This window comes from Uloborus diversus, chromosome 2 (assembly GCF_026930045.1).
Source record: "Uloborus diversus isolate 005 chromosome 2, Udiv.v.3.1, whole genome shotgun sequence".
Lineage (NCBI taxonomy): Eukaryota > Metazoa > Arthropoda > Arachnida > Araneae > Uloboridae > Uloborus > Uloborus diversus.
In genome coordinates, this window is record NC_072732.1 from 105,505,903 (window position 1) to 105,650,081 (window position 144,179).

General features: G+C 33.1%; 3 protein-coding genes across 4 annotated transcripts in view; 2 read left to right on the plus strand and 1 right to left on the minus strand.

Moving 5' to 3' along the window:
* Nucleotides 1-2,261: 2,261 nt before the first annotated feature.
* Nucleotides 2,262-15,026, minus strand: LOC129217212 (out at first protein-like). Its single transcript, XM_054851481.1, has 4 exons — nucleotides 14,648-15,026; nucleotides 12,131-12,265; nucleotides 4,596-4,779; nucleotides 2,262-3,129 (listed from the first exon to the last, which is right to left on the minus strand). The coding sequence occupies exons 1-4, from the start codon at nucleotides 14,870-14,872 to the stop codon at nucleotides 2,855-2,857; spliced, it is 819 nt and encodes a 272-aa protein (XP_054707456.1). The 5' UTR covers nucleotides 14,873-15,026; the 3' UTR covers nucleotides 2,262-2,854.
* A 16,287-nt stretch (nucleotides 15,027-31,313) lies between these two features.
* On the plus strand, nucleotides 31,314-107,136 carry LOC129217213 (muskelin-like). Of its 2 annotated transcripts, none has more exons than XM_054851483.1 (21): nucleotides 31,314-31,408; nucleotides 33,298-33,367; nucleotides 41,487-41,629; nucleotides 52,567-52,655; nucleotides 54,430-54,539; nucleotides 55,582-55,719; nucleotides 55,817-55,871; nucleotides 57,208-57,288; nucleotides 57,402-57,464; nucleotides 57,616-57,728; nucleotides 57,800-57,913; nucleotides 58,453-58,610; nucleotides 61,857-62,031; nucleotides 77,782-77,902; nucleotides 81,194-81,261; nucleotides 84,801-84,874; nucleotides 89,034-89,148; nucleotides 89,241-89,318; nucleotides 97,203-97,367; nucleotides 97,455-97,506; nucleotides 106,422-107,136. In XM_054851483.1, exons 1-21 carry the CDS (start codon nucleotides 31,338-31,340, stop codon nucleotides 106,541-106,543), a joined length of 2,175 nt encoding a protein of 724 aa, XP_054707458.1. In that variant the 5' UTR covers nucleotides 31,314-31,337; the 3' UTR covers nucleotides 106,544-107,136. The 2 variants fall into 2 exon arrangements, with proteins under 2 accessions (XP_054707458.1, XP_054707459.1); XM_054851484.1 differs by having other exon boundaries at nucleotides 61,863-62,031.
* Nucleotides 107,137-130,300: 23,164 nt separating this feature from the next.
* LOC129216467 (apoptotic chromatin condensation inducer in the nucleus-like) overlaps nucleotides 130,301-144,179 on the plus strand; it is a 43,723-nt gene continuing 29,844 nt past the window's right edge. Inside the window, exons 1-2 of the mRNA XM_054850681.1 lie at nucleotides 130,301-130,533; nucleotides 131,551-131,596. Coding sequence (XP_054706656.1) covers nucleotides 130,396-130,533; nucleotides 131,551-131,596 — 184 coding nt within the window. The 5' untranslated portion in view covers nucleotides 130,301-130,395. The remainder of the gene's footprint in view (nucleotides 130,534-131,550; nucleotides 131,597-144,179) is intronic.

Sequence of the window (144,179 nt, forward strand, 5' to 3'; positions counted from 1 at the left end):
GAGAATGCTTTAAGTAGGCTTTTATTAGAGTTCCTTTCAAACCAATATATATATTAATCATTGAACAGATAAACAGGCTTGGTTGAATACAGTTAGTTACCTTAAACTTTAAAATAAATAAGAGCATAATAGCTGGGAATTTGATATTTCAATGCTACTGCAAAACACATTTATTGACAATAAAATGCCTCAGTATGTAAAAGCATAAATGATATTTAATTCACAAATTTTACTGCTTTATTTTGAATGTTGGAAAGAAAAAGAGTTTTTAATAATTTTATGAGCTATCTTATTCTTATTGAAAAGTCAAGGCAACAATTCCAAAGTAAAATTGTATCAAATGAATAAATTATTGCTTATGCCCATTTACATAAATTAAAAAATTACTGCTTTAGTATCAACTTGCATGGTAGACTTAATTTCTTCAAAAGTATTAAAACATTTCTAAAAAAGTCATAAAAATGCAAAAATAATAATGTAAAAATGAAACAAGTATTTTAAAAGCCTTCTTTGTTTCTCTTTTACTTTGTATTAAAATGGACAAAACATATTTGGCAAAGCAGATGGGGATACATCTCAAAATTAAAACGAGGATCTTGTTCATAGCTATAAGGCGAAATTTTCTCATTGTCCAAGTAGCAATAAAAAATAATGCTATTTCTCCAGTAAGCATTTCAAGATTTAGTTTATAAATTAATAAGTTTACTTGAAAAGCAGTAAATTAAATAAATTTCAAGTTCTTTAGCTGGAAGCTGGATTTAGCTAGTATTAGCTGGATTTTAAATTTAGTGCAAAAACCTAATCAAAACAATATTTAACAAAATATAACTATAAAATGTAAAAGCAAAAGGAAAGATAATCCAAATTAGTCTTCTTTGAAAATTGTGATTTTCTATGCACTTTATTATATGTTTTATTTAACAATATTAATATTTAAACACAGATTTAACATAAATAAGAGCATAATAGCTGGGAATTTGATATTTCAATGCTACTGCAAAACACATTTATTGACAATAAAATGCCTCAGTATGTAAAAGCATAAATGATATTTAATTCACAAATTTTACTGCTTTATTTTGAATGTTGGAAAGAAAAAGAGTTTTTAATAATTTTATGAGCTATCTTATTCTTATTGAAAAGTCAAGGCAACAATTCCAAAGTAAAATTGTATCAAATGAATAAATTATTGCTTATGCCCATTTACATAAATTAAAAAATTACTGCTTTAGTATCAACTTGCATGGTAGACTTAATTTCTTCAAAAGTATTAAAACATTTCTAAAAAAGTCATAAAAATGCAAAAATAATAATGTAAAAATGAAACAAGTATTTTAAAAGCCTTCTTTGTTTCTCTTTTACTTTGTATTAAAATGGACAAAACATATTTGGCAAAGCAGATGGGGATACATCTCAAAATTAAAACGAGGATCTTGTTCATAGCTATAAGGCGAAATTTTCTCATTGTCCAAGTAGCAATAAAAAATAATGCTATTTCTCCAGTAAGCATTTCAAGATTTAGTTTATAAATTAATAAGTTTACTTGAAAAGCAGTAAATTAAATAAATTTCAAGTTCTTTAGCTGGAAGCTGGATTTAGCTAGTATTAGCTGGATTTTAAATTTAGTGCAAAAACCTAATCAAAACAATATTTAACAAAATATAACTATAAAATGTAAAAGCAAAAGGAAAGATAATCCAAATTAGTCTTCTTTGAAAATTGTGATTTTCTATGCACTTTATTATATGTTTTATTTAACAATATTAATATTTAAACACAGATTTAACATAAAGCAGAAAGCCAACATTGTAGGTTACTAAACTTAAAAAACATTGGATATATTTTTACTCTTTTGTCATCATAACTTACAACCTATTCTTAATTTTCAAAAACAATAATAAATAAATAAATAAATAAAATAACAAATTAAAAAACATGGCTTGTAATTTTGGTTGAATAGTCTCATAAACACAAAGGAAAGTAAATAATAAAAACAATAATAATACAGAAAATAGAACAAAATAAAATTCTTAAAAATTCTTTCCATAATTACATCTGGTAATTAAAAAAGCAGTCAACAAGAAAGACATTTACAGAAAGAACCTACAATTTTGTAAGTTTCCATTTTTGAATTAACAGTTTCAGATTCATTTTGTCTCAATAAAATACTTATGCATTAAATAGCATGAATATTTTGGCCTATAAAGTTAACACATGTATCAAATGTAGATTTTAAAACATTTTAAAATTAAATTTTGCATTTAATATTTCACTTAACTAACAGTTTAAAACAACAAATAAACTACAGTTGCAAAGGAAAACAATTATTTAATAAAATAGATTGTATGTATCATGTTACTCAGGTATTTAATTACCAAAAAAGCATTTCTTAACATATTCAGAAAATATAGTTAATCTAACATTTTAATATAAACACAAAATTCTACATTCTAAAGTTGATATGTTATTTAAGATGCCGCAAATAAAGATTCATCCAGAAACACACGGAGCTTGTATCAGATTTGCAGTAACAATTTTAAAATGAGAAAATACGTTCTTCATTTTAAGTTAAAAATTAATTGAAATTTAACTGGTGCAATTATAAATTTTGATAACCTAAAGAAAAGTTTACTTGCAGAAAAAAAGCCTCCCAAGGGAAAGTAAAATTTCAAATAAAGACAATATACAATTTTGCGCTTATGAATATAAAAATAACATTTTTTAACATGTAATTTAATAAGAGTGAGAAAATCATCAATAACACAAAGAATACTTATAATAAAATCTGCAATGCAATATACTTCAAAAATTTGAAAAAGGTAATGAGATGATTATGTGTAAAACTGATATTAGTTCATTCATCCCACAAGCATTGCTGTTTCTGCTGAACAAAAAATTCAAATGCACGACATTTACGGCATGTTTTTATTCCACAACGATAACTGATGGCTTTACCAGAAGAGTCCTTACCACGGCAATACTTCAATCCACATGGATACCACCCAACACAGATTTCAAGGCGACATTGACAAGGTTGCCACAGGTTGCTGTTTTCATTACAACGGACGGGCTTAGGAGGGGGAAATCGTTTTACAGATGAAGTCAAGGTAACTATGTCTCTACTTAAAGCTGCAAAAGTAAAATAAAAAATCAGTTTTTCCCGATAGATACCTATGCACATAATGTAAATATATATAATGTTTATGTTAGAATCAAAGCACATAACCATATATACCATACAGCAAATCCCAATTTAATCTGCAAGACATAAGTCCACGATAAGGTAGCGTGCGGAAGTAAGTCCACTCTATATACATGCACAGTTTGAAGATATTTTTTGGCAAAAGCCTTTATTTTTGTTCTTAGGCTGGGCGATATACTGTCATATATCGATATATATCTACTAATTTCAATCCGTCCAATATCTCGTTTGAAAAGAAAATACAGGACTTAATTACGGAAAAATTAAAATACTGACTTAAAAATACATAATCTTTCATAGCTCTGTGTGATGGGTGAGTGTTTGAAATTTCAAGATATTTTATGCATTCTTCAACAGATATTTAATTTTTAATTATAGTAAAAGGGAAAATTCACAAGGTTGCCAAAGGTAAATGTGGGGGGGGGGGTGTCAGTTTGGTCTCCGGATCCCCTCCCCCTATAAAGTTTTCAAAATTTATACTACTACCATTTAGAGCGAGGTCCTTTCAAGGACCCCGCTCTCTTTCTGACAAAGCTGACATGGCCTCTTGTGGGTCCATAAAAGTGAACGTGTATTGGTTGTGAAAGCATTCTAATGCAACAAGTAAAAAATTAACCAATTGAGGTATCAATAAGATTCATAGTTCAAATAAAACATAAAACATTGATATTGCATTGAATAAAATGTTTAAGAAAAATACTGAACAAAATTATTTTTATTGAAAAAAAAAAAACGAATGAAATTTTTTTAATAAGAATACATATGTAGCACATTTATCTAACTAGAGGTTTGACTCGTTGTTTCCAAGTGTTTGTTCTAGTGTTTGACCAAGAATGCTCTCAGTTATAAAACAACAATTTTTTTTTTATTATTATTTAAACTTACCTTTATGTGTAATTCCTTCAAGCAGAAAAACTATTTGGATTGCATATATTTTTTAATGCTTAACCCTTTATATGTTCCCAGAAACACAGAGCTATTAAGAAATCCTACTTTTATTCATAAAAAAAAAATCAATTTTTCCATTTTTTCCAATTTTTCCATCACTTCAAAATGTCCGGAAATTTTACATCTCTAGCTCTTTTTTAACTTTTTTCCAATTTGTTCTCATGTTCCTTGGTTACATTAAACGGATTTTTGGTCCTAATAAGCGAATAATATTAGGCTTGTGTAATGGGATTAGTTTTAGTTCTTTAAGATTTGGTCTGAATAAGCGGCTGGTCCGATTAACCTGTGGTCCAATTAAGCGGATTCCGCTGTATATACACGGTAACATCACATTCAAGGGCAGGTATGAAGGATTATAGAATTCTTAAATTCAATGATACTGCAACAATGTCAATACTAAAGAAAGTCTTAAATTAATTAGAAATGAAATTGTTTTCAAACAAACCTTTAGGACTTGCCCAGGCTCGCAAGTCGATTTCCCTGGCATAAGCAGAATGAACAGCTTCATCACATAGGTATGGAAGATGTGGAGAAATAACGGAAGACTTTTCAAGTTCAATGCTGAGATCCATCTCAAGGATTTCTTTGCCTCTATCCTCTTCAGGTTGCCGCACTGCTCCAGGATTACGCTGAAATAATTTATTTTTTAGACTAACCAAATACAAAAGAGTAATAAGTGGTAAGTTACGTGGAATGTAATCTTTCAGATACAGAACATTTGAAACAGAGCTCTAAAGGTTAGTTTCCTTAGCAAGTGGAAGAGAGCAACCTAATATAAAGCAACATATAATGTCAGAGACTAAAGTACATGGTTCATACACAAAAAATTGAAATTTTTTTCAAAGAGTGGTCAGGACTTTTCAAGGATAACAATGAACTTTTTCAAATACCAGTTAGGTATATTTGAAAGCATAAACTTTGCTACAATATTGGAATAATAAGGGCTGATTTGGTTTCAGTTCATAGACAAGCAATAGACAAAATGTTTCACACTGTGAAAGCTTTAAATTCAACCTTTAATAATTTGGATGATACAGATCAGTTTGACTACCACTAATTTATCATAACGATAAATGTGTAATATTTTGAAATAAACTGCTGATGTAGTACAATTAGTAATTCAAAAAATAAAAATTTTACTGGGATAGTGGTTTAAGAAACTTACAATGAAACATTTTCCCAATGCTTGCTTCTTTTTCTGCCATTTCAACATTTTCAATCATAAGGGATTAAAGAATGGATATAATTAAACCTGCAGATTCAGCACAAAAAGATGATGTTTGCTGCTTTAATTATTTACTAACTTATGGGCAATTCCACGAAAAAGTGGACATGAGGGTTAAAATTTAAAAATTGTTTTATTGCTACAAGTAATGTATCAAATTAAAGCTGATAACATGAGGTTTATGAAATTATAAATAAATTTTCATAAAAATAACATCCTTATTACTTTTTTTAGCCTAAAGTTAATGTAATATAAAAACTTGTATTTAGGAAAAACATAGTATTTTCATTTGCCCAGGATTAGTATTTAAAACAGGAAAATTTTGTATGTGTGTGTGTATATTACTATTTGTAACATTTGTCTACAAAGGTCAATATTCAGAAAATTTCTAAGTGGCCGTAAACTTTGCCCAAAATTATGGCACAGGTTCTTAGGATGCAATTTCAAGTCTCATTAACCAATTATCATATTTACAAGTTGTGCATGGTTAAAAGGTAATACAATTTGCTCCCTTATGGAAGCAAGTTACTGCATCATGACAAATATGCTCCATGGGACGTTCTAAAATGCAAGAATAACTGATCTGAAAATGGAATTGCCTTTAACAATGAAAAGTGAAAAAATGTTCTGATTGCTGTGAAGCTTTAATCAAAAATAATGTATAACAAACAAACTAGTGCTTTTTTCTAAGAGGGGATTTTCAACTGACATTAGATAAGAATATTTTTACCATTTTGTATAGAACGCACACTGTGTACTCATATTTGTGGGGGGATAAATGAAGTCAACATTGTCAAAATGAGCTAAGTCAAATCAAACTGCTTTTCATTTATTTAATTGTGCAGTGAAGATGACAAGAATTGATCTGTAGTGTATATTGAAGCAAACACTGTAGTCTGAGTGAATATCTTCTGCAAGTTAGAATTAATGAAGAAATGAAGTTCAGAGAAGTGACAACTTTTGGGAAAGCAGCTCTGATAATGTTTTAACTGAACAGACTGCAAAGGTTTCCTTGTAAAATATAGCTATCATTGTGCAACTCAAATGCTATATCTTACTCCCAGTCAGATTATATTAACACCTGATATAGCTTTTATTTTTCTTTGTAACCACTCAAGGAAATGTTGTACAAAGTACTACATTATCAGTATTATGTTACTGTTTTACTTATTAACTTTAAAAAGAAAAAATAAGTAAATACAAATACAAAAGTGACAACCAGCAACAAGCTCTGGGCCCAGCTAGGCGGGTTCCTAGTCAATTTACAATCCCCAATGAAGATCAATGACCCTCTTAAAACTATCTACTCCCTTACTCATTACCACCTCTTCCGGTAAGCTGTTCCAAGGTTCCACTACCCTGCTAAAATAATTTTTCCTAATATCCATGTTGCCTGAGATTTAAATAGCTTAAAACAATGACCCTTTGTCCTGTTTTCAGTGCTAAACTTTAGCCACATAACATCTTTCACTTTAATAAATTTAAACAACTAAATCATGTCCCCTCGGTCTCTTCTTTGCTCAAGACTGTACATTTTTAGCATTCTAAGCCTGGAATCATAGTCTAAAGGAGAAAGTCCATTTATTAGCCTTGTAGCCCGTCTTTGAACCCTTTCCAATACATTAATATTTTTCTTAAGATAAAGAGACCAAAACTGAACAGCATACTCCAAATGAGGTCTTATCAAACTTCTATATAAGGGCAGAAGAACTTCTTTAGATTTGTTTGAAATAGATCTATTGATAAATCCAAGCATCTTATTGGCTTTGTTACTAGCTATGCAGCACTGATGATTGAACTTTAAATCCTGGCTTATTAAGACGCCCAGATCAGTAACCTTTTCTGCCTGACTAATGACTGAACCTTACAAATAATAACTTGTACACTTATTTCCATGTCCTAAATGTAGCACTTGACATTTCCCAACATTAACAGCCAGACACATTTATCAGATCACTCTGTAATCCTCTTGCAGCCGATATGCTTGGTCTTCATTTTCTACAATCCCCATAACTTTCAACATCATCAGCAAAACAATTCATGTTCCCAGGATTTTTTTATGAAGAGCGTTCATAAAAACAATGAACAAAACAGGCCTTAACACTGATCCCTGAGGAACCCCACTTAAAACTTAACTCCATTTAGAAAAATTTCTCCTTACAATTATCATTTATTTCCTTCCTGTCAGCCAGTTTTGACCCAAACCAATGACCCAAATGAAAAATTTCCCTCCTATTCCTATATCAGATAATTTGCTAAGTAGAGCAACATAAGGTACCTTATTGAAAGCTTTTTGAAAATCAATGTAAACAACATCTACAGGCTTCTTATTGTCTAAAGCCATGGTAACTTTGTCATAGAAATGTAATAAAATAGTGGCACAAGATTTTTACCTTTCCTGAAACCGTACTAAAAATTTGTCAATAGATTATTAGTCTCTAAAAAATTTATTACCTTAATTTTTATCAATGTTTCAAAAATTTTGCAAACCACTGAAGTTAGACTCACAGGTCTATAATTTCCCGCACAAAAATATGAAAATAATGGTTGACCCTGTTGATTTTTCCCCATAAAAAATGATATCTAAAAAAAAGAAATTGTTTGTAATTGCCGAAAAAAAGTTACACTTGACTTTGACCTAATTTTGTCAGCGGCCATTAACGAAGCACTAAACTAAATGTACACCCAGTACTAGCTTTTTTTCTTATAAAATGAAATTTATATTCATTATTGTCAAGTATGTCATCTGTACTGAACACTATTATTTTAGAAATTGCTCATCCAAGTATAGGATTTGCACAGTGTCACACCCGTCACAAATTTTGTCGCAAAAAAAAAACACAACACAAAAAAAAATCCTGTTTAGAAAAAAAAATTAAATTTACCATAAATATTATGTGTTAAGTTTTATTTGAATGTCGTTTATTAATTAGGAAAAAAATGCTATTAAACATTAAAATATTCACAGAAATTTCTAGAAATGTGAGTGCAGGTGAAAATTCATGTCTTGCAAACGTCACACCTGTCACTAGATTTTAAAAATTTCTTTAAAAAGAATCAAAAAGTCCTGCAGTTTTGCTTCAACTCAATTATTCAAGCAAATGCACAGTTAAACATGATTAAAATACTTGGTTAGTATTTGTTATTTGTTTTAGTGTTCAAAATGTTGGTTTAACCAGTAAAAATAGTGTCTGAGTGTCACACCCATCACAATGGAATTGTCCTTATATTAAGTTATTAAACAATAAATAGGCTGTGAAAATGAAGAATACAATATAAAAGAAGATATAAGGTATTAAATGCAGGGGCAAAATTCCCAGTACCTATCCTGGGAGGAGGTTCTGCACTTTGAGAAAAAAAAACTTTTTTTTTTCAGAGAAGCTCACATTCGATCCATAAGCACAAATCAAAAGAATTGTGCTATATAAGGACAGTAAAAGAATTAGTAACATTCAAAGATATAAAGGAACCTGAAGTTCTCCCCCAGAAATTTTTCAAAATTGAGGTTCTAAAACCGCAACTTTAGACGATTTTAGGCAATGTTCTTCCTTCCATAGATTTTGTCTGTAAGAAAGCTTTTGAACATAGTTTACATTACTTTTAAAACTGTTTGCTGCTCTGCCTTATTACATTTTTTTGGATGTCTTTTCTTTCATAAACTCATCTCTTTTGCATTGAAAGAGGGGTTCCTTGTAACCCCGAAACACATGTACTAGGGCGTCTCAAAAAAAAAAAAAGTCAATTTTTCAAGTTGCACACCCTCTTATATTTTTCTTTTTAGGTCAAAACAAAAGTTGTGAAAAAAGTTTCATACAATTTGAACGGGCAACCTAAGGCGACTTGCGCTTGAAAGTGAAAAACCAGCCCTGTGTACTAGGCAGACTGCAAAAAAAATTTTTTTAGAAAATCGAAATTTCATGTTGATAAAACGTTGCCCCTAAACCCTCACATGTACTATCAAATAATTTATCCAAATTGAACAATATTTAAGTGTCCAGCAGGGGGCATAAAATTTAATATTTTCTTGAAAAACTTGATAGTTTTTATTTATTTTTAAAAAAATTACAGATACATTTAAATAAAATATCAAGTTTAAAAATTATTATTGAACACATTTTCAAATGAATAATTAAAAAATATATATTTAACATGCAAAAGTTAACTTAAAATGGAAAAAATCCATATTTTGAGTACTATGTGGGGAGACTAAAATATTGCAAGTGAAAAAAAAAATTCCTATTTAACCCACGTTAATTATCGACTTTACCATTAAAATTTTTCAGCTTGATAACTTCTTAAAATTTACATTTACATTTACTTTATATTTTTAAAAAAGTGGATAGAAAAAAAATCAATTTTTTGAACAAAATTATAAATTTTAGGCCTTCTGATGGACACCTAAATATTTTTTGATTTGGACAAATATTTTTGTGATACATGTGAGGCTATAGGGGCAACGCTTTACCAACATGAAATTTCTTACTTGCAAAAAAAAAAAAAAAATCGATTTGGCTTAGTACACAATGCTGGTTCACACTTTCAGGTGCAGGTCAGCACAGGTTACCTTCATTCAAATTATATGAAACTTTTTATACAAATGTTTTGACCTAAAAGGAAAAATATAAGAGGTTGTGCAACTTGAAAAATTGACCTTCTTTTTTTGGGACATCCTAACATGTATACCATTCATTGGAAATTTGATATTTTAACGTTGTAACATTTTCTTTTATTTTTTTGCAATAAGGTATTTCTTTATTGCTTAAGCAGATGTTATCTAAAAAAACAAACAGTAAAAAATTAAAAAATAAGAAGCAAATAATCAGAAAAAAAGAAAATCAACAAAAAGAACAAATAAGTCTTAGTGTGCAGAATATGCAAAAAGAGAAAATAGAGCTGTCTAGAAGAACCAACAACCTTTCAGAAGATGATTAAAATGATCTCCAAAATTTGTTACCTTACAGGCCTACAACGTCATAAGTTTCAACTACAGACTTTCTTTATTTTAGTGGTAGTAATTTGTAAAATCACTTAGGGTCTTCAAAAACTGACAATTATGTTTAAGATGCAACATAATTTTTGTTTAAAAAAAGGAGTGACAAAAATGAAAATTTTAAATTACTTGAAGTTAACAGAATTACAGATGGATCAGGCTTTGGATCATTTCTTACGATCAAATTCCTCATTTGATCGTTGTAATAATACAACACTGGAAACAAAAATGATGAATTTTCCTTCATCTGCAAATAAGACATTATTCCAAAACGTTTCGGACTTTTTTGTCATGGAAAGTCTTAAGCTTTCTGCTTTTCATACTAACAAAACATTTTCTGCAGGAAAGGAACTCGGCAAACAGTTTCAAGAGAAATTTAAATTTAAATTTTTTCATTAAATTCAACAGAAATGTTTATAACACTCAAATGTAGATTTTTCAAAAAATTTCTAATCACGTTTTTTCCTTTGCCAGTTGGCCCTATTTTACCTTGTTTTTAAACTGTTTTTTTTCTTTAAAGCATTTTATCACACACTGAATAATAGATTGGTATAAATTAACTAATTTAGTGATATATTGAACCAATTTACCACTACTATGCTGAAAAAAATTAAATAGTGTTTGTTGTTCTTTACAAATACGAACAATTTAAGAACCATAAGTAGAATTACTACGGAGTAAATAAACAAAACAGTGAAATGATTTTTAAGTGTCAGCACAATGCAAAAATAAATAAAATGCCATATGATAATTTTAATCATGAATGTATCCCAAAATATTTCAGTGTAAGATAACTTTTGTGGTTTTATGTAAAATGGCATAGAGATGATGTGAAAAAATACTGGGCTTCATATTTGAATGAAGTTTCTGCATTATTTTAGTTTCACTACAAAATTTTAACGTGTACAAACACTTTTGGGAGCCACTATATAAATACAGTCGAACCTCGTTATCACGACACCTTTGGGACTGTCATTAAAGTGTCGTCATAGCCGGAGCGACGTCATAACCGGAATATTTAATAATTCATAATTAAACATTAGTTAACATGAAAATTAGATTTAATGAAAAAAATAGTAGTATCTATATATACATTTTAAATTAGATTTAACTAATGTAAATTTGAATTATTGGTAGATATAACAAAAATATTTTTTTCTTAAAAAAATCTTCACTTATTATTATTTTTTTTTGTGTAACTAAAAACTTTTCTAACTAAATAACTTTTCAATAACATTTTTAACACTCCTCTTTCCCACGAAAGTATCAGCAAGAAAGAAACTAATTCAAGACTCTCCACCTGCTTTGAATTCCTTTCTATTGTCCCTCTTGTCAAAGTATGAAACCTGTACCTTTCAGAACTTATCTACTCGCACCCCACCATTCTTGAGGTGTCATGCCTGGTCAAACCTCTTGCAGAGTCCGAAGTTCCTACAACAAACATTTCCTGATGTTTTCATTATTTTACAGAAAATTTAACAATTACAAAGAAATATTTGATCCAGTCGGCGCTGTTCTAAGTGTCGTCGTAACCGGAGGTGCACCAAAAAGACTGTCGTAAAATCCGGAGCTACTTAACGTTAAAATTATGTGGCATAGGTTCGGGACTTTGAAAAAGTGACGTGACATCCGGAGTGTCGTGAAATCCGGGTGTCGCGATAACGAGGTTTGACTGTATACCTACTGACCAAGCAACAGAGATAACAAAAGTTATGTACTACATATTAAAGTATCTCAAAAAGTAAAATTTCAGCAAAAATATTACCTGTCTGAGTTTTGACATGGCATCTGCTGATATAAAATCATTTTTACTCAATTGTGTTGCAAAACACAGAACTTGGTACTGACTCTGACCTCTTTCTTCTTCCCCAAGAACTAGTACACGGAAAATCTGCACTTCCTACAATAGTAATTAATTCAAATTCATTAAACTTTTACCAGCACACAACAATAAGTTATAAACTTATTGTTAAAAACTTATTGTTATTTAAGTTAAAATGCCTCTTAGGCTACTTAGAAGAAGTCAAGGAAATTGGGAATAGTCGCATACTCAGTGAGAAAATTTTAAGCTCTGAAATATGCAATTTTAGGCTATCTTTGGCAACACAATTGCATGCGTATTCTAACGCAGTTGTAGGCATTAGGGGAGAGAGGGTCGCTGAGGTTTTTTACTGAAATGTTTTTTAAATTGAAATCAATTTTAAGGATATCATTGGTGGTTTGGTTGAAAGGAGAAGGTTCGGGTTCTTTCTTTGGAAATTTTTTGGCACCGAAGTCTGAAAAACGCAATTCTAGGCTGTCTTTGGTGACGTTGAGAGGTTCCCTAATGGCTTCAAAAATGTTGTGAAGCCAAGAGTTCTCTCCTGAAAAATTTCTGTAATTGAAGTCCGACTTTGGGCTTTGTTTTATAATGTTAGGAGGAAGAGGGGACAGAGGGAGGTTTCCCTCTAAAAATCATTCCTAAAGCTGAAGTTCATTTTACACTATCTGTTCGAATGAAGGGTTAGCGAGCTCTCCTACTCACGCAAATTTCTAAGAAAGAAAATTTTGGGCTATCTTTGGTGACGTTAGGTGAGAGGGGGAGGACGACTAAGATATCTGTCTTGGAAAAATTCCAAAATTGAAGTCTTACGTATTTTAGGCTATATTTGATCACTTTAGGAAATCAAGGACATTCAGGGTTCAAATGCTGTTTTTACAAATTGATATGGAAGTATCGAAGCTTTAAAAACGCAATTTTAAGCTAGATGTTGAGACTTTAGAAGAGAGGGTGGGAGTTCTCTCCAGGAAAGTTTTCAGAATTAAAGGCCTAAATATATACTTTTTGGCTGTGTTTGCTACGTTAGAGGGAAACGGTAGGGTTGGGAGGCTCTGCCCAGAAATTTTCCAACATTGAAGTCTAAAAACGTGCTTCTAAATTACCTTTGGTGATATCAGGAAAGAGGATAAGATATTAAAGCGCTCCTCCTCCAAAAACGTTTTCGCACTGTTCAACTACAGATTGGGGCTGGGACAGGTTCCCAACCGGAATCATTTGAAACTGTACACTTTAAAACGCATTTAAACTATGTTTGAATAAGCTGAGTGTCCAACCCAAATGTTGAAAAAAGAAATTCGTTTACTTTCCATAAGGAATAGATTAACATGTGATCCAAAATTATCGGATAGATTATAAACTCTCAAAAGCGAGAAAATGGAAATCTCTTATACTTCGTTTGAAGAGAACTCTTGTACAGAGTGGGAAATCAAAGCAAACTCTGAAACATATAAAGTGTGATGCGCAATAAATTGGTTTGTGTAACATTTTACACCTTGCCCTCTTTTTCTTGTTCTTGTCACGATTTTCCTGCAGTAAAAAAAAAAAGGGAAATTTTGTTTCACGAGTAGGTTTTCAAGAAACTCTAAACTTAAAATCTTGTATTAGCTTTTTTTTGTAACAAAAATTGGAAAAGTTCATTGTTTCCGTCTTCTTGAAGAACCTCTAAAGTCTAAATAACAGATTTTTTTAAAATTACTATGCACTTTTCATAATGCACTCAAAAAGACAAAATACCTTTTCTGGGTCAGAATGGAATATTTAAGTTTTCCTTTAGTTTTCAGTTATTCCAAAAAATGACACCGCAAAAGAAGAAAAGAGTGGCTTAGGTCAGGTAGAGAATTTCTTCTTATTATCGAGCTTTCAATCATAAATTTGGATGTTGAAACATGCAAATTTTTCTGGGAAAATTTGGTTGGAAATGACTTGAGCCGCACTTTTCTTCATTTGTGGTGTCACTTTCTTGAAATAATTGAAAACTACAGGAATACTTAAATTATCCTTTATGCCCCAGAAAAGTTATTTTGTCCTTTTGAGTGCTTTAGGAAAGGATTTTCTTGCCTGCAGTTATAGATTAAAACCATAATTTCCTTATTTGGAAAAAAATTTAATTTTTCCACGTCAAGAGGGCCAATTTGCCGCCCCTAGAAAAATGCCGCCCGGGGCGGACCGCCCCCCCCCCTTAGCTACGCCACTGTATAAAAGACACATGTTTGAGCTTAAAATAATGAGTTTAATTGAGCTTTCATATCCTTTTTGACACCAGGTAAGTTAAATAGCGACAGGAAACTGCGCAAACGGCCTATTCACCTTCAGAAAAGCAAAACATAGAAAATGAAAATTGCAATGAAATGCGCATTAAATATAATAGTACTAATAAAACAAAAACAAAATATTATCATTCGTTCAGTTGAACAATGTTTGTTCTCTTGAGGATGGATCCACTGAAAAAAAAAAAACATTTACCGATTTAAAGTCTAAGAACTGCGTTATAAGTGTCCCTTCCGGACGCTGAAATTCCAGTGTTATTGTATCATCACTTGTATTAGAAGTAATGGATTCCTGAACAATGTCACCGCCTTGATTTTTAACATTAATTACCAACTGGCAATCACAACAATTCAAATAAATAAGATGAAAAATCACTGCGTAGAGGATGGTAACGGTTTCAAAGAAATACAAATATAACATCGTGATAATCACACACAGTGTAAATATCTACTATAATTTGCGTAGTAAAATTCACAAAGCTTCATCGTGCTAGTAAACAAAGTAAGTAAAACTATTTTAATACTCAGCAAAGATGCTAAATAGCATCTATCGCTGCTGTCTCGTTAACCCGCAGCCATGTTTTGATCGCTTATGAATTCGACGGCGGACTTTAATAACAGCAAAATCCTGGCGATTTTTAGAGGGAAATTTACGGCTACCTTGACTTTTGGCGACGCAATGGTTTGACGCGTGAACAAACGGTAGATACACGAGGGGGCCCAAAGATTTAGGTGATTTTGAGGTATGTTTTAATGATTAATTTCAATTTATGTTTCACAAAAACACAAAATAACTCTTGAAGTTCTCTCCTATAGGCTTCGTAGTTCTCGGATACAGGACTGTTTTTCACGAATGAATTTTCTACTTGCTCTGGGGAGCAAGCAAGTTCCCTTTCGGTGGTGAGTTTGCCACTTCATGTTTTCGTTTCCTAGGTAAGGTGCCTTTTGTTTTTTCTTGCTTTCTCCTTTTTATGCATGCTTTCCCATCCTCATGGAGCCCCACAAGTACACTAAAGAAATACCAAATGCGGACATTGTAAAAACAGCATTTGAAAATGGCGTCACCTCGTTCCCCATATTTTTATCGGGTATCGACGCAGAAAAAATTCCTCGTAACAAACCAAAGCTTATCAAGGCTGAATTAATGGCCAAAATCAAACGCTCCAATGAGATAACTAGCATCAACTTCACCAGAACTGACAGCCTTTTGATTATCACTGATAGCTTTGAATGTGCTAAAGAAATCACATCAATAACGACCATACTTAATATAAAAGTCCAAGCCCATCTAATCATTGAAAACTAAACCTCACGCTTCCTCCTTAAGGACATCAATAACGACATAGGACTAACCGACCTGACATCTGAACTGGAACTAGAAAATGAAATTATCATATTGGAAGCTCGTCGCTTTCAGAAAAATACCCCTCAGGGGCAGATTCCGACAGAAATGATATTAATCACAATCATAGGGCACAAAGTGCCTGAGTATATCAAAGTGTTCATGATGAGAAAAAAAATATCTCTATTCATTGACAAGCCAAGACAATGCAGCAACTGTTTCTCTTTCTTCCATATCACCAGCAAATGCACAGAGGCAAGTAAGTGCATAAATTGCGGAGATAGACACAAAGAGATATGTACTTTCCCTCCAAAATGTATCAACTGCGAAAATGCACATCCAGCAAATTTCAATTTATGCCCAAAGAGGATAAAAGAAGCTGAAATCATGGCATTCAAATGCATCAATCACTTAAGTTTAAGTGAAGCTAGAAGAAGAATAAAAAGTAACAACACCACTTATGCTAAGATTACTGCTAAGGGCGAGGAAAATAAATTCGTAACCAAAGAGGTAATGGACAAACCCATTCAAGAAAGAATGGAAAAATTCGAATCCAAAATTAGAGCTGAATTCATCAGCCAAATTAGCCAGCTACAAACATCAATTGAAATGGTGATGAAAAACTGTATACTTCAAATAAACACCAACGTGGCGAAAATGCTACAAAATTTAGTTACCAACTCTGGTAATGAAAAAAAAATATCCTTTCAAAACATGGACTCCAAGATCGACTGGAACGCCTTTAAGAGGCAAAGAGGAGACACGGATTGTTTAGAAGACGAAAATCAGATGGATCATGAGGCTCTTGGGCCGGTCCCTGCTGTTTCTTCTTTTGTGGAATGTTAGTTTTCCCGGCCGCTTTCTGGTGCGCTTGTACTTTTCCTTTTTTCGTCCTCTTTTCCCTTTTGTTTTCCATGGCAGGTTGCTACTTCTTACAGTGGAATGCTAGAAGCGTCAATAACAAGCGCACCTGGCTGAACACGGATTTTTTTTTTTTTTTTTTTTTTTTTTTTTTGGGCGCTGATATTATCGCCATTCAAGAAACTTTTTTAAATAATCAAATTAATTTTAATCTAAAAGATAAGACAATCTTTCGTAAGGACAGGGGAAACCGTACTGGGGGCGGGCTCATTACGGCTGTCAGTACAAAATATTCTGCTAAAATTATCAACATCACCCTTCCTATCTCCAATGTTGAAGTACTTGGAATTGAAATTTTTTACAAAAAAAAAACTAAAAATTTTTAACATCTACTCTCCATCCGGCTCATGGAACAAAAAACTGGCTATCTACCTTTCAACAATATTTGACCCCTCCTTTTTTAATTATGGGGGACTTCAATATCCACCACACCTCTCTTGGCAGTGATAATGACTCCCGGGATGCTGAAACAGTAATCGACAGGATAAATAACAACAACATGGCTCTTTTAAACTGCAGTACTCCCACATACTATTCAAACAACAATAAACCTGCTATTCTGGACTTAACAATCACATCATTGAACCTTTACAATCATCTATCATACGAAGTAATTGCCGATACCTTTGACAGTGACCATCACCCTATCAAAATAAATATTCCGCATCTCGGGAGTCATTACCAAAACAGATGGAAAATAAACTGGAAGAATTTCAACTCTGATTTAAACAATTACCTTAATGATGCCAACAACATTAATATTAACGAATTTAATAATATCATAGAAAAAACCCTTTTTAAAAACAGCAAGAATTAAATTATAAAAACAAGCAGCAATAATCCCTGGTGGAACAGAGAATGCAGTTTTCTCCTGGGCCAAAAAAGAAAATATCATCGACTTTCAAGAAACTCTCTAAACCGTGATGCATGAGGAAAATATAAACAAATAGGGGCAAAACTAAGAAGATTATGTAATTGTTTAAGAAGAATTTATTGGAATAAGACCATTAACATGGCAAAGGAAAATCACAGCATATATAAAATTCTAAAGAGTCTTAATAACAGAACGTATGAAGACACAAAATCTCACTATATCCTAAATACGCCTGCAGGAGAGCTCCATTCACCTGTTGCCCAAGCGAATGCGTTCAGTAAATTTTTTATGCATCAGAAAATCAACGAATTTATTCCCCTAGACCTCAGTGGAAACTGTGACTTAGATGCTCCTTTCACTTTAAACGATCTAAAGGAAGCAATCAATAAAAACAGGAATTCTGCCCCCGGACCTGATAAAATATCTGCAAAAGCATTAAAAAATATTTCAACAAATAACCAGAATAAAATTCTGAATATAATTAACCATCTCTGGAATACCGGAGAGGTCCCAAACTCCTTTAAAAATGCATATATAGTTCCAATTCACAAAAAAGGGAAGAATAAAGAAGACATAAACTCGTACAGACCAATCTCACTCACATCTACTCTCGCTAAACTGTCGAACGCATGATCTTAACCAGGCTGACAAACCATAGTATTCAACAGAATCTTTTCCCTCCCAATCAATACGGCTTTATACCTTTTAGGGGCTGCGATGTAATTTTGGCAGAAATCCATCATGAGCTGTTCCAAGCAAGAAATGAAGGTCGGTTCACCTTCCTCGTCGCATTGGATCTTAAGGGAGCATATGATGCAGTTTGGCATGATGGTCTAATATGGAAATTGCTACAAAACGGAATACAAGGCAAAACTGCACAATGGATACATAACTTCATCAGTCACAGATCTGCCCAGGTCAGATGGAGAGATCATTTCTCATCAAATATAACATCACAAAGAGGAGTCCCCCAAGGCGCGGTATTGAGCCCGTTTCTTTTCCAAGTTTACATCAAAGATCTTTGCCTCCTACATCTTAAAAATGTAAAAATAATCACTTATGCTGATGATATTTTTATCTTAGGCTCAGGTGTGGACATTGACAACACACTCAATGACGTTCAAAATTCGCTAAATAAAGTATATTCCTGGTGTAAAACTTGGCACATGACGATTGTACCGGAGAAATGTGTGGCAGTTAATTTTTCAAGTAAAAGAAAGAAGACAGATCGTAATTTATCTATAAACCAAGACACCATCGAATGGAGGGAAGATATCAGAATATTAGGCATTTACTTCAATAATAACCTCACCTTCAAATCACATATAAACTACTTAGCCAAAAAAGTCTTTAAATATACTAACATTCTAAAAGTTGTCGCCTCGAACAGATGGGGAGCAAGAACAAAAGATCTTCTAAAAATTGCGAACAGCTGCATCAAGAGCAAGATTAATTTTGGCAGTCATATCTACTCATCATCTTCCCAGACAAATAAAAATAAAATTGAAATAATATACCATGCAGCTCTACGAGTAGCAACAGGTCTTCCAAAATTCACCCCAATCCCAATCCTGCTTAGAGAAGCAAATGAGACCTCCTGCAGCCAAACACACGATCTCAAATCTGAGATATTTTTTATCAGACAAGTTGCCTTGGACAAGCTCTCACCAATCAGGAAAACACTTCTTTCTTATGAAATCAAAAAAATCCCTACGAAATTAGAAAAAACTCCTTTAGGAATTCGGAAAAAAAATTTACTGACAGACCTAAACATCTATCCCAGCCAATGCATACCTATTTGTATTCCTTCAAATATTAATCCCAACAGAACTACAATTTCCCTCAAGTCCCTTCCTTTCCAAAAAGAAGATATTCCAAGGCAACTAATTAGCAAAGCTTTCGACGACTACTGTTCCACCCACTGGAAAGACTGCCATATTATAGCAACTGATGCATCAAAAACCCAATACTCTACAGCAATAGGGGTCCGCAATTAGAGTTCAAACGAAAATATAAAGGGAAAAATTTCAAACATGAACTCCATCTTCACTGCTGAAGGGCTCGCTCTATGGCTCACTATTGTTCATTTCGGAAACACAGGTCCAAAGATAGTATTCTGCTCCGACAGTCTGTCAGTCCTTTCTGCCCTCGAAAGAGCTAACAACAAGTCTCCCCACATCATCACGATGATTTCAAAAAGTATTGCCAATCACACTTCAACCGGTCATACACTCGAGTTCGTTTGGACCCCTGCCCACGTGGGAATCAAAGCAAACGAAACTGCGGACAGACTAGCTAACATGGGACACGGGGAAAATTTCATTCTCAACTGGATTGCCCCTGAAGACATAATACAGAACCTGAAACAAAAGTACAGAGATAAAGCTACAACTTCCTGGAACAGATCTAAATACTATATCGGATACAGCCATTTAAATGGTCAAGGAAACAGCAAACACAATTTAACAAAAAATCGATATGAAGATGTCCTGCTATCAAGAGCTCAGACCCGTACCACTCTCACGCAATTCAACCAGCACCGAATCAAACATAGTAACTCCCCTCTGTGCTTAACATGTAATACTCCTGATACAGTAGACCATGCCATTCTTGTCTGCAATAAATATAATAAGGAAAGAGACCAGGGCCTGATTAACGCACGGTCCGGCGGGTCCGCGGACCTGGGCACCACAAATTTAGGGGCACCAAAATGGCCTAGTCTAAATTCCCATACTTATTTTTTTCTGTAAAAAAAGCTTATTTTACCTTTTCTCAACTTTAAGGAAGAAGGGGCTCAAAATTTTTTAAAAATCAACTCAAAAACTCATAAAGTAAAAAAAATTTCGCGTAAAGAAGTCGTTGTTCCTTAGCACTGGAATTTCAGAAAAATTACTCGGATGACATAGATGAACATTTTCTAGAAGAATTAACACATTTTAAAATTTTCGCAAACGTAACCCTTCTCCTGGAGAATGTTTTAAAAGGATAAGATCACTAAACATTACACATACACCGAATATGGATTCACCCCTGCAGCTTCTTCTTACCTTGCCTATCAGCAGCTGTTCCAGTGAACGTTTCTTTTCAATTTTGAAAAGAATCAAAAATCATTTGAGAAGCAGCATTTCTCAGGATAAGTTACAGGTGTTTTCTGTATTGACCACTGAAAATTCTGTGACATCAAACATAGATTTCGATGATTTGATCGATACATTTGCCTCTGTTAAAGCCAGAAAGAAGTCTTCTTAAAGCTTGCTGTCAGAATTAGTAAGATTTTTTTTTTTTTTTTTTGCAGTTTTAAATTGTTTTTTTAACTCTTTTTCGCCTTAAGAGGCAACTGTGATTAGTTTGGTGACTATCAAGTGTTTAGTATTCAAATCCCAGGTTTCCTTTTTTAAATGTAGTAATGTTCCTTTAAAATGTAGTTTCTAGTATGAAACATTGACTTTAAAATTGTGCGGATTTTCTCATGGGGGAGGGGCACCAAATTCTACTCAGGACCTGGGCACCAGTTTGGCTTGATCGGGCCCTGAAAGAGACAGAATTCGCGCCTATATGGGATGTGTCCCCTTGTCCTTCTCTCTTGTTTTCTCGTCCGCTCATGCTTCTCGCCGCTTGATGTCCCTTCTCATTGATTTGCTCAAGGCTATTGATTCATAATTTCCTTTTCCTTTTGGTGTTCTCCTTCCTGGGCTTCCCCCTATGTGGGATTATGCTTTGTTTCCTTTTTGCATCTTTCTTGCCCTCAGCCTCTCGTTCTTTATTATTTTGTCGAATTTTCTGATTATTGAACCTTGTCCTTCCTTTTGTTTCAAATAGAAACAGAAATTTTTTTTGGAGTAATTGAGGTGAAGCCACTGTGTTAGAGTGAAGCATATACCTAAAAATAGAGGAGAAGAAGAAAAAGAAGAACTCTTGAAATTAGCAGTGTTGTAAGTTTTATTTGTTATTTCGACGAATATTTATTCAAAAACTGCCTCTAGTTAATGTATTACATAATGATTTCGCTCGATCTTGCATGTCATTAATGTGATTTGATGTCAATAACATGTTACAAAGTATTTAATATTGAGATGAAATGATTAATTTATGTACTTCTCTTTCTTCAAAGTGATCTCGTAATGGTTTGGCGCTCGTGAACACGAGGACAAAAAGGATTTTGCTTTGCTTCATAAAGGAACAAACAATGGTACATTTTTATTTATATTTTAAAGCATAAGTAAACTTAGATAACGGCTTGTAATTCAGTGTAGATTTTATATTTAATCAACTAATTTCTAAAGAAAGGCATCTTAGTAGTATCTTACTAAACGGTTTCGCTCAATGATGAACGTCGTAATTATGGATATGAAGTAAATAAGGATTTGATGTCAATAATTTCTTGCTATGGGACTTAATACTTTGCTCGTTATACGAAATGTGATTTCTCTGTTAACTAATAACTATTGCTGCAATAATTATTATATTAGCTTTGAATTTGTTTCTTTCTATATAGTGTGAATCTGTTACAATTGAGTAAAATTATAAAGTTATAGACAGAGTAAAGTATGGTATTTTCTAGAAGAAAAATAATTTACACATTTTTCTTTTGCAAAATGCAAGTACCTGTTGACAAACTATGGTATATTCATTCAGGGGTCTGTCCAGGATTTTTCATAAAGTTCGTTTTTTGTGAAAAATGAATTAATTTTGTGAAAAATCAAATAATTTTGTGAAAAATGAATTAATTTTGTGAAAAATCAAATAATTTCGCAAAAAAAAAAATGTTAAAACGAAATTTTAGAAGAAATATTTCTGTACAGTATTTAAAATAATTGTAACAAAAAAATAAATTTCAGAATAGGGTTCAGCATTTAACTTTTTGACCCAAGACACTCTTAAGCACAGAATTTCGATTAAAACTTATAAATTCTGTGATTTTAACAAAAATAAAAAGATATTTTAATTGTTTACCTCGTAACAAAGTGTAATAAACATCAAAAATTTGAAAAATCAGATTCCCATAGCGGATGCAAAGAGATCGCAATTCTCAAAGTGAAGGCATCAAAAGTATAAAAACGGCTTGTAAAAGAAATATTTTTGATAAAATTATTTTAAAATTGCATTTTAGAGTCCTATGATAAACATTTCATTAATATCTGGACACAGTTGATGCAAAAAAAAAAAAAAGAAATAAATAAATAAATAAATAAATAAAATAAAATAAACCATCTATTCATCACTTTAATTTTTGACTCATAACAGAAAATGGAATTTCGCTTTAAAAACTTGAAATGAGAGTTCCAGCAGAAATACAGATACTTTTCCTTTATTTGTATCCTAATTAAGGGAAGTTAGCTTAAAAAAGAAAAATATGATTCTCATATTGGATGTTAAAAGATTGCATTTTTCAAAATGTAGACATCTAAAGAAAAAAAACGGTAATTAAAAGAATTTATTTAAAGTTAATCATCCTTGTTAGCATCGAAAAATCAAAACCCATATAATTTTCTCCCAAAATAACAATTAAATATCGCACCCACACCGTAAAAACGCAAATATTGACAAGCTGGTGAAATGATGAGAATATTTTCTAATCAAGTCATTATAAGGGTTCAACGCCAGAAGCTAAGTGGTGATAATTTTGAAGTTGGTAACCCAATCTGAAGAGATCATATTTTTCCCCCACCCTTACTATCCCTTTGCAGTTCTAAGTTCATTTCGCAGATATATGTATTATTATTGTTTATTAAATCATGAGCAGGGAGAAAAGTGCTTACCAATGCCTTTTCAGAAAAGTTTACAACAACACCGCTGCTTATTAGCTGTGATAAAACAAACAACCATTATATTTATTTGGCAGTAGCAATTATTTATCTTTTGCAGGAGCATCGCTAGAGCGCCTTTTTTTTTTTTTTTTTCAAAATTAGCCAATTTTGTATAAGCTGATCCCTCTAATTTGACTTTAAAAAAAATTCCAAAAATTATCGGTTTATACACAGAAATATGCGTTATTTTGCTTTCAGATTTGCTCTTTCAATAAACAATTTGTGAAAGATCCGATCTTGTTTATCAGAATTTTGTGAAGGGTCTGTTTTGTTTGATGTTTTGTTTGATCGAGATTTTGTGAAAGGTCCGTTTTGTTTGATCGGGATTTTGTGAAAGGTCCGTTTTGGTTGATCGGATTTTTGTGAAGGGTCCGTTAACAGACCCAAATATCCTCTGGCCAGACCCCTGTCATTTGATGCAGATTCTTACCTTTTTGAGTTATAAAATAGTTATCAAACAATCATATTTTCCTTCTAGCTTCTGCTATTTAATGGAATTCTGTTTAACGGAAATCTCAAATTTAATAATTGAATCATCAGCCTTTAAAAGATCTGTCAATCATGCCTTTATTGCTTAATTGCTTCATGACTTTCAGAAAAATCACTTGCAGATTTGATTTTCATGCCGGTTCCAGATATTGTCACATGCATAAGGATAAATACTGAAGTATTTAAATCTAAGTATCATGTGTGCAGTAGCTGTGAGCAGCAACAAACGCTCCAGGTTAAAATGCTTATATGTTGAGGATTTTTCCTGCTTGATATTTGTTTTTATTCTTGAGATTTTTCTCCATATACAAATACAAATGTGACGACCAGCAACAGACTCTGGGCCCAGCTAGGTTGGTCCTAGTCAATTAATTAGTCCTCAATGCTGATCAATGGCCCTCTTAAAGCTATCCACCCCCTTGCTTATTACCGCCTCTTCTGGTAAGCTATTCTAAGTGCCCATGACCCTACTAAAGTAGTAGTTTTTCCTAATTTCCAAGTTAGCCTGAGATTTAAATAGCTTAAAACAATGACCCCTCATCCTGCTTTCCCCGCAGAAATTTAATCCATCTACATCTTTCATTTTGATAAATTTAAATATCTGAATCATGTCCCCTCTCAGAAAGATGTCACATCTATTTTAATTTATTACACTTCTACTTTTTGAAACTATTCTATATTGTTTATCTGTGTAATTAGGAAGTTAGTTTATTCCTAGACTGTTATGAAACTCGATCCTCAACTTGAATTCGTTTTGTATCATACTATAATTCGAGAATTTTCCTGTAATAAGCAAGCAATGCATTCAATTCTTGAATAATCCTTTTTATGATTGTGTCTTACTTCTATTCTTGATATAATGTTTTGAAGCTGAAGTATTTTTTTTAATAATAGATGGTTACACCTTAGTGTAATAGACAACAAAAAAAGTTTTAAGAGAATAAGCTATTGATAACAGCTACTTTACTATTGTACCTATTGAAGAAATATTTTAATTAGTAACATGTTGAAAAACAAAATATATTAATTATTTTCTGAATAGGATGGATACCTATTTAGAACTATTGTATGCTATTCCATTAGCATTGTTATAGTTTTGCATTCAAATTTTAAATTAAGTTTTTCCTCCCCACAGTCTAAAACTGTTTCTGGTGTCCAGTTGCAGAAGCTGAAAATTCCTGACTGAATGGCACATAGTAGAGGGAATTGGTTTTATTTGCTGCCATTTCCTCTGCTTATGCTTTTCGGTTTTTTCTGAGCTTGAAGAGTAACTACTGAATCAACGGAAGTGTGTGAGTGTTTGATCTTTAAAATTTTACTTTCTGATGGATGCTGTTCTCTATTGTTAATCTGTGTAATTGGAAACTTGGGTTATTCCCAGACTGTTATAAAACGAGATTCTCAACTTGAATTGGTTTTGCACCATACTATATTTAGAGAATTTTCTTGTAATACACAGACAATGCATTTAATTCTTGAATAATATTTTGTATGAATGGGTCTTGCTTCTATTTTTGATATAATCTCTATTATGAAGCAATCATAGCTAAGTAATTTTCTTATATAATACATGGTTACACCTTGGTGTAATAGACAACAAAAAAAGTAATAGCAAATAATCTATTGATAACAGCTATTTTACTATTGTAACTATTGACGAAATATTTTAATTAGAAACATGTTGAGAAATAAAATATATTATTTTTCTGAACAGGATAAAAAACCGCATTGTGTCCATTAGCATTATGTTATATTGTTGCTTTAAAATTCATTTTTTTTTCTTCCCAGAGTTCAAGAACTATTTCAGGTGTCCAGTTGCAGAGGCTGAAAATTCCCGACTGAATGGCACATTGTAGAGGGAATTGGCTTCATTTGCTGCCATTAATTCTGCTTGTGCTTTTCGGTTTTTTCCGAGCCTGAAGAGTAGCTACTGAATCAACTGAAGAATGGGATTCTCTCTCTCAACACTCCAGGGTCCCCATACTTACTACAACATGGAGATTAACCAGTTGGATGAGGCCTTGAAGACAGTTTTGGTTTTTTGTTTCAGACAAGGAGCCAAGCAACCCCCTAATCCAGCAGCCCTAGAAGTATCAATATGGCATGGGAACTTGAACTTTAACCATGGATATATTAACAAGCCCCGGTCACCACTAATGATCACTGAGGTCTTCAACCGTCTTTAATAAATCCCAGAACCCATTATTTTTTTATTTGTATTATATAGTCAATTCTCAATATCTCAAATATTCCTTGAGGGGCTGTGGTAACATCCCGTAACTTGAAGTATGAACCAGTCTGAGATTTGAATGTATTATATATTTTGACTAAACATAATGAAGTGTAACCAAAAGTGTGGGGGGGTTAGTTTCATTGAACTCCTTAATTTCCAATGACTGGCACAACTAAACTTTTGTGTGTGTGTGTGTGTTTTATAAAAAAAAAAGTTTTTTTTTTCTCATATCACTTCTTTAAAAACCTCTCTCTCTCACGTTACACAACCTTTATAGAAATGTATAAATCAATTTTACTCCAGGTGTGGGAGCTTCTTTGAACGTCCCATGCTTTGCTCAGTGCACCAGTGAGCCATCATCACAAAAGTAATCCCTTTTCCTTGATACCTCATTACTATTTCTTTCATGTCGTGATATCTTACCCGAGGGTGCCCATCAAGGGACAGGGACTCAGCTGCATTCCATGTAGTCTAGAAATCAAAGCTGATGTCATTAACCCAGATAATCCCTGATCTGGGCCAAAGGGAAAACCGAAGATTTTTGTACTGCTATATGGTTATCCTAAGGCTTCATGTTAAAAGTAAAGATGTTTTTGAAAAAAATAATGGCATCAACTGCACCACCTGCTTGGCAAGATTAAATTAACTTTATTAAAAGAGTTGTGTTTATAACCATGTATTACATTTATGTTTCATTAATCATGAAGTAAAGATTACATATTTTGAAATAGTGCCTTTATTTTTGTAGCTATGAATAAAATTCTTATATTCAAGTCTATGTGTCTGTATATTTAGTTTTTTCTACTAAATACTTATATTTTTGCAAAACCTCAAATTTGCTACTTCCGTGTGATATCTTACAAGTGTGGCGAAGTGATAAACCTACATCAATTTATAAACTTTATTTTTCCTATAAGAATGAAAGAAGCCAGGAAGGGGAGGGAGCCATTTTAATCAGATGAAATCTATTTGCTAATGTAGCAGATAAGCATTAGCTCAGTTATGTTTGATTAAGTATGAGTAGAAGATATTGTCTCAGACATGCAGTTCATCAGTTGTGTGCATATTTATATATTACAGAGGATATGCTTCTCTTTTGAAAATGAACACTAATAAAAGGTATAATGAACTAGTAATTAGAGAGACTAAGCAAATAAGCAATTAGTTTCTGACTAATTGATAAGTGGGAGAAATTGTCTCAGTCATGCAATGTTCATCAAGGACATGCCTATTTATATATTAGAGAGGATATGCTTTTCCCTTTTTTAAATCAATCCACGAATTGTAAATAGAGTCACTCATTTTCGCTTTCTCTGTTGTAATTTCTTAGTTTTCAAGATTTCGTTTCTTTTCCAAACATTGGCAGGGTTTAATTTCAAATTAATATTTTTATTGATAAAGACAATGCATAGATTAAAATTAAAAACTGTTGTGTAACATTTGTTTATCACGTCAAATTTTCTGAAAAATTGAAAAAAGTAATATATTTTTATGGCTGTGCTAACTACTAAGGGGGTACCACAACAATGGAGCCTGGGCCAAATTGAAGATATTAAACAGAGATTAAAATTCATGATTGATATTTCTAAGTTCTACCAAAATGGAAGGGATCAGTGTAGTACATTCTGTCAAGAGGCCCCACAATAAATGATAAAATATAATATAGTTAAATAGAAATGAAAGAGACTAATTAGTTTACAAATATTTTTTCCCCCCCATTTTGGGGATTTAAATGTGTATTTTATTCATTTTCTCCCTTATGGGGAGAAAATTTTTTTTAAATATAAAAGTTTTTATTTTTTAGTGACTCAAGAATTTAAACGGAATATCACGTCATTTTTTTCCTGGTGCAGAGTAGAGATGCGACAATGCATTAGCATATCGGTCACCTGCCACTTTCACAATATTTCTTTTTCAACCGATTTTTACCGATTAATCCGCGAAAAGAGGATGCCGCATTGTGCCCACGGTATTAATATATAAGATTCATACGTATATCTAATAGAGAAAGATTGGGATGCCTCGAAAAATTAATTCTTCAAAGGGTGCCGCGAATCGAAAACGTTTGGGAATACCTGCGTTAAGGGATAAAATCGAAACCAAAAGCGAAACTTTTCGGAAAACGGTCCAAACACGTTTCTATCCCCTATTTTTGAACACTATATGAGAAAATGAAAAGAAGCTAAATTTTAATTTGAAAAATGTAGATTTCACATGTTAAGAGCATCTGTTAAAGTGGAGACGAAACTAGAAAGTTAGAAAATTTGAAGAGAATGATGACATTTTATCAACAAACACTACTTTTTATGTTAGTATGATGAATATGATTTTTGAGACTTTGATACTAAATTAAATATCTGAAATTATTTTTGTTAATAAACATTGGGCCAAATTTTGACTGTATACTTAAAATTAATAAGTAGCAGAGCCACCAGAGAAAATGGCAATGCTGTTATTGAAGGTATTTAATAATAGCCCTTTTATAATAATAGAAAAAAAGCTCTCTATCTTTTTTCTTTTTATAATTACTAATTTAAAATAGAAACATTTTCTTAGTTTAATTACGTAAAATTACACGTACAGGTGTCCACGTATGCACAGCGCCCGACTAACTGAAAGTGAGGCCCTATAGGCCCACGCTAATTTGGAGGCACCTTGAAGACTATGCGCAGAGGTTGATTTACAGTTAGGGTCCATCGGAATGCACTTTTGAGGCCTCTTTGTCCATCACAAAACTACATATAAATCGTTTATCATGTACATTTATAAATCCATTTTGGGGCCCCTCATAATTGTGACAAAGTAAATTTGTTACTGGGAGAATTGATAAAAATTCCGCTTTAAGGGATTTTTTTTTCTAATTAATAAGTCACAGTTTTTTTAATTATTTAAAAAATACATGTATTTTCATATAGTAGTTGCAATGTTAAGCATAATTCTTTAAGTAATTTGGGGCCCTTAGGAAGATGGGGGCCCAGGCCTAGTCGGCCTGTGCGGTAATCAGGCCCTGCATATGCAGTCAGTCGAAGAGTTGGGGCGAGAGAGGGAATATTAGTTGCAATTAGGCCCTGAGCTCACAGATGGTTCCTGTAAACAGGATACCGGTTCAGAATTTTACTTTACGATTATTTTAAAAACCTGCGTTAAGAGTTTAATTACTGTCATTTTTTTTTTTTTAATCTAGCATTTCATATGCATTGGACTGCAAAAAAACAAAGAAAAAAATGCACCAAAAAAACTGATCTGATTAAAACAAATAAAATATCTTCGCACTGAAATGAAAAATATAATTAAACAACGTATGAAATGCGCAAATTTGCTATCCATTGCAACTTTCATTCAGGAACGGCCCCAGATGGGGAGGGGTTTACACCCCCCACACACAGAATCAAATATAGCCTGAAGTCAAGGACGCCCATATAGGGGGGTAAGTGGAGGCTCAACTCCCCCCCCCCCCTAAAAATGAGATGTTTCTTATTCTTTGCAAAAATGTATAAAAATTTCTTTTCCAGCCATTAATGAATGAGTTATTAAAAATGTCAAATTTTAATATCTGTAATCTGTACTGAAATTGGTTTCTACGAGGAAAAGATTCTGCTAAACCATGGGGAAAATTTTTGAGCCCCCCCTTAAAGTTTTGCATATGTGCGCCCTTGCCTGAAGTTGCAGTTTGGGTAGTATTTCAAAACATATTTAAGAGAGACTCCTCCCCATTTGAGCTCAAGAAGAACAATATGTGGCCCCTCCCCCCAGTAAAAGCAGAAGTTGGATCCGCTCCTGATTTATACATGCTCTGACTGATTCAAGCGCTAATGTAAGTTTGTAGCAGCGTGTCCCGTGTTTTTTGTCCCGAAGGCCCGTCATTTCAAATTTTCTAGAAGGGGGGGGGGGGAGGGCATGTGTTCAATGCATTTAATTAAAAAAACCCCACCAAATTCGTAAAACAATGCTTAAATTCAGAAAAATTTCGAAAATCCAGGGAGAAAGGCAATTGATCCCCTGATCACGCATATGACAACCGTGGTTGTCACCGTTTGTGTGGGAGGGGGGATCTTATGTGGGCTATGGTTATGGCCCGACTTGATTTCGAGGGGGGGGGGATAGGGTCTTCAACGGACAGAACTGCACCGCCATTGAAATTTTCTTTACAGGGATTTTGGTTTCGTTATTTGTGGGGGGGGGAGCATCTCACTCTTAAAGGAATGGGCAGATCATGGCGCAAACTTTGCCATTGAATTTTTTTTCTTCGGGGAGTTGGGGGAGTATTTTGAGGAGTCTTCTTTCTTTCATTTATGGTGTCTCTTTTTTTTTGAGGGGGGGGGGGAGCATAGTATTTGAAGGTGTATGGCATTGCTTTGGCGGGAGGGAGGGGGTCCGGACCTTTGTCCACAGATGGCCCCAATGAGTTATTAGAGTCCCTGTTTGAAAAGCTTAGGGCCCTATATGACTCTACTATGATTATATTAATCAATTAACAAGTAACAAATTTCACAGTGAAGTTATAGAACAAGTAACTGTATTTAAACTGCCAAACTGTTTGTATGTTTGAGGCTTAATTATTAGTGTTTGCTTTTCAAATGTGGTACAATTCGAATTTTTTTAAATAACTTTTCATATTTGCCTCTTATGTGATATTAAAAGCATTTTTAAAGTAATAAAGTTTTTTTAATTAATTAAAATCAATTGGATAAATAAAAAACAGTTTAGGAATAGTTCTTAAGTTAAATTATAAACTAGTTTATGAAATCGTTAAAAAAAATTGTTTATGTTAAACGTTTTATTTTTCTTAACTGTACACCATTAATGAAGTAACTTAACTTCATCCGTAACGATTATATGAAAAGAATTGCTTCATTTTGCTTGTCGCCAAATATGGCGATAAGCAACAGAATCCAGCAACCTTTTTCTGATATTGCGCCTGGATTTTGCTGTATTTAACGGACGGTGAATTCGACAAGTTGGGTTTCGATAATAGTTTCGATTTAATTAAAAAATATAAAATAATAAAAAAATACCCGAAAGATGCGTAGATATACGCAAGTAAAGTGAGGAAGATTGAAAATCTTTCAATACCTCGCAATGCGTTTATTTTTAAAGAAGGAAAAAAAACTTGCTGCAAAATCTAGAGGTGCTTTTGGACGTTTTGTCTCCGCCTGCTTTTGTTATTTCAGAACAATATTAGTTATCTGTTGAATGGCAACTTTATAAACCAAAACAAAAATGGCTAGTTGCAATATTCTGCGATTTACAATTCATAAATGTTCTAGTTATTCATCTACGTTTGTCCCCGAGTAGGTTGATAGAAATAATTTCTATTCCTTTACTTTTGTAACGATTGAATTTCTTTCCCGTTGAGAATGTTCTATGTGGTTTTACGTAAACTATCATCTTATGGAAATAGAAAGGCATTTCAATAATTCCTCGAATTGTCTACTGAATATTCTAAAAATAAGATGTTAATCATATAATAATTCTGCCATAAAATTATTGGGATGCTGCATTGCGCAAGTCAATAGCTTCAGAAAATGGACATAATTTAGGGTGGGAAATCAGAAATATGATTGTAGCTGGAAATAATTTTTATTGTTTTGAACGGCGATTCTAATTCGCTCGCTCGTTCTCCTTTTTTTTTTTTCTTTTTCTTTGGTAATGACAGTCAGCATCGCACAAAAGCTGAGTCTCAACGCTTAAATGCTAAATTGTCATTTCAGGGTATTTTTGACATTTATGTCGAGTCCGTAGGGACTTTTTTTGTCATAACTTTTTAATTTACTGTTTGGTCAAAAAAAAGGTCAGGTTGCGGACACTACATATAATCTAAATTATTGTGAAATGACCCTAAAATAAGATGGAGACAGAGGAGTGCCCCCCTCCTCCCCCTTAAAAATTTAAATGGCTCAGTCTGCGCCACAATGCTCCCCTAGGTGGGCGCCAGGTTTTATTTTTTATGTTACCATTTCGTGAAAAGTAAAATAGTTTTGTAAAAAAGAATAGGGAAGTTGCAACCTATTAAATGTTCATATTTTGGCTATTGGATATTGTTCATTGACCCTCAAAACTAAAAAATTCACCATCGCCGAATTTTAAAACACTGTGGTTGATTTTTAATGAATTTTTCAAAATCCACGCGCAAAAGTACGCTTTTCTGAAACGTCACGAGCCTACGTCACAGGGCGCGAATGAGCAGCCTCCCGCCGAAGATCCCTTGTTTTCGCCAGGGACATTTTGAGTGCGCTGGTATTTTTATTTTTTAGAAATTCAATAATCCTTTTGAACACACTATGGAGACCGGATTCGTTAAAGCACAATCTAAATAATCTTTCTCATGTAACATCAATGATGATATTCGAATATTTCCGAGAGAATGAGAGGTTTAATGTTCCAGAAATGCGAGGAGATAAGCTTTTTACGTTTCGTTTTAGAGTCAAATGCGTGACCTTCGGCATCTCCCCTCTCGGAAGAGCGCATGACGTCAGTTTCTATGCCATTTGACGTCACAAGTGCTTGAACTTTAAAAATTAATTTAAAAAAAACTACTTATCATATCGCAAAATTTTTTTCACCTATGATGTTCATACATGTTACTCTATCATATAAAAATAAAATTGAAAAATTGAAAACTTCCCTATTGTGAATTTTCCTTTTTTTTTCTGGAAAAAAGTTATATCGGGTAAAAATTTAAATGTATGCAACAGTTAAAAATTGCTTTGGACTAAACTCTCTACAGTGACATTAGCTGTAGGAAAATTTCGCTAACTAGAATTTTCAGACAGAGAATTCGTTGCTTTGAAACAAAGCAGAGGTACCATTGTTTCGGTCACTCGTCTGGTCAGTGCTAATTCTATATTAACTACCAGTTTGTTTGGCACTCTTGACTTCCTTATGAGGTTTTCCACCTCCAGCTCAGTTAGTCCTATGCCGGGCTGATGAGTGCTAATAAGCACAAAATTGCAGTCCTCGGCTGGAATTGACTGAGCTGGCGGTGTATTTCATGTAAAGCAGAGGATTTTTTACCAATCAGTAAATGAACAAATTCCTTATCCTTTGTATGAAATTCATTTCAATGGAAATGTATAATGCATTCATAATATTCTATTGTATATTTAGCTCTTTTTTTTTTTGTTAATCTTTTAAGTTCTGTGTGTACATAAATGATATTTATTTTTCTACTTCTTTGCAGAAATATTCTAGTTGACAACCCAAGTGATGGAACATCAAGATGGTCATCAGAATCTAATAATCCTCCTCAGGTATGTCTTTCATTTTTCTGTTATTTATTCCAAGTTCTAAATTTATTTTGTCTTTTTTAAGATTACTAGCTGCATTACTGGGCTTTGCACTCTCTAGCTCAAAAATAAGAATCAAGTCAAGTGACGTGTGTTCAACAATCCGGCTTGAACAAAAAAGATTAGCAAAATTTCTAGACAGATTGCGGAAAAATAACCACAAAGGGAAAATTTTAAATACCCCCGATTATAGGAAAAGAAATTTTTTTATTTGTTCAAATTCAAGAAAAAAATGGCAGCAGATCTTTCTTCTCTAAGTTAATTTCATCACGCTACAAATTTTGATAAAAGCATTGCTCACCAATGACCATGATCAACAATGAATTTCTAATTGAAGTCTTACCTGCATACCTGCATTTTAGTTCAAGATAAGTTAAAAAAAAGGTTGAATTCACGTTCTAACTACCTTGGAACAGTGGAACAAATTTTATCTGATGCAGAAAAATCGGGGGTTTCCATAGATAATTTAATGTACTTCTTGCGTACATTTTTTTTTTTGCCTTCATATTATAGAAAAATGCAATTTTTGGGTTCGGTTCTTTTTTTGCGTTTACCCCCCCCCCCCTCAGTGTTCCTTCTTGGGTGCCAAAGTAGCTTCTTACCAAATTTGGTCGATATCACATCTGTACCGAAAGGAATTCCTGTAGTGTTCAATTATTCCAAGCAAAAGACTTAACAAACAAAGAAAAGTGCGCTCAAGTCATTTCAAACCAAACTTTCCCATTAAGAATAATATGCATGTTTGAGCACTCAAATTTATGAATGAAAGCTAGATAATGATTAAACATTCTCTACATGACTTTAGCAGCACTTTTTTTCCTTTTTGCCTTTTCTTGGAATAATTGAAAACTTCAAGAATACACTTAAATTTTCCTTTCTGACCCAGAAAAGTTATTTTGTCCTTTTGAGTACATATTGGAAAGTGCTTAGTATTTTTTAAAAATTCTGTTTTTAACATTTGCTTATGTTAGTGCACCCCTAATTTAAATAACCTATTCTAGGAAAAATCAAACGCAGTTAAATTTTGTTTTCAGATAAATTTCAGAAGAAATGTGTTTGGCGAAGCCCCTTCCTCTCGAAATAAAAATTGCATTATGATCCGATACACCATTTTTTAAAAATAAATCAAACGCAATATTACTTTTTATATTTCCATAAATTATAAATACAGTAGAGAACCAATTATCCAGAATACTCGGGCCACCACTGGACATATGAATTTTCTTTGATGATTGTTTATAAAACCTATATTACAGTAATAAATAATAATACATTTCAAAAGAAAGCAGCAAAGTGGTTACAAATATGGGAATATTAAAACAAAACTATTAGCAGTGCTTTAAAATTTAAAACATTCACAAGACGCAAAAAAAAAAAAAAAAAAAGAAAAAAAAAAGAGTTTTCTCTGCAGATTTAAGAACAAAAACGAATTGTAAATTAAATATATACATTTTTTACACTAGTGTATGCAAAAGTTTGTTTTGAGGACACAAGTTTTGTAAAGGTTTTGTTTTCATAGCTACAATTTAAAAAAAAAAAAAACTTACATTTTGAATTCATATCAATAAAATTTTTCCTTTTTCAGGGTTTTCTTAACTTTTTTCATGTAGTCAAACTTCTGCGCTAATACGCTTTAACTATCGACAATGCAAGGAAAAAATGCTGCATCACTATTTATTTCTTAAGTGTTCAGGTTGAATAAATTGAAATATCTGATTTTAAAATATTTATTTTAATTTTTGTGTATTAAAAAATTTTGGAAATTTTGTTCCTCTGTACCTTTTTTTTTAAACTAAATTTATTGAATCATACGTATATGAGTAGATACATTATTTATAAAGAAAACAAGCTTTTTTTTAGTTTTATTTTTTCCAAAAAAAGAGAGCATTTTATCAAAAGTGAGCAATAGTATGTATTTTTCAAAAATAGAAGGGAAATTGAGCAAAATTTTCTCCCATTTCCTGGATCCTGGATTAAAGGTTCTGCACTGTATTCATTCGTAAGCGTTGCAGTTATATCTCACGTATCATGAGTTTATTTAAAATAAAACAAAAAATAAGCCTTGGATAAAGTGTCAACTAAGATTTTTTAAAAAGTGGCTACCAATTTAAAAGTGCCCACTGGCGACTGAGAAAAATTTGAATTTTCAGGTCTTTATTGTGTTGTTAAATTACCCTTTACATGTGACACAAGTACATTTGAGGAAAGTTTTGTTATGGAAAAATATAAGGCTGGTAAAAATTTTTTGCATCTCTGGTCTGCATCGTTGTATGCCACAGAACGGTCATTTGGTTGGTCATTTTGCCGGCCAAAAAGAAATTTTTGCTAGGACAGTGGAAAAAACCGTGGCAAAAATGGAGAAAACCCAATTACAAATAGGGTTGCATTAAGTTTTGTTAATTATGGAATAGCAGTGATGTAAATAATATGTAACTGTGAATAAATATTATACTTAACTATTTTATTATTAATTAGACTAATTATTAAATTTAAAAAAAGGCATTATAATAGTAATAGCAATGATTTTAAATCTCTGCTATTACATGTTGCAACACATAAACTGTTTTTACAAGTTCAATTATTGGGGTTGGTATATTCCGGTAAAATCTGGAATTGTCAGGGAAAATGACATACACTGATAGACAAAATTAAGAGATGGAAGGCATTTTCCCAAATATTTTAAAAAATACTGGATAAAAAGTAATGAAATTTGTTATGGATATAACTTATAGTATGACAATAATATGTGCAAAGCAAAAAACCTGAAGTGCCATTCATTGACCATAGTTATTGCCAACATTCTAATGTGGAGTGAAGTTCATGATGAAAGATGTCGATGAAAGTGAGGCTTGTTTGGTGTGTGCACGCCTCCAGTTTGGTGTATGGTCACCTCTGACTGATAGGCAGCATGCACAACTACTGTTAATGAGTTAAAGAATGCCTGTGGAAGACCCTCCCACTTCCACCAAAGCAGTTTTTAACTCCGAAATGGTTCTGGGTGGGGGTTGGCATATTGCAATAGCCCTCACAAGAGCTTCCCAAACATATTCAATGTGGTTAAGGTCAGGGAATTTGGCAGGCCAATCCATCCGATAAATATCTATGCTTTTCAAATACTCCTCAACCAGGACAAGCCTATGTGATCGGCATTGTCGTCCCTAAAAACGAATTCAGGGCCAACAGCACCCCTGAAAAGGTGCACATAGGGTTGTAGGATCTCTTACCTGTACCTCTGGGCATTTACGGAACCAGTGCCAAATACATAGAGTGATGTGCGAGTATCTTGCATGATCCTTACCCAAACCATCACTCCTCCACCAGCATAATGGTCCCTTTCTATGATGTTACTAGGATGGTATCGAGTCTCAGATTCCTTTTATATGAATATTCGCTGAGAATCAGATTGTAGACTGAATATGAACTCATCTGTGAAAAGACCATTAGCCCATTAGAGCTGTGTCCAGTGCTGGTGCTTTCTGCACCATTGTACATGCACTCTTTTGAGGGAAGGAGTGAGTGGGATGCAAATGGCGGGCTTCCCGGCATAGAACCCTCTTCTACCAAGCCTCCTGGCGACTGTCTTCTTTGAAACTAATGTTCCTGTGGCAGCAGCAAGGTCCCTAGACAGTTGTGCCGCTGTAGACGTCTTCTGGGGCTTGGCTGTTCTAAGTAACAAATACTGGTCTTTATTGGGTGGTTGTTGGCCTCGGACGATCTTGACCTGGTCTTCTGGACACTGGCTCCACAAATTCAAAACAACGCGTGGGGTTACATCCAATTCTCTAGCAACCTGAGCTTGGGATTGTCCTGCCTCAAGTCTGCCCGCAACTATCCACCTCATACCTTCGTCTTAACGCTGATGTTCACTCATTTCACCTAAAAATCAATAAAAAGTAATTAGATTATTCAAGAAACACAATGCAAATCTCTACTGTGTTGTAGAGTGGAATGAGCTCAGCAGCAGACTGCAGACTTTTATACCTCCTGCGGCCTTAGCAGCGCCCACAAGAATACTTAAACTCATCTCAGCAACACCAGCACCATAGTGCCATTGTACAGGAACCAATTGTCGAGGTTTTATGCGACATTTTCCGAGAAATGTGTGAAAGTGCCTTTCATCACTTAAATTTGTCCACCAGTATAGTTAAAAATGTTAGGGAAAAGTGGGAATTTTCCAATTTTACCCAAAAAAAATTTTTTCCCAGAGAAATTTTGCACCATGAGATCCAATCTTCATTTTTATCGATGTTTCCTGAAAAAATTGTAAAAATTTTAAGGCAAAATGAAGATGGCAATAAAAAAAGTGGCGTCCCCCCCCCCCCAAAAAAAACTTCTGCAGTTGCCATTTTTGCCCCACAATAGATCCCAAGAAAAACATTCCTCGGGTGAACAGGAATTATGCATTAACTCTACAGGGGAGAAGATAATTTACTGCTTCGGATGCATAAGCCTGAGACTGGGAGGGTCGATTGAGGAAAATCGTTTTTCGATCAAAAAGTCATTTTACGTATGAAACCTAGTCGCCGTTTTTGGTCATTCACTAGATAGAAGTCGACACGATGCTTAAATGCCTAAGTTTCCAAATACAAAGCAAAATTGGATGTTTTCTTTAACTGCAAACTAATGAAAACAACACAAAATGTGCTACAAAATGTTTTTATTATTCTTGTTGTTATTTTAAATATGTAATTTTCTTGAAAAAGGAAAAAATTGTTTTCGTGCAACAAATTCAAAAAATTATTTCTTTATTTTGGGTGTAGCCGCCATATTTGGTCATTCCCAAGATGGAAGTACACAAGACTTTTTAAGTGCTTAAGTTTCCGAAAATGGCATTGGATGTTTATTGCAATGCAAACTATTGAAAACAATGCTAAATGTGCCCCTTTTTTTCGTATAATTCGTAATTGTTTTTCTGGAAAAATGCAAAATTTTATATTCATAGCATATTTTAATTCTAATTGATTTAAACTCTGATGTGCTGAAAACTGACTATTTGCCTTAATTGTAGTTTTTTCAAGATTATTAATTATTTGTAACTACTTTTATGCTACAAATTCAAATATCTACTTATCTTATATTTTTCACTTAGTCGTCATATTTGGTCGTTTGCACAATGGCAGTAAGACGTAAATTTCCAAAAACAGAATTAAATGATTATCTCAATATAAACTTTTGAAAGTAACATAAATTGTCCAATAAATTATGCATTTTTAAAAAATATTTATTTTCTAGAAAAGAAACCTTTTAATTTTAATGTAAGCACCCTTTAATATGCGAAAAAAAAAGGACTAATGAATTGTTTGCAACGCCGGCCTATGATCGGCCGATGTTGATTTTTGTTATAACATTAAAAAAACTTACATTTTGAAAAGAAAAAGAAAAAAATTCCAAGATTTTTTTTTCATCTAAGGGGAAAAGTTTCAGTTCCTATGCATTTCTACTTTAAACAATTTTACTTATCTTGAAAATAGTGTTGTTTAAACTTAATTTTGAATGAAGGGAGTAATCCTGGAATTTTCTGAAAAACATGGAAAACCTGGAAAAGTCACTGAATTTTTTTTTAACCACAAGTGTATGAACCCTGATTATTTCAATACTTAAAAGAGTTATTTCACCTCAACTGACCTAATTTTTCAAATCATCCCCACTCGACCATCTCTGAATTGGATGAAATTTTATCAAGGTGACTTTGAAACTAACCTATGCAAATTTTCAGCTTCCGAGATCCAAATCCTGAGAATCTAGAATCTCCCAAAAAAAAGACCAAAAATGGCGGATGAGCTTTTTATGAAAAATTGCCATCTTTAGCAAAAGTGTGCAAAAAAATTTATCACCCTGGAACCCTGAAATTTTCGGAGCTTAAAGTACAGTTGGCTGTTAATACACTCATTTATTTTTGTAAGTTTGAGCTCATAATGTTTTTTATAGCACGCATGTAAACTCGTGAAAAAGCACGGTGGGGAAATTTTTTCCTGGATTTTAGGTTGTCATAAAATCTGAATGAAAATAATTCAAAGGTTCGTATTTCATGGTTATATTGTAAAAACACTTGTTTTTAATGGGTTACAGTTGCAGAGCTTAAACATCTATTTTCGAAAAGCTATTGTCATCCAAAGTGGCTATCAAAGCCGTTCAAGTGAAAAATAGCCTATTTTCAAAGCGCTGTAGCTTAAGTTTGTCACCTCGCATCATCCTTTTGTTTATACCATTCGAAAGAACACATTTTTTCCTGTCAAAATAAGTTTTTTTCTTCAATGGTGTTCTTTCGAATATGGAAAAAAAAGAGCTTAAAATTCTGTCTGTTGTAATGATTTGCCAGGTTTAAGGTCAGGTTGTGAAAAAATTAAACCACCCTGGAAGTCTGAAATTTTAGGAACTTAATGTACTTTTAGTTGTCAATATGTTCTAGTATTTTTGAGAGTTTGAGTTCATTAACTTTTGTGTAGCATGCATGCAAAGTCTTCACAAAATGCAGTGGAGAAACTTTAGAATGTCATCAATTAAGGACAAAAATAATTCAAAAGCTCGTACTTGATAATTCTGTCGTCAATATACATGGTTTGATGGGTAAAAGTTGCAGAGTGTAAATATTGATTTTCTAAAAGATATTGCCATCCAAAGTGGCTATCAAAATTGTTCACATGAAAAAAAGCCAGTTTTCAATATGCTGTAGCTCAATTTTGTCACCTTGCATCTTTTTTTTTTTTTGTTTATACTATTAGAAAGAACATATTTTTTCCTATAAAAATAAATTTTCTTTCCGATGGTGTTCTTTCAGAGAAGCATGAAAAAATGAACTTAAAACGCTATTTGTTGTTTACAAGAAAATATCGTTCCACAATGAATAAAGAATGGTGGTTGCCATGGAAACAGTCTTTTGTGATTTTGCAATTTTTAATAGACAGAAATATTTTTTTTTATTTATCTTTTTAAAACCTATTTTGAAAATGAAATATGATAGAAACAGAAAAACATCTTGTTTTGTCTGATTTATCAGTCTGTTTCTAGAACAGGATGTTTTTCTGTTTCTATCATATTTAATTTGAAAAATAACTTTTTAAAGGAGAAAAAAAAACTATTTCTGATTAATAACAGATGCAAAATCACTTATACACCGGTTTTGATTATTATTTGTATATTAACTCTACTTCTTAGCAATATTAACTCAGGCTACAGAAGATGGAAGTCCTGAAAGTACAGCTGCAATAGAAAGATATTTCTCAAATTTTTCTTTTGTAGAATCATTCAAAACCGTTTGTCAACTACTATCCTTGAGAAACTAGTTTATTCTAAGGTCATGCTGAAAAAACAAATAGGTTTTCAAAGATGTTATAGAGTGATGTTTAAGTGAGTAGATGTTTAAGTGATGTTTTATTTAAGGAAATATGTGTTTTAAATTTCATTTCTCCCAATTTCTTTTATTTTATTGCTGCATAATGATTTGGCATGTACAATTTAAAAAAAAATGGAATGTTTTATAACAATTGCTATGTAATAAATAAGATAATTACCTTTACATTGTAAGCAAAAAAGAATTTTTTGGTCTTCAATAATACAAATTGTAAATTTTGTTACTAACGTGTAAAAGGTTTAAAAACAAAAATGTAGCAAATATTTAACACTTAAAAAAATTAAACAAAAATTTATTTTAAACTAGTAAACTAATGAAATACAGTCAACTCTCAATAACTCGAAGTCCCAAGCGACTGGCTAAAACGTTTGAGTTATGGGAAGTTTCCACAACAGTCTCAAGAGTTTAGGGTCCAATGAAAACTTTGAGATAAAGTAATATTCAAGTTATCGAGATTCGACTGTAAATGCTTTATAAAAAAAATATGCTTTTTATTCACATGCAACTTTTAAGAAATGCATCAATAAGTTGTTAATGCAAACTCCTAATTTTACCAAGCAGAAAAAACCGCAGTTTTTTCCATTTTTTTTTTCCACCCTTAGCAAAAACTTGCCAACCCTGCGCAGATGTGTTCAGTAGTAACTAAATAGCCTTTAAGTAAATGTAATCAAACATTAATATGTGTGTTTTAAATGTCTACTTTTTCTAATCTTTTCCTTTTTGTTATTGCAGTTCCTTATCCTGAAATTATTCAATCCGGCTGTTGTTCAAACAATTAGCTTTGGGAAGTATGAAAAAAGTCATGTGTGTAACATGAAAAAATTCAAAGTTTGTGGTGGCCTTACGGATAGTAGCATGATTGAACTACTTGACAGGTGACTTTTACTAATTTGTAAATCCGTAGTTAACCATATCTTATTATAAAAGATTACTTATTACAATGAAGTATATTAACACTCAATTTTAAAACGTGAATGTATTATTTAATCAGCTTGAACAATTAAAAATTTGATAGAAATCTTTTTGTATAATTGCAAAAAATGTTGGAAGTAATAATGAATTTCAAAAAAAAAATCCTGCTGATAATTTTATTTTAGGTAAATTCAGGGGCGCTTGGAGATTTTGGTAATGTTTTTTCAAGGACAGATTCAAGGGAGGGACGATGAGGGCGACCGTCCCTCCCTTTCAGGGACCTTGTACTGGCAATTTTACCAAATTGAACTCCTAAAACATAAGTGTAGGCCATTTTGATGATAAAGAAACGAATGCAGTTCAAATTTGAATCTCTCTTCCGGAAACTTTTTAGAATTGAAGTTTCAGAAAGGCAGTTTCAGACTACCTTCAATGATGTTAGGGGGAGGGGAGTTCGAAGTATCCCAACGGAGTTATTACGGACTGAAATTCTAAAATGCAGTTTTAGAATACCTCTTTCAACAGAAAATGAAAGGAATCTGTTCAAAGTTATGCTTATGTTACCTCCTCAGCCAAATCTCTATATTTTAGTTTCATTAAATAAAAATTCTGTCTCTTTTAATCTCTAATTTTTGTAGATTACAGGATCACATTTTCACGTGTTTCTATCAGTCTATTCTGCTTTCAGCATCTATGTGTTGAAATGCAAAATCTTTTTTAATCCTTAACAAGAATTGAAATTTTTTTGGTTCAGAGTGCTCTGCGATCACCTTTAAAGTGTAGACCAATAAGTTTATCGTTATATTTAACTAGCTCTAAATTTTCTCTTTCTTTATGGTGCAGAAGGAAATGGCAATACTTATCCTTTGAAGAAAACAGTATATAAACTACTTTCCCTTATGGGTCATTCTTCAGAAAGTGTAACTTTTCGGTCACACGCTTTTTACAGTAAAAACTTTAAAGAACAATTCATTTAACAATGATTTTTAATTTCATCAAAAATATATCTGTTTATACCTGCCAACAATTTTTTTAATAATAATTTTTATTTTAGTATATTTTTGGTTCACAACATGTGAATTCTCACCTCCATGGCATGTCACACACCTAGTGTGACTATTTATGTTGCTTAACAACTTGTTTAATTAAAAGTATGTGTTTATTTATTTATTATTCCTTTCACAAGTGTCTCAAATACTAATTGTTTAAGTACATTAATTTTTTTAATATTTTGTTTTAACTCGTTTTTTTAGGATAAGTAGTCATGTCACACGAAAGACTCTCACCTCCGTTACCTAAACACAAAATGCCATTCCTCGTGGCAATAATGACATCAAATTTTATTTTCCATGATACAAGGGTTGATACATGATACCCTTGTTTATTTTCAGCCATAGTTGAAGTTGTGAGATTTTTGTCAAAAAACAAGAAGATAGATTTTGCTTTAAAAACTTAGTGTGGTTATACTGACTTCTCACCTCCATGAACTTGAATTTCAGGGAAGTAAATTAATGTAAAAAAAGAAGTGAACATGTTTTCATATGTTTAGCATGTGCAGATTGTAGCAACGAAGAAAAAAAAATCCGTGAAAATGTAGGTATCTATTAGGCCTATATTAATGGAAAATTCCTCACCTCAGTGACAGACCTTATCAGTGTCATTATTTCTGAGGCGAAAACAAATGATGGAGGGGAAATACATCAATTATAGGCATTCTACCAATATTATAAATTGCCAGTATATCCTCAAATTTATTAAGTACTATTTTTTAATATACATTTGAAACTACTAATTAAGCCATACTTTAATTAAGAGAGCTTAATTTTATATTCCCACTAATAATTAAAATAGCTAATTGTTTGCACAATTAACAAAATTACTACTTTGATATTAAATTGGCCTCGATTTTTAAATATTAAAAGTTTTTTCTTTTCTTTTATTTATTTTCATGAACAAGGCATTTATTATTATTTTTTATTTATAAGTAAAATAATTGGAACTTAGCTGGGCCATTGTTTATGGTTACTTCTAGTAGGCACCACTTTCATGTAAGAATGAAAAAAAAAAGAGAACAGAAGGTTTCGAAATTGAAAAATATTTGCGTTCAAAAGTTACGTTTTCTGGAGAATGATCCTTATGGAACAGGGATGAATGCAATTTAATAATACTCAACTAAACCTCAGGTTTATGTCTGGTTATGATGCTTAAGATTTCTTAAATTTAGAGCATTTGAATAGTTTTAGTGGATTAAAAAAAATTTCAGGGGTGAAAAATCTGTGAATTATGTATAAATGGAGTTTCTTGCTTCATCTTGATACCAGACTTTAAAAAATCATGTTCTTTCCCTAAACTGCACCAAAAGCAATGTTTTCAGCATTGAAATTTTCTCTCACTTTCCTTAAAAAATATTCACTTTACTTTCTATAAATATTGCAAAAGAAAATGGGTAACTAGTTTTCGAAGATGAATAAAATTAGGAGAAAATACACAACTATGGAAAACTACGTCTTATTTATCACTAACTACAGAAAGCTTATTTTCTTCAAAAAAAAAAAAAAAACAACAACAAATCTTTGATTCCAAAACAGTTGAAACTCTATTGCCAGTTTAGGTCTCTTATAAAAATGTCGAATTTATATAAAACTGAAATTTTAATTTGTATGTATGTCCTTTTTTTCTATTTTCTGCAGTCTAATGACTATTACTAAAAAGACAGTTACGTGTACCCAGAATAGTTACATAAAAATGGAGCTGATTATGCAAAAAATTAAATTCCAGCCGTAATCATATTGATGTTATGTCTTGTTATTATTACCTCTTTGTAGGTGGCTCAACAAGCACTTTAGTAAATTAGGACATAGGCGCCAATTTTAAATGTAACAAAACAAAATTTTTTTTCTCTTTTAATCTAACGTGTATTTATAAGAAAAGAAATATACATCAATTACAAAATATTGTATTGTCATACTGTTAGGGGTAGAGATGCACCAAATAGTGAATGTTTGGTTTAGGGCCATTCCACCCTCACGTGCGGGACAAAAATATGCTTAAACTTCATTACTATTGTGTCATATCGCTTAATATTTTAATGAAACAGGGGTATGCAATTTTTTAATATTTACATTTGTTACTCCTGACCCAATTATATTTTTATTCGACTAATTTGTTATTTAAAATAAAATTTATTTACATGCGTCACACGCGGGACATCGAAAGTCAACCTTTGGTAACTTGCTAATGAATAAGCTAATATTTTTGCTCTATTAATACAGCAATGACAAAACACATTGTACATTTTGAAAGCCATGGTTCCAACATAAAGGAAACATATCTCATTAGTTTAGAAATAATTAATTAAACAATTGAAAAAAAAATTGTATATGCTCATTCCAATCAAAATGGTCATTTTGTCCCTCACGTGATGGTTCCTATTTTTCATGAAAAAGAAATAAATTTTGAAGAAAGTTTTACAAGTTATTTAAGAAGTCATGCATGCATTTGTGATTTATTAAGCAACAAAATTTTGTTTATCATTCTTTTAAATTATTATTTTTTATGAAATATATGAAGCGTCACGAGCAGGACAAAATTACCGTTTTCCGTGGAATGGCCTTTAACCTTTTTAACTCAAATATTTATTTTTTAATGGCAATTTATAAGAAAAACTTTATCTATTTTCTGTGTTTTGTGAAATATAAATGCACTTCCATTTAACATATTAAACATATCTGCATTAAATACAGTAGACCCTCATTTTACACGGATCTGATTAAATGCAGTTAAAGATTTGACACCTTTATTTTATTTTACTTGGATCCGTTTTGATTTTACGCCGATGAGGCATTGCAAATAAACAAAATATTCCAATTGTTCAAAATCCAAACTTCCGATAAAATGCCGATTGTCGATAAAACGTAATAAACTGTGGTTTGAAGTGATAATAAACGATCTTGGGCCATTGGGGGCTTTTTTTTGTGATTGGTTCCGGAGCTCTTTCCAGAAGTAAAGGGACGACTACTAAAATAATATAATTAGCTCCTTTTTATAAACACGAAGTTAATTCATGTTTTTTTTTTTTTTTTTGGCAGGTTGTGCATATCGGAATAAGTGCATATTAAACTTATTATATATATATATATATATATATATATATATATATATATATTTATCTATCCCTAGAATGAAGTATTTTTTTCATCTATGGAACCTAATCCCTATTTTAAGATTAATATTAAGTCTTAATTTACATGGTTTTGATTTACTCAGCATTTCCATGGAATGTAACCTCCGCGTAAAACAAGGGGCTACTGTATAATATAACTGTTAATTTAATTTAAAATAAGAGAAAAATAAAATTACTTGTTCCTAAAGCTAAGATAAATGAATATAATAGATGTCTAATTTTGTCTGGGTTTTTTTTCTGTAACTCTGCATAAATTGATTACTAATTTCTTTCCCTAAGTATGATTTGATAACTGATTATCATGGTACAGTGAAACCTCCCAAGAGCGGACAGTCAAGGGACCAGAAGTTTTGTCCGTTATTGGGAGGTGTCCGCTATTAGGAGGAACTACTTAATTTACCTTTTTCAAAATGGGCTGTTGTTCCCTTTGTAGAGCACAATCGAAACAATTGCGAAAGGTTTACTACATTTTACGTCAAGTGTAATAAATCTGTTTTTTCTTAATAAAGGTATACTGACAGCACACACTTGTCTTAAAAAGCATTTAATCAATTAAAGTAATCAGTTAAAACAGTTTGACATCTCTGTTTTGCATTACCAACGGCGGCGATTCGGCGGCGCAACCCCCTCCCCCACACACTTTTTATGGTTAATTTATTTATTTTATCTCGCGTATCACTATTGCATGATTGACAGTTGGCAATATGACCTTGAATATGGGCAAATCTTTTTCATGTCTAAAAATTAAACAACCCAACGAAACCACGGCGCCATAAAGCCGACTACTACCGGCGCCCCACTTAGAAAAAGCACCCAGTTTCTTCTTTTTTATCTTAACTTTTGAATAATTATTGTGTAAAAAAATTCATTAAAATCTTAAGAAAAACGTACGTTAATTGTTAGGCTGACATGAGTTTTCACTTATCTGCTTCAATACTCTCAAAACTAGCCGTTACAAAATTATGACTTTTTTTTTCTTTTTGATTTTTTGCTGCCTGCAAAAAGTACCATGCCTTTTAGTTCTTTTTTTTCCCGCCCCCAACTTTTAAGCCCCGATCGCTGTCTCTGCCCCTTACCACCCTTTTTAATTCCAAGAAACAGTGATAAGGAAATGACGGGGGTGGGGGTGGAATATCAGTTGTGGAGGATGAAAAGCTTTGTAAGGCAAGCAGTTACTAAGATATTCTGTGAAAAGAAAAAAAAACCGGAAGCGCTACGATCTCAAGGAAATTTTTTTGTGAAATAACTGTCCGTTATTCGGAGTGTCCGTTATTCAGAGTGAATTACATGGAATGGCCTATATTGAGGGACTGGGACTTGCAAAAATGTCCGTTAATTAGAGGTGTCCGTTATTCGGGAGTGTCCGTTAAGGGAGGTTTCACTGTAGTATGTTATCTCTGTATATTTTTACTTCCTAATACAAAAAAGGAAGTATTGTATTTGCAAAAAAAATTTCACTCAAAAATCGCCCTTAATTTCTGTTTTTCTCACTCCTGAATGAATGTTGAGTTTTTTTTTAACCCGATCACACGTGGATGTATGCCTAGGAACATACAGACACCCGAAATATCCATTTTGACAACCCCCGAGTTAATTACAACGAATTTTCTCGTATTTTCTGACGTATGTATGTGTGTGTATTTCGCACAACTCAAAAACGGTATGTCCAAGAAAGTTGAAATTTGCTACGTAGATTCCTAGTGGGGTCTAGTTGTTCACCTTCCCTTTTGGTTGCATTCGGATGTTCCTAAGGGGATCTTTTGCCCCTTTTTGGAGGGAAATCATTGTTGATTTTGATGTAAACTCAAGTTGTGTTATAATTTATCGGACACTTGGCAATATATTTGGTCGCCAACTTGGCGACAGTTTTGGCATTTTTTTTTTTCAATTTGGTTTTGATTTGTCCATTGTTGGTGATATTTAGAGAGTAAACTATTCAATCACATTAAAATTGCCAATAATGGGGAATAGCCCGGTCAATTTAGACATAAAAATAGTGATCAAATAACAAAAATTCCGGGAAAGCTAAATTTTTGTAGGGACCTTGGGCTTACTATTACAAATAAGGTGCTAAAAGTCGCCATCGATCCCATGTGCGCTAAAAAAGTTATTCGGGGTCAAAGGTCAAAATTTTAGGTTTTTTGGATTTTTCTCAAAAACGGTTTATCGAAAAGTACCGCAGACCAAAGTTATAGATCTCAAAATTCTCTATAAAAATGGTCCTTATGATTTTTTTCTCCAAGACCAAACCTTCCCAGATATTGCGTACTCTCAAAAGACAGCCAGTCATTTACAGAATCCCCTCTACTTGCATGGCCTTGAATAACATCTGAATAACAACAACCTTGAATAACATTCTAGTCCGTGTGGCATCGTTCACGTACCCAAAAAGGCCGGACCTACTAAGGGCATGGGCGCACCCCTCAATATCGTGGAGCCCCCCCCCCCCCCCGCCCCTAAGAAGCAAGAGTCCCCCTCCAAAAACTGAGAAAAATACCCCTCAAAACAACCCCCTTTTAAATGTTTTTTGAGCTCTCAAACTGTAACCACATTTCATACAATAAAACATAGTTTGGCTGGCAAGTCGCATTATTATCTTGACTTCTGACAATGTTTGGCCTTAGTGATACATTGTGAGTAAGATTTCTGGATTCTAATCTGACTCTAAGAAATCCATCTCTCATGGTTAGACAACAAACTGTGTTTGACTCTTCTTTGTCTAATTTTACGCATCGTCTCACTGCTTTAGTTTAACGTGAGGTATTGGAATTCATATAATTCAGTAGTTACACCCTCAAGCACCATTTCTTTTAAAGTTTTATCTGATATTCCTTTCTTAAGAAGATGATCCGAGTTTTCCCCCTTCTGCTTATCAAAGAACTCAAGTTGAAATCGTAAATTGTAAATTTTTGCTATACAATCGAATTTTTTAAACTTGCCATTGTATTATGTTTTTATCATCAGCTCTTGTTCTGCAAACTGGTTACTTTGAGAATCTAAAAAATATAACACTAGGCATTGCGGATGACCATCATCAGAGAACTTGTTTCAAGACGGATTACGATGATCAGTTCGAAGATGGACAATCAACATGTATAATTCCAGATTTCAATTTTGAAGCAGAGAGACTGCTATGAGCTCATCGATAAGCAGAACTGGTAAAACTCGGCAGCTCCCTCTTTCAAAAAGGGGACTTCTGATAAAACTTTGAAAGAAATTGCTTGGTGGCGTACCTACTGAGTAGTATGGTTTTCAAAACTTCACGTCATACTAAAGCAGCGAGACGATAGGTAAAATAAGAAAAAGAAGTGTCAGGTACTTAAAACCTCACATGTCATATTAATGCAGTGAGACGATAGGTAAAATAAGAAAAATAAATGTCAGGTACAGTTTGCTGCCTAACCAAAAGGTATGGATTTATTCGAGTCAGATTAGAATCTAGAAATATTAAGCCACAATACCATCAAGCCACAATTTCAATCAAGACTGAAAATTATGAGAAGTAAAATAGTTTAACTCGCATGCCAAACTTATGTTTGATTGTAATCAATGTGGTTACAGTTTGAGGGCTCAAAACCCATTAAAATTTCTTTAGCAACGTCTTTTGTTTCAAAGGGTGACTGATGTGGGCTGTTGCAAGCCACATTATTTTAAAATTTTTATACTTAACCTTTGTTCTCTATCATAGGTAAATTTGATATTTTGAGCCAAAGTTATCTGCTAAGTGGAGAATTAAACATTTTTTTACTAGATAAAAAATGCTTTTATTACTTATTTTTTTTCGTATCTATGTAAGAATTAATTAATATGAAAGCAAACTTTTACAAATCATAACTTCTAATATTTTTGTTCTCTAAGTACAGAGCAACACGATGTTATTCAATTCTGACTATATTGGTCAAATTCAAGACTCAACGCTTGTGTGGTACTTTAAAATACAGTTTATTATTAAAATGATCTTATGCAATGTTTAATCTACACAAAAAGCCTGCTCTTAAGAGCGATAACATCAAATTTCTCAAATTTTTATATTTGATGAAATTATTATAACCTTTTCCAGTTTTTATGCATTTATGGTTAACTTCGAGGCGCGAGCGACACCTCAAGATATTTTTTGCGGTCGAAATCCTTTTGTTGAACCAAATATCTCTACAAAAGGCAACTTTTCTGGGCTATTACTTAGCGTTTATCAGATTTTGATTTTTTTCAATCCACCCTAATGAGCATGGCGAGTACTTCAAAAGTAAGTTCACCTCGAAGAAGAGCGGGATTAAGTGACTCTGAATCCAGCTTTTGTTGTAAAATAAACTGCTTATTTTGTGGCGAGGAAGCAGATGAAGAGGCTGAGAAGAACAAAACGCAGAATTATCACAGAAAAATTTATAAAGTTTCCACACTTACATTCAAAGAATCCCTTTTAAAATTAGCTAAAGATCGTTCTGAGCTCTTGCACGTTTTAATTTTGAGTATGATTTAGTCGCTGCTTTATGAATTTTTCTTTCATTATTCTGCGTTTTCTTCTTCTCAGCCTCCTCATTCGCTTTACAGCCACAAAATAAGCAGTGTTTTTTAAAACAAAAGCTGGATTCAAATTCACTTAACCGCGCTACAGTACAAGGAGGACTTACTTTTGAAGTACTAGCCTCTTTATCCTCACGTTGCTGCAGAGATTGAATTTTTCCGGATGTATGATTTTCTGCAATCCACGCGAATTGTAACGGACTTTTGACTTCTTAAATAATCAACATTCTTATAACTTCTCCCCAGACTTGCATCAATTAAAGTTGGCATTCCACAACTGTCCAGCACAACAGTTTCACCTTCAGTCAAAAGTTTATTGCAAATAAAGCGAAATTGACATTTTTCTTAAATATTGATCAGCACAAACAACAGTAGACGCTTGTGATAAATACGTTTACTCACTCGAACTGCATGTTTAACTCTAAAAGAAGCAGGTACGTCATGGGTGCCCTCCCCCCCCCCCTAGGAGGGGTCATGGCCCACACTGCGCCATCGAAATTTTTAGGGGGATTGTTTTGAGGGGTATTTTTTATTTGGGGGAGGCATGCTTTTGGGGGGGATTTCCTCGAAAATGTGGGGGGTGCACCTTTGCTCTTAGTGGGTTGGGCACCTCTGAGTACGTGAACGATGCCACACGGACTAGAATAGCCAGATGTTATTCAAGGCCACGCTAGTAGAGGGGATTCTGTAAATGACTGGCTGTCTTTTGAGAGTACGCAATATCTGGGAAGGTTTAGTCTTGAGGTATGAGAAAAAAAATCATAAGGACCATTTTTATAGAGAATTTTGCGATCTACAACTTTGGTCTGTGGTACTTTTCGATAAAACTTACCGTTTTTGAGAAAAATCCAAAAAACCTAAAATTTTGACCTTTAACCCCGAATAACTTTTTTAGCGCACATGGGATCGATGGGGACTTTTGGCACTTTATTTGTAATGCTGAACCCAAGGTTTGTACAAAAATTTAGCTTTCCCGGAATTTTTGTTATTTCCTTTGTCTAAATTGACCGGACTACAATTGACATTAAATTGGAATAAAAGGAAGTCATGTGATGCGCACAGTAGCTCGTTAAAAACTAACGTCAACAAAATTGAAAATGTCTGTGGCACCCCTATATCCAAGAGACCCCATAGCATCTATAACCTTGAAACTTGGTTCAAAATTACAGTGGACGCTGCTTATATGAGTCATGCTTGTTCAAAGCAGTTTTGATTCCTTAAAGCGGTTGATTCAATTAACAGCTGATTCAATTAACTGGCGTTCACTGTACTTCAGACCCAGGAAGTTTGCACCTCAGAGCATATATATAAATTTTAAATCTTGAATTAGTTTTCTATAATTAATTTTTAAGCTAAAATGTCGCATAAATTACCTATTGAAAGAATGAAATATTTTGCACCCCTTTAACATGCTATGTCGTTCAAAATAGCTTTTTTTTTCTGCACAAGAGGAAATTTGTTTCAATTTTCCCAATTAGCACAGAAGACATAAGTGTCTATACTTAAGCGAAAGTTCTTATCTAGGGAGATTTTTTAATTATAATCTCTTTACTTAAATTCAATTTTCTAAAGAAGGGGGAGCGGGATTTTAATTTTCTTCTTATTGTAAAGTGTATTTCAATATATTTCTTCTCAACAGGCAATTTAAATTTTTGTGGAACACAAGAGATTACCAAGCAATCTTTGTGGTTTGGTGAGTGTCAGCAAGAAAGGGACGAGTCCCCCCCCCCCATTGTTATAAATGAATAATGTTGCATTTATTCCAACAAAGTTTCTTAAAATACCATTACAAATTACAGTTTCTTCAAGTGATTTTCTACCATTTTACTCTTTTCAGTAGTTGATCAACGGATAATAACAGTAAAATATAATTAAATATCTGAGTGTTTTCTCTTGAACTATAATTTGAATGTGGTAATATTACTAAGTTTCAATTTCAATTAATTTACTATTGTACTATGTTAGAACTTTCATTCATTGTGTAAAAAAATTTGTTCTCTCTTTGGTTGTCGAATATTAAAGTATACGGCGGAATCGAATATGTTCAGTTTTTCTGCCGAATATGTAGTATACCGAATATTCAGCGTATCTCTAGTTAAATGTGAGTGTATGTTATTTTACAGTAAGGTAGGATTATAAAATATTTCTTGTATTTTTTCTGTGGGTTTTTTTAAATTTTCAATTTCATTTTTGCAGTGGCTTGAAAAACAACAATCAGACAGAAGCATTTGATGTTAAGCATAAAACTGGTGGAAATATGTTTGCTTGTCGATATATTAAAATAGGTTTGTGTGTAAATATTTATTCAAGCTTATTTAATAAGTTTTGCTCATCAACTTTTAAAATAATTAGCATTAGAGTTAATGAAACTTGATCTTAAAACTAAAAAGTTAAAAGAGCTGTTTTCTATAGCACTGGTTTATACTTTTATAGTAGTCCGGAACCTGTAATAGAATACTGCTGGATTTGCGACGTACGTCGCAGAACAGATGCCTGAACTGCAGAACAACTATGTTCAGATGTGAAGGGGAAACTCAGATGAGTTTTCTGCAGAAACTGCAGGTTCTCTGCAAATATCTTTTAGCTAAAGATGTAATTTTGCAGAAATGCTTCACAATTCTTGCAGATTTTTTTTCAAGTTAAAAGTGAACTTGAAATTTATGTAAATTGTGTTTACTTGGCTTAAAATTCAATAGTTCATTCTTTTCTAAACGTGAGAAAATATAGAAAAAGAAAGAAAATTTCAAATCAATAATTGTAGCTATCATTACTTGGTGCTTATTTTATTTTATGCATGTTTTCCAGAAACCAATTTCTGAATATTCGGCTCCAAATTTTTAATTTGTAACATTGAACAAATCAACTGGCTACTCGGATCAGCTTTTGCGGGCGGGCCATAGGCTGGGCGCCACCGCTGTAGCAGATAGTGTTGCATGCATACATGTGTTTGTTTACTCTTGGAGTTAAATCTGTAAGGGGTTATTGTACCAGGATTTGACAATATAGCAAAAAACTTCTATCTGCACCTCTGCAATGTGTTTTAATTTATGGTCTCAGTTACTCAATATTTTTCTCATGTGTTGCATTTTATAAATTTTGACTTAATTAGAATTCTCAAGTTTCAAAACTGATGTTAGTTGATCTTATTTAAAAATTAATACAGACGAACCTCGTTAAATCGCCCCTCAAAAAACTTTCACCCTCGTAGTTCACCAAAGAAAAACGTTCTGTATAGGAATGTAGTATGAAATCTTGAACTAAACCGCCGCTGTTCGCCAATCGCCTGTAATTTCCGCCGGAAACTGCATCCAGTATATGATAATATTATTCTTTAAACTCAGATCTTGAAAGATTATGCCAAACAACAAACAGTTCATGGCGGGAGATAAACAATTTACCTCAGTAAACGTCCACTTGTCACAGAGGGAAATCGGAAATACATCACATGCACTTATCACTCATCCCCTTACAAATGCTTTTAGAATTAGCTACCAGGTAAGTATCCAGACTTCTTATGCCTTTCAGCTACACCTTTACTTGTTGACCATTCACCCACTAATCTGCCTCCCACCGCCAAGAAGCATTATTTCTGAAACTTCTCCACATGTTCCTATAAAGCTCACTGGTTCTCTTACCCATCTCTTCATTTTGACACTTCACTATTCACACTACAGTTGCATTTATTCTTGAGCCCCTTCTCTGTTCGTGTCTGGATATTTGAGGATTAATCTATGATTGACATTGTACACAAGTATGCATGCTTCTGTGAACGATTTTTATCAGAATTCTATAAGAATTGTATGTTTAAAAATAAAAACCAAGCTGCAAACCTGCAGATGAAAAATAGAAAACCTATTGCATAATCTATTTACTATTATTATTCTTAGTTCATTTGAAAATTAAAATGCATGATTTCAAATATATTTCCATAAAATGCATTTATGAAGTATTGGTGAGACTTTGTTAAATCATTACCCACGACTTTTGCCAGCTTTCGAACTGTCACTGAGGTTGGCGCTTTACCGAGGTTCAACTGTATTAATGATTGCTTTCTTTTAGTTCCCATACAGTCTTGGGGACCCAGTTTTAACTTCAGTATTTGGTATGTGCAGTTGAAAGGAATAGATGACTGGGATATTGTGAAGTCTTGTGTGAGTTGGTTTAATTATGTAAGTATTGTTTTTCATATATTTTGAAATAAATAAATTTTTCTGTTTAAGACTTTGATTATTATTATTATTATTATTATTATTATTTTTTTTTTTGAATTGAGTTTGAAATGTTAAAGGAGACCTTTATTTTAGTCAAACCTTAGATTTCTTTATAAGTCAGTGAGTTGTCCCAAATTTCTTATTTTTCTTTAAATTGTCCTGAAATTCCTAACTTTTAAAAAATTATCTTAAAATTCCTTATATTTTGAATTTTATCCTAAATATCCTAAAATTTTCATTATTTTACCTCACATTTTTTGCAGAGAAAGAAAATCCGATTGAAATTAATTCAAATTTTTTCTACTGATCTTGTTTACTTAGATTGTTTACATGTTGCAAACTTTATTTAATGTAATGGCAAACCTTAGACTTGAAAATTCAAATTTTAGCTAGTGCCCAATTGGCTTTTAAGCCACTTTATTATTAGAAGTAACCGTTTTATCAGGTAATTTTCAATGAAAACAATAAGGAAAGTATTACAACAAATGGTTGGGTATGGAGAAACATGTCACATGTGGGAGGTTGCTATATTGCATATATACTGTAAAATAGAAAAAAGAAATTAAATTAATATTATCACAAACATTAATTCTTGATTTTAAAAAATTTGAAATGTGTGCACATAAATAAAAAAGAAAAATATAGATATATTTAAAAAAATTTATGAGTAAAGAAGTTGAAAGTTTACCCGCAAATCATAAAATGCATTCTGTTATGGTATGCTAATCAGGGAATACTTATAAACCATGAAAACAAAAAATGTTTTGTTCTGTTCAGAATTTACTCTCAAGAGTGATTGGAAGCAACATACACATGTTTATCAATAATTTTTTAAGGATCAACCCTGTACATAATAATTACAAAGCAGTATATTTTCATTAATGAATAAGAAAATGTAGTCTCTCAAAAAAAAATTAATGCTTATTATTACAATCAATGTCTTCTTTAATGTATATTTTAGGTATAAAGCTAACAGCATATATTTTAACTTATCTTACAGTACCGTGAACGAGAAGTTATTCGCCTGTGTCTGAAACATTTTAGACAGCACAATTACACAGAAGCATTTGAATCCTTACAAAAGAAAACACGTATTCAACTGGAAGATGAACTTCTGTCAAAACTACATCGATGTTTAGTAAGTGTTTCACTTTGAGTTATTATACTTATAAATTCTAACTGCAAAGTAAATAAATAAATAAGGCCTGCTTTTAATATATTTCATCTGTTAATAGGTTGTTGAAGGTGACTATGTTGCTGTTGAAGAACTTCTGAAATCTGCAGCAGAAGGTTGCTGATTTGCCACTCAAATTCATGTTAAATATTAATTTCAGTTATTTTATTTAGCAGAAAATTATACTTTTAAAATTTTTTATTCATATATACATTTTTATATCGTATACACACTCAATGAATTTATATTTGTGATTTGTTTAGAAACAAATAGTTTTTGTTTTCAAATTTTTTTTAAATTTGTTTGCTATTGTTATCTCATGTTGTGGTGCAACTAAAAATGGTTACAAATTAGTTGTACATAAAACAAGATGTAATGATATAATTTGAGAACTTTTGATATGATCCATCTTTGAAAAAGGGATAAGTTTTTGTTTTCCTTTGCAAAGCAAAAAACTTGCATGAAAATTTGGCTCTTTTTTCACACACCTCTATACACTGCCGTTGGAGGGTAAAGTGCAGTATCTGTAAACTTTTTTTTTTTTTGCATTTTTACTACTTAATGTACTTTACCTTTCTTATACATGCTTACTTATTGGCTTTCCACTGAAAAATAAAGCATGAATAAAATCAAATTCCAACATTTCCCTATTTTTGGTATGGAATCTAAAACACATTACCTCAAATACAGTGCGACGCCGATATCTCAAATCTCTCGGGATAAGAAAAAAATTGGAGTTTTCGAGTCATCAAAGTTTTGAAAGAATTTCACTAGTAACTCTCACAATTAATTACTCACAAACACAATATTTATATTTATCGATGTACTTTGTATAACTATTGACAAGTTATTTTGAAGTGAGTTGCAGTTTTGACTTTCTTTTATTCAAACTTCAACGTTTTAGCTTCAAATACATTCAATTTATGCTTTTTGCTGATCAATTTGTAGGAGTTAAAAATGCAGAATAATGAGGAACATGTTTTGCCATTCTCTCTTGAAAGCTGGTTAGCTACGAAAAACAACCCCCTGTCCCACATTCCCCTATTATCTCACCCCAATCCCCTGTTCTTATACTTTCCAGGAAAAAATGTAGAAAACTTCCAGCTAATCTCCAGAACTGGTGCTACAACAAAAATTGCCAAGAAAACACTGCAATTAAAACTTCATTCTGAGCGAAAATTTTAACACATAAAGTGTTTCGAAAAATAAATTTCGAGGCAACTATAGATAATATGTTAAAGATGTTGTGTAAAGTGCAGGGGAAATTTTTTTTTTTAAAGACATCAAGTGTTTCTAAAAGAGAAGGGTTAAGTTATGAAAATTTTACTGTATCTCAAAAACTAAATTATGCAGATACTGTACTTTACCTTCCCAAAGCAATATATTTTAAAATATTTGTGTGTACTATACTTTTTGTTTGAGTGTTGCATCTTTTTTCTTGAATTTATTTAGATGGTTACCTAGACAACTTTTTAGAACAACAGACACATAAAGCTAGATGGATTCCTCTGATTCCTCCACCTAAAACTTCAGGTAACTATTTATCTTTTAACATATATTTTTACTTAAAACTCTGTCGTGAAAATGTTACAGTGATACATAAAGATGACTGGTGACATTCAATGATTTCAATTAAATGATTTTAGAAACTGAAGACAATAGACCTGGAATGAGAGGGGGTCATCAGATGTGCATTGATGTACACACAGGTATTTGTCAATTGTATACGTTACATCTGTAAACTCATTTCTTTTGTCTTGAAAATGTTTCCTTGAGACCTTAAAACCTGTTTTAATGATACATTTCTTTTTGCTCTTCATAGTTGGGTTTTATATACTAAGTTTGTTTTTCCTGACTTAGAAAATATTTACTTATTTGGTGGATGGGATGGAACAACTGACTTAGCAGATTTATGGTGTTACCATATTCCAACAGGCACATGGACTTGTCTGTCAAGAGATACAACTCTTCAGGTAGGTCTTAAAATTAGCTGTGATCCTAAACTTTTTGATAAATTTATATTATTTGATTTTTATTTATTTAGGGTGGACCTACTCCTCGTTCGTGTCATAAAATGTGCCTTGATCCTGAAAGGAAAAAAATCTTCACTATAGGCCGCTACCTTGATTCTTCAATGAGAGTTCCAAAATATATGAAGGTAAAAATTATGAACTATTTGATATTTAGTGAATACTTTATAAACAATGCCTATTAAGATATATGAGTAAGTTTGAAATCAATGATTTTTTTAATCATTTTTTTTATCATGATTAATATCACTGATTTAAATTGTTGACATCCTGATAAAAATTGTAATTTGCCCTTATATTGACAAAATTCCTCCTAAACTATGGGTTAAAGACAGATATTTCTCCCTTCCCCTCCAAATTCAAGCCTTATTTTATCCCTGAATATAAAATTTTTTTGATGAGCTATGTTTTTTTGACTAATATTTATGAGTTTTATTTTTAAATGTATTCTCATTCATTTCTTGATTTAAATTTATCCAAAACAAATCTTGTTAAATCAAGTTCTGCAGAATTTTCAATTGTACGCTGTATGTTTTCCCCCTATACTTTTTGTTTCTTTCCTTTTTGTATTTATTTATTTGTTTGTTTTTAAGAAAATTTTTGCTTGCTTGCAATTTTCATCACTGGTAGTGTTTTTATATAATTCAAAATTGCTTACTTTTTTTAGAGTGACTTTTATGTGTATGATATTGATTCCAACCAGTGGACTTTAATTACTGATGATACAGCTGCCATGGGAGGCCCAAGTTTAGTTTTTGATCACCAGATATGCATGGATGTTGAGAAGAATACCATATATGTTTTTGGTGGAAGAATTCTAACAAGGTAAAGTCTTAAGATCCGTATTATCCAAGTCATAGTTATAATGAACTGTAAAATGCCACACAACAATTATTTAGTTATGCAGTCAAACCTCGTTATCACGTCCACCCTTGGGACTGTCTACTGAGTATCGTCTTCATCGTAAAAGTTGAAAAATGTTTAATTAAGTAATATTTAATAATAAAATTGTGGATTCAATACATTAATAAATTGATGCTCTTAATTCGAATTAATTACCGTAGTATTGAATTATTGGCTGACTAGGTTAAAATCATAAAAAAAGACTTACACTTTTGTTGCTCTAAAACACTTTCCAATATGGGTAGTGGTAGGTATTACCTTTTCAATAACAATTCAAACAATCCGGAGTAACATCAACTCTTCGGCCGATCATCGACCATTCATCAAAATCCGATCAAACTTTGATCGGCCGATGATCGGATTGCGATGAGTTTTCATCGGAAATTTCTCCAATATGTCTCATCGGCAATAGTAGAATCCGATCATCGAAATCCGATGAATTTTGCTCACTATACCAATGAGATCTGGAGTAATATACGAGCAGTGCTGTTCCGAGACAATGAAAATACGATGAAAAGTAGTAACAGCCGCGATATAGGGACAAACAGGAGGAAAACAATTTAACTGTGGGAAGGGGGTTTGCCATCTTGAAAACATTCAGGAGGGGTATTTTCGAATGATGTCATTTGGGACAATTATTTAACATCTTTTAGTTTTTTTAATAACTTGTTTATTTAATTTCTAATTTCTTTCCATGAACGTGATTCATGAGTTTAACTTAAGTTGCTTTGGCTGGGAATCGAACCCTAGGCCTCTGGAATACGAGCTTCATATTCTAACCACTAGACAAGTAATGTTCTTTTCAAGGAGGAGAATAATGTGTTAAATGGAAAATCATTTGTAGCGCCGTCTATCGGGGGCCATGGCCATGACAGATTTCTGAACGGAAAGTGAGAATTTTTTTCAGTGAATATGCTTGTGGCGCCAGCTAGTGAAGAGTCGGAGTCGATCATTTTGCCCGCAAACCAAGTCGGAGTCGGTAATTTTGGGAGTCAAATTGAACAGAAAGGAATTGATTTGGAGATAGAAGTCATTCAAGAGTCGGAGTCTCATTTTGTTCGCAATTCCAGTGAGGTAATCGGGGTCAGAATCGTGGAGTTGAAGTTGAATTGATTTTGCAGCAAGTCGGAGTAAACCCTTCCAAAATCCAGGAGTCGGATTCGGAGTCAAAGTCTCAATCATTTTTAATCCGATTCTGAACCCTAAATGTTGATCGGTATGGTCTTACGTTTGATCAATAGTCGGATATTCGAATAATAAAAATTATCCTATTTTAACAGTTGGAAAATTTCCAAAAATTTTAGATTGGGAAAATTTTCATCGGAAAATTTAAACGACCTACCTTTTTCCCGATGAAATGTAACTCGGCAAATTTTCATCGGAAAATTTTATCGTTACACTCTTTTTTTCCGATGAAATGTAGCTCGGCAAATTTTTATCGGAAAATTTGATCGTTAAGATCTCCTTTTCCGATGAAATATAGCTCAGCAAATTTTCATCGGAAAATTTGATCGTTACGATTTCGCTTTTCAATGATATTTCGCTCAGAAAATTTTCATCGGAAAATTTGATCATTACGCCCTCTTTTTCCGATGAAATTTGGACTGGCAAATTCAAATCGGAAAATTTGATTGTTAGGATTTCGTTTTTCGATGAAAAACAACTCATCGAAAACCTGTTCTCGAACTCTGATCGCAACGATATCAGCACACGTTACGCGATGAGTTTAGGAGGAGTCGATAATCGACCGAGCAAAATCCGATGAGTTGATGCTACTTGGGATCCTGCTTTCTAGGAAGTTATTTTTCAAATCAGTCAACTAATGGTCACTTTTGACCACAACCTGATAAGATATCGACAGCTTATTCCCCTCCTTTCCAACATGAAAGAGCACTTTCTCATTCTTTTCTATGCTTTTAGGTTGTGTGTTCCTTGTCAATCTAAAGGCCTGAATGTTCTCTTTCTCTCATGCGAAAAGCTTTCAATGACGAGCTGGGAGGGTAGCTAGGGTCTTTGTCCTTCTGTAGACCTCTTTTCAAACCATCTGCTTTGGATTCCTTTCTATTATATGTCATTTCTAAAATCTGTCATGTTCAGAACTCGCATACCATATTTTTCTGGGGATTATCTACTCTCTTTTTCTCAACGCCAATGCATTGAACCTCAATTTTCAGCAGGATTCATCAATAGAGACCGGTTCTGTATTTTTTCCTCTGACGTGATTCACGCTATGTAAAATAAACAACCATATTTCACTTCAAAAGAAAATTCAAGCTATGTAAAATAAACAACCATACAGTCATAGTAGAAGCAGTTTACATTTGCACTTTGCCAGACCATTTAATCCTTTCTCTAGACTCTTGTCTGTAAGTAATTAGTGTACTGTAATTATGATTTCAAGAAGAAGTCATTATATTTTAGATTAATTTTGATCATACCTTAAATATTATTACTCCACGTTTTTAATTTAGTTGCTAAAATTGTGTGTTAAATCAAAACAACTTCCTTTTTTTCGGAATATACGCTGCCCCAGATTATACGAAGATTTTTTTCTTCAGGCTGATTTTAATCAATGCCTGCGAATTATACACTGCCAGGTATAATGTACAGGAAAATATGGTACACACCGTGTTATTCTTGAAATAGCGTGCATGAGCTATTATATTAGAAGTCTCTTATGGCTTACATAAAATTACAACAAATAACCTTTTCCAGATAGTTTCATTATTTTACTTCAAATATTTCAGTTGGGGGGAAAATTCCACCTGTCTAAGATTCTAGAAGTGTCGAAGAGTTTTACATTTAAATATGTTATGAAACCTGAAGACATTAAGATTATGTGCCATAAATTTGAGACTTTGAAAACGTGACCTAACATCTGGAATGTTGTGAAATCTGGTTGTCGTGATAACAAAATTGACTGTAGTGCTTTCTATCTTATTTTTTAATATTGGAAGGGAATTTTTCTTGAAATACTGCTGTAGTATGTATTTAATTTATTTTCTCTCTCAAAATTAGTAAATGATAATTTATTAAAGGTATGAAGTGGAGTACAACTCTAAAACATAAATCTAAATCTTTGTTTTTGAAATAAAATATGTGAAACTATTTTAGTTTTGATTGTAGTTCATGTCTAGTTTTTTATAAAAGTTATTTTTTATTATGGAGCATTAGTCCTCTGTCAAGTGATGACAGCATCTGTACTGAACCTGTTTTTAGTGGATTATTCTCCTACCATGTCCCAACAAACGCTTGGTGTAAACTTCGTGATGATTATCCCAAGCCACATCACGATGATCAAGAAATTAAATCCAGAATAGGTCATTCTATGCTATTTCATGAAGTAGGTTTGCCTTTTCAGTTTTCATTTGCTCTCTTGTTATGTATATATATGTATAGTTCAGTCTCTCTGCGACAAGATCTCTCTAGTTAATTTTTCTCTTTCGGAAAATGTTTAATGGCCACCCAGTTCAAAAGTTTTAACAGCATTAAAAAATTTCTTCATGCTGGTTATCATCCTCGAACAAATTGTAAATGTTGACTTGTAATTTTTTTACCTTATTGTATGGTTCTTCTTCACAGTAATATTGCATGGTTTTCCACAAAATTTTATGCAATTTTTAAGTTCTGGCCCATTTTTGCTTTGGGAGTGTTATAATTTAAACATTGCAGGGCATAAAACTGGTCAGTAAAAGTTAGTACAAGTCAGTATTCTTCATCTTGGTTAGTATTTGTCAGTTTTTTCAAAATTTAGTCAGTAAAGTCAGTATTTTTTTGCAAATTTGCTCAAGAATTCAATTTAAGAAAAATATTGGCAGTGTTATTTTTCCTGTTTTTCTTATAAACTTTTTTAAATGTCAAAAAAATGAGACATTGCCATTACTGCAACCTAATTTTGCCCACCGGTAAAGTTAGCATTTAAGAAACCTCCCTTTCTCCCACTATACTTTAAAGTTCATCTTATCACCCATACCCCGAAGAGTTCCTATTTTTCCTACTTTTTGGAGCTCACTCCTTGTTTTCCTACTTCTTCCTTTTTTTTTCCTACTTTTTCACTTTTTTTCAATATAGCACTTCTAACTGTGCATCATAATTGTGATTCTTATTTTTGCAATGCCTACCGAGAATTTTCTGCAGGTTTTTCAATTTTGAAAAGAAGCGAGGAGATAGCATTTCATTGACTGCCTACAGTAATTTCTGGAAGAAACGCCGCGACGTCTGCGTGTTTAAAACCTTAAATTTTCAGAAGTGTGACTTTTTTTACAGATGACCTGCTTACAATCCAGTTATCTTTTTATCGCCCCGATTTTAAATCAATTGTTTTAACAAAACAATTAAAAATAGATGCTGACACATTCTGATACAATTATACATTATCTACCCAGTAATTAGGATCTTTATTATTCAGCAAACAGTTGACTGTTCGAAAAGTGTGTGAAAAGCCATTATAAGTAAAATGGAGCTTGTTTTAAACCAGGGGTGATTGCGTTCCGGTATTTTACCGGATTTCCGGTATTTTTATCTTGATTTCCGGTATCTTTATTTTCAAAAATACCGGAACTCCTATATTTTCAGAAAAACTCACTTTTGTAAAATTTTGGTTGATGTTTAATGAAACGCCGAAAGTCCAAATTGAAGACGTTTTTTTTGGTATGAAGCATAAGCTACCGTCATGTTTTGCAAGCTCTATGGTAATTACCGAAGAAGAGCTGGGGTGGGAAACGGAATAAAGGCTAGACAAGATGAGGAAGGAGGGTTACTTGATATTTTCCCCCTTAATATTTTCTTTTCAAGATGACTAATAGCGTTTCTCTGTTGCATATCTTAATATGAAGATGATGTAATTAGAGGTGCCCATTCCCCCCCCCCCCCGTCTGCGATGGCACCCCTCAATTTTACCAAGCCCCCTTTTCCCTCAAGAATTGCCACCCACTAATAAAAAGACTTAAATTCTTCTAAATTAATTTCTCCAAAAGTTTCTGTGGTATAATCTGCCTCATAACCACCCTCCCCCCCCCCCCCCACGACACAAACACATGAAAATCCTTGCTATAGCTATTCACCAAGATGGTCTATGGCTTTTCTCGGTTGCAGATGCTTATGTAATAGTCTTTGCAGTCCCCCCACCCATAAAATGTTGAAATTTAACGACCTATATGTATCAAAAATAGCGATATTTGGAGAGCAATATATCGTGGTATTAAAATTCGCATATCGCCTAGCTCTATTGCACAGTGATCATAATGCATGCTGCCCTTTTTGCCTCAAACTTATTTAATTCTGAAATCTTTATGCACTTTTAGTAAATGAATGTAATTAATGGTTAAGGATTCAGATACAGTGGAGGGAAATAAAACATTCTTTGAAAGATTTTCAGAAATGAGAAAAATTAAAAGAATTTCATTCCTTTCATGCACATGGACGTATTAAGTCAAATTAAAACTTTGAGTTTTAGCCCCAACAAATAATTATGCATATAAATAATGTGTACATACACGTAATGTGTATATATATATGCCCTTCAAAACACTTTTTCTTCTTGAGAAAAAAAGTTCAGGTATTTTTTTATGGAGTCACAATAACCCCTGTTTGAACAAAGGCATTGCAAAACCTTGAAAGGAATATAAGGAAGCAAAATGAAAAACCTGTACATATTTCATTGATGTTAGTACAGAATAAAAGTGACAGATAAGAGAAATTTGCAAAAACAAAACACTTTTAAAAAATTAGGAAAGTAATTATTTTTTCATATATAAATTTATTTTCTTTCTTTGCAAAGAGTGCATTGCAAAGAAAAAAAGTGGCAAAATATTCTGTGTCTTTAGAGAAAAATCGATTTAAATGCGGGATTCCTTTTCTTCCTTCGCGTTTTCTTTAAAAGTTGGAGATAGAGCCACACGCAAATAAACATTTTTTGTTTTTTTTGAATAAGTATTTTCTACTTGGATATACCATCTATGTCCATGAGTTGATCATTGTTTTTATGTACTGCGTTTATGGCAGTACAGTGTTTCTGAGCATTTAAAAAAATTTTGACAGACTTTTTGCAGAGTGCGGCAACTATGCCGATGCGGCGCTTCTATCATAAGGACTACTCGTGACGCCTGATCAAGCAGGGGGGGAGGGGGGAGATATGTACCAGCATTAGATGCCAGGTGCTCACCCCTCAATTGCAATTTCATGAAAAGTTTCAGAATGAATAATTTTGCTGTATGATGCAGATTGAGAGAAGCTACACGCCTTCCTTACAAGATTACAGTAGAAGACCGTTATAATGCATACCTTGGGAACAGAGCTTTTGCGTTATACAGGTTTTTGCATTATATAGATCATTTCACAAATTTTGAAACTAATATTCAGAATATATATCTATATATTAGCACTTCAGAATGAGTTTTATCTGCAATGAGTGTTAAAGCACCATTATTACAATTAGTTATTCCCAAATAAATATGTTTCACATTCAAAATCCTGCACTTCTGCTAGCTTCATGGTTTGCATAACAGCTGCATTTTCAAGAACCATCTGGTATTTTCTGTTTACTATGAGTACTAATTTTCAATTTAAAAACTTTGAAATGAGATGGAAAGATGAAATACTTTGAAAATTTAATTTGCCTAATAATTTTTATTTTTGCAAAGCAAAACAGAGGGATTTTTTAAACTTCAAAACCTATTGTTTACTTCTGAAAAGTAGTGCGGTTTATAGAGAATTGCGTTATACAGGTCATCGTTATAACGGTCTTCTACTGTATATGCATTGGGAAACATTAGTAACTTATCTTTGTTTTTGATTTAAAAAAACTATGTTTGCCATGCAGGGATGTTTCCTTTTTTTCGTGACAAAGTTTTGGGTGAAGAAGGGACTGAACTCTTCAACTCCCCCCCCCCCCCGAATGATATCTAGGCCTTCTTGGTTTGATGAAGGGAGAAGGAACAAGAAGGGAGGAAGAAATCATCAAACCAATAAAACAATCCGTTTTGATTGTTTAATTAGGTAAAGCATTATTTTCCAAGCCAGCCAGGGAGGGGAGAAATTGACCCCCATGAATGACGAGTCAGAAACATAAGTTAACTTTGAATGCAAGAAAAAAAAATAAATCCTTCAGTTAACCTTTTTTGTTATTTATTTAGTTCAATTATTTTATTACAAATTTTATGTCCCGTATTTAAGAACAAATTTATTTTAGGTCTGCATTTTGATTTTTCTTCCTATTTTTAAGTTCAAACATCTGCTACTGTTTATGCAAGAATCATGTAAGCTGTTGATTACTTGACTAAAACAAATGCAATATTTGCTTTGATTTTTGTATTGTAGTTTATGACAACATAACAGGATCTGAAAGTTTTAGCATTTTCAAATGATAAATGGATGCCCTTAGAAGGATATTTTTGTTTTTGCAAGACAAACCATCTTTAAAAAAAATAATTTTATTACACAAAAATATGAGTTTTTTTTTTCCTCTCTATTTTGGTGGGGGAGGGGTAGCTATTTCATTTTATTATTTTACACTTAAAAATTTTAATTTAATGTTAAAAGGTTTTTATTTGAATTTTATTTCATAATTTTGTAATAAATACAGTCGGACCTCCATATATCGAAGTAGCAAATTGCCGGAAAAAAATTCGAAATATAGAAATTTTGATATATAGAAATGATCTTATTTTATCATAAAAATCACCTAAAACATTAAAATTAAAGCTAATTTTCATGCATGAAACCCAATTTCTAATTTATACGAGCATCGGATTAAACGAAAGTTAATAACTGAAAAATTAACAGAAATTACATTTTTGTGCCTTCATACATCTTGATTCTTCCGCAGTTCAACTTGATTCGCAACATGAGGGGATTTTCGCTTTGGCAGTGTAATCGAGAGAAAAGTAAAAAATCAATCTACTTAACTTGAATGATTTTTACTGAAGCTAAAAAGACTAGGAATGATAATACAGACAAAAAGGATAACGTGAAACTGATTTTACAGTGTTACTGGTTACCACTAAGGTTTGAAATAAACCTGAGGGAATCTAAGAACTTCAGAACGGAACAACGACCTATCTACACACCCCTCAAATCCAGATTTCTTATGAGTTTCTTAGCAACCTTTAGTAAACATAATTTTTTCCCCTAACTTTCATTTTTCCATGAGACAAACAGTTTAAAGTGGAAAAAATAAATCTACGAATGTCTCAAAAAAAATTCGATATATAGAGATTTTTTCGATATATAGAAACAATTTCTCTATGTAATGAACATTGAAATTTACTGAGATTTCGATATATAGAAAATTTCGATATGTGGAAGTTCGATATATGGAGGCTCGACTGTATCTTTGTTTCCAGCATTTTTTTTTTTCATACGGATGATTGTCATATTGTTTCTTTCATTTGTTTTTGCTACTCGATCTTTCATTCCATCACTTTATCACTCAGTAAAACCCCTCCTAACAGGCACCCCTCTTATGCGGACAATTTTTATTTCCCCGATTCCAAGGCAAATAACATTATTAAACCCCTGTTCTATGGACACCCCTCTATTGTGGACAAAAAAATTTGTCCCATTAGTGTCCGCATTAGAGGGGTTTTACTGTAGTTAGTTTATTTTTGGGGCAGTTTTAAATTATTAGAAGATGCTTTTTGCACCTTAGTGTCTTTAACCTCCTTGATTTCGATGTGCACTTGATTGAATACAGAGTATTAATTTTTTTATTCATTTTGTGTTGTTAAAAAAAGTTTATATTTTTGTAACTAGCAGAGGCGTAGCCCTCCGACCCCCGGGGGGGGGGGGTTCTTTTTTTATATATATGTATATATATATATATGTGTGTGTGTGTGTGTGTAAATTTTTTAAGTATTAAAAAAAATAAGAGGGCGGTGAATCTTACATACTTGGGAATGGGGTGCCCCAATCCTGATACTTGTGTCAAACAAAACAAAAGCAAAGAATTTTTTTATTTTTTTAATGTTATGGAAAATTTAACTTTTTTTTCTTTTCCCTCCATTTAATTTAAAGTGAAATTTTCTAACAACGTCTTGTCAAAACCAGTCTATCCAAATTAGGGGAAATCAAATATCTGATGAGCGTATTCCGTTCATTTCAGTGTGACTGCTTAATTTGGAGGCTAACACACACCTACAAAAGCTGGCATCCCTGAAAGCTAATAGATACTTCCATCTCCGCCTGTAAACTGGATGTTTGACTTTCAATCTCATCGGTGGTCAGACTATAAAGACTATTTTTACTAACTTGGTTTGCACTAAAAGTATGAAAAAAAAAAAGGCTTCTTGAATTATAATCCGCAAAAAATGAAATTGCTTTTCATATCGTTATATTTATATGTTGCTTTTTATGTATTTACATTTATGCTAATTCTAAAGTAGTTGATAAGATTTGAATAAAAAAAGTTAAGGAAGAAGTATAGGGGGTAGAAAGTTATTCGCTCAAATGCATACCATCTGTTCTCCTTTCAAGTCTTTATTTTTAATTTTATTAGCTGCTTTAGAATTTACATAAATATCTATTTGAGAGAGCAACAGCAATTTTCAGGTATTATAAACAGAAGTCTTTTTTTATTTTCTACTTTTTAATCCGAACCAAGCTAATAGAAATAATCTAGATTCATCTCGTTTTTAAACATTTTATTCATGTAATGTTATGCAGTTTTTCTTTTGAATTAAAATAAAATTACCTTCAGAAGGATCCGATGGGACTAATGCTGCTTTGCAGACTGTACTTCGTTTTCTTCAGACGACGTTAACATTCCCTTTTTAGAGCAATCCTTTTCGTCATTTTAATTTTTTTCTTTGGGTTGTAAAAAGCTTGTTATCGGTCTTGCTCGCTTCATTATACTACAATTTTCACTTAGAATGTACTATTTTAAACAGACTGCACGTTTCCAAAGGAATACTCAGTAAATACTGACTGAAAAATCAATGTGATTGAAATGGATACTCTGGTTAGCAAAGATCGTTTTGACTATGACCTATGGCACACACGAGACCAGACCAACAAAAACCTCTATCGTCTCGAATTCCGGTTATGCTATCATTTTCGGATTCCAAATCCAATGATCTTTAAAGCAGCAAACAAAAACATATTCTTCAACTCAGAAACAGAAGAATTGTCTTCAAGAGCTGAGGAAGCAGTGGAAAAAAAGGGAGAAATGCGTGTCACGAATAGGCTTTCCATGAAGATTAATCAAAGGACAGTCATTTCGCGCACTTTCTTGGTAGAAGAGTAAAGGGGTGAAATTCACAGGTTTGACATGTTAAGATGAACATTTCAAGTTCATGATTAAAGGTCATTCAAGTTAAAAGCCATTTCGCTCTGTTATCTGTATTAGTACTGCTCTTTGGTTGCTCTCTTTCTTAAAATTGTGATTCCTTAGAAAGCCGAAATGGTAGGAGTGAAAAGAAAGTATAAGTTTTTTTCAAGTGATTAACCTCAAGAGGATAAATAATGAATCCAAAAAAAAAAAAAAATCTGGGACTAAAAAGCAATAAAAGACTTTTTGTTGAAAAAGATATGCTTAAAGTTTCTTTTACTGTCAAAATGATTCCTTAAACTCGCAATAAAGCACTTAATAATGTAATAATAGAGTAAATACCTAACAAAACCAATAAAGAGGAATTTTAATCAAGAGCCCATATTGTCTTTAGTATTGATTTCAAATTTTCACTATCATATTTCAAATTTCTATAAAAAGTTTCTTAAAGCTCCCGTATTTCAAAACCTGTTTATCTCGATTTTTTTCTTTAATGTGAAATTCGAAATATACAGATTGGACTGTATGCAATATTCTCACTGGGCGGCTCATAACATTAAACATATTTAGCAATTTGCAGAATCTATGACAAAGAAAGGCTGCATATACGTGGATTTAACAAATCAATCTCCTTTCTAAAGCGAAGTGTCAAATTTCACTCAATTATCAAAAAATTGTCGTAGCAGAGGGAGGCGTCTTTATGCTTGAGGGTCACACATGGAGCAGATTTTCAATGGCATTGGGGGGGGGGGAGCGAAGTGAATTTTTGACCTTTGCTACTCAGAAAAAAGTCGTTTTGATTTTTTTTCTTTTTTTTTCTTTCCTCTTTTTCCCTCTTTTTTTTGAGACTAATGTTTCGGGGGGGGGGGGGGTGTCTCCACCCCCCCCCCTTCCCTTAGCTATGCCCTGGTAACTAGTGTCTTCTAGTGAATTCTGAACTTTTCTATTTTTGCACAGACATGTAATATGTTTCCGGCTATTTACTTTTTACTAGTGTTCGCCCAGTGGTCGAAACTCGACTATATTCATAAATGAATATTTGAGAAAACTTGAATGAATTTAACTATTTCCAACATTTTTACTTCTGCTCTTACTCATGTTTACTGCATATCGGGGGAAACGTACAATTTTTATCTGTACATACAAAACCAAACAGTAGTAGTTCATTCCAATTTTACTTTTTGCCGGTTAATCTCAAAATAAGTGGATGAAAGGGGATATTTTGATAGTGTGGTCATTTCTGAAATTTTAAAAGTATTTTTTTTTTTTTTTTGAAAGATCATGCTTAAAAACATGGGTTTTAGCCATTTTTTAAATAGTTTAAAAATAAATTAATGTTTTTTAACAAATATTTTAATTGGTGCGCAGTTTGAAGTTCATTTTTTATGCTTCTGCACATTGCATTAAAAGCGATGAAATGCCATTCACTGATGCTATTAGCGCACATTGCAAATTATCACAATCTGGAAATGCGGTTGACAGCAAAGTGTAAACATTTAAAGTGGCAATGGAGCAGCACGCCAAAGTACATCACTTGTAATGTCATAAAGACAGCGCGTTATTTCCAGAATCAGACTTTAAAAAAAATTAATAGAAAATAACTGTTGTGAAAAGTTTTTTCTGGCTCCATGTTTTTTTTTTTTTTCCCTTATTCTATCAATTTCAGTGACTAAAAGTAGTATTTTTGATTGTAGGAAACAACCCCATTAAGGAATTGGTGTGGTCGTCAAATTCTTGGCTTGAACAATTTTATTTTATATAACATGTTGCCTTGTGCTAACCCTATTCAAATAGATATTTTTGTACTCTTTGTTTACATATGCAAAGGAAAAACACTTTTGCCCTGGCATTGGAAACAACAAATTTGACGCCAATGGATAAAAATTGCCAATTATCCAATTTTCAAAATCTTCCTGTATGAAATGAACCATCAAAATTCAGTTTATACATAAAACTTCTGTATGGGAGTAATATTACTTATAAAACGTCTACTATTGTTGAGTAAGTTGCTTCTTCGTCATTAGAAATATAAATTTCCAACTAACAAATGAACGAACTCTACTCGTGGCAACTGTCTATTCGAAAACATTGGACGTCACAGTAATAGTTCATTTTTAAAAAAATTCATTAATTTCATTTCATTATATTATTCATTCATTCATTTATTTCATTTCAGTTCATTTTGAAAAGATCTTGTTTGTGATTTTTTTATGGTTAAGGGCGGTGCATAATTAATGTCAGACTTTTCCCACATTTTCGACACTCCCCCCCCCCCCCCCCTTTGTCACAAAGTTTTGCACTTCACCATACCCCATCTTCCTTTTTTCCACATGTGACACTGTTCTTCATAACGTTCCTACTAAAAGAAGGCTTGTTGTCACATTCTCCCTACTGTATGTTCCTCTTGTCTTTTCTTTCCTCTCCCTTGTCAAAAACTTACTATTTCGTGAACTCCACCTTAAAGTGGGACTTCATTCGTGAACTGCCCCTATTTTGTGGTAACGGTAAGCAAATATATATTTCCCTACTCTATGTTTTGGTATGCAAAGAAAAAACATTTCTCGCTCTGCAATTGGTGCCAAAAAATTGACGCCAATAGATAAAGAGCGCCAATTTCCTAATTACCGAAATCTTCCAGAATGAAATGATGCTTCAAAACTCAGATTATAGGTAAAACTTCTGGATGAAAAATATTTCTTTTTAAAAGTTTAATATTATTGAGTACATGTCCTTGACCTCTGCCATTAGAAATATAAAATTTCAAACAGTAAAGTGAACGAATCCTACTTGCTACATTAAAAATTGTCCATTCAAAAACACTGGACTTTGCAATAATAGTGCAATTTTATTTAAAAAATCGTGTTTGTGATTTGCTTACGGTTTAAGGGATAACTGACTGATGCACTTTTCAAAATTTTTGATCCCTCTCCCCTTTGTCACAAAGTTTCACACTTCACCATACCCCCTCTTCCCATTACCACATGTCACACTGTTTTCATAAACAATCTTATCAAAAGAAGGCTTGATGTCTCTCTTGTCATTTATTTCTTCCCCCTTGTCACGAGGGGGGGGGGAATTCATTCGTAGTCAGCTCCTTGCAAATAGACATTTCTCTCCTCTTTTTTTTTACGAATGCAAAATAAATATATTTCTCGCCGTGGCATTGGTGCCAACAGTGGATAAAGTTTGCTAATTTCATAATTTTGGAAGTCTTCCTGAATGAAATGATGCCGCAAAACTCCTTCAATACGTAAAACTTCTGAACAAACAATATTTTTTGTAAAAGTAGACATGACCGTTGTCGTTAGAAATATAAAATTTCCAACAGTCAAATGAACGAATTGTACTTGCAGCAACATAGAATTGTCAATGCAAAAGCACTGGAAGTTTTCCCAGCAGATGATTTTATTGAAACTGAAGGTCCTCCCTCACTCCGAAAAATGATTTATTTAAATATTAAAATCGAGAAAACATAATCAAAATGAAAATATTTTAAATGCCCGTAGTTACCCAAAAAGCCTCAATAATAAAAACAAATGCAAGTACTTTATTTCTTTATGCTCAAGCGAGAATTGGCAACACCACATTATTATCCATCAATTTCTTCGCGCTAACTATGACGTGTGAAAAAGCAAATAAAATTGAATTGTCACCAACTTTTAACTGCTTCTAGCAGGTTGGCGTTTTCGCTCGGTAAACCGGGTAGAACATCTTTCAAAGTACTTTTCACAAGCTTTCCAACCATACCAAGCTTGAAGCATTAAAATGCATTTTTCGTGTAGAAAAAGCGATTTAAAAAAATGAAGTAAAACTTAATGTTTTTCGCTTCCAACAATAAATTTCAACAATGAAAAAGAGATAAAATTAAAAGTTTTGATTTTCGCTAACTAAAAAACGCTTATAACTTTTTTCTAGTGGATTTAGGTTATTGGACTTAAAGCGCTCTGACAATTTCTTTGTTAGGAGTATTTTTTAGGGACCTTTCTCACCATATCAAATTTGAAAAAAATTGACCATCCGTTTGCGTGGAAAGAGCCCTCTAGGACGAAAATGCGTTTTTAATTAATTTCTCCTTTAATTAGCGTTCAGTTTCAAAAATTCTTGTTGATGACACTAAAACTCGGCACTTGCTTCTGAACAAAAAAAGAGTGAAGGAAATCGGTTCACAAACAGAGGAGAAATCGGTACCAAAAGAAAACTGCTTGCCTATTAATATATAAAGGTATGAGAGAAATGCCTAATTACTTTATTTTTCAACTTAATCTATTTCTTCTCTTTTGAAAAATATTTTTCACCTTTTTTAAATAGTTTTAAATCGTTAAAAGTGCTTCCTCCCACCTTAAATTTTTATTTTAACAAAATGTGCTTAAATTAATTTTAAAAGTCTTATTTTCGTTTCAAACTTCGTTTTATAGTTATTTGTCTTTTCATTACTAGCTGAATACCAAATTACTTTACCTTTACCCTCATCTTAAATTGGTCTCCTTCCTTCAGAAAATAGTTTTTTTTCTCCAATTTTTGTGTTTTCCCTTTTGTGTTCGTTTTTGTCTCTACCCAGTTCTGTTAGAAATGTTTTTATGTTGCTCTAAATTATTTTTCTCTTTACTCTTTTGGCTTGTTATTCAAAATTTAAAACTTCGTTTGTGTGCTCATTTGGGCAAAATTTTTCCAAATTCTAGACGTTTTATGTCTTTTACTCCTTAAACAATTTCTCTTCTTTGGCTCCTTTTTCGAATTTAAGCAGTCTTTTAGTGCAGTATAGCCCACTACGACTCTTATGCCAAAAAATTAAAAAAATCAAACCAAGCCAACCAAATTGCTTTCTCTTATATTATTACAAAGGCTATAAAAAAGGTATCTAATCTTATTTATTATTTCGTGTGTAAACCTGACCGGCATTAATCAAACTTACCTGCATGAACCAACTTGAAATCTTTTTGCGCATGCTAAAGGCCTGTCTGCTGCTCATGAAAAATGAAATAATATGCAAAAACCAGGTTATGAAATGTAGAAATGTATTAGTATATTTAACTTTAAAGTTGAATATACAAATACATTTCCATTATTCGTAACCTGGTTTCTGCATGCTATTAAAAGGTTATAAAAGATAAATATCTTTTCTCCTGCCAGTAAAATTTATCTTAAGTTTGATTGTTTCTCCTTGATGTGTGTAATCATATCTGTTGTATTAGTATATTATCTTAAATATTATTTATATAATATGTTATTAACTTTTATCTTTTCTTCTGGAAATGAAATTTACGTTAAATTTGGTTCCTCTTGACGTGTGTAATCCTATTTTTTCCTACTTTGTAAAGTCTTTTTTTTCTTACTTTTCCTACTTTTTTGATTTTTGATTCCTTATCCCCCCCCCCCCCCCCCCCCGAAAATACCACTTTGGGGTCTGATTCTGATCACTGCGTACAATCATAGCTTGTGTATTTTATTTTTAAAAATGTACAAGATGGTTAATCATGCAGTACATGGTAAATAAGGGGTGATATTTCAAAAAATTAATTCATCAAATTGATTTTCCCCTATTTTTGTCCCTAATGTAAAAAAAAAAAGAAACGTGGATGATAGCATTTTTTGTGTACTATACTCAAAAAGGATGAAATATTCTTTTATGCTTCTTTTAAATATCTCGTAACTTTCATTGTGTTAATACCTTTATCGTGATGCAAAGGAATTCACTTTCTTCCCAATACTTCTTATTTGCAATTCAAAGTCTTCTGAACATGAGATATTCTCGGTTTTAGCAAAATACTTATATACCATGTACTGCGTGACTAACAGTTTTGTACACATTCAAAAATAAAATAGAGAGAAAGTTGTCAGACTTTCTTTTTAGGCTGTTTCTCTCTCTCTCGATCTCTCTTCATCATCTTCTCTTTCAAACATAAATGCTTAAAGCTTTTTGAAACATGTAGAATTGTTTTCACGCTAACAAATATATACTTTTTTTTAAATTAAAACATGAACAAAAAAAAATTTTTATAGATATCTTGATTTCGGAATTTTTTAAAGTAATTTCATAGTGGTTTTAAAAGAAAAAGTAATGTGATTAATGATGAAAAAATTTTCTCAATAATTTAGTAAAATTTTGAAAATTTGAATGATCTTTTGAATTAATATTTTTTCCTGGTTGTAGTAAAAATTCATCATTCTTATGGTCAGGATCTGACAAATTCCAAGTGGCAGGTTGCCCGGGCAACTCAAAAGATACCCTAGCGACCAGTTCTTTTTTTTTTCCAGAAGCCATGTTACACTTAATATTTCTTTAAAATCTGAACAATAATTTGTCTGGCATCTAAAAATGTTTCCTGACTCCTAACTTTTAAACGTTTTTGTAGGCCTCTGCTCATCATCACATAGAAGTTATGTAATCTAAATTTACAGCTTTTAGGCAAAATTTTATTTTAGGTTTACATTACAAGTTAGGCGCTGCCATACATCACAAATAAAATAAGCATCCTTTTTACAGCGCATAATATTGCTGATTATTTTTCTAAAGTTAGTCATTCAGTATTTTTTAAATTTTATTAGTATTTAATCAGCATTCAGTAAATTTTGGTCACTTAAGTCAGTATTTTTGGCCTTCCAAATAGTTTTACCCTCTAATACTAGCTCTTTAATTATGTACATAAATGCAAGAGTAATCTTTGGAGATAGTAAATAAATTGCTTTACATACTGAAAAAAAGTAAAGCCCAAGTAGTCCCATTGCTCACATCCACAATATTTTTAAATGTATTGTGTGTATGATTAAATATACACAAGAACACATTATATACCAACTTCTGTGTATATAAACTAGTTCAATTTATTTGCAGATTTACTAGACTATATATGATCTGTTTTCACTATTTTATCTTTAAATTTGTACAACCATTAATTATGCTTTATATTGCTATAATGATCTGCATTTTATCAACACTGAAAAATTCTCTTTGAAAAACTCTTTGAAACATTTTCTTATTTTCGTCCAAAGTGTAAGGTAAGATGAAGATAATATCAGAGCAATAAGGTATACATGAAAACTACAATGCATGAGAAAAAAAATTACGTTTGAATTATGTTCTTTATTTGCTGACTTTAACTTTCGTCATAAGTTTTTGCAGTATAAGTGAACTTAGTTTCTCTACATGCAAGAATATGTGCTGATTAGTAATTAAAACCATCTTCTAAATGTGCTCTGGATTTTACTGAAATATTTTTTAAACTAAAAATTAACAGGGTTAAGTGCACAATTTATAGATTTTTTTCACTTTGAATTTCCTGATATCAGAATTTTCTTGAAATTGTGTTTTCCAGTGAGTTTTCAAAGAAAAAAAATTGTGAATGAAATGCTGCTCTTAATCATTTAATAATATTTTGACCAGTTGCAAGATCTTTTAATTTATTTTCCTAGTTTCAAAAAAGTTTGAATCATTATTCACTAAATATATAAATTAAACTCACATCTTTCAGTCAAAATTCGTACCAAATGAGCATTACATTATGTTGATGCACCTTACAAATAAAGCTAGGATCTGTTTCACTTAGTATGATACTCTTTTTTGTTACAACAAAGTTTGTTGAGTTTTTAAATTTTAGTCAGTATTTGGTCATTATTGGTCAGTATTTGATAAATTTTGATCAGTAAAGTCAGTATTTTTGACCCTCCAAACAGTTTTACCCCTGGCATTGACCCTTGTTTTTTCTTTGACTATATTGATATTATTGTAGCTACATACTTAAGTTAACTATTCATTTGCAATAGTCTCTCTGTATTGTAATCTCCAACTCTGTTACTATGTCCATTGTCCTCTCAGTATTTTCCACCTTTGTATAAGTAACAAACTATTAGTTGAACACGAACTTTCCAACATATATGCAAAGCTGTGTTACATTACACTTTAGACATTGAACACGAACTTTCCAACATATATGCAAAGGTGTGTTACATTACACTTTAGACACTAAGGGTGTGATGTGATGCATATGCTAAAGTATTACATAACATTCTCAATGATTTCAATATGTTAAAACACATTTGGTCATTGTTAGATAAGAAATTTCACTTCCAAAATCTAATAGTTCTTGCATAAATCATCATAAATAATTGTATTATTACCTTCTTTGAAATAAAACTATTGAATGCCATAAAACCAGTAGAACTTTCAGAAGGGGAGTTGCACAAGAAAGGTGTTTTGCATTCCAACTGTCTCTTAACTTCATTTTTGACATGGAAGCGTGTACAAAATTTTTTTGAAAACGGCTGAATTTTGTTGGGCTGCAAAAGTTTTTCCCCATGTGCAATGATGGTAACCAGTTTTAGTTTTGATTAACCATGTCACTTTGATTGACACTAAATGTATTCAATGCTTTAGTATTAATGTTGGTTATAAAGTTATCATACTTAGGGGAAAAAAATTCAATACACTTCTTATGTACTGTCCAACCACGGATTGTTTGGAATTGGCAAATGTTCAGTTAAGACAAGTCTATCTGAAAAATTTGAAAGGGAAAAGGTAAAAATTTGATGTGCGCAGGTTCTGCTCATTTGAATGAGACTGCTTAAGGCTAACATACATCTGCAAAGCTGATGTCCCTAAAAACTAATAAATGCGTCCATTTCTGCCTGTTAACCGGATATTTGCCTTTCCATATTAACTGAGGTTCAGACAGTATGCAGCAAAGTAGGAAAAAGGTATTTTTTCTTGATTCATCTGTAAGGCAAATTCTTTCTCAGACAAGATTACTATTGTTTGTAAGTACAACTGAAATATTAATTGTTATTTTGTTTCTATATTAGGTAATTAATTATATTCCATTCTTCTTAATGTAGAAAAAACGTTTGTTATACATATTTGCTGGACAGAGATCAAAGGAATATTTAAGTGACTTTTTCACATATAATGTGGATACAGACAGAATACACGTAATTTGCGATGGAACTGATGTAGAGGGTAAGCAATTTAGTATTTTGACGTTTACCTTTATTATCGAAATTTCTGATATGCATGTGTTAACGTTATTTTTATTATTTGAACAATATAATGAATTGCCATTCACTGCAGCTAAAGGTCAAGAAAATTAGTGTTCTTTCAGGTCTTTGTGCTCATTTCTGCTTTGGAGTGAGAAAAAATTATTTTACTTTGTTGAATCCTCAAGAGAAATTAGCAAAATGCTGGTATGGTACTAGAAGATACTTCAGTTTAATTGTTTTGCAGTTGTGTAGAACATGGTTTCTGGCTGAAAAAACTTCGCTGCTGTTGGATAATTCTGTCAGAAACTCTAAAATTTAAGAATTTTTTTTTGTCAATGAGCAAGAAAATGTTATTGAATATTCATTCGATCTTTCTTAAAGTATACAATATAAGTGGTTCTCATATTAAGCACTAGGAGCAGTTATAGCTTTCTAGCAGTTTAACCTGCTTTACAATTTAGTCAACTGTAAGAAAATTTCATGTCAACAGCTTTAAATTTATAGTGAGCTCGGAGCCAAAAATTCAAGGCAGAAATTTTGTTTTTCTCAATGAAATGGGCAGTGCTACCACTGGTGTCTAAAAATTTGACCATTGCAACTATTTTGAAAAGTTAGCAACTATGTTGATTATATTTCAGTCTAAGTTAGCCAAAAATGGCTTTTTGTAAAAAAAAAAAAAAAAAAAAAACTGCTACATTTCCACTTAAAAGCAACTAAAATGTAAAAACATGCAACAAGTGTTAAAAAACAAAGGGGGGCTTTGTTTTCAAGTATTATCCGCTGAACTTATCTAATTTCAAACTCAGTCAGGTCTGCCAAATTACGAGAAAAGTCACCAAATGGGCTAGAGCTGCCTTATTTATCTCCAAGGTTAAGTATAACAGCCCTTTTTTGTGTTTTCGCCTGGCGCCACCAGACAATAGATGCATTCTTTTTGAAAAGAGGAAAAACAAAAATAACCTCCTGAAGGGGAATATTAGTTTTGGATTTAGCGGTTGGGCAATTATATCCTTATACCTTGTACTTCCTGCTACCGAAGGAAGTAATTTAGGCTTCACAAGCAAATTCACTTAATTTCATTTTGAAAAATGCTGATTCAATAACAAAACAGTTTAAAGAGACAAAGGCGACTTTTTAAAGTGGTTTAGGTTGCTCTGGATTATTCATTTCTGGCAACCTTGCCATTTTTCCTTGTTTGATGTTCTCTGCAACTGCAATATCCCGACCATGTTACTTAATAAACATATATCAATCGGTCTTTTTACTGCTGTTATTTCCATTTTTCTATAAATGTACCCAATAGCAGAAACTTTCTAGCCAGTCTGCAACACTATTTTTGGGCAGTTGAAAATAATCCGCAGCATTATTATTAGTTTTATTTTAAGTTTTCGTAAAATACACAAGTCCTTGGGTCAACACTGTCATCCAATTTTAAAGTATAAAAAGAGAGGGGGGCAGTTTTAACTACTTTCATAAGCACAAATAGAACTCTTCATATAATGAAAAACAATTATTCAATACATATTCAACTAAATATCGGAAATATAAGTTAAAATAGGTTTTGGATATTTTTTTATTGAAAAAAAAATTAATTAGTAAATGAGAAGTTGGCAGGAAACTGCATTTTAAATGAATGTTTTAGTTTATAGCAAAGCTTCCAAAGCAATGAGGATCAAATACAATTGTGCAGATAATAATTCAAATTTTTCATGAAAATAATTTTGAGAAAAAAAAACATGATTTATTGTACATTTTATGTTATCTTCAATAGTTTGTATTGAGGTAAACATCAAACTCTGTTTTTGGAAACTTAGGCAAGTAATAGTCTTGTCTATTTCCATCTTGGGAATGACCAAACATGGCATCTACACAAAGAAATTCGTGATTATAAATATATTTTTGCATTTGTTACATAAAAGTAGTAATAAATTCAAAATCCTTAAAAAACTACAATTTAGATGAAATAGTCAGTTTTTAGCGCATTAACCTTTAAAGTAATGAAGATAAGATAATATTCTAAAGATAAAATTTTGCACTTTTCAAGACAATAATTAAGAATTTTTGAACAAAATGGCACATTTTGCAAAATTTTCAACAGGTTGCAATCCATTAAACATCAATTATGTTTATGAAAACGTACGTACTTAGAGTCTTGCGTATCAATATCTTGGACATGACCAAACATGGCGACTACGCCAAAAATTTAGATATAAATTACTGAATTTGTTGCACAAAAATAATTTTAAAATAAAAATCCTCATGAGACTACACTTTAGTGGGAAAGCTTTTAGCACTTTTGCGTCCAAAGAAATGAGGATAAGGTGAAATTTTAAATATAAAATTTTTAATTTCTCAAAAAAATTATTCAAAAAAGGAAAAACGATTTGCTGCACATTTTTATTTATTTTCATTAGTTTGCAGTTGAATAAAACATCCAATTCTACTTTGATTTTGAAAATTTTGGCAATTAAGCAGCTTTTCTACTTCGATCTTGTGAGTGACCAAATATGGCGACTATATTTCTAGCTGAAATGCTGAAGAATCCATCGCCTTTCCAGTCAAAAAACGATCTCCAAACGATCTTTCTTTTTGTTCTTTGGTAAAATTATCTGCTGGCCACTGAAAAATTTGTGATGAGATGCACATCTGGTCTCGCAGTTTCTGCTATGAAGTAAATGTAAATAAAACTTTTTAGAATAAATAATAAATGTTATTCCAGGTTCAGCCCTAAAAATGTTTACTAATCATTTATCAAAAGCTAAAAACCGGATTTTTTTTCACAAACATGTGACAATATAATATTCATTTTTTTTTTTTTTTTTTGAATTACAAAGGATGTGTTGCATTTAATGAAAAAATTTAAAATAATTACTTGTGTAGAGATTTTTAAATTCCACATATATTGTTGCTAATGAAAATTTTATTATTATTTTTAAATAAGTATTGTAAAAGATTAATTATAAGCAGAAGAACTATGCTATCTGGAATGTTTGGGAAAAGGGTATAAATCAGAAATTGATAAAAGTGTTGTAATTCCATCAACAGCTGTTTGAAAAATAAGTTTTTTTTCATATCAATCAGAATAAACTGGTCTTTAAAAAAAAAAACCTAAAATTTGTTTTGATTTACTTTATTTTGTTAAAAATACACCCTCAAAAAATATGTGTACTGAAAATTTAATTTACAATTTATAGTTATACTCTATAGTTATACTCTACCAAGCACTCCATATATCTGTATTTCAATTATTTATTTCTTTATATGCTTTTAGTTCCACCTGCAGGATTTACTCAAAGAGCTACAATTGATCCAGAATTAAATGAAATACATGTTTTATCTGTAAGTCTTCATTCAATACTTATCTGTTTTTTATATTGCATTTTGCCCTCTAAAGTAAATTTAACTGAATTGAAATATTGTTTTTAAAATATTGTTAATTGAAATTTTGTTAAATAAAATATGCAACTCCCATTCTTTCAGTTTTTTTCACTGCATCTTCCTGAAACACCAGAACGGGCACTCTTCTGGAAGCGTTAAATGTTTCCAATAATTGTTTTTTGATAAATATAGTTATTTTCATTGCTGTCAACAAATGAAATGGGAGGAAGGGGTCCAATTCTAACACTGCCATCTTCTAGTTGTTTTTCAAAAGAAGTAGGGGAGAGCGGGGCTAAAAGTTCTGGTAGTAAGTTGTTCCCTTTAAAATAGCTTAATGAAAAGAAAATATAAATGGTTTTAGTCAATACATCTTAAAATTGAATGTTACAGCACACCTATCACCACCGTTTTAGTCAATGGCGCAAGTTGTTCTAAAGAATTACTTGCCCTTTCATCTGTATCAGCAATGCAGTAAATTAGTGTTTCTTATTTTTTTTTAAATGAATGGAACCCTTTAAAATAACCACTTTTTCATGGAACATCTTTTTTTACATAATTAGTCTAGTTTGAAGCAAACTGTCATCAACCCTGTTTACTGTCAAAGTGAAAATTCTTTCAAATAAAATGTTTAATGTCAAATCTTAATTTTAAAAATTTTAAACAGAAGAAAAAAAAGCTGAAAACAACTTTAAAAACAAAATTTTATAGACACAAAAAACAATTTAAAGTTTAATATTTAAGTTTTAAAAATCATTATTTTAGTAGCTTTTTAAGTTTTCTAAAAGAATGTTAGGGAAAATACAGAATAAGGGTTTCGTGGAACCCTTGAGTTCCACGGAACACAATTTATGCAACGCTGTACAGTAAATAAATACACATATAAATAAATCTTATTACCGTGAAAGACCAAATTTGGAGAATGTTGACTTTCACAAATAATTCACCAGAAATATTCGCTCTTTCTCCAACATATATATTGAAAATATGAAATTTTTGAAGGTCAAAGTCTAAATCAAATATATTCATACTTTGGTACCGTATATGAATTTTTCAAAGGATCATATTTAGTTCTAGAGCTTGATTATGCCACCTTGTTATGATTTTAAAAAGTGACCAAAGAGATGAAACATTCCAGTTTTCAACATTGTGAGCTCAAAGTTTTTAACATTAAACTTTCATCTTCTATCAACAGTTAACTTTTTAAATTATAGAAATAGGATTCTGGTATGGAATTTTAACAATTAATCCTGCATATTATCTGTGGCGGCATATAATCTGTAGGCTCTAAATCAGTCTGAAAAAAAGCTTCGTATAATCCGCAGATTATAGGATGTAAAAAAAAATGAGGTCTTGTTTTAACATACAATTTTAGCAACTAAATTAAAAAACATGAAGATATAATAACTTCTAAGGTATAATGAAAATTAATCTAAAAAATAATGATTTCTTCTTGAAATCCGGATTCTAGTACCCTAATTACTTAAAACAAAGAGTCAAAACAAAGGAGCAAACGGCGTAATCTTGTGCAAATGAAGACTTTGTCTGTAAATGTATGTTGTTTATTTTACATAGCCTGAGTCACGGAAGAGGAACATTCAAGCGATGTAAAAAAAACAACTTATAGGCAGCGAATGAACATTCAAACTGCATAAAATAAACAACATACTGACAGCGGTAGTGGTCTCCTGGTGAATCCTACTGCAAGTATTGATGTTGTTGGTAAAAAAATCAGAGACAATCCGCGGCAGTGTATAATCCGCACCTCATTAACTTTACACTTTTTTAACAAATGATCCGCAATTATATACAGGAAAATACAGTAAATAACAGCAAAAAACAATTCTTTAATAAAGAGAAATTTTGGAATATATTTTTTTATTTCACTGCTGTTATACAAATATACAAAATCAAAAGTAATGAGAAACAACAGGCTTTAACCCCAGCTACGATGATTCTGATTTAGTTATTCCCATGAATTTGAAGATTGCTTTGAAATTTGAAAATTTTAAAACAATGACCCCTGATTTTGACGTTTGTGCAGTAGTATAACATTTATTTATTTTGTTTAAAAAATTATTTTTCTGAGATGTGAAGTCAAATATTTTGGATCAATACCTATTTACCTATATATAAAAAATGCTTTTAATGATGAAATTGAAGAATTTACAACCTGTTCTTTTCCCATTTCACTGAATTCTATTACTTAGCATTAAAATATTTCCTTGCACTAAGTATTAAATTTTAAACTTCTTAAATTTTTGTTTTAGTCAGTGGCCGCAATTCAGAGGGGCAAGGGGGGGATGACTGCCCCCCAAACTTTTTTCATCGTCTAAGATTAAGATTTTAATTTCAAAACATTCTGGGTAAAATTACTCGAACATTAACGTCAGTAAATATTGTTCAAAATTTCAGTTTTAAAACTGCAATTTTGAAAATTTTCTGCAGAAAATCCCCAAATGCACTCCCTCCTTCTTTTCAATTCAAAGATGACCTACATTTGCATTATAAAGACTCCTGTTTCTGGAAAAAAATTCAAGAAGAGAATCCAACTAGATAGCATTTTTAAGACTCCTATTTGGAAAAAAAATCCAAAGATATTTTTCTGAATTCCCCAGAGGGAAGTTCAAGACTTGAGTTCTGCGGATTTCATCAGTCAACAAGAGAAGAATGAAATAATGCTTTAAAAGACGTTAAAAAAAATGTTTTAAACTTCGCAAAATATCTGTGAGAGAATCCCAAACTCTTTGCTTTAAGTTTGCTAAAGATGGCTTTATTTGCGTTTTTGAGACATCATTTTAAGGTTTTTTTTTTCCGGAAAGAGCCTTCCACACCCTTACAATACCAAAGACAGTCGAAACTTCTTCGTTTTTATTATTATTATTCTTAATTAGACTTTATTTTTAAAAAAACATTACAGAGACAACCTTGAAAACTCCTCTCCAAATGTTGACAAAACTCTGCTAAAATGGCGTTTTTAAAACTTCTATTCCAAAACATTTACGCGAAAGAACATCAGAAGCCCCCTCCCCTCCCCCGCAGTCTCTCAAAATAGCCTAAAATAGTCTTTAACCTCCTAAAACATTTTTGCCCCTGCACTTATAAGCCCCACTCGCCGCCTCTTGTTTTAGTCTTTGAATTTTAAATTAATTATTTTATTATCTTAATTTGGCAAAACAAGCTCTTCTCATCGCTCAATAAGTATCCAGGAGCTTGTTCATTTAATTAAAGGTTTACATAAACAGCTTTTATGAACCTGAAGAGAAAAGTTGGGGATATTTTTACTGCAATAAAGAAATACATTTATTTCAATTCATCATTTTCTAAAACTATGTGTGTACGATATCTCATATACACTGTGAAACTATTGTTTAAATGAAACATATTGCTTCATTTATTTTATTAGTTTCTGTTCTTTTAAATTTTTGAAATGTTTTTTTAAATATACATTTAAAAATTGGTATTGTTTGTTATTTATTTTGTGCAATTTTCTGTAATTTTAGGGCTCTAATAAGGATAAAAGAGAAGAATATGTCAAAAATTCATTTTGGGTGTATGATATTATTAACAATAAATGGTAATTGCATATACTTTATCTCATCTTTTGGGGGCGTAAGTTTTTTCCCCGTTGTAATATCTTTCACTGTATGAAAGTATTTAAAGGTCTGAAGAGATGCTTTGAAATTAGACCACTTATTCAAAATTAAACACTATAAAAAGAAAGATGTAATTGAATATTTTAACAATTTATGGTAACATCCAAAAGTAAATTTCCGTTTTTGGAAAATAATGTACATTTATCTTTAATTTTTAATTTTATTCTCGAGCTAAATCATTACGAATTGTTTGGCTTGCTTAAGTTAAGCCAGAAAAACCAAGATCCATGATCTTGGTTTTCTGAATTCCTACAGCTCTTCTAATTTTCTTAAAAACTTTGAACAAGCTTCGTTTTATGGGAAAAATTCCAAGCTCTCGAATGACCTAAAACTTAAAACTGTGAATGAAATATTTCTCCCCACATTATTAAATTTATGTGGGCTTAAATTTAGAATAAATAAAGGATAAAATCAAGTTTTTGAAAAATCGCTTCAAGGTGCACACCTTTATGCTACAAAATAATTTTGTGCCAAATTTCATGAAAATCTGCTGAACAGTCTAGGCACTACCCGCATCACAGACAGCTATACATCCAGACTTTCAGCTTTATTATTAGTAAAGATTGTACGCTTAGTAACGAAGTACACTGCCGTGCTAAGCACAGATGTGGTACCTGCACATTTTGTCAAAAGTGAGTTTTTGTCACCAGGTGGTATTTAGTAATTTAATTTATCTAAATGTCAATTTTTTTGGCGATTTGTGAACGCGAAATATTAAAAAAAGCTTTAAGAAAAAAGTCGTAACTGCACTTTATGCGGAGTTTGCTAAGGCAATTTGAATTGTAAGTGACAAATACTAAGCCTTTAAAGTGGTATCTACGCAGTTCCCACTTTTTTCCTTAGTAATGTGTAGATACGACTTGTACACCTTTGTAAAGCAGCATATTTAGTAATGTAGCAGTTTATTGTAACACTGAATATTAAAATTAGTTTACTGTTGAATAGTTGATTCAGGTTGATAATAAAAACTAATACAACTTTGCATAATTGTTAAAGTAAATATTCAGCTTTTTCTATTTAAATGTTTATTTAAAATGCAAATTCTAAAAAGGAAATGCTTGTAAAATATTCATATCTAATTCTTTCATGCAAAAAAAACTCATTTCATTCTACGGCCAGTAATATTTTTATTTGAGTATCGTCTGCTGTCAAAATTATCTTCATGATCAGTAATAATGAATCTAGAAAATGAAACATTACAAAAAACACATTCTTTGAATATAAAAAAAACAGAAAATTGTTATTGATTACAGTTTTAACTGTCCGGAGTTTTGAAAATGGTATCTTTCAGAAGGTAGATTCTGTTAGATTTGTATTAACAAAATAAAGCGAAACAGCTAAGTCCAAAGAAAGCAGATGTTTTCAGTATTATTTAATGATACATTGAGCACGCTTTACTAAGCTATTTTTGTCGTATCTGTGCATATACCCCTAAAAATGCCTAGTAATTGTCACTTATGGTGAAAATAGCTTAGTATATGAAAAGGTTTTGAAAAGAAAATTTGTCGTAAATACATTTATTAATTTTAAATAAAGATTTTTACAGAAAATACTCTCGCACGATTTTTAGATGAGTTATTTACGAAACAACTACCGCAAGTTGAGCATTTAATTAAGTCATAAATCAAAGAAACGAGTTGTAAAACTTTAATCATCAATTTCTCATTTTGAGCTCTACTGCAGATACCACATCTGTGCTTAGCACGGCAGTACACTAAATTTCTCAGTGTTTTTTATCAATTTTCAGTGCATTAAAAGAATAAATGCGAAATGAAGCTTCTTGTTCTCACAGAGAAAAACTGAAGAGTTGTTCAATTTTCCTCTTCCCTCAGCTAAACCAATTCTACTCCATCAAAATTGCATAAATGTTCACAAGAACTAGCGCATTGTCACTTTTACCTTATTTAGCCAGATTAATCCTTACAGAAAAGAGTACTTGCACCTGACTGTTAGTCAATTTCTTCTTGGAAATTATTTCTGTTTAGAAATACAGTAGAACCCCTCCTAATGGACACCCTTCTGATGCGGACAATTTTTAATTCCCCGATTTCAAGGCAAATAACATTATTAAACCCCTGTCCTGCAGACACCCCTCTGTTGCGGACAAAAACTTTTGTCCCATTATTTCTGCATTACAGGAGTTTTACTGTATTTTAATATTTACTAGTTAGATACATTGTAATAACTGTTCAATTGCAGTTTGAGAATAATAATAAATTACTTTTATTATTTATTTTTTCGTTCCTAAAAATTTAAATTTTATTGTTCAGTTATGATTTTTAATTAGATATCAGCTACAATGCAGTTAAATATCAGCAAATTTCTTAATTCTGATATGCAATTTTTAATTGCCTAATTTTCTTCACAATCTCTTTCCAGTGGCGGATCCAGCCGATTGTTTTGGGAGGGGCCATCCGAAATTTTTAAACAAACTCTCTAGGACCGAATTTAGCTCCATGCCGCCCCTAGGCAAATTTGAAATCTGTCGTCCCCTCCCCCTCCTAAAAGAATCCCAAAAAAATATCCTTGATTCAAAAACGTAAAAAAGTGTTCCCCAGGTTCAAACTGTCACAGTTATGAAGAAATGATGGCGTTTCTTATTCTGAGGCGCCCCGATGAAATGATCACAGTGATCTCCAGAAAAAATTTTTATTCGGCAAATTTTGCTGACGATTCAGCAAACACCATGATTGAAAAACATTTGACTTTCAGAAGATGTGTGAAAGTAATCATTATTAAATTACAAGAAAAAATTGTCTCTTCTGTGGAAAATGAAAGAATGCTAATATTTTACTTTCAAGAATAACAATTGAATTCAAAAAATGTGCATTATAATAGCAAATTTGCCGCCGCTAAAAAGTTTGCCGCCCTAGGCAGCTGCCTACTCTTGTCTATTAGGAGATTGGGCCCTGATAACTCCCCGGAAATTTTATTAAAATGAAGTTTTAAAAACTAGATTTTCGGGGTATCGAGACATTCGGTGAGGGGGTGGATTTAGGAATCTCCCTCGAAAATTTCAAAATTTAAATTTCCGAATAATTTTTGAAAATTAGGAAACTAAAAACGCATTTTGTCTATTTTTAATGATGTACGGAGAAGGGACAGGTTTCGAGCGCTGGCCCCAAAATACTTTTTGAAAATAAAGCTTAGAAACCAAAATATTCTGTCATTATACATTGAGAAAGAAGAGGAGGGGTGCTTTTCTAACTCTTCAGCTGTCCAGCCTAAAAATGCACCTTTAGGTAATGTTTGCTTACATTAAAGGAAGTGTGAAGGTGCTTAGAATCCTTCCTTCCTAGAAATATTTTGCCTTTGAGGCTCTAAAAATTCGATTTTCAACTATATTTATATATATTTTAGAAAGGGATGGAAGATTCGTGAGCTCTTCCAATAAACCTCCTTTTAAAGCTATCATCACGATATAAACTAGGGAGGGAGGGGGTCCTATCAAAACTCGTTTCTAATTGAAGTCACAAAAAAATTCATTTTAGTTGCTTTTAAGCAAGTTAAGTGATAAGGGCTGGATAAGCTAGTTTCCGCTGACACATAAAAACTTAAAATGCAATTTTTTGCTACATATCAAGGCATTTGTGAAAGGGCATGGGAAAAGGGGGTTATCCTCCTATTTCGAAATTAAAGTCGTAAAAACGAAAATTTAGGCGCTCTTTGGTCTTGTGAACAATAGGTATACTCTGAGAACGGCAGCATTTACAGATCGTTCAAGTGTCTGTAGTTGGAATCAAGAAATGATGTAAAAGATGGAGAAAAATTTTGGAAATATAAGTTTTGTTTTGAGGATACTGATATAATTTATCTCTCAATTAAGGTCTATACTTCTTTTTCAGTAAAATACATGTGTTACATTTTGTTATCTTCTCATGATATTTTTTCTTTTTTTTCCTTAAAAAAATTCCTACAATCACAAGGCTTTGGGAGGGGCCATGGCCCCCATGGCCCCCCTCTAGATCCGCCCCTGTCTCTTTCTAGGTTATAAAAATCTTCTTTCTTAAATATTTTAACTCTTTTAGACTTTTTAGCTACTATATTGTATGCTTTGTTCAATTTATTGGTTTTTTTCAGGTCTTGTATTTACCAAAGTGATATTAAAGAGATTGAAAATTCTAGCAAAGCTGAACGTCCTTTAGAACCTTGCCCGAGGTTTGCACATCAACTTGTTTATGATCATGTAAAAAAAGTAAGGTTTAGATTTTGATGTGTATATTATAGCTATAAAAGTTACATTTGTAGACTTGATCTTAATTACTTATTACCTTGTTTCAAATTTAGGTTCACTACTTATTTGGAGGAAATCCTGGCAAATCTAACTCTCTGAAGATGAGATTGGACGATTTTTGGTCACTACATGTAAGTTTTCTCAACATGTTATTTCGTTCTCCATATTAGGCATGGTTTTCAGATTCTTATGCCACGTTGATGTAATGAAATTAGGCTTTTAATGTTCTCATTCAGTTTAAATGGAATCATGTATTTTTTGTAAATTTGCATTTTTTACTATTTAAGCTGTCTGTTGTTCATTCTCATTGCTTTTACTGGATGCCTTTACATCCAAAAGCTCACTACTTTGCATTGAAAAGGGAATTCCCTTGTAACTTTGAAACACATGTACGTAGTAATCTCCTAATTTTGTGCGTTAAAGCGTTGTTGATTACTATTTACTTGTCCGTATAAAGGAATTTATTTATTTCTTGGTAAACCATGTCTGTTTAGGCTCAGAATTTTTAGAATGTGACACACGTCAAAATTAATAAAAAAGAAAGATAAGGGTGTGTTTATGTCCCCCCTCCCCAAATGTGGGGGGGAAGCTGGTTGTGAAAAATGGCCTCCTGGGCATCATTTTTGGAAAAAATCTTTTAAGTTGTTTATCTCTGGAACAGTACAAAATTTTTGTTGCACTTTATTTTATTTGAAATATTTTTTTGTTAAAAAAAATATGCACTTTTTTTAAATATGTTTCATTCTTCTTTCCACAATCTTTTGAAAAAAAAAATGTTTTAATAATTTTTTTCATCATTTCTCTTAACGAAGGTCAGAATATGTGGTTTATTTCCTTATCAGCCAGAATTATGATTTATGGTTCAAGACTTACAACCAACATTAGGCTCAACTATTGTTCTATTTACAAGTATATAAACTTCTTCTCCCTGATAAAAAATACTCACGGCTGATAGTAAACTAAATTCTCATGAACTGCATTTGACTTTTTTTGACTATTGTAATTCACAGTCTTAAACTGGTGCTCTCATAGTTTGGTATTCGAACAATGCAGTTAAGTTAATGAAAAGTAGGGGAATGTGGGGCAAAGTTAAATAGTTAAGAAGACTGAGTTTTTTCAAAATGAACAAATTGGAAATTTGTTTTGAAAATGACTGTACATAAAGAAGGAACATTGTATTTTTATAATCAAATTTGTGTTGAAACAGTATTTTTTATTTTTGGCAGTAAATTTGAGTCTTCGAAAAAAATTGAAAGTTTTCACTTTTTTTTCCATGGGGCAAAGTGAAAAATAAAATATTTTTCTAATGAAATAATTTCTATTTGATTATAAAACATATTTTTGATCAAAAGAACCCATAAATAAAAGGTTGAATGAATAAATGAAAAGAAAATAAAACAATAGTCGAATAATTAAATAAATCAATCAATTAATATATGAAGAAAAATAAATGAACGAGTAAAAGAATGAATAAGAAAATAAGTGAATGAATGAATAAATAGGTGAATTACTAAATGAAGGAATATAAATAAATGAATTAATTAATAAATGAAAATGTAAGTGATTTATATTAAGTGATTGAGTTAGTAAATGAAAGAAACTATTTCACTTTGCCTCTTATGTACTTGACTAATTGTACAACTTATTTAAAATACAAATAAGCTTAATCAGGCCCTGATTACCGCACAGGCCGACTTGGCCTGGGCCTTGGGCCCCATCTTCCTAGGGGGGCCTCGAATTTTTCAAAGACGTATGCACTAGAAGTGATACAAAAAAAAAAATAAATAAATAAATAAATAAAATTGGTTAAAAAAACTTCCTTAAAGGAGAATTTTATTCATTCTGTTACTAGGGGATTTATCACATCGCAATTGCGAGAGCTCCCCGTGACCACAGGAACTCTAAAATTTATGATTTGTATAGTTCTTTGTGACACCCAAAAGGGCCCCAAAAGTTTTCCTTACAAAATTTTGATTTATTCTGCCTGTAGTGAGTTAATTATGTCACATTTGCGAGGAGGGGCCCCCACGACCAGCGAGGGGGCCCCAAAAGGGGGTTCAAAAATGCACGTGGCAAATGGTTTACACAGTTGTGGGATAGAAAGAAGGGCCTCGTAAAATGCATTCTACCAAGGAGCCTTCACTCCGTTGATCGGGAAGCGCCGTATCATATATGAAAACGAGTGATGTCATGAGATCATCTGACCGGGTTAACCGCTAAGCTCGTTCGAACTCTACCGTTATTTGAAAGAAGCGTTACTCATTGTCGGGACCGTAACTGAGACAAGCTCTTAGCTGTTTACAAATGATCGTTCGCTATTTTACCTTGCATTTTCAAATCGAAGTTAAAAACGACCTGTTTTTACATCAAAAATGTTCCCTAGAAAATTTTCTAGTGGTTCTCAAAAGCGCCAAAAAAAGAAACATGTGGAATCAGAAACTAAAAAGATGAAAGGAAGTTTATTGCAATTTTTGGAGCCACGTGATGATTCTTTCGGCACTAATAGGAGTAGCTGTGAAGAACTTGGACTCGGGACAAATTTTTCGAGCATAGATATTGGCAATAATTCTACTGATCACTCTGCAGCACTTGCTGAAGACAAATCTGTGAAAACTACAGTAGTTTCTCCCGAAAAAGATTGTTCTTATAACCTTGTAGAACACTCGGTAAGTCCCTTTGAAGATCATCCTGCAGTACTTGCCGAAGAAAATACCACGGAAGAATGCTTTGCATTTGCTTCTAAAGAATGTCCTAAGGATTTTATGGAAAAACCTGTGACATATTTTGACACAGCAATTCCTGTTGAAAAATATCCTGCGGATGCTGGACTTTGGCCTACAAAAATTACTGAAAATATGAAGGACTATTTTACAGTAAATAAACCTGATCAATTCATTCCTGAAATCGAACAATCCCGAAAATTTTGCTCTGATAAAGAGAGAGTTTTAACTGCTCGTAATTTTTTCCGGATTAAGCCAAATAGAGAAAAAATTTGCAGAGAATGGTTGGTGTACTCTCCATCTAAAGGAGTTGTATTTTGCTATGTTTGCAAATTATTTAGTTCGAATCAGCAAGCATTGTGTGAAGGGGGATATTCGGACTGGAAAAATATTGCAGCGAGATTGAGTGAGCATGAAAATTCGCAGACACATAGACTTAGTGTGTGCTCTTTATCACTTTGGTCTATTTCTAAAAGTCAAATTGATTCTCAGCTAGTAGAAGAATATGATAGAGAGAGGATGGTGCTTCAAAGAGTTGTCTCTATAGTAAAAAAACTGACAGAAAGGGGACTTCCTCTCTTTGGCGACAATGAAACTATAGGCTCAACCAGTAATGGCAATTTTTTAGGAATTCTGGAACTGGTTGCAGAATTCGACCCCTTCCTGAAAAATCACATTCAGACCAAAGGTAACCCAGGTACCGGAAATGTCAGTTATATCTCATCGACAACAGTTATTGAACTGGTGAATTTGATGTCTGAAAAGGTGTTAGCCTATATTGTTGACGCTGTTAAAGGAGCCAAATATTTTGGGCTTATCGTTGACTCAACGCCAGACATATCCCACATGGATCAGCTTTCAATTGTGCTCAGGTATGTCGACAAGGCAGGGGAACCAAATGAGCGATTCATAACATTTTTGCCACAGCATGGGCATGATGCATTTTCCCTCTCTGAAAGTGTTTTGAACCTTCTTAAGAAATTGAACATTGACATTCTCAAGTGCCGTGGGCAATCATATGATAATGCCAGCAACATGTCTGGCAAGTATTTTGGGCTACAAGCCAGGATTAAAGCAGTTTGTCCTAATGCAGACTATGTACCTTGTGCGGCACACTCTCTCAACCTAGTTGGGACAAACTCTGTGGACTGCTGTCCACAAGTCGTTTCATTTTTTGGATTATTGCAAAGCATTTTTAATTTTTTTAGTTCCTCAACTCACAGGTGGCAGCTGCTACAGCAAAAGCTTAGCCAGTGTTCTAACAAAATCAACATCAAGTCTGTGTCTGCCACAAGATGGTCAGCTGAAGTTGATGCTACCTCAGCATTTCGAAGGGGTTTTCTTACATCAAACAATGTTTAAGTGAAATTTCCAGTGATGAGAATGAACAATCAGCATGTCGCCATGAAGCAAATAGTTATTGTTTAAAGATGGGTGAGTTCGAAACTGCGATTTTAACAGTTGTTTGGGACACCATTTTAAAACGATTTGATTTGACTAATCAAACCCTTCAAAGCAGTACCCTCGATATATCTGCAATAGTGCCACTGTATGATGCTCTTATTCAGTTTGTTCAAACTGTTAGAGATAATTTTGATCTTTATGAAGCAGAAGCTGAAAAGTTAGTTGATGAGGGCATTTCCTACAAGGAAACAAGAGTGAGAAACATTTCTCATCGACTGGATAAAAATTTTCATACTGAACATAGATTGTCTGGAAAGGATGCTTTTCGTGTGAAGTGCTTTAATGTAATGTGTGATGCTCTAATTGCTCAGTTACAGAAAAGGAAGGATGCATATTTCCAAATTCAGAACAAATTTGGTTTCCTTTTGAGCAGTAAAATGTCTCCTGAAGAAATGAAAATTGCTGCAGAATATTTTCAGATTGCTTATTCTGATGATGTAGATGATAACTTCTGTGATGAGTTTTTTCATTTTAACCCTTTTTTAGAAAAACATAGTAGTCGAAGTGAATGTTTAAAGGAATTAATAAAATTGAATATTTCTCACACTTTCCCAAACATGGAGACAGCTCTTCGAATTGTTCTAACAATACCCATAAGTAATTGTTCTAGTGAGAGATCTTTTTCTGTTCTAAAAAGGATTAAAAATAGATTGAGAAACTCATTAAATCAGGGCAATTTGCAAGCCTATTCTATTCTAAATATTGAAAATGATCTAACCCAAAATTTAAATTTCAATGATGTAATTGATGAATTTGCTTCAAGAAAATCAAGAAAAAAAATGTTTTAATTTTAGCTTCAGTTCTGCTATAAAGTAGGTTCTCCAATTTTTGAAAAAAAGATCTCACTAGTACGTTTACTTAAAGATAGTGTTCTGAATATTTTGGTTATAACTACTTTTTATTGAAGCATCTTAAATTGATTTGATTGATGAGAACATGATAAGTTGCACATTTCTGAATAATATTTTACTTGTAACATCAGATGAATGAAATAGTTTTGCTCAATTTTATTATTCTGTAATAAGAGTTCAAGTAATAGTAGTAACTGCAAGTGGAGAAAGTCATGTTTATAATTGTTTCATTTCAGTATTCTTTTTTTGTATGTTGAAAATATAAAATGTAAATATGTTTATCAGTTGTTCATCTTTAGAATTATCTCTTATTTTGTTTTTAAGGAAATAAGATTATGGCAGTGGTTGCGGCACCGACCGCCGGAAATGCAATGAAGTACCGACCTCCTTCTGCGCATGCGCAGAGTAGAAATTACTGCCTTGGGGTCGGGATTGTTTTATGAACCCGACCAAGGGGGCGTTACGATGGGCGGGATCTAATTTCAACAGCCGACCAATGATATTCTATGCGGTCGGATGAATTATGTATGGCCGACCACACAAATTAAGATACTTTCCCAATGATCATGCTAAGCGGTCGGACGAAATATGTATGGCCGACCACACAAATTAAGAAATGACCATGCTGAGCGGTCGGACGAAATATGTATGGCCGACCACACAAATTAAGATTCTTTCCCAATGAGCCTAAGCGGTCGGACGAATTATGTATGGCCGACCACACAATTTAAGATTCTTTCCCAATGAGCCTAAGCGGTCGGACGAGTTATATATGGCCGAGTACGCAAATTAAGATATATACGCAGAGCGAAATGATAGTTCTGGAATTAATATAGATATTAAAACGGCATACACGATCTGTAATTATGCTTTAATCATAATTCAATTATTCGATGCGATACATCGACCATCTCCGACCCATGCCCTCGAGTGCCGCTGCTTTGGGTCGGACAGATTCAAATAGACCTTATGAAATTCTATGGAGGTCGGATGTATAATATGAGACTTAATATGAATTTCCAGTGAAATACTATATTTAGCGATAATTTAATAAGAATTAAGGTAGATTTACGGCGACTAACCGATGTGTGTCACCGCCGGTCGTATAATACGGCAGGGATTCTTTTCCGAACTCTGACTCATGCCCTCGAGCGCGAAATTCTAGGGAGGAAATCCGTAGAGCTATTCATTTTGAACTCTTTTAAACAGTTTTCGAATATTCAATGTACGCTTTGAAACTCGCACCGCGTTCCATGATGCTAGCCATTTTTACACGAACCAAGAGCACGCACGCACATGGTCGGAAGTAGTTGGAACTACTGACGTCGCTAGCTGGAACCGCCGCGCCACGCAAGGCGAAGGAGGCGTGTCAATCCGTTGAAAGTGTCAGATTTGCGCATGCGCAAGTTTCTAGGTCGGATGCCGAATCCAGCTCCGACGGTCGGTGCCACAACCACTGCGTAAGATTATTATTGTGATGATTTTTAAGAAGTTAAAATACTTTATTTCTTCAGAATTTCATGCAAAGTTAATTAGTTAACTGTTTATTTTTTTTGTTGGCCTTTTTTTGTAAATAAACTGAAGATGAAGATTCTAAAGAATTATCTGGTACATGACCTGTTTTTTCTTTTGAATATTTTTGTGTGGGGAGGCGGGGTCCATATGCTATTCACTATTTAATTAAGTTATCAAGTTACAAAATGGATATAATTCAGCAATGGTGGTGCTTGCCATGTGCAAACAGTGCTAAAGCAGGAGGCCCCAGGGTGCCACACACAAGGCTAAGCACCGAGACTACCAAAATGTTAAAACTTTAATTTGTATTGACTTAGTGATATAAGAAAATGAGTGGTTGGGGGGGGGGGGGCCTCGAAATTATTGCAGGCCTTGGGCCTCACTTTTGGTTAGTCGGGCCCTGAGCTTAATATTAACTAAATTAATACTGCATTGAATATTAGAAGGTCTCAATCAGTATTTAAAATGTTAATAACAAGAACTTTATCATTTTATAGTAACAAAAATAATTTTTTACTTAGAACAAAATATTACAATGAGTACAATTTTTCAAAATTGCCTGTATTACCAAATGCTTTAATCTTTGGCAGTATTCTTTCCTGACTGGAATAGATTACATATGGTATTATATAGTTAAAATAATGCCAGATATGTGGAGCTAAAATCAGAATAAATGTTTCACCATTTCACTTTGCTCCACTATTTCACTTTGCCCCATGTTCCCCTACATTTTCATTCTGTTCAGTGTTGTAAACTGAATGAATGTTTGTATGAATGAAGGCTTTCATGGCCAGTGTCAATAATGTTATAAGATTCTGGGCTGTTATGCCGAGATCTGAATGTTGTTACTCCAAACGTTTTGGCCGCATCTGCGGTGGCCATCTTCAGTGTTTACCTGGTTGAAGCTTCCAGAACACACTTTTAGTAATGGCACCCATGACATTAAATTCACAGAAACCAAATTACTTTCAAGGATTTCTGACTATTACGCCAGATTAAACAGAGAAGCAATCAAAATTTTCAAGAATCACAACTATTTTAACAAAAAGGAAGAAGGAATTAAGATCTACAAACTCTGGCATGCTACATTTAGACGGATTATCCCAAGGGATACTTCTAGCCAACCAGAAACAGCGATAGACGTCCAGCAGCCAATCCCCAACCAGAATAAAGAGAACTCAAGTTACAGCCAGCCAGAAACAAGGACAGAACATTCGTCAGCCAATCCTGGCCCAGAACGAAGGGAGAGCTAGCTCTTCCCATATAAGTAGTGACAACATTTCGATATCTGCATCAGTTGCTAAGGAAGTCGCTTCCCTGAAAGCTTCGACCACGTAAACACTGAAGATTGCCGCCGCAGATGCGACTGAAACGTTTGGAGTGACAACGCTTAGACCACGGCCCTACAGCTCGAAATCTTACAACATTATTGAATGAATGTTTGTTTCTTTCTTCTGATTTAAAGCTTTACCGCCCAACTAAAGAAATGCTGCTCAGACAGTGCTCCCGAATAATTCGTCAACATAAGTTTCAAGAAATAGCTGCAAGAGACCAAATCGAAGCTCTGCATTATTTACAAACTGAACTTGCTAGTACAATAGATCACAAGAATTCTGATGAAACAAAAGAAGTAAGTTAATTCAGCTATTTTGTCACTGTAAGCTTTCTTCATGCATGCCAAACATGAATTACTAATATTGTATTTTTAAATTTTTAGTTCCAGCTGTTGGCATGTAACTTATTCAAAGAAAAAGAAAGTGAAGTGAAAGGTATTTATACTACAAATTTAAGTGATCACTCTGACAACATATTTGATATTGTGGAAAGTTCCCCCTAATAATACCCAAAATTGTATTTTAACTAATTGATTCCTAACTTTTTTTATTTTTTTCCCTTTCATTTTCTTTATTCATATGTTTTATAACATCAGACTGTGTAGTGACATTAAAAAAAATTAAAAAATCAGGACAAAAAAACTACAAAAATATCAGGACACTTTCAATATTTCTTAATGTATGTAGAGTACATATATAACTAGTGGTGGGCGAACCAATTCAGTTGAGTGAGTGACTCAGAGTGACCCGCTCACTCAAAAGAACTAGTTCTGTTTAGCAATTCACCAATTCACTTTCTAATCTTTAAAAAAAAAAAATTCAATTGTTCATTTTTCTTTTCTTAGGGGCTATTCATTAGATACATAAGGGTCCTGAGAGAGAAGGGGTTGGAAAAATCTCTACATAACCTTACTTTGGGGGGGGGAGTCAAACCCATTCTTACATAATATTTTCCAAGTCGGTATTCTGACCAGCTATATAAGGCAGTTACTTGTTACTCTGAACTTAGGAGCACTTTTTGCATATTTTTCATAATGTTTTTCATCAATATATATCTTTATATGTATATGTAGAGGAAGAATAAAGCTCTCTTAAAATCAGATAAATTATTTTCTCATGCCATACCTAACATCTGTAACATATGGTGTGAAAAGTTTAGGTGGCCAGCAACTGTGTGGTTTATTCTAGTAAAAGTGTCTAATACATTTTTGGTAAACAAGTTCTTGATTATTCAGTAAATTACCGCCCATTAGCCAGGGCTAAAGCAGAAATACGTGAAATACACCGCCAGCTCAGTCATTTCCAGCCGAGGACTGCAGTTTCGTGCTTATTAGCACTCATCAGCCCGGCATAGGAAAGTGACTGAGCTGGAGATGGAAAACCTCTTAAGGAAACCAAGAGTGCGAAACAAACTGGTAGCTAATATAGAATTAGCAGACCAGACGAGTGACCGAAGCAATGGTTCGGTTCAACTCGAAGATTGAACGCGAGGCAAGGTATATTCAGTAAATTACCGCCCATTAGCCAGGGCTAAAGCAGAAATACGTGAAATACACCGCCAGCTCAGTCATTTCCAGCCGAGGACTGCAGTTTCGTGCTTATTAGCACTCATCAGCCCGGCATAGGAAAGTGACTGAGCTGGAGATGGAAAACCTCTTAAGGAAACCAAGAGTGCGAAACAAACTGGTAGCTAATATAGAATTAGCAGACCAGACGAGTGACCGAAGCAATGGTTCGGTTCAACTCGAAGATTGAACGCGAGGCAAGGTATATTCAGTAAATTACCGCCCATTAGCCAGGGCTAAAGCAGAAATACGTGAAATACACCGCCAGCTCAGTCATTTCCAGCCGAGGACTGCAGTTTCGTGCTTATTAGCACTCATCAGCCCGGCATAGGAAAGTGACTGAGCTGGAGATGGAAAACCTCTTAAGGAAACCAAGAGTGCGAAACAAACTGGTAGCTAATATAGAATTAGCAGACCAGACGAGTGACCGAAGCAATGGTTCGGTTTAACTCGAAGATTGAATGCGAGGCAAGGTATATTCAGTAAATTACCGCCCATTAGCCAGGGCTAAAGCAGAAATACGTGAAATACACCGCCAGCTCAGTCATTTCCAGCCGAGGACTGCAATTTCGTGCTTATTAGCACTCATCAGCCCGGCATAGGAAAGTGACTGAGCTGGAGATGGAAAACCTCTTAAGGAAACCAAGAGTGCGAAACAAACTGGTAGCTAATATAGAATTAGCAGACCAGACGAGTGACCGAAGCAATGGTTCGGTTCAACTCGAAGATTAAACTCGAAGCCCTGGCTAATGGGCGGTAATTTACTGAATATACCTTGCCTCGCGTTCAATCTTCGAGTTGAACCGAACCATTGCTTTGGTCACTCGTATGGTCTGCTAATTCTATATTAGCTACCAGTTTGTTTCGCACTCTTGGTTTCCTTAAGAGGTTTTCCATCTCCAGCTCAGTCACTTTCCTATGCCGGGCTGATGAGTGCTAATAAGCACGAAACTGCAGTCCTCGGCTGGAAATGACTGAGCTGGCGGTGTATTTCACGAAGTTCTTGATTGTCATGTTTTCTATAATACAAAAAGGCAATCAAAATTTTCTTTATATTGCAAACCATAAAATTTCCAGCATGTAGTGTGGTGCCTTCCTTTTATATTGAAGCTCAAAAGTAACTGGCTAGACCAGGGCTTCTCAAACTTTGTGCCGCAATAACTGGTGAGGGGTGCCGCGAAGTGTCCAAGTTTTGTGGCAATTCTCTCCAAGACTTGAAAAGCTTATTATAGGGTTGCCATGCACCTGGAAAATCTAGAATTGTCGGAGAAAATGAAAATCACCTAAAATAATCTGGGAGATGTCAGGAAAAATCAAAACTATTGAAATATCTGGAAATGTCAGGGAGTTCCTTCCCAATTTTTCGACCTGATAGATCTGATAGGTGAAACTGCAGCACCATTTGGGCAAAAATGCTGAAGTACTGTAAATGTCGCATTCCGGACACGCGAATTTTTTTATATACGAGAGAAAATAGATTCAAGCTCATTTCTGGAGACTTATTGCAATAAGTGTACAAAAAGAATGAAAGAAAAGAAATATCCATACGAAAATCATAAAGTTCTCTGATTAATATTACATTTTATTTTGCTTCTTTTGAAAAAAAAAGTAAGCCATGCTCAGCTAGAAATTACTAGTATTTACTGCAATGCATCTGTGATCTTATTAGTATTTTAATAGCCTTCATTCTGAATTTTATTATTTTTTTCATAAAAATTTAAAGTGTCAAAATTTTTGCTTTTATAGGTTAAAACTTTTTTTGGAATATTATATTACTTTGTTATATTTATGATGCATTATATTAATACATCATAAAAATTAATATAGTAAATGATTTTTTTGATATTTTTAATAATGAATGAATAATATTACTATGATTACTATAATTTTTAAAATTGAAATTACCATAGTTGAAAAATAAATATTGGATATATATCTTGATATATAGTAGGTGCCGCTTAATGTGATCACTTTGGGACAAATACAATTTGATAACAGTAACCAATAATAATAATAGTCGAAAAGAATCCAGGACGCACAAAATGAAGATTTTTTCACTTAAGAAGTATTTATTTTTATAATTGCAAATTAAAATTACGATGCCTCAATTAAATGCAGTTTAAAATTATAAATTAGTAGAATGGAATAGTTCTTTTTTCCATCGAATTAACCATCCGTCAGTTGCTACAAAGTCTTTTTTGTTCATTTTAAAAGCAAGAAAAAAGTGTGTAAAGTAAAGTTTTTTCTGAATTAACGGAGCGTTTACTCACGCATCTTTTTCTTTGATATTCGTAAACCACAGTTTCAATCAAAGCAGATTCATGTTCACCATCTTTTCCAGCGCATTTTCACTTGTTTAAATTTTCATTTAGCTTCACTCTGTTTTCAATCTCGTCACAATTTTTTTTTTCTTTTGTAACTTACAAAGCAATGACTGAAAATTTTTTAATTGTACTGATTTGACTCATCATGGTCAAATTGCCAAAGTATTTTAATTTTTTTCCGTAAAAGTAGAATTGTTAAATCATTGCACTTTTTCTCTATGGCTAAAATGTTTGAATATTTAGAGTGAAGTTTTTAGTGTAACTGGACAGCGAGAAAAATTCTTCTGTTTTACTGATAAGAAGGGAACTTACTTTTTATTTTCCCAGAAACTACTTGGCAGTGTTTGCTTTTGTATTTCTGTTGATTGAGGAACAAAAAAAGGAAAAAATTCAAAGTTTATGAAAAAGTGATATCAATACACGAAGACGATCACAATAATTTTTTTAACACATGTTAATATACAAGTGTTCCGGGACTTTGATTCTGATAACATTAACCGTGATCACATTAAGCCTACTGTATTATGATATATATATCGTTTGATTTTTTTGGCGTAATTAAATTTTAGTCTTTTAGAAAACCTGGAAAATGTACCGTATTTTCATGTATATAATACGCAGTGGCGAATTATCCGCAGCGCTCTTTTTTCCCCCAAGTAGAAAAAACCCCTTGTTTAATCTGCGGCAATTTTTATTGCAAATAATGTTTTTCTCACGATCTAAGGCCTCTATTTATATCAGCCAACGCGTCAGTTTAAGCTCTGCCATTTTGGATCGGAGCACGTGTTTGAGTGGTTGTCTTTTCTGGCAAGTAATCCCGTTTGGTGATTTTTCACTGCAAGCAATTATTTGATGTACGCGAATCTTATATCTTTAAACGAGCAATTCTTGTGGATATATATATATTTCTTATCTCGGAAACGGCTCTAACGATTTGGATGAAATTTTGGATTTAATTGTAGTTTTGCATTCTAAGTTCATGTACATCAGTGTTTTTTCTGTAAAAACGCGATTTTTTTACAAAAAACAGTTTTTTAATATAAAGTCGAATTGAGTTAAGCCTTGAAGTAAACTGTGAGTTGACGCATCAGGCAGACGATTTGCAACCATAACAATGAAAATTTATCTCTTCTCGCTTTAAAATTTTATACTTGCTTCAGGTTGCCAGGCTTGGCTGATATTGGCCACTTTGGCTAATTTCAAACACACTTGGCTAAAAACAAATTCAAAAGCATTATGTAAGTCGATGTAAGGCTTTTTTTCTTTTTTAAGTGAAACTATTGCTTGGCCATCCTATTTTATTTCATTTTATTTATTTATTTTCTTTTTACACTTCAAATAGTTTAACATGTTTTTTAAATCACGCATCTAAATTTTATTTCGAAGAAGTGTATGTCTTGAGATTGTTTATGTTTTGTTAAGACAGTTGTTATCATTTGTTGGAATGGTTTGTGGATCATCAGTTTTGATGGATATCATGCTGTATGTAGCATTTTCTGGCGTAAAAACTAAAAGTACTTATTCAAAAAAAAAAAAATCTCGATTGGGATAAAATCGTGAAACGCATCATAGAATGAAAGGAAGTATTCAGTTAAAAACCGATTTCACCATAGCAAAACTAAGGTCAAAATATTTGAATTACTGACAAGAAAATTGTGTAGTGGAAACAAACGTAACAGATAGTTTAAAGCAAAATGTTGATTTAATTACATTCAGAATCTTCTTTGTTTGGTACTTTAGTGTTATAAGAAGGTCGAGTACATAATATTTCGTTAACGTGAAGCTTTTCAAGTATATTTGGAAAAGTATTGAACCTTAAAAAAACACAATTTGACAAAAAATAATTCTTTTAAAACCGAGTGAGGCTCGGTCGTCTAGGTACTTGTTTCTTAAATAAAATATCGATTTTGGATGATTTGGTGAAACTCGAAACTTTGTTTTAGTAACCCTAGCTCCGCAACAATGAAAAATCTGATCCAAAATACCTAAACTTAAGCTGATGCATCGGCCTGTATATGTTGTCTCAGTGAATGCTGTAGATGTCTGATATAATTTAGTCAATATTTAGCAGAGTGATTGGTTGGAAATTTGTAGATGAACAAAGCACTTTTTAAAACAATAACATTTATTTTCTAACTAAGAACATTAAAAACAACTTAATATATATATATATATATATATATATATATATATATATAGAAGGACCACACCGGTTTACTTTAACATGACTGCATACCTGATCACAAATAACGCCGAGTCTAAATTTAATATGGCCGAGTCAACATCTTCCCTTGCGACTAGCACATATTCAACGTTTGTGTAAAATGGCTAAGCAGCCTAACCGGTAGAGAGTAGCAACTTGCTACCTCTGGTGAAAAAAGTGAGTCAGAGAGAGCCCTTCAGTAAGGAAACATTCGCTTATATCTCAAAACCAAATCAACACATTGATGCATGATGGGACCTGAAAGTTGTCAGATGCTTCCCATATGCATGCAGAACACTGCAACCAATCATGGCTAAGCACGTGTACGAATCTGCATAATCGTCTAATGCAGGTGCCGCCGTCTAACGAGCGAAAAGCGTGGGATTGCCGACTACGTCTTGTGATGCAACAAAGCTGCGTTTTAACTGAACGTAATCAAAGTTAAATAAATGGTAAGTCAAGAGGAGTGATAGTAGAACTAATTCTATCAGTATATTCAGTATATATAGCGGCTCTATTGTGATCAAGCAGCACACAGTTCTTATCAGACGAGCATTACATACGTCATCAATGAGGTTCGGGGTGGATGACGCAAAACCGTTTAATTTGCACCTTTTGTTTCGCTAACAGCACCTTTTTGTCTGCAAGGGAACAGAAGTGCAACCGACAGCAATGCTGTCTTGCTAGCGTTCGCTTTGAATCACCATATTTAAACATCATGACACTTTCACTTCATAACCTAAACTATCAAAGCATGATTAAAATTTTTAGCTTTTTAAGCAGTCTTGATAAGAAAACATAAAGATAATCCAGCTTAGGGTTTATTTCACCCGAAATTCAGTAACTGGTGCCCTAGAACTACATCCTTCACCTCTTGGCGAATTTAATTTGGGCCAACTGGTGATTGGAGGATAGCTCGAGTGTGGCTCGCAGGCATGGAGGTTGGCAGGAGCGGGGGCGTTAACCAGGAGTGAGGATGCAATGCTGGAGGAGAGAGAGAAACCAGAAATCGACGTGAGCTACACTAAAAGGAAAAGACTGAATCAGTGCCATCTGTTATTTCTTTTCTAAAACGTAAACGGCAATTCTTTCAGAATTTCACTTGAAACTTTTCAGCTGAATTTTTTTTTTCATCAGATTATCTGCGGCGGTGTATAATAGGTACAACAAAATTTGGAACTTTTTCAACACATAATCCGCAGATTATATACAGGAAAATACGGTAATTAAATTTTAAGTTTGTCTTATCTTAACCCAGATACAGACTACAATTATTGATAATTTTTTAAGCAATTTTTGGTTCATAAAGTAGGTTTACTTATATTAAATATGTTGTATTGGTAATGTACATAAGTCGGCATTCATTAACCTAGAATTTTTTCTAAAAGTGCCTAGAAAACCTGGATATATCAGGAATTTCATTCTTGAATTTTTGTGGCGACCTTATTACTAAAAAAAACATACAGTCGGACCTCCATGTATCAAAGTAGCAAATTGCCGGAAAAAAATTTCATGTATAGAAATTTCTATATATAGAAACAATCTTATTTTATCATGAAAATCTCCTAAAACATTAAAATTAAAGCTAATTTTCGTGCATGAAACCCAATTTCTAATTTGTACAAGCATCGGATTAAACGAAAGTTAATAACTGAAAAATTAACAGAAATTACATTTTTGTGCCTTCATACATCTTCATTCTTTGGCCGTTCAACTTGATTCGCAACATGAGGAGATTTTTGTTTGACAATGTAATCGAGAGAAAAGTAAAAATCAATCTACTTAACTTGAATGATTTTTACTTAGGCTAAAAAGACTAGGAATGATAATCAACAGACAAAAAGGATAACTTGGAACTGGTTTTACAATGTTACTTGTTACAACTAACTAGTAAGAGTTGAAATAAACTTGAGTGAATTTAAGAACTCCAGAATGGAACAACAACCTATCTACACACCTCTCAAACCCAGATTTCTTATGAGTTTCTTAGAAACCTTTTGTAAACATAATTTTTTCCTCTGAATTTCATTTTTCATGAGACAAACAGTCTAAAGTGGAAAAAAAATCTATGAATGTTTCGAAATTTTTTTTGATATATAGAGATTTTTTCGATATATAGAAACAATTTTTCTACGTGATGAACATTGAAATTTGCTGGGATTTCGATTTATGGAAAATTTTGATATGTGGAAGTTTGATATATGGAGGCTCGACTGTATTTCTAATACAGCAACAACGTTGAATTTACTGGAGAAAGAAACAATACAAGTTTTGCCACTCTCTAAGATATCACTATCGATGGTCTTTTACTTTCCAACATGATGGCGCGTCCCCTTTTAATGACGACACTCACTTTCTTCCGTGGCCGTCATGCTCTCCAGACCTTATGCCAAACGATTTTTTATGGTTTTACATCAAAGATTGTGCATTCTTGTCCAGCGGACAAGGTGATTAGCAAGAATTATGCCAAAAGATCACAACGGCATTTTCTAAGATTGATCGTAACATGTTACAACGAGTGAAACAAGAATTTCATTTTAGACTTGATACCTGCCGCTATACGAAAAGTTTTATCCATCGAACATATTGGTAACAAAACTTGTACAATTTCATTCTCCAATAAACTCGGCGTTGTTGCTGTACTGGTAATACAGTTAGTTCTTTATTTAATGACGCTCTATTTAATGACTTTCTCCATTTAAAGACTACTTTTCATGGTCCCTGTTGCTCCACTGTAGTTTTAGAAGCATTCTATTTTAAGAGCTCATTTTATTTAAGAACGATTTTTTGAAGTCCCTTGGAAGTCGATAAATAGAGAATCGATTGGATATTTTTTCAATAAGGCTTCCATACCCTGGAGGGAATTTTTATATGTATATAATAGGCATAAACTAGGGTGCCATGAAAAAATTAATTCTTTAAAGGGTGCCGCAAATGGAAAAAATTTAAGAACCCCTGTGCCTGTGCCATAATTTATTGAAAATAATTTACAATTCTAACAATTAAGAACATTATAGCTCAAATAACTGTAATATAAAATCATGAATTTGAGGAATTTTGCTCTTTATTGTAACCAGATTTATGTCAATTACTACTTTTTACTTTTTTTTTTTTTGCATGATTTTCAAAGGATGCATTTGCTCATATGTATTTTTACATTTGTTTGTTCTTTAAAATTTTAATAGTACTGGAAAATACTGCTGAGAACCATGTTTTTTAAATAAAATTTATATTTGAATTCAACTTATTTCTCTACAGATGAATTAAGTGTTGATGAAACTTACAATCATAGAAGCCAATTATTTGATCAACTAATAGATTTTTTCCCTGATCATATGACTCAACCAAAAGACAATCTCCTTGATCTCATTTGTCTCTGAAGTTTCTCATATTGGAAAACAAGACTGTACATTTGTAGTGCATGGCTTTTTGTGCCGTTGTAAATTCTGTATGAAGTATGAGTGTAAAAAATGTGCCTTCTATTTTTGAAATATTCAAGGTTGCTGCAGTTGAGGCTTGTAAATAAAAGATGTTGATTTCTTTTTGAAACTGTTGTGTTCCTATTTACTGTACAGAATTTTTTTCTCCGTTCTCTGTTACTCTGAAATTAATAAGATATTTTTACTTCTAAGATATTAATATTATTGTAGCTTAAAAATAATTTTAATTTTTGGGCCTAACTTCAGATGTTGAAATATAGTTCCGCTACATCAAACAGATGCATATTTTAATCAACAAAGCCAATGAACTAACATATTTTTTAGATCTTGGATTGTTGAGTTATTACTTATAGTTATCAACTGTTATTAGTATTCTTTAATTTTTGAATGCTTAAGTTGGTGATATTTTAACACTTTAAAAATGTTTTGTGCTGAGGTTTTTTAATTCTACACAGTGATTACTTTGTTATTATGATATATTTCTAGTCACTAACATATTTTAATTGAAATCCTTGTTAATTTTTTTTCTTCATGCTGTGTACAAACTTGTTTTAATTTAATAAAGTTTATCATTGATCATGGGCTCTTTTAAATCATATTTCTTTATCATTTTGTTTAACTTTTTTGTGAAAATAAATTTTAAAAATTTGATTACTTTATTGAAAAAGTTGACAAAGAATGCAATTACTTTGTCATAGTATTAAAAACATGCAGTGTGATGATACTTGAGTGATATTTTATCGAAATTGAACAAAAAAGAAAGGAAAAAGAAACATATTCCCTTAACCCTTCAAGCGGCCGTGACGTAAAATTACTTCACCCAGCGATGTATCGAGGAGCGGCCGTGTCGAAAAATTTCGCCATGAATATTCTTCCATAGAATTTTACGCCGCAGCCGTTCTCGAAGCAGAATATTCAAGGCAAAATTTTTCGACACGGCCGCTCTTCAATACATCGCTGGGTGAAGGAATTTTACGTCACGGCCGCTTAAAGGGTTAAAAAGAAAAAGCAGGTAGTTGGATGTTCAATATTTTATTAATTAACTAAAAATTGCTATAATAACTATTTTATTCTATTTGCAAAATTATGAAAGAAAAAGATCGTGTTGTTCAAATGTCAAGAATTAGAACTAGGTGCTCTTATTCACATCATAATTAGAAAACATTTTAGCATTGTCCCATCACCAGCAAAAAAAAGAAAGCTTGACTTTCATAGAAAAAATATTTTCTTTTACTTCGTGCACAAAAGAAAGAAAATATAATACAACCTCGAAAACCCAGACTTCCGAAATCTGCAAAAGCAGGACATAAAATGTATGTATTATTTCTAGACTTTTTTTTTTTTTTTTTTGTGAGAACACAATAACTTGTTCACCACTTTTGGTCAAAAATAAAGAGACAATTCACATTTTAGTTATTTTGTCAAAAAAAAAAAAAAAAAAAAAAAAACAATTTTCTGTTCATTACGTATTACTTTAATGCATAGTGAAGTGGAGACTCATTAGCTTGGTTAGCATGTTATGATAATAATGCGAATGTCAGAAGTTTGAATTCCTAGTCAGAAAAATATCATTCTGATTACAGAATTCTGATACAAATTTCCAAGAAAATGTAATCTAAACTCATTGCAAATCTCTCACATTTTGCTATTCAAAAAAAACTTTAAAAAAAGGGGGTTTTGCATTCCTTTTGTCGTATGCAAATATTTGGCATGGGTCATATAGCATGTTGCGTTTCTCTTTAAATCAAAGGCAAGGAATATTACTAATTAACATCTTTAGAACCATGAAAATAAATTGTACTGATAAAAATGTAAGATTGGAACTGAATAATTTAAGTCCCCTCCCCCCCCCCCTTTTTTTTTTTTTTTTGCTTTTGTGTAAGGTTATTCAAATATTTGTCTAAAACTTCTAATACGTTCATAAAATTTTGAATTACAGCACTTTTATTTTTCCTAGCAAATGTACTGATTAGTTAAATTTTTTATGATGCATATTTCTCGTTAATCTGTATTTTTATTGACCTTTTACTTCTGTATGAGAAGTGCTAAGGAGGAAAATGTATGTTAAATTTAATCATGGGCGGACCTAGAGGGGGGCCATGGCCCCTCCCAAAGCCTTGTGATTGAAGGAATTTTTTTAAGGAAAAAAAAAAGAAAAAATATTATGAGAAGATAACAAAATTTAATACATGTATTTTACTGAAAAAGAAGTATAGGGTCTGGTGGGGGAAAGTGGTCAATGGGGTAAAGTGGTCATTCGTGAAATAAATGGCTATAGCTTGGAAATAAATGTTTGAATGAATGTGAAAATTTTATTATAGAGTAGAGAAGTTAGAAACTACATTTTGAATACAAAATTTTATAACTGGCAAAATTTTATTTGGTGAAAAAAAAATATTTTGTGTGAATATGAAAAGTTTTAAAATCTAAATACCTCTTTTAACTTCCTTGGGAAATTTTGTTTGTTAGAATTATAAACAGATTGACTGCATAGGAAGCTTCCTACATGTCTCAAGAACTCTTACTCATTAGCAGTTAGCTGAATCTCTTTCGGGTAATTTTTTAGAACAATTTAAGTAAGATGGGGTAAAGTGATCATAATACTAGGCTTAACAAATATTGTTCTTCTAATGCCACTTAATCGTTAAGTATAAGGAAGATATAAATTAAAATAGTAATTTCACTTAATATGTATTGTTTTTACAGTAAACGGGGTTAAATTTACGAGTATATGCATATGCATACGCATATACTCGTGTAGGGACGTATATAGACGTATTCACATAAATGCACCAATAAATACGTATATGAGTATCTGCAAGTATTTTTAATCTATACAGATATACATTCGACTATACACGTACATACTCGCTTATACTCGTATATGTATAAATACTTATATACTCATGTAGACACGAATATACGCGTACGTACTCGAGTATACAATTACATACAAGCATATGATATACAAGAAAACAGGGTGAGTTTAAACTTATAGGTAAATTATTAAAATGTGTTAGAGGGGAAGATAAGAAGCAAGAATCATAAGGAACATGTGGTCACAAACACAATGCTGACGCACTACATGCACGCAAAGCCAGAAACTAATGGATGCAAAACAGGTCACAAATTTATATATTACACAAAGACAATTTAACACAACATTGTAGGACTCAAAAAAGTTTTATAACGATTGATGAAATTTGCGGCCTGCTGCTGTAATACATGTGCTTCGCAATCACAAAGCACTCTCTTGTAATAACGAGACTTTTGAAAAAGTTTCATCTGTCGCTCCGCCTTTGTTGCGATGCTTGTATTAGAGTTACTACAGGCCGTAACTTTTACCAACTGCTCTAAATATTTCTTAAAATCTAAAATGTTGGTTAAAATCATCTTTGTGTAACAAAATTGCGATTTGTTTGCATCCATCAGTTTCTGGCTTCGTGTGCATGTAGCGCGTCAACGAACGTAAGTTCCTTATAATTCTTTGCTTCTTATCCTCCCCTTTCACACTCCTTAGATTTTTGCCCAAGAGCTTTTGCTCATTCTGCAGACACACATGTATATAAGCTTATATACTCGTGTATACATACATGTACTGGTGTATGCACATAAATGTACTTATATACGTCTATATACAACATAATCGTGTTTGCACGTACGTACGTATATACTCGTGCATGGCCCCACTGAATACTTAACGGCCGTGGCAATCGCTGAAACTCATGGCAACAAAGAGGGCGCCACTGGCTACCCCTGTTTTTGTTTCCACTTGGCGTGATTGTGAGCGTTGGCGCTTTGGCATCTGTGAATACGTGATTTCTCGACTTATTGTCAGGCGTACGTCATTTGACGAAAATTTCAATTTCAAAAAAAGGAATGAAGAGAAAAAGTGCTGAATAAACATTGTATTACAAAGGTGAAGAGCATTTCTTGTCATTATTTTAATATTATATCAAAAATTACGCGTAATAAAAAATTTTAACTAAACACAGAAAACATATGATTTTTTTTTAATATTAATGCGTAATTCTTAATATATTTTTTCAAACTTTTTTTTTTTTTTTGAAAGCTTTGAATAATTTTCAAATTTTTTATTGAAAATCCCTTGGGCTTTCCTTTTTGGATACAACAGTTCTAAGATTGATGATATATGGCAGGCAGCCCTCATTTCTAATTTTACATGCTCATTCACATGCGAATTTTTTTTCTGCTCAATAAATTACATCGAAGAAAAAAAAAAAACACGCTCCGCAATATGTAAATACATTCATTTCGCAAAACTTGAGAGGGTCATTCATTGCCCCTTTTGACCCTGATGGAGATTAGGGGGGGGGGATAGGAATTTACGTTAGCAATTGCCATTCTTTTTGCTCGTAATGTAGTGTATATTTTACAACGAATAGAATTTAATTAAAAATGTACGCTTGGGAACAGGTCCAACATTTAAAAATTCGCGGGGGGGGGGGGGCAAAGGTTTTGTGTTCGGGAGAAAACAAGCATAATGCCTAATTTTAGTATGCTTGTAAAATTTAGGGGTGTCATAATTGCCCCCCCCCCCCGTGATATCCCCACTTGACAGGCCTGGTTAGGAATATTCTTTTTCAAATGAAGAAGAACAATAGAAAAGTTAAAAATATGATGGCAATTTGAGAAAATGAACAATTCACATAATTTTAAAAACATTTAAAATCAAAGTGTGACTAATATATGGTTCTACGACGGGTCCGTGGTTCTCGCACCAATATTTTACCGACACCAAAATAATGTCATTTATCTTTTTCCCCTTCCATTTTTAGCACATCTCATGTTATAATAACTTTAGTGTAGATTTTAGTAGTATATTAGTGCACAATACGCATAGAGATGCACAAACGTTTAGTGCACAAGAGCTATTTCGAAAAAGTGCAGATTTTTTTTCCTTACAAAAGGAAATTCATAGCATAATCAAAAAATAAATAAAAATAACATGGAGCTAGAAAAAACTTTCATTTTTCCGAAGCTTAGTTTTTAATTTTTTAAATGTCTGATTTTGAAAATAAGGCGTGGTCTTTATGACGTCACAAATGATGTGTTTTGGCGCATCTGTCTACCGCGTTTCTACGTTATGATGATCAAGAAGCGAGTTACATATTGCACTCTACGCTTACTATCAATCATATAGTTGCCAACACTTGTGAGTAAAGAAACTAATTGAATATTGTGCTCTGTGAGTGACATCAGTGAATGGCATTTCATCATTTGTGATGTCATCTGCAGAAGCGTAAGCAATGAAAGCGCACCGATTAATGCATTATTTTTTAAATATTAAACTTAGTCAAGTTATTTTAAAAAATGGTCAAATCCTATGATTTTAAAAATGTTCTTTCAAAAAAAAAAAAAAACCCTTAAAAATTTTTGCTCGTTTTATAAATAATTTTTATAAACTACACAAAAAAAAGTCCGCACAAAAACAGGTTTACAACACAACAAACAGGCTATACAAAAACATGTATAGCCTGGAGCAAAGGAGAGTCAGAGGGGACATGATTCAGTTATTTAAATTTATCAAAATGAAAGATGTAAATGGATTAAATTTTTGCGGGGAAAGCAGGACAAGGGGTCATTGTTTTAAGCTATTTAAATCTCAGGCTAACTTGGAAATCAGGAAAAACTACTACTTTAGCAGGGTCGTGGGCACTTGGAATAGCTTACCGGAAGAGGTGGTAATGAGCAAGGGAGTGGATAGCTTTAAGAGGGCCATTGATCTTCATTGGGGACTAATTAATTGACTAGGACCAGCCTAGCTGGGCCCAGTGCCTGTTGCTGGTCGTCACATTTGTATTTGTATTTGTTTGAGCGTACATACACACATCGGAAGGCGCACAGACCGGAGAGCGTTCACTTTAGTTCAGGTTCTATCCCCACCCCCAGGCTCCCACCTTACCGTTAGCATCCCAGGTGCTATTACTTCAATATATTTTTCAATTGTTATAAAGTGTTCACGCAAATAATAATTTTTATGATAAAGGTCAGATTCGGCCATAAAATATTTATCTTATTTACAGACTCATATTACCTATTCTAGAAAATCAACAATCATATTATGACGGGTGCAAATTTCTTGGTCATTTCCATTTCATTCCATTTGTAGAAACAAGAAACCCAACGAGTAGGATCCTATTGCAATTCATGATCGTGAATAACTTTATTCGAACTCAAGCAGCCAAAATTCAAATTATTATTATTTTTTAAAATTTATTTTTAACATTTAACAAATACATGCAATAGGGAAAGAAACTCCTCAAATATCTACACATGAATTTGTGAAACTAACTTTTTTTTAAAAAATGTGGAACAGATTATTTTACAAAATATAAACACTGTTGATATTTTGTAAAATCCTAGCAGGGGAGAGTTCCGTACAAAATTTATTTTGTCCTTGCAAAAGCAAAACAATGATATGATTTTTTTTATTTGCCATTTTAAAGATATTTTTAAACATACATTCGATTTGCGATAGCTCGAATGTAAAAAAGAAAGATGGAAAACTTCGACTTATCGAAAGTTTGACTTAACGATAGTTTTGGTTTTTGATATTTTAATACTAAAAACCATCGAATGCTTTAATATGTACATTTAACAGACAAAATTATAGAACTTAAGTTTTTTAGCACAATATGCACAGTTTAATCAAATGTATTGATAGAAAAAAAATCAAAAGCATGCTGGAACCGCTTGAATAGAGCTGATTCTACTTCAGGAAATGTGCACATCTTCGTTCGTTTCAAATTCGGATTAGAAATGAAGGTGAAATAATTATTCTACCATAGTCACTTCTTTCTTTCTTTTTTTTTCGTTCTTTCGAAATAAATTTCGAGTAATCCTGGAAAAAACTTCGAGCTGAAAGAAGTTCACTTCGAGTTATTTATAATAATTAGAATGGAATTAAAGACAAAAAAAGTAGGGACTTGATAAAAATTTTGAGTTATAGTAATGTTTCGGACTTCGAGTTATCGCAAATCGACTGTATTTTTAAGAAAATTAAAATATTTAGCGATGTAAAATCCTGTAAACATTGAATTCTAGTCATAAAAAACTATTTTCTACACTTGAAAAATGAATGAGAAAGGAGCTTTGAACTCGAAACTTTGTAAGATATTTGATCGCCAAGTTTGGCGAAAATTTGGATATGAATTTTCTGTTGGAAAAATAAAATACACATACACAGTAGATCGTCAAGAATCCGCAGGAGTCTAAGATCTGCTTACAAATTTTTGTCATCTTCTTCTAATTGTATAACATTAGGAGCAGCTCTAAATATCTAGCATTTCTTAAAATAAAAAAAGGGTGGGGAGGGGGGTAATTTTCCGTTATAGGTACGTAGCGGTGCATTTTTTAAGCTGACGATTAGTTTCAATTTTATTTATTGTCAAGGACTATTTCAAGTTACATATAAAGTACTTATTTGGCGATACATGAACTATTTTGTCTTTTTAAAGACTTATAAGCGAAGCAAGCCTAGAAACAAAATCAAAAAGTCCATTAAAATAAAAAATAATCCTCTGAATAATTAAGTTTCTCCATTAAGCGTAAAATAATCCAACAAATGAAGCACAAACTATAAATGAGCATGTAAAATTAAATTAAAAGAAATTGCCAAACCAACTTTAGATGCTCAATTTACGCATTAAATAATCAGCTGAATAACATTACTGATTCGATTCGAATTGGTTGATTCGGTATATTTCTGAGCATCTTGCGAAATATTAATGTTTGTTTTCTGTTTCATTTATTAATTAAAATAAACAAGCTTTGAAACTTGTCGTTGATTGGTTGATGCAACCGTGGCTTGTGGCGCCTCCTTGCGGTCAGAATGGGCAAATATGAAGTTTTGAAGTTTTTCCATCTAGTGTGGCCATGTTCAAGTGCAGAAATAGTTGCCCCGGTTTAACACAGGAAAGTCAAAAATTGTCAAGGCCTGGTAAGCGCCAGCGCATTCAGTGGGGCCATGACTCGTGCTTCACAATATATACGAGGTCTGATCAAAAAGTTCCAGGACTTTTTCAATAATTCTTTATTAAATTTTTTTAACAATTATTCTAACTTATCACCTTCAAAGTACTCCCCTCTAGAGGAAATACACTTCTCCTACCGTTGTTTCCACTGTCCCATGCACCTGGAAAACTCTTCTTCGGGGATGTTGTTGAGCTGCTCCCGCGTTTTTTCTTTAATCTCTTCTATCGTCTGAAATCGCTGTCCTTTCATCGGATACTTCAGCTTGGGGAACAGCCAGAAGTCGAAGGGGGCCAGATCAGGTGAATAGGGGGGGGGGCTGGGGAAGGGTTGTCATGTTGTTTTTGGCCAAAAAATCGCGGATGAGGAGGGCGGTGTGACAGGGCGCGTTGTCATGGTGGAGAAACCACTTGCCTGTCGCCCACAATTCATTACTAATGTTTACACGACACGTATATACTCGTGTATACACACATATGCTTGTGCATATACTTGTAACTATAAAAATAACCGAAATATACAAATATTAGGGTTGTTTATAATGGTTTTGCATCTATTTTTAACTATGACCACTTTACCCCATGCTATGACCACTTTCTCCCACCCCATGGGGTAAAGTGGTCATAAATACAAAGGGAAAAGAAAGTGTTCTAAAACTTCTTAAATCAATATTTATTTTCCTAAAACTCAATGTACTGTGTTCTTTAATAATGCAATGTAAAATAAAAACAAAAAAAGTTTAAATGTTTAAGGAATTTATTGTATCTATTATTCACATAAGTTGAAAACCTATGATTTTATGACCACTTTACCCCACCAGACCCTAGGCCTAATTGGGAGATAAATTATATCCCTATCCTCAAAACAAAACTTTTTTTTTTCCGAAATTTTTCTCCACCTTTTACGTCATTTCTTGATTCCAACTACAGACACTTGGACGATCTCTAAATGCTGCGGTTATTGTTTACAAGACCAAAGAGAGCCTAAATTTTCGTTCTTATGGCTTTAATTTGGAAACTAAGAGAAGAACTCCCTTTTCCCATGCCCTTTCACAAATGCATTGATATGTAGCAAAAACTTGTATTTTAAGTCTTTTATTTGAAAAAAATGTCAAAGGAAACTAGCTTATCCAGCCCTTATCACTTAACTTGTTTAAAAGCAACTTAAATGAATTTTTTTGGGACTTCAATTACAAAAGAGTTTTGATAGGACCCCCTCTCTCCCTAGTTTATATCGTGATGATAGCTTTAAAAGGAGGTTTTTTGGAGGAGCTCACGAATCTTCCATCCCTTTCTAAAATATGTATAAATATAGTTTAAAATCGAATTTTTAGAGCCTCAAAGGCAAAATATTTCCAGGAAGGAAGGATTCTAAGCAACTTCACACTTCCTTTAATGTAAACAAACATTACCTAAAGGTGCATTTTTAGGCTGGACAGCTAAAGAGCTTGACAGAATATTTTGGTTTCTAAGCTTTTTTTTCAAAAAGTATTTTGGGGCCAGCGTCCGAAACCTGACCTTTCTCAGTACATCATCAAAAATAGACAAAATGCGTTTTTAGTTTCCTAATTTTCAAAAATTACTCGGAAATTTAAATTTTGAAACATTTTCGAGGGAGATTCCTAAATTCACCCTCTCACCTAATGTCTCGATACTCCGAAAATTGAGTTTTCAAGACTTCATTTTAATAAAATTTCTGGGGAGTTATCAGGGCCCAATTTCCCAAAAGGCAGAGTAGGCAGTTGCCTAGGACGGCAAACTTTTCAGGGGGCGGCAAATTTGCTATTATAATACACGTTTTTTTTTTGAATTAAATTGTTATTCTTGAAAGTAAAATATTAGCATTCTTTCATTTTCCACAGAGACAATTTTTTCTTGTAATTTAATAATGATTACTTTCCCACATCTTATGAAAGTCAAATGTTTTTCAATCATGGTATTTGCCGAATCCTCAGCAAAATTTGCCGAATAAAAAATTTTTGTGGAAGATCACTGTGATCATTTCAACGGGGCGCCTCAGAATGTGAAACGCCATCATTTCTTCATAAGTTTGACAGTTTGAATCTGGGAACACTTTTTTACTTTTTTTTGAGTCATTGATACTTTGCTTCTTTTAGGGGGAGGGGGCGGCTGATTTCAAATTTGTCTAGAGGCAGCATGGAGCTAAATTCGGCCTTGGGGATTTTGTTCAAAGATTTCGGATGGCCCCTCCCAAAACAATCAGCTGGATCCGCCACTGAATTTAATTGGTAAGAAAATGTATGCACTGAAGTTATAAATTCTAAAACTTTTCAATATGTATATATTTATGTAACTTATGATATATTTCAGTGCAAATAATATTACTGCATTCAAGTTAAACACTTCTGAAAAAATTCACTTATGATCTGTTTTAACTAAACATCAACATGTACCAAACCACCCTTCCATGTGGATGTGAAGATCCCCCCCCCCCCCCCATTTTCAGGAAAAACGGTTAGGCTTTATCAATTTTTTGGATGTAAGCCTTTAGAAAATACAGCAGAAATTTGTTTGTCCAGATCTCCAGGTTATCTGCATCAAATTTGTAGCCTTTAAAAAAAAAATTACGTTTGCATAGATAATTTTAAATTATGACAAAATTTGCATAGACAATTTAAATGAAAGAGCATAACTATACAGTTCGCTGAACATACTTTTATTTTCATTAAATTTACAGCTACTGCTTCGATTGTACAGTAAATTATGGTAATCAAACAAACACTTTTGCAGCTCAACTATAATGATAAAGTATTTGAATGATTGTGCTTTATTTCAACCTCATACTTTCATACATGTTTAAAAAAATAAGATGGCCATTCTTTGCTAGGAAAATATGAAAAATTCTTTTTAAACTGTTTAACTTCTTATATGAAATACACCGCCAGCTCAGTCAACGTCCAGCCGAGGACTGCAGTTTCGTGCTTTTTAGCACTCATCAGCCCGGCATAGGAGTGACTGAGCTGGAGGTGGAAAACCTCTTAAGAAAGCCAAGAGTGCCAAACAAACTGGTAGCTAATACAGAATTAGCACTGACCAGACGAGTGACCGAAACAATGGTTCGGTTCGACTCGAATTTTGAAGGCAAAGGCAGGTATATTCAGTAAGTTATTATGTAACACAGTAAGTATTTCGTGCTAAAAAGCACGAAACTGCAGTCCTCGGCTGGTGTTGACTGAGCTGGAGGTGTATTTCATATATTTCTGCCTTAGCCCTGGCTATAGGGCGGTAACTTACTGAATATGTTTAACTTCTTGTAAGCAATTTTATGTAATTTTGTTACAAAGTATAATTCTTGTCCAAATGAACGGGGACCCAAGTAGCATTGAATCTTGGCGCAATATTGTACTTGGTTGGCTGAATGTTGGCGTACGATTTACACCCAATATTGGCTGAAGCTCGTAGGGGATACATTTTAACAATATCGGCCAATATTGCTATTGCAATCTTGAGCCATTATTGCATGCCGATCTAAGGCCAATATTGGCGTTGCGTTGGCTAAATAGTGGCTTACAATATTGGCTGAAGCACGGAGGGGATACATTTTGACAATATCGGCCAATATTGATATTGCAATCTTGAGCCATTATTGCATGCCGATCTAAGGCCAATATTGGCGTTACGTTGGCTAAATAGTGGCTCACAATATTGGCTGAAGCACGGAGGGGATACATTTTGACAATATTGGCCAATATTGCAATCACACTCTTGAGCCATTATTGCATGCCGATTTTTAGCCAATATTGGTTAAATAGTGGCTTCCATTATTGTTATTCTTATATACACTGTTGTCTACATAAAATGCGACATCAAGAAGGGGCAGTCAGAATGATACAAAATTTTAAACTTGATAGCAACATTGATTACAAAATGAAAATAAAATGAACATTTCTTACTGGAAAAATCCCAAATGAATGGAGGTTTAAGTACCCTGTTGAATCAACTCTAGCTTGAATGTACAACACTATACAGTCGAACATTGAGGTATACTAGTCTCATATGATGTAATAGGTCAATTCCTATCAGTTAATGTAAAGCACTACTAATTCAATCAAACTCATAGATTGTTCAATTTACCGCCAAGTCATTCCAGATATGCTCAATTTGTGACAAATCATGACATCACGCAGGTCAGAAAAGGTGATAATGTGGGAGAGGACCCCCCCCCCCCCCCCCCCCCCCCGCTGTGTGTGACGGTGCATTGCCCTATTGAACACGAGTCTCAATACATGACAAAAATATACCGTTAGGTTGTGATAGCGCAGCGAGTCAATGTTAGAGGTGATCCTGTCCCACACACAATATAGCACCCCATAGCATCACTACAGCTGTCGATGTGGTGTGCTCTTAAAAAGCAGGCTTTATTAGGGTCGCATACACTTGGAGTAGGTTCGAGTTCAAATCGATTTCCTAGCAACCGAATGGTTCCTGATTGCTCTCATAGCGATGAATCCAGATCGAATTTCGCAAAAATAATATTTTTGTAAGGTTATGGAGAACACGTTGTGAACTACCAAATAATGCTTTTGCTTTTCAGCGGCATACCCCACCCACAGCTGGGATGCCTCTATGGGTTGCAATTATGTACAAAACATAGTCACTTCTAATTAGAGACGTACCGAGTAGCACTTTGGCCGAGTAGCCGAGTACTCGGCCTTTCACTACTCGGCCGAGTACCGAGTTACCGAGTACTCGGCCTTTCACAACTCGGCCGAGTTACCAAGTACCAATTATGTTTTAACAAGAACCACCGACACACATGTGATGAATTTTGAACTTATTGGAATAGTAGTATAGACCTCCTTGTCCATATAATAGTTTTTAAAATTAAATTCCTGGTGAAATTTAATTATGCATTATATAAACAATTTTGTTTGTCAAAAATTTTGCCAAAAAATGATTTTTAAAATTAAAAATAAATAAATAAAAGGTATGATTAATCAAGTTGGAATTAAAACAAATTACAGTAAAATCCCTCTAATGCGGACACTAACAGGACAATTTTTTTTGTCCGCAATAGAGAGGTGTCTGCAGGACAGGGGTTTAATAATGTTATTTGCATTGGAACTGGGGAATTAAAAATTGTCCGCATAAGAGGGGTGTCCGTTAGGAGTGGTTTCACTGTATATCAATCAATTATAGTTCTAGTCCACCAAACATAAATATTTTTTTAAAGGAGATAAAACAAATGTGCAAGAACACTGCAGACACATGTTCCCCCCCCCCCTTACAAGGAATGTCTTTTTCAGTGAGCTAGAGAAGGTAAAGACATTCAACAAAAAAATCCAACTTTTGTCGGATGCCTTTAAATCCACGAGCTCCCATTTTGTGCATAGAAAAAGGAATTCCTTGTAACTTCCAAAACACGTATCTGCAGTGTTCCTACACTGTGCTTTTAACATTGTTTTATTTCCTTTAATTTTTTAAGCAAAGGTATTTTTTTATTTTTTATAACTAATTTTTGTTTGTATCGAATATCCATTTTTAATATAAAAATTCCATATTTTCTATACTTGCCTTTTTTTGCATAATTTTTAATAAACAAGTTTAATAAACTTTGGGGACATTAAAAGAAAGATTTATATCATTGAAGCATAACAAACTTCATTATTCTCAAAATTTAAATTTGACTTATAAATTTTAATTGTAAATTATTGCAGAATATAATGCTTGCCTTTTTTTTAATATAAATTTTGGTATCTGTCTTGGACAATATTCAATTTTTTGCAACTACTCGGTATTGGCCGAGTATCTGATCAGAATTTGGCCGAGTACCGAGTACTCGGCAAATTGGCCGAGTATGCCGAGTACCGAGTAATTACCGAGTACTCGGTACGTCTCTACTTCTAATATTGATCCACCGCACTACGACAGGTCACCCTGCGGTCCCCATGACACCAAACTGCGTTAATATCATTATTCAGTCACATGTGTTGGCACTCATGGCGGGGTTCCCAGGAAGACACTGCTTGATCACACACAGCAAGGGTGTGAGGGGACTTCCTTTTCCACTTTCTATGCCCAGTGCGTCACCCTGCTTTATCACAAATTGAGCATATCTGGGATCACTTGAGATGGTAAATTGCGTAGACTATGAGCTTGATGGAATTAGGTGCACATTTCTAGTACCTGTGTAGTAGGATATCCTACAAGACTGATATGCTTCAATGTTTGACTGTATTACCTCATACATTCACGCAATAGGTAGCTCGACAGGAGACTTAAACCTCCATTCATTTGGGATTTTTCCAGTAATAAATGATCAATTTGTTCTCATTTTGTAATCACTTTCTGATAGTAAGGTTGCCATCACGTGTATAAAATTTCATTTCACTCTGACTACTATCCTTCTTGGTGTTGCATTTCGTGTGGCCAGCAGTGTAGGTAGCTGTTACAGTTTAACCAGGACTGAAATTGTTAGGATTCCAACAATTTCAACGAAAAGGAAGAAGGAATTAAAAGTCGCTTTCCTGGAAGCTTCGACCACGTAAACAATGAAGATGACTGCCGCAGATGCAGTTGAAACGTTTGTGGTAACAACACTCAGACCACAGCAGAACAGCCCAGAATCTCACAACATCATCAATTTAATTCATACTAAAAGTGCCTAGTTATTAAATGTTGGTCAGAAAAAAAGAGAATTTCTTATGACTGTGCACCAATTAATGTATATTTTATTTTTGAATCATATAACTGTAAAAGTAGCTAACAGAAGAAAAATGAAACAGTCAGTGCTAACTCCATAAAAAATTGATGAAAATGTAAAATGAAATATAATAAAAAGAAAACTTAATTTTAATTCTACATTTTGTAATAATAACATAAGAAAATAAAGAGTGATTTGAGGAAGCATTTACTATTTTAAAGACTTTAATTTGTGCTAATTGAAAATATCGGATATTTCTGAATTCTGCTCAAAACTTACTAACATTGCTAAATATTAGTTACAAAAGTTCCTGAGCAGAATTCAGATTAGAGTTAATTCTCCCTCGACGAACAAATAGAAAATTTGTACACATTTGGTTTCATTGCAATTCTACGGTTGCACAGAAAGTAAATGTAATTGAAGTATAGTGCAAAAGTTGCTCAAAATCTTTGCTTGATTGTTTTTATTGTCATTCAAATTAATAATAAACTTTTAAATTTGAAATAACTGATTAGTAAAGTTATTTTGCAATATTGAACAATTAATGGTAGGAATTTTTATTCCTATTTAAAAAAATTAAATATGAACATCATTTTTAAGTACCTTTTTCCCTGACCCGGATAGTTCAGAAATAGCAACTTAATTTTGCAAGAATTAACTCCTTCAGTAAAATGTTTGACCATGTTCATGTAAATAAAGTAAGTAGATCTTTAAAATTTCTTTATCAAATACTCCAGCATATGTCTAATATTTTCACATAAACAAAAAGTATTCAATAATGAACTAACAATTATTGTCAAAGAAAAATAATAAGATCTATTTCACAAAATTGGCATTCATTATAATAAATGTTGAAACAAAATACACTCAAACCTAGTTTTGTGTGGTGGATAGGGACCGCATAAAAAAATTCACTCAAAACTTCACTATTAGCTACAAAAAAATGCTTTCGTAAAACAGTCTCACTTGAAAATAACCCAAAACTTACGAAACAACTGTAGGAATTTCTTCTTTAAACAAATTCAAGATACTTTTCACTTCAGAGTTCCCCGTACCTACCACTTTTTGTGGCTTAACCAGTTAGATGGGACCCTGAAGACAGCTCTGCTTTTGCAACTACTTTGAATCTCGCCAACCATTTAAATCCGCTTTTAAAATATACATCAGAGAACGATTCATCACTTAAAAATACTACCGAGCACTTGTTTTATAGACAAGTTAGTCAATTAATTCACAATTTGATTGAAATTTCCATGTACCACAAAGAAAAAGGATCCCACAGAAACAGGTTTGAGTGTACTGCAAATAAAGTTTTTAAGTTTTTCTTTTTTAAAATGGATGTAATGTAGGTGACAATGAACAAATAATCTGAAAATCATTTATTATTGATGCAAATGTAGGTTGCACTTATTGCAATGAAATAATGGACAAGCAGTTAGCTGTCTAGTACATATGTTTGAAAACTAAAACACATAAAAAAATACTTCCACTTACCATAATGAAAGGAAAATTTAAAAAGTTGAAAATGATTATTAAACCCTTTGCATTTTGGCTTAACTTTTGACATCACTTTTTAGCTCTGTATTGTCTTAGTTTTTATAAAAAATAAAAACATTTATTTTTATTTATAAACAAATAAATATTCCAAACATAATGCAAAAGAACTTACGGCTTACTTTACATGTTTTTCCCCTCGCCTTTAAATTTCCAAATTCTTCAACATTATTAGATTTTAATCTATTTGATATCACTTTTAATAGACGAAAGAGTATGAACACTAAATTTTTTTGTGCAAAAGAGATGATGTGGAACAATTTATAATTGTTTTAAGGTTGAAAAGGAACATTCACTAGAACAGTTTGATACAGGCAACGGTATAAATAGAATTATTTGTAAAGCAAATGGACAATTCCACGGTGTTGGACCTAGAATTTGCACAACATTTATCAATAAAAGTTCAGATTTTCTAGACAAACAGAGCCTTTTTTTTTGCTCAATACTTATGCATGTAGAAACAATTATAAAACCTACGAAATTTCTAGAAAAAAGTTCTAACTTGAAATATGAAAAACGTCATGGTGTTGAACATACATTCAAGAGATTCTTGACATGTCACATCAAAAATAAGGGTTTGGCACAAAAAATTCAAAACTGGTGTAAAATTAGAGTTAATCAAAGCATCTTGGTTTTATTCGACTTTGGATACATTTCTTGTACTTTATCAGATAGAACTTCAATTATTTCCGTAACAATGGTTGACGCTAAATAGTTTACACTACCTTTACTGCCATTTAATCGTACACGCTCAGCTGAAAATAGACCATGGAACTTAATTTTCATTCCGTAATGAGTCTTATGATCATCAAAGCGCAAGTCAGTGTAGAGAAATGAACTTGGTAGCATAAAACTAGTCCCTAAAACCTTCTTTCAGATTTTGCATTCAGACTTCTAAAAGTTTACTTGATTATTGTCAATAAAATTAGGTGTTATAGAGCATTGTGAAAAGGAATGCAGTTTTGCAGTAGAAATTCGAATTTTCACGGGAAGTTTTTCTCATGATACATTCTCACTTTTTCCCAGATTTTTTTTAGAGTTCCTGCCACATCCACAATGTAGAATCATGAAAATAAAACTCCTGGAATCTTCATGATATATTGATCTAGTGTTTTCAAAGTCAAATATCGATCCAGAATTTACTCCAGTTTCAAATGTTAGTTCAGAATTCTCAATGTTCGACGCAATTTAGAATGTCACTGTTCGATTATGATTTCGAATTTTGAAAACACGTCAATCCAAAATTGTCACTGTTTCACATCGTTTCAGCAATTTCTTTAATGTTAGATATCTACCCAGAATTTTATTCAGCATTTAATATTTCTTCAAAAAATTTTTGCCTTATTTCATTACTTTTATTTTGGAAGACAAAGTTCATCACTGCAAAGGAAAGCTTTCTCATTGAGTTGCTCCAATAACGCTTTTCTCTTTCGCTTTTTGAAATTTTAGAGTGGATTAGACATAGTTAAAAAAATTCACTGATGAGAATGATAAAATATCATTTAAGAAATGAAGGCAACAATAAAATTTTAAGGAAAGTATCTCCGATATTCGGACAAAAGCATTTACCATGTGGAGCGGCGAGGAAGAGCAACAAAACACAAATTGTGCAGACAAAGTTGAAGTTTCTTTTTCGCCGGTTTTTAAAAAAATACAAATGCGTTTGAAGTGAACTCAAATAGCTCCATTTTTTGAGGACTCTCTCTACGTTCAAAATTTGTTTTAGCATTCTAAAACAGTTTGTGGAGCTTCAGGTAATCAGGCTCAGTGTTTAATTGCTCACTTAGGAAAATGAATCATTTTTCAGACTTTTTTCAAAATCGGTTGAACATCAAAGAGCCATCTTCCGCCCAATATTGGCTTTCCAGAGTTTGACCAATTTTTTGCCAATATTGTCTCACAGTCTAAATACAATAATGGCTGCGCATTGTTAAGCCAATATTGGGACAAGATTGTATGTCAATCTAAGTACAATATTGCTAATGCAATGAGATGCCAATATTGGCACAAGATTATCTGCCAATCTAAGTACAATATTGTTAATGCAATGGGAAGCCAATATTGGCTTAACATTGCAAAAATCGTGCCAATATTGGCCAAGACATTGCCAACGTGAACAATCTCACGCCAATATTGAGCCAAGATAAAATGCTACTTGGGGAGTGCGTACTTACGAATTTGCCTTGCTCATTCCCATGGTACTCAGATTATACAGATTGCCAGTTTATTCCAATCTGTGCGAATAAACGAGGTTTAACTGCAGATAGAAAACAAAATATAGTCAACACCCTTTACCATCTGAAAAGCCTGGTTTTCATAGTCTTGTATGAAAAAGCTTTGCTCTTGCGACCATTACTTTTGTAGAGGGTATGTTTTCATGATTATTGTTGTTAATTCTTGCTTTTATTTTGAGTTAATATCAATAAAATGTTGCTTTGTATTTTATTTCAATTTTTTTCGTTGTAAAATCTCAATTACATTTCTTTTTAAAAATCATGAATCCGTTTATTCATTTGATCTTTAGTATAATTAAGTTTTAATTAATGGGCAGATCAGATTATAAAATTACATCCTAACGGTTTCAGCTTCTGTTTCTGAAAATAGAGAAAGTTTCCAGCTTTTCGAGGGGCGTCAATGGCACAAGTTGATCCTCAGGATGTCCCGCATTCTACTCAGGTCCTTACTTTTGGTCCCAGGAATGTTCTGAAATATGGGTTCTATAACCACCGTAATCATATAAAATGCCTCGCCTACTGATATCTGGGTATGTACGCGGTTCAAAAAGCCAGGACTATTTGAAGATAGCAATGAAAAATATATTTATTTGGGGTGTTTTAACTTTGACAATCGGTCATTCTACTGAAAGGGCGATAAGTTCCAATCTCATCTTCTGTATGGACCCTAAAAACTTTAAACTCAAATATCTCCTTGAGTTTTGGTCGCACAAATGTTAAGTTTTTGTATCAGTAGGGGAGAGGGGGGCACATGTAAACACCATGGGGGCACATGTGAACAAACCATATTTTACCCAGATAATATGAGGAAAAAAATTCATGTAGATGACAGCAGTAGTACTGTATGCTGCCTGAAATTTCAAAGATCTCGACCATTTTGTTTTTTAGTTATCATAATAACTTCTGTTTTGGAAGGTGCCAGCAAACTTTCATGTTCCAGTTCTCAGAGTAAAAACACATTAAACACTATCTTTATTGTGATTTGAACTTTATTCATTTTGAAGTGGGATTTATAAAGTAAGTTTTTGTACTCTATTTTTTTTTAAAAAATTTGAAAGAAATATTGCTTTTTATCAGATTAGGCTTAAGTTGTTATATGGGGCACATGTGAACACACTATGTAGGGGCAGGTGTGAACTGTTTACATGTGCCCCATACTGTTTTTTTTTTAGTTATTTCAATTTCAAAAATTGTTTAATTTTTTTATTTGATTAGGCTAATTAAGAAACATAGAATAATTAAAAATTTTAATAATTGAAGTTAGTATCAGCTGTATCGCGACTGTGTTGGAGGCTCCAAAAGTGATCGCGGTTTGTGGAGAGAAACAAGTTGGACAAAATGTTTCATGCGATAGAGGTGAACTTGTATCATTTTGTGGTATAGTTAATGCAGTGGGAAACACTGTACCTCCTGTTTTTGTATTCCCAAGAAAAAGATACAAAGATATTTTCTTAAATGGAAAACCATCAGAAAGCTTAGGGTTAGTATCCAAAACTGGATGGATGACAGCAGATATCTTCCTAGAAGTTGTAAAAACACTTCCAAAAGTACTCCCGCTGTACCGCAGCAAATCCTGTTTTGCTTTTACTTGATAATCATGAAAGTCATATCAGTTTGGATGTAATATTATTTTGTCGTGAGAATGGAATAGTACTCCTTACATTCCCCCTCATTGTTCACGTCACTTACAGCCTTTGGATGTAGGTGTTTATGGCCCCTTTAAATCTGCACTGAAAACTTCTTTCAATGACTGGTTGACATTACACCCAGCAAAAAGAATAACTATATGTGAAATTGGTTAGTGTTCTTCACCAGCTTTCACAGCAGCCTTTACATCCAAAAATATTAAATCAGGTTTTTCTAAACCAGGAATTTGGCCGTTATCTCGGCTTGCTTTTATTGACGCTGATTTCATCCCAATTCAAATAACAAGTTTAATGCCAGTTAATCCTGAAGATGCCTCCACCAGCTGCAATGCACATTCAAGTCCTATCCCAGAATGTGTGAGACCATTGCCTAGAATAGAATTTGACGATTCCACTCTAGGGAAAAGTAAGCAGCGTCAAAAAAGAAAATCAAGAATTTTAACAGACACCCCCGAAAAAGACATTGTTGTCAAAGCTATGGAAAGAAAAGGCAGAGAAAATAAAGATAAAATGTGAAAGAGTTGCAAAGAAAAGAAGGTTAGAACTTGCTGAACTGTTGAAAAAGGAGCAGTCAAAGGTTGTAATCAGTGACTCCGAATCCGACATTAGCTTTGAAGAGAGTAGCCATCTAGAAATTTGAGCTGAAGTCAACCTTGCACGAGAAAATTTAGCTGTGAATGACTTTGTCCTCGTAGAATTCACTACAAAAAAGACAAAAATTCACTATGTTGGCCGTATCGAGAAAATGGAAAGTGATGAAGCAAATGTTGAATTCATGAGGAAGCAGAAGAATGAAGCCTTTGTATTTCCAGAAACAGATTTATACATCGATGGTTAACACTGATGATATTCTGTTAAAATTACCCCCACCTACAATTTTAGATAGCACATATCGAGCTGCTTCTTCAGTTTCTTTTTCTGTAAAACTTGAAGGCTATAATGCTCGTTGAATCAAGTTAATTTATTATGTACTCAATATTTATATTTTCATTGTGTTTATTAATGTGAAATAAAGAGTACTTAAAGATATGCTTAGGTGCATTTTATACCATTTATGTATCTGTTCACTTGTGCCCCAGGTGTGTTTACAACTGCCCCTCCACCGGGGCAGATGTGAACAAAATGTAACATATTTTAGAATTAATTTTTAGGTTGGAATTTCCTCTTGTAGAAGGGGGATAACTGCATGAAAATATTAGCAAATGTTTGATTTATCATTATTAGCACCTTTTTCTTTTTTATCTCAAATTCAATAATGAAAAATATAGAAAAATGTCGTTTTTTGTTCACATGTGCCCCCCTCTCCCCTAATAGTTTTTAGTTTAGATTATTTCTCTAAATATTAGTTAAGGGACCTAGGGCCCGTATGAAAAGTTAAATTTTGTATTTTTTGACTCATTTTTTATTTTTACTTCAAACTTTTAATACCTTAACTCAGCACCTTATTTGGAACATTTTTACAACTGGAAATATGCATCTAGGACTAACGGTTGCGAAAGTAAAGGTCTTTTTCAGGTTAAAATGGAACACCCTGTGGTAATACTTTCAGACTCGACCTCTGCTTTGCGGGCTCTGTCTAGTATTTACCAAGAAATTAAGGGTACTCGCATACAGAGCTGCAAAAAACTCCTGATGGGTATTGGGAAAATGGTAGTTTTTCAGTGGGTATCATCCCCAGTACTTTATGTAACTCTGGACAAGTCATGGATGTTGCTCATTTGGACAATTGCTCCGCACTAACTCACTATTTTAATAGTGTTGCCGAGAGATATTGGAGAGCCCTGGCTTTAATGACCTAATGGTCAATTGACCCGTCTTGAGAAATAAAATAAATGCTATCTGGCTAGGACTCGAAGCACTCAATAAGTACTTGGAAGACTATGGAAACATACTATATACAAGGCCGTAAGCCATGTCAGCCTAATTAGAAACTAGGACCTTGGCTTAGAATCTGAGAAGTATGAACCTCATACATATTATGGAGGGGAAGCAGGGGGTGCCCACCTAGCGGGGGGTCATGGCGCAGACTGCGCCATTGAAATTTTTAGAAGGGGTTGTTTTGATGGATATTTTTCTCTCTTTTTTTTTGGGGGGGGGGGGAGAGTTGTGCATCCCTGTGGGGAGGGACTTGGTGACCTAACTGACAAGTACCCTTAATGAGTCTTGGTGGCCCTTGCTACGAGCAAAGAAACAGGATACTTCATCATATGCAGTTCATCTTCAGAATTTTCTCAGTCATTTGAAGATGGCTTAGGGATTTTTTGCAATTTATTTGTATGTACAAACCAGAAACAAGCTGACTCAAATAAAATAAAATAATTCTAAGTGTAACTAGTTATTCTATTGTGACGCTTATAACTGGAATGAATTGCTAATTACACTTTGTTATGTTTCTGAATGACTTCGTACTTGTGTCACCTCGAGTCCTCATATAGAAGCTACGAGAGTCCCTGTTAAGTGCTGATCTCTTTTTTGGCTCATCTGTACAAATTTCAGTTTAGGGGTGTCCAACTCTGCCCAACAGATTAATTGGCTTTTAGGTATCCTAGAAAACTTTTTAAAAGGACCTCATAAACTCTTTCGTTTTGAAAACTTACTAGAGGTGCAACCACTTTTTACTCTCCGTTACGTTGGGTTTGTCTTGGCCAATATTGGAGCGATTTTCGCAATGTTGTGCCAATATTGGATTTGCACTGCACTAGAAATATTGGCAGACAATATTGTCTCAACACTGCATAAGCATTATTATAGCTAAGCAAAATGTTGGTGCAATATTGAATGAATTCTGGAATGCCAGTATTACGCTGAAGAAGGCACTTTTTGATGTCTACCGATGTCTTCTAAAGTGAGCAATTTCCCGAAAGGCTCGAGAAGCTTGAGCTTCCTATCAGAATTTTTAGGTGGCACAAAAATGACTGAAAAACTGTGATTGATAAGTTCTAGTTTGTTTCAAAATGCATTTTATTTTATTTTATTATCATTTTTTTAATGAAAATTGCGATTTATTCACAACTCCAATAAACTACAGGGGGCACTGCAGCCACAGTCTAATGGTGGATGAAAAAGGTAAAACAAACAAATGTCGTAACTTATAACTTGCTTTGAAGCATAGTGAATGACAGTAATTTTTCATCGTGTTTGTAGGAAGCTTTCTTTTCTTTTCTTCTGAAATCACATTACGCCATAAACTGTCTGAAACCTGTAATTTACCCAAAAGAAAACACGTGGTACACAACCTTTTTTGGTAGTATTGTTAATCAACGCAAGGTTACGTATTCGAGCAGGCCTAATACTTCTTTTTGAATGCTCCCCTCTCCAAGGGTTAATTACGGGGGGGGGGGGGGGGTTAAGCCATTGGAGGAAATAGTTTTACTAGTCATTTGAGGACCCTAGGCCACATGGCCTGTTCAGTAATAAATCCTTCATCTAAAATTTTACCAAGCATCTGAACGAAAACATAAACGAAAACAGATATTTTTGATGTTACGCAATATGTTTGGTAATTTACTTTTTTTTTTTCTGGAGGTAGCTTTTTTTCTTTTATTTGTCATTAATTTGTGGCATAAGAAATTTAACCAATCAGGCGGCTGTATATTGATGTGTAACGAAGGCAACGGGAATGCTAAGTTTACGTAATATTTGTTTTCATTTTGTTTATTTACATGAAGATTTTACTAAGCCTAAAATTTAAACTACGGCTATGGAAGATGAACTCGATCTATCATTAGACGGGAAAAATTTAGGAAATTTACGAGTTGTCGATCTTAAACAGCAACTAGAAAGGCGAGGTTTGTCTAAAAGTGGAAGTAAAAAAGACTTGGTAAAACGGTTAAAATCGGTAAGCCTAATCATTATTTTAGTTGAATTTTATGCTTACATTATTGAAATAATTAGCATTTTACTATACAGAAATTTTAAATGGCCATAACTTTTTTCGGTTGAGATTACTTTTCCATGCTAGGCTTAGGAGATTAATAAATTCACGGCTGCACAAGCAAGCGTTTTTATTTTCCTTTCTGTAACTTACATGAAAATAATAAGTTTTAGAAATTTGAATCATGCTTAATGTCGTACGTCGCAGTGAAGAATTCTCTTTTCAAATACAGAACCTGACTTACACACAGAACTTTATTCAGACGTCTTACTTTGGGATCATTTCTTTAAAGGCTTAATGCGAATAAAAATGCTGTAACTGAACGAAAAAAGCATTTTCAGTTAAACCTCCGCATGGTGAGAATATTTATAATCGGCTATTTTTCATTTGAAGTTTTGTTTGTGCCGCAAATAAACTAGAGAAACCGATGCTAAAGTGGAAAAAACTGCAATTTGCGAAGGCAAAGAGGGTGAGGGGAAACGCGTGCGTGTGCTACTTTTAGGGTTATGTGGAATAGACGGCATGCTAAATTGCGCCAACATGCTTGAAATAAAACCGAGCCAATTATGCCAACTACGACCACTTCTGATTTATTTGCTTAAAAATTTGTTAAAGACATTATTTTTTCTTATTGAAAAAGCATTTGGACTAGGATTAGTTTTCTGTTTTTTGTTCTTTTCCGAATTAATGAAATGTATTATTCTCTAACTTGGTACTTTAATTGGCTATGTTCGCTTTCATTGAGCGATAACGTTTTACTTTGTTACAAACCTACTCAGAGGTACCTTTGGACGCCGAAAGGCTGAATTTACCGACTGGGAACATGTGAATACGGTATATTTGCGATATAGTTCATCGTTTTATTTAAAAGTTTTCTCCAGTAAGATTGATAATGATTTCAAAGTTTTATTTCAATTTGATTTGTTACTTTCTTGAAGTGTAATCATTGGACTAATAAATCAATTTTGAAAAACATTTTAGCAACTTGAATTTGAGAAACTTGGTGAAGAAAGAAAATTAGCATCAGGTAATTATTTTATAATATTTAAATTTTAAAAGGTTAAACTTAGTACACCTCTATTGCTATTTGTTCAAAAATTTTTGTTCCGTGAAAGTACATGCATTGTGCTCTTTGGAGTCTAAAACGTAAATTTGGCAGTATGTTGAGTATTTGTATGCGTTTGGTTTTGCTTATAAAATATAGTTAAAATTTTTGATAAGAATAAAAAGATCTACTAAATTTAGGGAGTATAATTGCAAGAGTTAACAAACTGAGCAATGTGCTTGCTTTCCTTTAAAACATGCTAATCTAATACTTTCTAAATGTTTGTGAAAATGTTTGTTTATTACTTTCTCAAATTTTCCATCAAATATTTGTCCTCAATTTTTTTTCCAGTTTTCCTTACGTAATATTTATATATTTTTCATTTTAATTTTGGTTTTTAAGCAAAATTTCTGCTGATCATGTTTGGAAGCATGGGATGCAAGTTTCTAAAGTTATGTATAGTGTTTAAGTTTTTACTAAGCTTCAAGATGTGATGAATGAAGCATACACTTGTATAAAAATTGGGTGAGAATCCACAAAATATAATTAAAAATTTGCGCAAGAGTGAATTCTTAACTTGCCTTGTAGAATCTTGTATAGGTATGTAGTCCCAAATTTGTCTGGTATTTAAGCTCCTTGAAATGAGGGAGACCTGTTTCTAGAGTGATTACCAGTAACAAGACAGGAAATTGTTAATCTTTTAAATGTCAGATACCTTCTCATGATCAGTAGCGTAACTAAGGGTTGGCAGGAGTGGCTCTCGCCAGGGGGGCGGCATTCCGACTGATATATAAAAAAAATGTTGAGAGATTTTTTTTTAATCATATATAAAGTTTGAAAAATGCTTAAAATTTTTTTCCAAAAAATTGCAATGAAAAGAGCTAGAGGATATATATATATATATATATATATATATATAGAGACGTACCGAGTAGCACTTTGGCCGAGTACCGAGTACTCGGCCTTTCACTACTCGGCCGAGTACCGAGTTGCCGAGTACTCGGCCTTTCACTACTCGGCCGAGTTACCAAGTACCAATTATGTTTTAAGAAGAACCACCGACACACATGTGATGAATTTTGAACTTATTGGAATAATAGTATAGACCTCCTTGTCCATATAATAGTTTTTAAAACTATTTCTGCTGAAATTTAATTACGCATTATATTTAAACAATTTTGTTTGTGTCAAAAATTTTACAAAAAAATTATTTTTAAAATTAAAAATAAATAAATAAAAGGTATGATTAATCAAGTTGAAATTAAAACAAATTACATTTAAATCCCTCTAATGCGGACAATTTTTTTTTTGTCCGCAATAGAGAGGTGTCTGCAGGACAGGGATTTAATTATGTTATTTGCATTGGAACTGGGGAATTAAAAATTGTCCGCATAAGAGGGGTGTCCGTTAGGAGGGGTTTCACTGTATACCATTATAGTTCTAGTCCGCCAAACATAAATAATTTTTAAAAGCAGATAAAACAAATGTACAGGAACACTGCAGACACGTGTTTCGCCCCCCCCCCCCCCCCCCGTTACAAGGAACGTCTTTTTCAGTGCATAACACGTGAGCTAAAGAATGTAAAGACATACAACAAAAATATCCGACTTTTGTCGGATGCCTTTAAATCCTCGAGCTCCCATTTTGTGCATTAAAAAAGAAATTCCTTGTAACGCCAAAACACGCGTCTGCAGTGTTCCTGCATTGTGCTTTTAACATTGTTTTATTTAATTTTATTTTTTAAGCAAACGTATTTTTATATTTTTTATAATTAATTTTTGTTTGTAGCAAAAATCCATTTTTAACATAAAAATTCCATATTTTCCATACTTACCTTTTTTGCATAATTTTTAATAAAAAAGTTTTATTAATTTTGGGGACATAAAAATAAAGATTTATTCCATTGAAGCATTACAAACTTCATTTTTCTCAAAATTTAAATTTGACTTATAAATTTTAATTGTAAATGATTGCAGAATATAATGCTTGCTCTTTTTTTTATAAATTTTAGTGTCTGTCTTGGACAATATTCAATTTTTTTGCAACTACTCGGTATCGGCCGAGTATCTGATCAGAATTTGGCCGAGTACCGAGTACTCGGCAAATTGGCCGAGTAGGCCGAGTACCGAGTAGTTACCGAGTACTCGGTACGTCTCTAATATATATATATATATATATATATATATATATATTAAAGGTGAAAAAACCTGTGGTCAATGTAAGGCATTGGTTTTTGAACACTGATATAATCTTATTCAAAAACTTTTCTTTTGGACACAAAATTTTTTTTTCTCTCTCTCAAAAATAAGGCAAAAGAATGAAAAATGGATAAAACTTCCCTGGGCAGCATGAACTGCACCCCACCCTACACCCAATAATTAAACTACCAAGGGATTGGCTGGAGTGGCTCTCGCCAGAGGTACAGTAGCCAGGGAGCAGATTTCAATTGATTAAAAAAGAGGAATTGGGTTTATTTTATTTTAAATTTTTTAAAAAATTGATCATATAAGTAGAAAAATACTTTTAAAAATAAAATTAAAAATATAAATAAATTTTGTAAAAAAGGAGCTAGAGGGAAAAAATCCTTAATTTTTTTAAAAAAGAGAGGGGGGGGGGGGGATTTTACCCGTGGCTTGAAATTTTATTCCGATTCATTGAGTTAGCTAAAGTTTTTACCTAAGCACACAATTTGTTTTCCAGAGAGCGGTAGTGTAGAGCATTCTATGCGTAATATTCCTTTTTTTTTTCGGGAAAGGGGCAATATTTTTTCGTGTTATAACTTGAAGTAACAAGTTTTTCGAAGGCTAAGTATTTACTCTAATTATAATAAATAATATAAGCATAAAAAGCCTTATTTGAACAAAATAGTGGGGTGTCTTCTTCTTCTTCTCTATCTTGAGGTATATGCTTCACTCTAACACAGTGGCTTCACCTCTATTACTCCAAAATTTTTCCTGTTTCTACTTGAAACAAAAGGAAGGACAAGCTTCAATAATCAGAAAATTCGACAAAACAATAAAGAACGAGAGGCTGAGAGCAGAGGGCAAGAAAGATGCAAAAAGGAACAAAGCTTAACCCCAACTAGGGGAAAGCCTAGGAAGGAGAACACCAAAAGGAAAAGGAAATTATGAATCAATAGCCTTGAGCAAATCAATGAGAAGGGACATCAAGCGGCGAGAAGCATGAGCGGCCGAGAAAACAAGAGAAAAGGACAAGGGGACACATCCGATATAGGCACGAATTCTGTCTCTTTCCTTATTATATTTATTGCAGACTAGAATGGCATGGTCTACTGTATCAGGAGTAGTGATGTAAAATACCCAGGTATTTATTTTCAGGGGTAAATACCCAGGGTATATACCCGGGTAAATACCCAAAGTGGGTTTTTACCCGGGTATTTATTTCAAAAATTTATATTCAACTAAAATACTTTTCTGTATGTATTCCACTATGTATGTATATAACCAACCATATACAAAATAATAAATTTTTGCCCCAAAATTCTTTTTGATTACATATTTAAAGAAGTATTGTGTGAAACAACTTAGCAATCTAATATGATATTCATATTAAATGTGTTGGATATGCCCAGTCAATGTTGATATCCAAATTTCAGATATAAAAAGCCATCCTACAAAAAGTAAAAACCTTAACGGGTTACAAAAAAAAAAAAAAAAAAAGAAGCAAACATCAATTTTTTAAGGTCCTAGTCTTTTATAACCCAGTAATATGTCCCTGCATGACATCAAAATGTCGCTCAATTCATTATTACTATTTATTTACCTATATCTTTTGCAGAAATTTCCTCCAAACCTAGTTAGTGATGTGGATCGGGTAAATACCCAGCGGGTAGGTAAATTTTTTTGGGTATTTACCCGGGTATTTACCCAAGGCCTGGGTAAATACCCAAAAACTGGGTATTTGATAAAAAATGCAAAAAAGCGAATGAGAATTTTTTTTTTAAATCTAAATATGAAATAATTGGTAAAACTGATATATACATATGTATTACACAGTTTATAATATTTTTTATTGGAAGACTTGATGAAATCATGAAAGAAACATATCGTGAACCAAAGAACCATTCTTTTCAATATCATAATTGGAGAAGTATAAGTAATTCATTATGAACTTCAGGATTTAAAAATCACAATCTAGGTTTGTCATATCCGAAATGAAAAAAAAGGAAGCATGAGAGATGTTTGGAAGAATAAACTGAGAAGTTATTAAGAAACTATGGTGTTATTTATTTTATTGATATTTAAGTGATATCATGGAAAATATAGAAACAGTTTTCACATTAATAAACGAAAAAAAAAGCAAAATTTTCTTTTCTGTTGCCTTGCTCATTTGCATTTGCTTCCCTGTAGGGTGGGAAGGTAAATATTTTTTTGGGTATTTATCCGAAGGCAGGGTAAATCCCCTAGTAATTGCGCATTTTGCAAAAAAATTTTAGGTAGTATTAAAAGGTGACTATTATCTTTTTTAAACATAAACCCTAAAATAAAAGATTAAAAATTTTAAATGTTTATGTATATTATGTGTGTGTGTATATATATATGTGTGTGTGATACAGAATACACCTGAACAATTGAACTAAGTTTGGAGGAAATTTCTGCATAAGATATAGGTAAATAAATTGTAATAATAAATTGAGCGACATTTCGTTACATTTTGATGTCATGCAGGGACATATTACTGGGTTATAAAAGACTAGGACCTTAAAAAAATGATGTTTGCTTTTTTTTTGTAACCAGTTAAGCTTTTTTCTTTTTGTAGAATGGCTTTTTATATCTGAAATTTGGCTATCAACATTGATTAGGCATATCCAACACATTTAATGTGAATATCATATTAGATTGCTAAGCTGTTTCACACAATAATTCTTTAAATATGTGTTCAAAATACAATTTTTGGGCAAAAATTTATTGTTTTGTATATGGTTGGTTGTATATATACATAATGGAATACATACAAAAAAGTATTTTAGATGAATATAAATTTTTGAAATAAATACCCGGGTATTTACCCATTTTGGGTATTTACCCGGGTATATACCCTGGGTATTTACCCCTAAAAATAAATACCCGGGTATTTTACATCACTAAACCTAGTTCAAGTGTTCAGGCGTATTCTGCATCTCGTATATATATATATATATATATATAATAATAGACGCACGCACACACACACGTAATATACAGACACATTTAAAATTTGAAAATAGAAAGGAACAAACCAAAGATGTTCTGAAGAATGGACCTTGCGAACTAAGTGGCTGGTCTATCCCGTGATAACGTATCAGTCCTTAGTTCGTTTATATCATTTTGATATTTTGACTTTCACTTTTTATTGTATTTCAAGCATATGTATTGAGTGGGAGAGAAAAATAGAGACATTCCAGCTGTTTTACAATGTTTTAATTTAAAGAACAAAACAATTTAATAATAAAAATAAATGCAGTACAACATAAGTTAGCATAAAAATACCTAATCAATCCTTTTTCAGTAAAATGTGTTTGAAGATGTTAAAAATTTTTTTTTTAATTAATTCTAAAGGAAAGAAACTGTTGAGGTTTGTTTCAAAATGATAAAGAACTGATAATGGGAATGAGAAAAATTAAAGATAGCTGCACTTGCAGCAGGAAGGAATTTTGATACTGTCTCAAACATCCTGTGTTACTGATGGAATAAGTCTTAAAATAAAATTCCAAAATAGTATTTTAAAATGAAGAAAACTTGAGCCTAAAATAGTTCATTCTAAATTCTGACAGTTTTTTTTTTGATAAGATTTCTTTAAGCCTTTAATTAAAAAAATTATAATACATAGATTTTTATAGTTTTAATCTTTCATTTTACTGTTTATGTTTGAAAAAGAAAATTATCACCTTTTGATACCACCTAAATTTTTTTTGCAAAATGCACAATTACTAGAGGTCTTACCCAGCCTTCGAATACTCAAAAAAATATTAACTTTCCCACCCTACATCACTAACTGCGTGCATTAAAAATAGTTTGAATAAATTTTTATCACGAAGTACCGGAGAGGAAATGCAAATGAGCAACGCAACAGAAAATAATATTTTGATTTTTTTTTTATTGTCAATTAATAGTATTGTATTTGCGAAAAAAATTTCACTCAAAAATCGGATTTAATTTCCATTTTGCTCACACCCGAATGAATGTTTAGTTTATTTTTCAACCCGACCACAAGTGAATATATAACTAGAAACGTACAGACACCCGAAATATCCATTTTGACGATCCCCGAGTTTTCTCGTGACGTCTGTATGTACGTATGTATGTGTGTATGTATGTCGCATAATTCAAGAACGGAATGTCCTAGAAAGTTGAAATTTGGTACTTAGACTCTTAGTGGGGTCTAGTTGTGCACCTCCCTTTTTGGTTGCATTCAGATGCTCTAAAGGGGGTCTTTTGCTCCTCTTTTGTGGGAAATCATTGTTAATTTCGATGGTGTTATAATTTGGCGGACACTTGGCGATATATTGCCAGTCTTTTAGTTGCCAAGTTTTGTCGCCAAAGACTTTTTTTTTCATCTGGTTTCAATTTCGCCACTGTTGGGGATATTTGGAAAGTAAACTATTGAATCACATTAAAACTGCCAATAATAAGAAAATGACATTAAATTGAAGTAAAAGGAAGTCATGTGATGCACACATCAGCTCGTTTATTTTTCATTTCGGATATGACAAACCTAGATTGTGATTTTAAAATCCTGAAGTTCATCATTGAACTGCTTATACTTTTCCAATTATGACATTGAAAAGAAAGATTTTTTGGTTCACGATATGTTTCTTTCATAATTTCATCAAGTCTTTCAATAAAAAATATTATAAATGGTGTAATACATATGTATGTATCAGTTTTACCAATTATTTCATATTTAGATTTAAAAAACAAATTCCCATTCACTTTTTGCATTTTTTGTAAAATACCCAGTTTTTGGGTATTTACCCAGGCCTTGGGTAAATACCCAGGTAAATACCCAAAAAATATTTACCTACCCACTGGGTATTTACCCGATCCACATCACTAATCAGGAGTATTACATGTTAAGCACAGAGGGGAGTTACTATGTTTGATTCGGTGCTGGTTGAATTGAGTGAGAGTGACACGGGTCTGAGCTATTGATAGCAGGACATCTTCATATCGATTTTTTGTTAAATTGTGTTTGCTGTTTCCTTGACCATTTAAGTGGCTGTATCCGGTATAGTATTTAGATCTGTTCCAGGAAGTTGTATCTGTGTACTTTTGTTTCAGGTTTTTTATTATGTCTTCAGGGGCAATCCAGTGGAGAATGATATTTTCCCCGTGTCCCATGCTAGCCAGTCTGTCTGCAGTTTCATTTGCTTTGATATCCACGTGGGCTGGGGTCCAAACGAATTCGAGTGCATGACCGATTGAAGTGTGATTGGCAATACTTTTTGAAATCATCGTGATGATGTGGGGAGACTTATTGTTAGCTCTTTCGAGGGCAGAAAGGACTGACAGACTGTCGGAGCAGAATACTATCTTTGGACCTGTGTTTCCGAAATGAACAATAGTGAGCCATAGAGCGAGCCCTTCAGCAGTGAAGATGGAGTTCATGTTTGAAATTTTTCCCTTTATATTTTCGTTTGAACTCTAATTGCGGACCCCTATTGCTGTAGAGTATTGGGTTTTTGATGCATCAGTTGCTATAATATGGCAGTCTTTCCAGTGGGTGGAACAGTAGTCGTCGAAAGCTTTGCTAATTAGTTGCCTTGGAATATCTTCTTTTTGGAAAGGAAGGGACTTGAGGGAAATTGTAGTTCTGTTGGGATTAATATTTGAAGGAATACAAATAGGTATGCATTGGCTGGGATAGATGTTTAGGTCTGTCAGTAAATTTTTGTTCCGAATTCCTAAAGGAGTTTTTTCTAATTTGGTAGGAATTTTTTTAATCTCATAAGAGAGAAGTGTTTTCCTGATTGGTGAGAGCTTGTCCAAGGCAACTTGTCTGATAAAAAACATCTCAGATTTGAGATCATGTGTTTGGCTGCAGGAGGTCTCATTTGCTTCTCTAAGCAAGATAGGGATTGGGGTGAATTTTGGGAGATCAGTTGCTACTCGTAGAGCAGCATGGTATATTATTTCAATTTTATTTTTATTTGTCTGGGAAGAAGATGAGTAGATGTGACTGCCAAAATTAATCTTGCTCTTGATGCAGCTGTTCGCAATTTTTAGAAGATCTTTTGTTCTTGCTCCCCATCTGTTCGAGGCAACAACTTTTAGAATGTTAGTATATTTAAAGACTTTTTTGGCTAAGTAGTTTATGTGTGATTTGACGATGAGGTTATTATTGAAGTAAATGCCTAATATTCTGATATCTTCCCTCCATTCGATGGTATCTTGGTTTATAGATAAATTACGATCTGTCTTCTTTCTTTTACTTGAAAAATTAACTGCCACACATTTCTCCGGTACAATCGTCATGTGCCAAGTTTTACACCACGAATATACTTTATTTAGCGAATTTTGAACATCATTAAGTGTGTTGTCAATGTCCACACCTGAGCCTAAGATAAAAATATCATTAGCGTAAGTGATTATTTTTACATTTTTAAGATGTAGGAGGCAAAGATCTTTGATGTAAATTTGGAAAAGAAACGGGCTCAATACCGCGCCTTGGGGGACTCCTCTTTGTGATGTTATATTTGTTGAGAAATGTTCTCTCCATCTGACCTGGGCAGATCTGTGGCTGATGAAATTGTGTATCCATTGTGCAGTTTTGCCTTGTGTTCCGTTTTGTAGCAATTTCCATATTAGACCATCATGCCAAACTGCATCATAGGCTCCCTTAAGATCCAATGCGACGAGGAAGGTGAATCAACCTTCATTTCTTGCTCGGAACAACTCATGATGGATTTCTGCCAAAATTACATCGCAGCCCCTAAAAGGTATAAAGCCGTATTGATTGGGAGGGAAAAGATTCTGTTGAATACTATGGTTTGTCAGCCTGGTTAAGATCATGTTCGACAGTTTTAGCGAGAGTAGATGTGAGTGAGATTGGTCTGTACGAGTTTATGTCTTCTTTATTCTTCCCTTTTTTGTGAATTGGAACTATATATGCATTTTGAAAGTAGTTTGGGACCTCTCCGGTGTTCCAGAGATGGTTAATTGTATTCAGAATTTTATTCTGGTTATTTGCTGAAATATTTTTTAATGCTTTTGTAGATATTTTATCAGGTCCGGGGGCAGAATTTCTGTTTTTATTGATTGCTTCCTTTAGATTGTTTAAAGTGAAAGGTGCATCTAAGTCACAGTTTCCACTGATGTCTAGGGGAATAAATTCGTTTATTTTCTGATGAATAAAAAATTTACTGAACGCATTCGCTTGGGCAACAGGTGAATGGAGCTCTCTCGCCGGCGTATTTAAGATAAAGTGAGATTTTGTATCTTCGTACGTTCTGTTATTAAGACTCTTTAGAATTTTATATATGCTATGATTTTCCTTTGCCATGTTTATGGTCTTATTCCAATAAATTCTTCTTAAACAATTACATAATCTTCTTAGTTTTGCCCCTATTTGTTTGTATTTTTCCCATGCGTCACGGTTTAGAGAGTTTCTTGAAAGTCGATGATATTTTCTTTTTTGGCCAAGGAGAAAGCTGCATTCTCTGCTGTTTTTAAAAAGGGTTTTTTCTATGATATTATTAAATTCGTTAATATTAATGTTGTCATCATTAAGGTATTTGTTTAAGTCAGAGTTGAAATTCTTCCAGTTTATTTTCCATCTGTTTTGGTAATGGCTCCCAAGATGCGGAATATTTATTTTGATAGGGTGATGGTCGCTGTCAAAGGTATCGGCAACTACTTCGTATGATAGATGATTTTAAAGGTCCAATGATGTGATTGTTAAGTCCAGAATAGCATGTTTATTGTTGTTTGAGTAGTACGTGGGAGTACTGCAGTTTAAAAGAACCATGTTGTTGTTAATTATCCAGTCGATTACTGTTTCAGCATCCCGGGAGTCATTATCACTGCCAAAGGAGGTGGGGTGGATATTGAAGTCCCCCATAATTAAAAAATTAGGGGTCAAATATTGTTGAAAGGTAGAGAGCCAGTTTTTGTTCCATGAGCCGGATGGAGAGTAGATATTAAAAATTTTTAGCATTTTTTTTTTGTTAAAAATTTCAATTCCAAGTACTTCAACATTGGAGATAAGTAGGGTGATGTTGATAATTTTAGCAGAATATTTTGTACTGACAGCGGTAATGAGCCCGCCCCCAGGACTGTTTCCCCTGTCCTTACGAAAGATGGTCTTATCTTTTAGATTAAAATTAATTTGATTATTTAAAAAAGTTTCTTGAATGGCGATAACATCAGCGCCCAAAAAAAATTCCGTGTTCAGCCAGGTGCGCTTGTTAGTGACGCTTCTAGCATTCCACTGTAAGAAGTAGCAACCTGCCATGGAAAACAAAAGGGAAAACAGGACGAAGAAAGGAAAAGTACAAGCGCACCAGAAAGCGGCCGAGAAAACTAACATTCCACAAGAGTAGAAACAGCAGGGACCGGCCCAAGAGCCTCGTGATCCATCTGATTTTCGTCTTCTAAACAATCCGTGTCTCCTCTTTGCCTCTTAAAGGCGTATCAGTCGATCTTGGAGTCCGTGTTTTGAAAGGATATTTTTTTTTATTACCAGAGTTGGTAACTAAGTTTTGTAGCATTTTCGCCACGTTGGTGTTTATTTGAAGTATACAGTTTTTCATCACCATTTCAATTGATGTTTGTAGCTGGCTGATTTGGCTGATGAATTCAGCCCTAATTTTGGATTCGAATTTTTCCATTCTTTCTTGAATGGGTTTGTCCATTACCTCTTTGGTTACGAATTTATTTTCCTCGCCCTTAGCAGTAATCTTAGCATAAGTGGTGTTGTTACTTTTTATTCTTCTTCTAGCTTCACTTAAACTTAAGTGATTGATGCATTTGAATGCCATGATTTCAGCTTCTTTTATCCTCTTTGAGCATAAATTGAAATTAGCTGGATATGCATTTTCGCAATTGATACATTTTGGAGGGAAAGTACATATCTCTTTGTGTCTATCTCCGCAATTTATGCACTTACTTACCTCTGTGCATTTGCTGGTGATATGGAAGAAAGAGAAACAGTTGCTGCATTGTCTTGGCTTGTCAATGAATAGAGATATTTTTTTTTCTCATCATGAACAATTTAATATACTCAGGCACTTTGTGCCCTATGATTGTGATTAATATCATTTCTGTCGGTATCTGCCCCTGAGGGGTATTTTTCTGAAAGCGACGTGCTTCCAAAATGATAATTTTATTTTCTAGTTCCAGTTCAGATGTCAGGTCGGTTAGTCCTATGTCATTATTGATGTCCCTAAGGAGGAAGCGTGAGGTGTAGTTTTCAATGATTACATGGGCTTGGACTTTTATATTAAGTATGGTGGTTATTGATGTGATTTCTTTAGCACATTCAAAGCTATCAGTGATAATCAAAAGGCTGTCAGTTCTGGTGAAGTTGATACTAGTTATCTCATTGGAGCGTTTGATTTTTGCCATTAATTCAGCCTTGATAAGCTTCGGTTTGTTACGGGGGATTTTTTCTGTGTCGATACCCGATAAAAATATGGGGAACGAGGTGACACCATTTTCAAATGCTGTTTTTACAATGTCCGCATTTGGTACTTCTTTAGTGTACTTGTGGGGCTCCATGAGGATGGGAGAGCATGCATAAAAAAGGAGAAAGCAAGCAAAAGGCACCTTACCTGGGAAACGAAAACATGAAGTGGCAAACTCACCACCGAAAGGGGACTTGCTTGCTCCCCAGAGCAAGTAGAAAATTCATTCGTGAAAAACAATCCTGTATTCAAGAACTACGAAGCCAATAGGACAGGGGTGATTTTACCGAATTTCCGGTATTTTCGGACGTATTTCCGGTATTTTTATGTCCGAAAATACCGGAATTATGTTTTTTTTGTTATGCTTTTATCTCCCTATCTCCACATTTTTTTTTTAAATTATGTAATACTCATCAAATATACCTGCAAGTGCCTTAAGATGGACACCTATCCCTTAAGATGGACAAATGTCAAGATAATTTGTATTAAAATTTTAATCAAATGTACACACAATATTTTGACTCAGAACTATTTAACACTATGGCAAAGGTGCACTTAAGTAATAGAGACCAAAGATTCCCCCCCCCCCCCCCCCGTTCTCGCTTTGAAACTTTCAGGTATTTTTTGATGAACTCACAATCACCCCTGCAATAGGAGAGAAAGACCAAGGCCGAGTAGAGTCTTATATACAATAGGCGGACATACAACGGGACCACCTCGCTCGGCAGCCAATCACCAAACAAAATTTCCGAGTTAGGCCTAGCTCGGATGCATTCCAAAGTCCAGAGTGTTATTTAACCAAATGAACTAGCGGACAAATACCAAAAAAGAAAAAGAAGTGACAAAGTGCGGTCCGCACTCCTATCCTATTTATATTCCTCTCAAAAAAACCGATGAGCCGAAAATCGAAAACATAAATAAGAAGAAAACGTGCTTTTCTAA

Coding starts and splice junctions, on each gene's coding strand:
- LOC129217213 (XM_054851483.1), top strand. CDS start 31,338: ATGGCTAGTTGCAATATTCTGCGATTTACAATTCATAAATGTTCTAGT. Junction 55,872..57,207: donor TCTGAAATCTGCAGCAGAAG/GTTGCTGATTTG, acceptor GAATTTATTTAG/ATGGTTACCTAGACAACTTT. Junction 77,903..81,193: donor CGATGGAACTGATGTAGAGG/GTAAGCAATTTA, acceptor ATATGCTTTTAG/TTCCACCTGCAGGATTTACT.
- LOC129217212 (XM_054851481.1), bottom strand. CDS start 14,872: ATGTTATATTTGTATTTCTTTGAAACCGTTACCATCCTCTACGCAGTG. Junction 12,266..14,647: donor AGTTCTTAGACTTTAAATCG/GTAAATGTTTTT, acceptor TTACTATTGTAG/GAAGTGCAGATTTTCCGTGT. Junction 3,130..4,595: donor AGCCTGGGCAAGTCCTAAAG/GTTTGTTTGAAA, acceptor TTACTTTTGCAG/CTTTAAGTAGAGACATAGTT.